General features: G+C 45.7%; 2 protein-coding genes across 3 annotated transcripts; both read left to right on the forward strand.

Moving 5' to 3' along the window:
- The first annotated feature begins 8,200 nt into the window (after nucleotides 1–8,200).
- GMEB1 (glucocorticoid modulatory element binding protein 1) lies at nucleotides 8,201–102,119 on the forward strand. 2 transcript variants are annotated; one of them, XM_056846834.1, is made up of 11 exons: nucleotides 8,201–8,260; nucleotides 15,913–16,063; nucleotides 16,633–16,715; nucleotides 18,444–18,568; nucleotides 21,287–21,390; nucleotides 23,964–24,118; nucleotides 27,242–27,370; nucleotides 29,165–29,302; nucleotides 30,193–30,315; nucleotides 32,167–32,915; nucleotides 102,097–102,119. In XM_056846834.1, exons 2-10 carry the CDS (start codon nucleotides 15,936–15,938, stop codon nucleotides 32,868–32,870), a joined length of 1,689 nt encoding a protein of 562 aa, XP_056702812.1. In that variant the 5' UTR covers nucleotides 8,201–8,260; nucleotides 15,913–15,935; the 3' UTR covers nucleotides 32,871–32,915; nucleotides 102,097–102,119. The 2 variants fall into 2 exon arrangements, with proteins under 2 accessions (XP_056702812.1, XP_056702813.1); XM_056846835.1 differs by lacking the exon at nucleotides 8,201–8,260 and adding an exon at nucleotides 8,301–8,341.
- YTHDF2 (YTH N6-methyladenosine RNA binding protein F2) lies at nucleotides 40,775–69,624 on the forward strand. The gene is made up of 5 exons (XM_056846833.1): nucleotides 40,775–40,832; nucleotides 41,137–41,161; nucleotides 43,449–43,528; nucleotides 52,052–53,638; nucleotides 68,673–69,624. Exons 1-5 carry the CDS (start codon nucleotides 40,806–40,808, stop codon nucleotides 68,694–68,696), a joined length of 1,743 nt encoding a protein of 580 aa, XP_056702811.1. The 5' UTR covers nucleotides 40,775–40,805; the 3' UTR covers nucleotides 68,697–69,624.
- Nucleotides 102,120–143,857: the final 41,738 nt, after the last annotated feature.

Below are 143,857 nucleotides of genomic sequence, written 5' to 3' on the forward strand. Positions count from 1 at the left end.
AGCCTATGAAACTACCTGCTAGAGAGGATAGCGTTTAGGGAAAGATCCCTTGCTCACAAAAAGCCCCGTGGCACAGAGTGGTAAGCTGCAGTACTGCAGTCCAAGCTCTGCTCACAACTTGAGTTCGATCCCAACGGAAGTCGGTTTCAGGTAGCCGGCTCAAGGTTGACTCAGCCTTCCATCCTTCCGAGGTTGGTAAAAATGAGTACCCAGCTTGCTGGGGGTAAAGGGAAGATGACTGGGGAAGGCACTGGCAAACCACCCCTTAAACAAAGTCTGCCTAGTAAACGTCGGGACGTGACATCACCCCATGGGTCAGGAATGACCCGGTGCTTGCACAGGGGACCTTTACCTTTTACCCTGGCTCACAGAAGAGCATCAGCTTTGCATGCAGAAGTGTCTAGGTTCAGGCCCTGGCAAACTAAAGGGTTCGATCCCAGGTATCTGCTCCACCGAGGATTGTTTTTTTTCCCCTTGGGCAAGGAGCCTTCCCTCATTCAAAAGACCTTGGTGTGCATTTGTACTGTGCAAAAGCCCATTTTTCTTCTGCTGAACACCTGTAATGTGATGCCTTAGCACCGGGCTGCATCTCAGTGGTCATAGTGGGACAGAAATTCTAACGTACATCCCATTTAGGGTTCAGTAGGTCAAAATCAGCATGTTGAAAGATACCCATAAGTCTATGGAAAGTCAATATCGACATCTGCGTCTCTTTTTAATGTGCCTGCCTTGCTTTGTTGGAACCAGGGCGATAGAAATGAATACAAACCTTAGATAGATGCGGTTTAAGCACCTGTTTTTGTAAAAAAAAGAAGCATCCTCTTCCTGAGATTCCTTTCGTTGAATGACTAGTAGTTGGAGGAATGTATTTAAATAGCCGCTGGAAGAAAAACTTGGCAAACATTATTTTTCTGTATTTTCTGTATTTTTTGGTGTGCCTGGCGGCCTTTGGCGCCATCGTGTGGCCATAAAATTTGTCACAATATCTCACACACAGATGATCACTCCTCCCCCCCAACAATTTTCTTTTTTTAAAAAAAAGATATTTTATTAACATTTTCAGAAAGAAAACACACAAATTACATATACACACATTCACACAGTTTGTACTCCTTCGGGGAGTCTGTCTCTTCATTTCAAATATCCTATACATTATTCTTATAGTCTACAGGTTTTTTTTTAAATAAGTTCCTTCTATCCTATATAGTAAGTTTTATAAACTAATCTTTATCTCTAACAATCTATCTTTTCTGTTTAACATATTCAAAATAGCATTCCCATTTTTTTGGGAAGTCTTTAGTCGTCTTCTCTTTTATCAAACTGGTCAGTCTGGCCATCACCGCAAATTCATCCATTTTTTGATGCCATTTTTCCAAGTCCGGGATGTCATCCTGTTTCCAGGATGCTGCCAGTATTAATCTGGCTGCTGTTGTCAAATAGCCGAATAATTGTTCATGATTTATATCCGTTATCAGGTTCAATTCCTAATAGCATAGTTTCTGGGTTCAGAGGGAATTTGATTCCTAAAACTTCCTGCATTTCTTGATGAATTTGTATCAAAAATTTCTTAACTTTTTTGCATGTCCACCACAAATGAAAATATGTTCCATCTTTATCTTTACATTTCCAACACTGACTGTCATAAGATTCATTCATTTTTTTAATGTCCACTGGTGTGATATACCATCTGAAAAATTGTTTGTACCAATTTTCACGTAGATTATTACTTGCCGTGAATTTAATTGACTTTGGCCAAAGTCTTTCCCATTGCTGCAAAGTTATCTCCTTTTTAAAGTTTTCCATCCATTTTATCTTGCATGTCTTAATCCCCCCAACAATTTTCTAACCAGAGTTTCTAACTGTGGGCTACTTTGGAAAGAAAAGGTGAGATACAACGCAATTTACATGTTGAGTTTAATTTCATTTGATTTCATTTCCTGTCTGTTCTGGACAGGAAAAGTATGTGAACATGCTTGTTATCTTACTTTCGGCAAATCGTCACGGATTTCATGGTCACTCTGATTAAATGGCCCTATTCATGCAATTTTATATTGGTTTTAAAGGTAAAGGTAAAGGTCCCCTGTGCAAGCACCGGGTCATTCCTGACCCATGGGGTGACGTCACATCCCGACATTTACTAGGCAGACTTTGTTTAAGGGGTGGTTTGCCAGTGCCTTCCCCAGTCATCTTCCCTTTACCCCCAGCGAGTTGGGTCCTCATTTTATCGACCTCGGAAGGATGGAAGGCTGAGTCAACCTTGAGCCGGCTACCTGAAACCGACTTCTGTTGGGATCGAACTCAGGTCGTGAGCAGAGCTTTTGACTGCAGTACTGCAGCTTAACACTCTGCGCCACAGGGCTCCTATATATTGGTTTTAGATGCCTGAAATTCACACTGTAGTTTAAGTACGCATGTTTAGAGTAAATACTGAGGTCTGTTACATAATATAACTAAAATTAGCAGAGGACCAACTTCTCCTGGAATGCCTTCCCATTAATGTCATCTTCAAAGGTCCTGCTCTGTGTGCCCCCACACACTGAAGTTGGGTATATGTGTGCCAAAGGCAGCGGCTCCCATTTCGTGGAACTCCCTCCCTCCCGAGGCTCACCTAGCACCAAGTTTACCTTCTTGTAAGGCACTAGGCCAGGGGTCTCCAACCTTTTTTCAACCTGAGGGCACCTCTGGGATTCTGACACAGGCACGCAGTGAAGAGCCTTGTGCTGCGGTTGGCAGCTGCTGCCAAAGGAACATTTTAAAAATACTGGACAGCCAACCATATCTCTAATGGCTAATCAGAAGCCTTGCTGGGCAAAAGCCCCACCTGGTCCCACCCACTTTGTAAAAACACTTGGTGGGTAGGGTTGCCAGGTCCCTCTTCGCCACCGGCGGGAGGTTTTTGAGGAGGAGCCTGAGGAGGGAGGGGTTTGGGGAGGGACTTCAATGCCATAGAATCCAATGGCCAAAGCGGCCACTTTCTCCAGGGGAACTGATCTTTATTGGCTGGAGACCAGTTTTAATAGCGGGAGATCTCCAGCTACTACTTGGAGGTTAAGCAAAAATCAAGCACAGATACCTTTAGACAAGCTGGATAAAGATAATGGTATCAAGCTCAAAATGGTATGCAAAAGTGATATATTGTTTACAAGTGCAGCTGTTATACAGAAATACAAAGAATATGTAGCATAAAGCTACTCAAAGAAGGCAAATAATTTTCAAAGGTAAGTACAATGACTTAATTTTTTCTCTTTACAGAACGAAATAATGGAGCTTGAGAACGACGTAGGCACGCCTCTGCTGGAGCGTTTTCCGGATGCTTTAAACGCTTTCGCCATCCAAAGACAGCTTCATCAGCCGGTGGCCTTAAAATGTTGCTCCTTCACAGAAGTCTTATCATTAACAATATTCGTATATCCAAAGTCTTATTCTTCCATGCACCAGGATGGCTGCCAGAATAAACTCTATTGGTGGGCGCCAAGAAAGGTGTAATTGGGCACCATGGCGCCCACGAGCACCACGTTGGGGATCCCTTCACTAGGCAATGACATTTTTATTCTTCCATCCATTTAAAATCTAGTTTGTTTTTTTAAACCTGCTTTGTTATCCCACTTCAGAGCACTGTAGATTCTTAATACGTACTTTTTAAAAGTGCTTTATCTACTGATTCTTAATACTGGCTTTTAAAAAGTGCTTTTCAGGCACCTATTTCTTAGCCTGGCATGTATTGGATTGGGTAGTGTTGTTTTTAGAGGATGGAGCATTAAAGATTGATGTGGTACTAGCAACTTTCTTCTGTTGTAAGCCACCTCAGTGACGGTTTTGGAGAGAAGTGGGGTATAATGGGTTTAAATTTTTAAAAATCCCTGTTTGCGTCTAATGTATATAACTGGGCTCATGAAGTCCCATGTGCCCAGCTGCACTAAACTGTAGTTCCCATGGCATAGAGTTTTTTTTCCTATTATAAAAAATGTTTCCAGCTGCACGTTCAGTAAACTCTGACATTATCACAGGCTTCTTGCTCCTCTTCCACGATAACATGTCTTTTTTTTGCCGTTGTGTGGCTTTTGTCGTCGTGATAGGCCAAACTCACGTTGCTCTGTCTGAACACCAAAACTACGCTTGCTCCTTTCCTGCCAGTGATCCCCAATGTGGCACCCACCAATGTGTTTCCTGGCGCTCAATTCTTTCTTCCTGCAATCATCTCTGCCCCAAGAAAAGAGACAATCCTGACTTCCCTGGTGCCTTTCATCTGAGGCAGCCTTCACACAAATAAAGGGGGCTTGCATTTGGATCCTCCACATTACTCACTGAAGAAAGATCCAGGGTCCTGTAAACAGAGCCTGTTGCTCAGCTGTGAGCTGGTGGGGAGCACCAGAGCAATGGAGCACCCTTTCCCCCCTTTAGCCTTCTGTGTTTTATCCTCCCTTTCCCATAATGGTTGTCTTCTTCTGTGCGTGCGTTATTGCCCCCCGCTTGAGCTTCTTTGGTGTAATAATAATAACAATAATTCATTAATACGGTCACTGACGAGCAAAAACAAACGAGCAGCCAAAGATAGAGGAATGGTTGGTTAAACTTAAGGAAATACATGTTTTAATTGAGTTAACAACACTTCAGAAAAATGGTGATACAATGAGTCTAGGCGAGCTATGGTTACGAATGGTAAATAAAATGGAAAATCTTATAATCAAGGGTGAGAAAGGACAATGTGCTGTGATGATAGCCTAACTATTTTAGAGAGGACTAAACTGTGTATTTGGTGTGATAGTATAAATGAGGATGTTGGAATAAGCTGTAATATAGAAATTCCGCTAAATTTTTAAGTTCACACATATACCGGTATATTGTATTTTAAACTATGATGATTGTTGTATGTTTTTTTTGATGTTGTTTATTTCAATAAAGGAACAAAATCATTTTTCTAAAAAACAAGCAAACAGCCACAATAGATAATATGAAAACCACAACAGCTACTACAAATAATCTAAGCCTTAAAATTACATATTACATGTATGAATAAAATTTATATAAACATCGTATAACTTGGGGTGACCCCCTTAATATTTTGAGTGATAAAGTATTTCTGTTACTTTTATCCTGTCAGAGTGTGTGTGTATTTCCCATCGGCGCCTGCCACCCTGCCTCAAAATCCCAAAGGTGCCCCAAGGCTTTAAAAAAGTTTGGAACCCCTGCTCTAGGCCATTAGAGCTGGAGGTGCTTCGGAACCGCTTAGAAGGCATCACCTTAGTACCTGCAGGAAGCATCTATCTGGAAAACAGCTGCCTCCATGACAGGAATACTCTAGGCTTAGAACCTCCCAATGGCTTGTGGTTAGCTACCCCCATGACAACCATTTCGTGGTGGTTCTCAGTCCCTTTTCTCCAAGTTCCAAAAGAGTTCACAGGCTTAACAAAATTGGGGATCCTTGCCCTAGCCTAGAGCTATCAAAATGGCTGGCTTGAAGAGAACTGAAACAGATAATCTAAACTGATAATTTGTCTGTAAAGCACAGTAACTTTGAGGATACCATTTTTTTTCTTTTTATTTCCTTAAAAAAAAAAAAAAGAACGGGGGAAAAACCACTTGTGGGTACCATTTTAAGCCAGAAGAATACTGACAGATGCATTTTCCCAAAGGCATATCATGGTAAATGGCTGGTTTCTCATAGCTGGGGAATGAAGAAGTGAGCTGCGGCTCACGAAAGCTCATACCCTACCAGAAAATACTTTTGTTAGTCTTTAAGGTGCTACTGGACTCTGGCCCTTTTCTACTACTGCAGACAGACTAACACGGCGACCCACTGTGTTTTCTCTCAGACATCCAGAAATGCCTTAATAAGTTAAACTGAACCTTGGCATGGATAAGAGTCAAGTATTAAAACATTCACACATAAGTTAAACATAATTAATAAACATCCTTGTGCCTTGGGGAAAGATTCATAGGCAACTGAACGAACATTAATTTCCCCCCCAACTGACTAATCCTAAGAGATGTACTACTTCCAACAGAACGCATAGAGAGTAGCTCTCACTGAACTCAAAGCTGCTTTTGTGAGGACACTGATGATGCATTAAATGAAAGCAGCACAGATCAGAAAGTGTGTGCTTCTATTCAATAATGCTAACAAAAAGTACGCAACAAAGAAATATGTGGCACTTTTTTAAAAGGTTGTGTGAACCAGAGGCCACTTTGCCAAATTTATTTATTTTTACTAACAATTCTAAAATGACACAGCAAACCATAAAGTCCATCACATCGGATCATGCATATGAATGGATATTACTTCAATGTCCAACAAAAGCCACATTCTCAAACTTCCCCCAAACTGAAAAACGGGCATCATTATTTGCATAGCAACATCAAAGCAGAATTACAGATCCTTGTGAACAGATCCAGTGTGGTGTAGTGGTTAACAGTGGTGGTTTGGAGTGGTGAAGTCTGATCTGGAGAACAGGGTTTGATTCCCCACTCCTCCACGTGAGCGGCGGAGGCTAATCTGGTGAACTGGATTTGTTTCCCCACCCCTACACACGAAGCCACCTGAGTGACCTTGGGCTAGTCACAGTTCTATTAAGAGCTCTCTCAGCCCCACCTACCTCACAAGGGTGTCTGTTGTGGGGAAGGAAAGGTGACTGTAAGCTAGTTTGAGTCTCCCTTAAGTGGTAGAGAAAGTTGGCATATAAAAACCAACTCTTCTTCTTCTTCTTGCCTGAGAAGCTCACAATGAAGGACGGGGAGAAAGGAGGGGATGGGGCTAAACAGGGGAAGGAAATATATGTTTTGGAAATAAGGCACTTCAGTTTGATTTCCATAGGGAAGGGGGACTAGGGGTTGTGACAAAGGATTTAGGAAAAGGGGGGCTGGGGGATGATTCTGAAGGAGGAGAGAGAGATGGCATTACACGTGTGCGCTAGGAGACAATCCCAAGAATCAGGAGTAGCAAAGTTGATCAAGGCAGCAGGACACTTTTGGATGGCTGAAGGTGACAGATTGAAGGTCACAGGCAGGCCTCAGACCAAGACACTGACAAAAACATTTCCCCCCTTCTAAAAATGGGACAGGTAGAGGGACTGGAGAAACTATATGGAAGGAGAGGCTGTGGCTCAGTGGTAGAGCATCCTCTTGGCATGCAGAAGGTTCAGTCTCCGGCATCTCCAGTTAAAGGGACCAGGCAGGTAGGTGATGTGAAAGACCCCTGTCTGAGACCCTGGAGAGCCGCTGCCGATCTGAGTAGACAATACTGACTTTGATGGACGAGGGTCTGATTCAGTAGAAGGCAGCTTCATGTGTTCATGTGATTAACCCCCTCCCCTTGTGATCTTGATCCAAATTGGACCCAGGGCACCTGATTTTTAACAGATACCAGGAGTGTCCAAGGAGAAGACCCACTGACGGGTCTTTCCCAGGCCAGCTTCCCAAGACCCCTAATGCATGCAATGCACGGGTTTTAAATGGACCACTGAGGAAGGCCATATAGGCCGAAATGCTTTCGGCTTACGGTTATAGATATCAACCTTAGGAAACACCATTGTGCTGTTTTAACGTTTTTAAATAATTTTAATCTTGACATAGCGCTTCTAATAAATTATATATTTTCATTATTTATGTATTTTTTCATCCCACCCAACCTTGGGTACCCGGCTTGTTTTCTAGGTTGGGTTTTATTCCCCTCTTTTTTCTTCTGCTCAGCAGAAGTCAGCTTCATACATCCGCTACAGCTGCTTCTACCTAGCCAACGACATATTGGTTCAAGGCATTTATGCGCGATCTAATTATTACATTTTGACCCCGCCTTTCCTCCAAAACACTCAGGGCAGCACACGTCATTCTCGCCTTCACTTTATCCACACAACAACCCCGCGAGGTTGGTTACTGTGAGCGTGCGCGTGGTCTGGCCCAAGCTCTCCCAGCCAGCTTCCACGTCAGAGCTGGGGATTCGAACCCGCGCTTCCCAGATCCTAATCCGACACCTCCGGTTCCTCATCACACCACGCCGACTCAAAATCAAACTGTCTGCCCTGCCCAGCTCTTTTCACTGGCGATGCTGGGAATCGAACCCGCGCAGCAGGCGCTCTACGCCCAAGGGCAACCCCGCAGCGCGAGAATGGCGACGGGGGCGGTTGGGCGCTATTGCCCGCGGCCCCTTTAAGGCAGGAGGCGGCCGGAAGTGCTGGCGACCGAGTCCTTGTCGCTGCTGCGCATGCTCACGCCTTCCTCCCATCCCCCCCCACCTCAGCCCCGGACTCGGCCGCTCTTGGAGACGGTAAGGGGGGGGAGGGAACGGAGGGCGACGCCGCGCTACGGGAGCTGGGAGAGGCCAGCCGTGGACGCAGAGTGCGTGGGGGTGAGGGAAAGGGGTTGCGCTCAGAGCGCACGGCCGCTAGCCGCCGCCGTACGTGCCGCCGCCGGCAGAGCGGACGTCGCCGCGCCGCTGCGGGGGGGGGGATGGTGGATGGGTGGAGGGAGGGGGAAGGAGGGTTGCGTCTGGTGCGTCCCCTGGCCAGGAGCGAGCGAGGGGGCGGGGCCTCGGGCAGGCCACGCCTCTCCCTCGGGGAACTCCACCCGCTCACCATCTTGTGTGAGGAGGGTGTTGTTGAGGGCGGAGGAGCGGATTGTGGCTCTCCTGCTACTGGGGGCGATGGGGGAGGCCTGGCACTGCTGGGCATCATTACAATGTTATATGCTCCCCCTCCAGTGCCTCTTTCTGACAGGCAGGCATTCAAAACAGCTGCAACTCCGAATGTTTGTATGCGGGGGGGGAGTTTCACCTATTAGATGTGTGCCTGCCTGGCACTCGTGTGAAACACTCCTATTGATTGTGTGAACTGTGGAAAAAGAAAGAGGAGGTTTTGTCCTCCCAAGACCAGAAACACCAAAAGGTGACCTCACAAACATCCCATGAAGTTAAAATAAAACAGGAGTCTTGGGGGCTGAACAAAGTTTTTATTCTAGCATCTTTTCTGAACTACAGCCCCCCCTTTTCCCATGCAAAGATGATATTGTGTTATTGTTTGTTTATTTTAGCATAAGCTTTTGAGAGCAAGGATCACTTCTGCAATTACAGAAATGGAAATAGACTTTGAAGACATGGATTCTGTCTGGTCCACAAAGTTTATGCTATAATAGAGTTTGTGTTCGTCTGTAAAATGCCACAAGAATCCAGTTTTTCTTTTGTGGCAAAGGCGGAATATGGTGGCTCCCCTCTGGATTTATTTGCCAAGAATTGAAAATGTTATACTATTAGAACAATCACTTTTTAAAAACCTACGAGAACCCAAAGCAACATGGTTGTCATTGCTGAATTCTATGGATTTACTCATCTGATTTGGTATTTGGCGAGAATTAGTTTAAGTGTGTGTGTTTAATCTGGAAGTTTTGTGTCTTTGAATGTTTTGTGGATCGTTTATATTGTTGGCATTAGATCTTTGTGTTTTATAGAAATGTGACTGCATTTTGCACCTAATCCTAGCCATGCTGTCCAGAAGTCAGTTGCATCAAAGCCAATAAGGTATATTCACAAGGCTGAAGTTGGTTCCCATTTCCTTCCTGTTCCTTACTTGTTAATTTGTGGTTGAATTTGCCAACACAGAACTAGAAACTGTGAAGGAGCTGACTTTAGCCTTGTTTTACACTTCATGTTTAGGAATGCAGCTTTACATTCTCAGTTTGCTCCTGTCTTTCATCTTTTATGGTTTAACCTTTTAAGGCAGCAGCTAAAGGTTTGGAAGCCCTACCAATACTAACAACAGTGGAAATTCTGTTGGTGGCTTTGGATCCTATCACAGCTGTTTTGGCGTGAAGGTGCCAATAGAGAGGAGGGGGTCCTATTTAGCAGGAGAGAACTGGCGATTTATGAGTTGTAGATTGGGTCATTTTATCCAGGGGGACTCTGGTCCCGTACTCCCAATTGCTAGTATGGATTAAAACTCCCATTTTACTCATATATACACCTAGAAAGTGGTGGGGAAATCCAGTTTTCTAAGACTTTGTATCTAGCCAGTTTGGGTGAATAATAGGGTAGTTGTAGGTGATGGAAAGGTAAACTATGTTAAATTATTTTTATGTGCCCCTGGTCATCTGGGGTGCTTATCTGATGTGTTACATTATGTTTTTCCTTCTCCAATTGTGTGACCCTTTGTGGGGGTTATTTTTTGGGGGATATTAGTTCAGGTAAAGACCCCATGTAGGTTTGTCTTCTTTTGTGCCAACAGGTCACAGCTGACTTATGGCAACCCATAGGATTTTCAAGATAAGAGCTGTTCAGAGGTCATGACCTTGGTATTCTTTGGAGGTCACCCATCCAAATATTAACTAGGGTCAACACTGCTTAGTTTGAGATCTGACAAGGTCAGGCTAGCCTGGGCCATCCAGGGCAGGGTCTTCTTGTTTGCAGCAAAAATCAACAGGAATCTTGTGGAGTCTTAAAGATAAAATTTTATTCCAGATTTTTTTGTGGAATGAAGCCTGTACCCGATGAAGAGGGTTCTAGTCCATGAAAGTTTATACTGGAATAAAATCTTCCTCCTTCTTTTTTTTAAGGATCCACAAGACTGTTTTTTTATTTTTGCTGTAACAGACTAACATGGTTACCCTGTTCTACGTGTAGTATCCCAATCCAGCATCAAGTCATTGTTTTGTGGGAATCCCAAAGAATACATTGTCCTGACTCTGCTTGGAATAGGGAAGAAGAATCAGAGAAGGACTGGTGCTGTCTGAAGCGTTACTGTGACTGGGGCTCGTTAACCAGAAATGATAATACCTTCAAAGGGGTAGTACCACTATGCCAGGCTTACAGTTTGATGTGTCTGTCATCCTGTTCCCAAGGTCTCTTACAAGTTCACAAGGTTGGAAGAGACCACAAGGGCCATCCAGTCCAACCCCCTGCCATGCAGGATCCCACAATCAAAGCACTCCCGATAGATGGCCATCCAGCCTCTGCTTAAAGACCTCCAAAGACGGGGACTCCACCACTCTCCGAGGCAGTGCATTCCACCGTCGAACAGCCCTCACCGTCATAAAGTTCTTCCTAATGTTTAGGTGGAATCGCTTTTCTTTTAGTTTAAATCCATTACTCTGTGTCCTAGTCTCTGGAGCAACAGAGAACAAGCTAGTTCCCTCATCAACATGACATCCCTTCAGATATTTGAACATGGCTATCATGTCACCCCTTAACCTTCTCTTCTCCAGACTAAACAAACCCAGCTCCCTAAGTCTCTCCTCATAGGGCATGGATTCCAGACCTTAGACCATTCTGGTTGCCCTCCTCTGGACACGCTTCAACTTGTCAACATCCTTCTTAAATTGTGGAGCCCAAAACTGGACACAGTATTCCAATGCAGAATACAGTGGTAGTATTACTTCCTTTGATCTAGACACAATACTCCTATTGATGCAGCCCAGAATTGCATTGGCCTTCTGAGCTGCCATATCACACTGTTGACTCATGTTCAGTTTGTGGTCCACTAAGACTCCCAGATCTCTTTAACATGTACTGTTGTCAAGCCAACTATATCCCATCCTGTACCTGTGCCTTATGTTGTTTCTGCCTAGGTGAATTACCTTACACTTCTCCCTATTGAAATCTATTTTAATGCTTATGGCCCAGCTCTCCAGTCTATCAAGGTCATTCTGAACTCTGACCCTGTCCTCTGGGGTATTAACTACCCCTCCCAACTTGGTGTCATCTGCAAATTTGATTAGCATATCCTCTATTCCATCATCCAAGTCATTTATAAAAATATTAAATAGTACAGGTCCCAGGACAGACCCCTGTGGCACCCCACTGGTCACTCCTCTCCAGGATGAAGTTGTTCCATTAATGAGCACCCTTTGGGTTCGGTTGGTCAACCAATTTCCAATCCACCTAACAGTAGCAGTGTCCAGCCCACATTTTACTAGCTTTGTTTCAAGAAGATCATGGGGGACTTTATCAAAGGCTTTACTGAAATCAAGGTACACTACATCTACAGCATTCCCTTCATCTACCATTCTTGTCACTCTTTCAAAAAAAGAAATGAGATTAGTTTGGCATGACCTGTTTTTGAGAAACCCGTGTTGACTGTCAGTGATCACGGCATTTCTTTCTAAGTGCTTACAGACCGTCTGTTTAATTATCTGCTCTAGTCTCTTGTGCATCTCGTCCTGCCTGCTATAGCAAGACCATTATGGTTGTTTAAAGGCATACCCCTAATTTGGTTTAAAGGTAAAGGTAGTCCCCCCTGTGCAAGCAGGGGCTGAACAAACACTTGTCAGGGATGCTCTGCACTGATCCTACATTCAGCAGGGAGTTGGACCAGATGGCCTGTATGGCCCCTTCCAACTCTATGAGTCTATGATTCTTCAATTATTCTACTTAAAGAGAGCAATCATGTCCCCCCTCAACCTCCTCTTCTCCAGACTGAACATTCCCATTACTGACCTATGGGGTGAAGTCACATCACGACGTTTACTAAGCAGGCTGTATTTATGGAGTAGTTTGCCATTGCCTTCCCCAGTTGTCTACACTTTACCCCCAGCAAGCTGGGTACTCATTTTACTGACCTTGGAATGATGGAAGGCTGAGTCAGGCAGAGAGGATCTTCGCCATCACTTGCTACAGAGGGGCCATGGCTCACCGCATCTGCTTTGCATCCAGAAAATTCCAAGTTCAGTCCTCAGCATTTCCTGTTAAGTATTGATGTGAAAGACCTCCACCTGGCACCCTGGAAATCTGCTTCCAGTCAGAGCTTCCAGTACTGAACTTGGTAGACGAATGGTCTGACTCAGTATAAGGCAGCTCCATGTACATCTAAGATCCTTTAACTGGACATGTCAGGGATTGAGGGTGGGCACTCAAAGACACTGTGAAGCCCCTCCTTGAGGACTGGGTTTAAGGCTGCATTGCTATGCATACTTAAGGTAAAGGTCCCCTGTGCAAGCACCGGGTCATTCCTGACCCATGGGATGACGTCACATCCCGACGTTTCCTAGGCAGACTTTGTTTACAGGGTGGTTTGCCAGTGCCTTCCCCAGTCATCTCCCCTTTACCCCCAGCGAGCTGGGTACTCATTTTACCGACCTCGGAAGGATGGAAGGCTGAGTCGACCTCGAGCCGGCTACCTGAAACCGACTTCCGTCGGGATCGAACTCAGGTCATGAGCAGAGCTTTTGACTGCAGTACTGCAGCTTACCACTCTGCGCCACGGGGCATACTTACTGGAGAATAAATTTTAATGAGGCTTAATTTTGATACACATGGTTGGGCTGCAGGACTACAGTATGCTGGTATCATCTGAACCCAAGGTTAGTCTTTGAAAGTTTCTGGAAATGAAACATTTTTTAAAAATTTTTTTACGTCATTTATAGTCCGCCTTTGTCACTAGGACTCAAGGCTGATTGCACAGAGTGAGTCAATATAATCGACAGGACATTCAGTAAACAATACAATAGGACTGGGATTGCAGAACTAATCAGAAATCTGAAAACAGAACTGAAGCAAAGCGTAAATATTAATGTGACACATTCATTGATACCAAAATTACATAGCTGGATCCTAGTTTCAGTAAGCTAAACACAGTAGTATAGGGACCGCAGTCCCTAGCAATTTATCTGAGTAACATTGTAATTCATTTAGTACAGTGCTATTCTACTGTCTGCATAGAAAACCCCTCTTGAATAATTCAGTTTTGCATAGTTTGTGGAAAGCCAGGATAGTGGGGGGCCTTCCTGACCTCCTCAGGCAGGCTGTTCCACAAGGCTGGGGCCACCATGGAGAAGACACATGTGTAGTCAGAGACTAAGACTGACCTAATGTGTCTTATCCCGAAGATTGGCACTCTGTGTTTTTATGTCCCATAGCATTCTTGATGCCTTGACTGACTCATCCACTCCTGAGTCGAACCAGCAGGGGAAACCTTAGGAATATGGCTTTGTTTTCCCAGCCATACCTGAGATGTTTCTAACCAAGTCAGATGAATGATGGGCTGTGCCAGTGGGCTTAGAAAGATTTCTTCCAGCAACACACTGAATTTTGTCTGAGCCGCATTGCGGTTGGAGTCCAGTGTTCCGAAAGCCAAAGACCTGCGTGCAAATACAAATATATGTAATAACGCAGCTCTTTTCCCCCAGTCAGTTTGCTTCTCCGCAGTTTGCTTTTCCTCCTCACTGGAGGCTTTTCTCTTCATGAGATTTGTGTTCTCTTCTCCTGCTGACCTCTTTTTGATGTGGTTGGGAGGTGAACCGAACACGTTTGGAGAACTGAGCGCAATTGATCCTCGGGACCCAAAGCTGCATTGCCTGTCTCTCACACTGCACTATATGTTGCCTTTTGCAGAGGTGCTGGGAGTGCATTTTTAAAACATTCTTAGTGTGCAGGGACAAGTGTTAGAATTCTTTAATTATTGACTTAGTCTCCAGGGCTAGATCATGGAATCATAGAGTTGGAAGTGGGCATACACGCCATCTAGTCCAACCCCCTGCTTAATGCAGGATCAGAGCATTCCTGACAAGTGTTTGTCCAGCCTCTGCGTAAAGACTGCCAGTGAGGGGGAGCTCACCACCTCCCTAGGTAGCTGATTCTACTGTTGAACAGGCTACTAGCTGTTAAGTATTGGATGTATCTTGACTCTAGTGCACATGTACATATGCATGTCACATGCACCATATACATACAAGATGCATTCAGGTATCACAATAAATCTTGTTGAACCAGTGGGCACTTTTGGACTTTTGAGAATTTTGAGAAAGGATATTGAGTGCTACCACAAAAGAGCTGCCACGGGGACTGGGTTAATATTAAAAATTTGGGGAAGTTCCAAGCCAAGCATCCTTCTACAATAGGAACTGCTGCTTTAGACTGGGCACTCATACTAGCAGACACAAAGGATATGATTCCTGGTCTTTTCTAAAACATGTTGTTCATTGAGGGGGAAGAGGAATGCTGGTATCTGCTCTTTTTTCTCCCCTGAGGAAGAGATGTTGTTTAGTTTCCGTTTCCAGAAGAAGGGGAGGGTTTGCTCCCTGTGCGGATGCCAGAAGAGGTTTCCAGCATGGAGTCTTAAGAATGCTTGTATCTTTGGCCAACTTGAAGGCACATGTCTGCACCAACCTGGCCCAGGATGAGTTCAGAGATTTGCTAGTCAGTCAGCTGGTAGGGGACACTCAACAGTCTGTGGGGTCCCCCCTCCCCATTCTATTCATAGGGTTGCCAACCTCCAGGTACTAGCTGGAGATCTCCTGCTATTACAACAGATCTCCAGCTGATAGAGACCAGTTCACGTGGAGAAAATGGCCGCTTTGGCAATTGGACTCTATGGCATTGAAGTCCCTCCCCTCTTCAAACCCCACCCTCCTCAGGCTCTGCCCCCAAAACCTCCCGCCCGTGGTGAAGAGGGACCTGCCAACCTTATCTATTCAAGACCCTTTGGATTTTGTCCCCAAGACTCAAGAAGCACACAGAGGCTATAGGAAACACATCAGCAGGCTTCATGGCACCCCCAGGCCCCACACTGGGGATCACTGCAATAAGCTATGGTTTCCTGTGATGCCTGAACACGGATGGCCTAGTAAGTGGTTGGCATCTAGTTGAGGTGTCTGACTAGTACTTACAACTGATTTGTTAATGACAGTTTGTATGAAGTGTAGTTTGTTACCATGTTTGAATTGACCAGTTGTTGAATTGCGCCCCATCTTGGAGCAGACTGTCCTCAGGAAACGTCGGCAAGGGAAGGATGTCCTCCCAGCTGGGCGGTGGGAAGAAACAGATAGACTTAGGTATACGCACTAATGTAGACTTAGGTATACGCACTAACGTAGGGCTTAGACAAGCCACGGGGCTTTTCATTTTTCTATAACTGCCTGTTCTCATAGTAGATGTTCGAGGGACACAATAAATGGGTGTTTTTGTTTATCTGCCACTCTCGGACACTTGCTGCCCAGCCTCTTGGACTTAATGTGAGCAAATGGCAAATGCTGAAGTCAGCATCCCTGTCGGGGATGTGGTGGTCGTGCCGACAGAAGGAAATGAAGGAGGGAATCCAGAAGATACCAAAACCCAAGTGATATTGCAACTGCAACCGGTACATCAAGGGTAAGTGGATCCTCTTCATTCTGTGCAAATTCAGGTGGAAAATTCAGTAATTTGTAACTAGACACAAAAACAGGGCTCATGTACCTTGCATTGTATGTTCAAATTTATGTATTCATCCATTCATGTTTGCATTTTTATGTGCCAACTTTTGGCCTTAAAAGTAGGGTTGATAGATCCTCCCTGGCCACTGGCGGGAGGTGAGGGGAGCTCCAGGATGGGAAGCTCCAGGATGGGAAACTCTTGGAGATTTTGGGGTGGAGCATTGGGAGGAAAGGGATATCAGTGGGGTACGATGCCATAGAGCCCACCCACCAAAGCATCCATTTGCTCCAGGGGGACTGAGGATGAGCTGTAATTCCGGGGGATCCCCAGGTCCTACCTGGCATCTTGACTTAAAAGGCCCCCAAGGTAGCAAACAATATCAAAACCAAAAACTGACAATAGGGAGAAACCAACTGAAACAATTGCAGTTGAAAACAGGGAGGAAAGAAGTGGAATGTTGTTAGGCTGAAGTTATTTTCCCATGCTATAGATAAGTTTCATTTTATTGATAGACATTTTTACAACAGGATTTATCAAGGGGGCTCCGAGACCAGCACGGCTGTAGTGGCTGTTGAAACGCACACAATCCACAAGCTTGAAGAAGGCATTGGTGAGTTCCTGTTGTGTGGGAGAGTGGCAAATCAGTGCCAGTTCTGCTGACTCGTCGGGTAGTATGATTGGCACTTTGCATGGACCAGGCTCCTCTTGTGCCAGGCGTGCCTGGGTTATCGGCTTGTGCCCCAAGGGTAGATCCATGAGAGCTGTTAAGTTTTCAGATTTTCTCGCTGTTAATGAGTGGACTATTGCGGTGTTAGTGGTGATAGGACTCCGGAGACTTGGTTTCAAAACCCCACTCTGCCCTGAAGCTCATCAGGTGACCTTGGGTGACTCTTTCTCTCAGCCTAGCCTACCTTGCAAGGTTGCTGTGAGGATAAAAAAGGAGGAAGGGAGGTCCGTGTATGCCATCTTGAGCCCCTTGCAGGAAGGGCAGAATAAATACATGACTGATAGGAGTGGGAGACCCAGATTCTAATTGCCACTTTGAAGCTCAATAGAAACGTATCACCTATTTCTCAGCATGGTTGCAAGATTGTTGTGAAGATAAACCTTGCAAGATTGTTCCCACATTGGTGGGAAGGCAGTGTATGCCTTAGAGAAAGGGCAAGATTAAAAAAAAACTAGCAAATGAATACACTTTAAAATGGCTATCAAAGGCAAAATATTATCCTACCTAAACAAAAGAATATGTCAGGGATTTTAAACGCATCCCCCAAGAGGGAAGACTCAACATTGTGCAGGTTCCATAGCTTTCAACACCTACCAACTTAGATCACCGGCAGGCGACCCATGGATCCTTCTCCATATTTTGGCAAGAGCTCACTCTGCATACTTTCTTCATGTTGTCAAATGCCTTTGGTGTATTATCGCTTCCTGGGTGCTGTTGTTTGCTTTCTTTTCAGGCCTGTGATTATTTTGAGGCATCTGTGTTAACATTGTTTTGGTTCCCCAATGTAGGCTATTATGTCTAATACAAGTACAAATTATAAATGTTTTAGTAACAAATAGGGTTGAACAGCCTGCATATTGTCTAAAAGGCAAATTGTATTCTTGTTTGAGCTGGGAGTCCAAAATTACTAATCTTGCTATTTTATATTATTACATGTTGGGAGACTTTCCTTCTTTGAAGGTTTTTAAGCAGAGGCTAGATGACCATCTGACAGCAGTGCTGATTCTGTGAACTTAAGCAGATAATGAGAGAGAGGACAGGAAGGGTTGCATCACTGCTTGGCTCTTATGGCCCTTTCTTACATGCCCAGGGAAATGCTAATTGCCACTTTGGGGTCAGGAAGCAGTTTTCCTCCAAACCAGATTGGCCAGGGATCCTGGAGAGGTTTTTTTTTTTTTTTTTGCCATCTTCTGGGCATGGAGTAGGGGGTCACTGGGGGGTATGGGGGGAGGTATTTAAATTAAATAAAGGAACAGCAAACAGGACCTAAAGTGATGATAAAGTGGAGGAGATGAGTTATAGGTAAACTTCCATGGTTTAGTTACATCAAAATCTGGACAGATGCTCTTTTTAAAAAATCTCAGTTTTGTTGTTGTTGCTGGTCATACCTTTTCCAATAGTTTTTTTGTGCTTTCGAAAAGCTCAGGCAGCACCAGCTTGCTCCACTTTGGGCACCACTCTTTGCTTTACCTGCAATCCTCTTTTGGGCAAGAACTACACATATAGCTTTTGCATGACATGCTGGCCTCTCTATCGTGACCTCTGCTTCCAGGGAAAAAAAGGTCTCCATTTTTATGTCTCCCCCACCCCCCCAACTACTTTCATCCATAGATCCCAGCACCATTGAAACCAACGAGGAGATTGAGATTGCCTACTCCATCACCTGTGGAGAGAGCAAAGCCATCCTGCTGTGGAAGAAGTTTGTTTGCCCGGGCATCAATGTCAAGTGTGTCAAGGTAACAGCATGGCACAGTGGCCTTTTGCCAGGGTGAATTGGTTTCTGGCTGGTTTCTTTGGTGTTATTTTATTTCTCTGTTTCACTGTAATTTCCACAAGAGGGTTTTATTCGGAGTGTGTAAACCTCCTCGCGGCAGAGCCAGTTCAGGAGGCAGGGATGTGATTTCTGTCTGTGATATGTTTAAGGGGCTTGGGAAGTTTCATTTGCCTTTTGGTTCCTTATACTGGCCGATTGGCTGGCATTTTGAAGCTTGATCACAAAACCTAGGGACGGGTGGGTTGGTGCTAAAGGAACATACCTCCCAACATTCCCTACTCCTTTCCCCCAGGGAAATGGCGCCTGTGGATTCTAGAATCTGGACTTTTCAGAAGTGTGGTTAGTGGACATCTGTGCAAGGATCTTCTTGGCTGGTGGCTGCCCCCTCAGCTATGGGACTCCCCACAAGGTCCCCTCAACAGGGACCCACAGTAGCTTACAACATTGTTCTCCCCTGCTTTGTTTCATCCTCACAACAACCCTGTGAGGTAGGTTAGGTCAAGAGCAAGTGACTGGCCCAGGGTCACCCATGACATAGTGGGGATTCAAATGTGTATCTCCCAGATCCTACTTTGATACTCTTAACTACTGCGAAACACTGGCTGTGGCATGACTAGCAAATGTATTTGGCAAATTAGAAGGGTGCCATGTGGAAGGGTGAGGGATTAAACAAGAGACGTTTGTTGGTCGTACCTGTCAAGTCTGCTAATCTTCTGGAAGGCCCAGGGCTGACCTGTGGGAAGCACAAGATGCAACTGCGAAATCTGATTCGATCCAGGCTTTGCTCTGTATCAAACAATTATTCCAGTTTTGCTTCCAGATCCATTTTACTTAGAACCCGCTTCTAATCACTGAGGTTTTCCATGATTCTTGGAGGTCAACCCCCTCACTTACATGCAAAGTGGCAGAGATGGGTCCTCACTGGGGCAAGTGATGGGGTGGAAGAGGGCTTATTTCTTCTCAGCAAGCCATCTGCTGAGACTGCAAAGGGCAGGAAGCTCTCTAGAGCATTACGATCTGGCAGGCTTACCAGTTTCCCACTGGGTTTTCCCCAGAAGTGACATCTCGTTGTTGCTTGGCAGTGCGCCCAATTCCCTTCCCCCTCCCCCAAACTTCAGCCAGTTGCCAGCTACTCTATGATACATGAACACATGAAGCTGCCTTATACTGAATCAGACCCTTGGTCCAACAAAGTCAGTATTGTCTACTCAGACCAGCAGCGGCTCTCCAGGGTGTCAGGCAGGGGTCTTTCACATCACTTACTTGCCTAGTCCCTTTAACTGGAGATGCCGGGGATTGAGCCTGGGACCTTCTGCATGCCAAGCTGATGCTCTACCACTGAGCCACGGGGTCCAAGTCAAACGGATCTGGAAGCAAAACTGGAATAATTGTTTGATGCAGAGCAAAGCCTGGATCGAATCAGATTTGGCAGTTGTATCTTCTGCTTCCCACAGGTCAGTCCTGTGGCCTAACAGGAAATTGGCAGACTTGACAGGTACAACTGATAAACTTTTGTTGTTTAATCCCTCACCCTTCCAAATGATCCGGCCTTGGGAGCAGATGTATTAGAATTTTTTGCTGAGGGTGCTTGAGGACCACATTGGTTGCCCTTTCTCTGTGTGAGCACTATGAATGGAGTCACAAAGTTCATGGTGAGGACTGGTCATGTGATTGACAGGAGCTGTCTCGATATTAAGCGTATTCATACGTTTCAGTGCAGCTGTTGACATGAGGCCATACTGTTCAGGCAGGCTTTTTCTGGACTTTGTTTTCATTGTGTTAATGGTTTTAATGTCAAGTTTCCAGTTTTTTAAAAAATATGCTTGTTCTCATTTTAAAGCATTTGAGCAATGAGGAAAAGCAGTGTAGAAATGCAGTAACTAAATCAGGGGTGGGGAGCCTTTTTTCCACCAAGGGCCATTTGGATATTTATAACATCATTCGCGGGCCATACAAAATTATCAACTTAAAAATTAGCTGACCAAGCCCAAGCAGTCAGCTGCCCAGATGACCCCTCTACACAGGCAAGCAGGCAGGCATCCAACCAGTGGTGCACTCGCCCACCTGGTGGCACAGGATGGTCTGTTGCACCAGTCGGGCGTAGCCGTTCAGCTGCACGCCAGAGTTGTTCCTGCTCCACATGATCGGGGCTGGATTCTACAGCCGGCTCCTGCTACCTCTGCCTGCAGGGAGGAACTGAGGATACACTGGCTAAGAACTTGCCCCCCCCTGCAAATTCTGCCTTTGCCTCCTTTAACCCCTCCATTGTCACCACTTCTGCCCCCAGCCCTCTTGTAGTACAGAGGGAATACATTTCTCCATGGCCCTGGTGGGAAAGGGTTAACATAGTTTCTTGGGCGGTCCTAGCAGCTCCATAGCTAACCACTCTTCTGCAAGGGGGGAAAAGGTTCCTTTTCTCAGCAAAACAAACTCACATCTGCCTTGAATAGAGGCTATTCCTGTCCGTGGGAGGGGGTGGATTGCCAGTCTTAGATCCTTCTGAGCTAGAGATCTGCCAGGACCCACGAAGGGCCAGACCAAATGATTTCACGGGCCTTAAATGGCCTGACGTTCCTTACCCCTGAACTAAATAAAGCTGCTGACACAGATACGGGTGTGGTAGATGACGTGGAACGTCTTCTGTTTTTTTCTGAGGTGCTCCCTGCTATCTGTTTCTTAGTTCAACGACCAGCTTATCAGTCCAAAGCACTTTGTTCACCTGGCTGGCAAATCTACCCTGAAGGACTGGAAAAGAGCCATTCGCCTGGGAGGAATCATGCTGAGGTAAAGGCCTTCCACCACTGTCACAATCTCCTGTTGGTTTGCTGCAGATGTTTATAGTGGGATTTTGTACTAACTGCCCCCCAGCCCAAGCCTGTCATCTCTTATCCTTGAAAACTGGAGGGTTCAGCATAGCATGTTCTGAGATACAGAACTTCATGGCACGATTTTATACTCTGTCAATCGAATAGGGGTGAATTGGGATATTACAACCGCCTGGAAGCAAACCAAGCCTGCTTCCTTCCGGAGCTTTGCCCCTAAGTTGAAGGGTCAGTCCATCCCTGCAGCTGAGTAGCCCCTTAAAGGAGAATATAAGATGGAGCCCTGAGGTCAGAAATATTAATGTACAGCTGAAGACAAGGCAAGTCACTGCTATTTCTAGTCAGTTAACAGACTTCTGTGCAAACACTAAAGCAAACCTGTTTGCATTGTTTCATTCAGGAACATTTTTTATACCACCCTTCTAAGTGGTGTGCAATACAAAATGGCCTCTGATCATTGAATATCCTAAAAGTTAAAAATCAAAAAGACATGAGAAGTATAATTTGTTGATAAATCAATGGTAGAGCAAAGGTCAGCCCGCTCCACTTCCAAAAGCACACAGCATAAAGTGGAAGTTTTTACCTGCTTCCTGAGGATGTCAGAGTTTATATTCACAGAGTCTATACTTTCACACAGCCCAAATAATGCACTTTCAGTCCACTTTCACTGCACCTTAACAATCGTTTGCAAGTGGATTTTGCCAGTTCACACAAAAGTGCATTGAAAGTGGATTTAAAGTGCATTATTTGGGCTGTGTAAAGCTGGCCTCTGTCTCATCCTTTCCATTCTGCAGAATATTCAGGTCAGTGTTTTGTTGGCTTGTATCCCTCTTGCTAAACTGAAAATAATGGCTTATGTCAATGTATACAAGGTTGGATCCAATTCCTCTCCAGCAGAAGGGGTGGGTGGGTGATGTTTGCCATTTCTCCTCTCACACTGTGTACCCCCAGTTCACCCCTTGTGCTGTCCTTGAGGGTCCCTAAGCCTCATCCATTTTTAGTTTAGTGGACTGCAGCAGGTAAGGGGAAGCAGGAAAGTTTCATTCTGTTGATGCAAGTGCCTTCAGTTAGTGGAAAATCACCACTGGATCCAGCCCCTTATATCAACCTGACCATGTAGGATTTTATCCTATCAAGTAGAAATGCCCTGCCATTGAAAATATTGGGTTGGATCCCAGTATACGCACTTACAAATAGAATCCATTGCCTCTTAACATTTCTAGACTTCTCTTATATTCTTACAGACATACACATGGAGGATACCTCCTTCCATGGGTATTACCCCTGATAGATAAGTTGATCCTCCATGCTTAGAGGCAGTGTACCTTCAAATATTAGTTGTTGGGGGCAGCAGTGGCGGGGAGGCTTTGTCCTGCATGTAGGCCTTCGGAAGTCATCTGTTTGGTTCCCCCCCCCCCCATCTTTGCCACCTGAGGGAGTTTACTCATCTGTTCGCCCCGCTGTAACTCTGTTACAATCTGGGGTGGGGAAGGGGGTGCCATCGGATATTTTTATGCTAGTAAGGATTTTATAGGGCTGTTTTAATGGTTGTTTTAAATGTCTTATTCGATTTTACTATATGTATACATTGAAATATTATGTGAGCCACTCTGAGTCCGGCCTTTGGCTGGGGAGGGCGGGGTATCAATTAAATAAAATAATAAATAAATAAATAATGCAGGAAACAATTTGAGTTGCCAGATTGTTTAAGGGCCTGGGACTAGAAGGTGGCCTTCTGGAAGCAGAAGGCTGTATTTGGATTCAGCAAAGTTCCTGGCTGGCAAAAGGCCGGGAGTGGGACTCTCTGGTGTGAGTTTTTGAAGCATTTTGACATTGCATTTGCAAAAGAAATGGCATATCAGTTATTGCAAATACATGCAAGGGTAAATGGCTTCCGTTTATGAAGTATTCTCCCTGGAGTTCTGCTAAGTTGGGAGGGCATCTGCACTCTAAATAAAATCTGGGTTTCTTCACTAAGAAATAGGATGACAGAAGGAGCCACGTGGGATTCCTGAGGGGGAGGAGGGATTCCAAAATTAAAAAATGCACTATATTCGTATTTCTGTATTTAAAATATTTATGTACCTTCTTTTCTCCCAAGCATCTCAGGACCCTGAGGCGGGTGACAACAATATAAAAACAATTGGTTAAAACAATAACTATTAAAACAAGAGATATACAAATACAGTAAAACCAAATTAATAATTTTTGCCTCTCTTCCATTATGAAAGCAGTGTGCATAAGCATTCCAGAGGTTTTCCCTCTAGGCCCTGCCCAGACCATGATGAGCTTAGTTTAGCAAGCATTATCATTTGTCCAGCTACAGCAGAAAAAGCCTTACTATTTGAGGAGGCCTCCACCTAAGACTGTATTTTCGGGACAGCTTCAGGAATAGACCAACTAGAAGCTTAGCCTCTGGCTTGTACACCTTGCTTGTTTTTAGAACGATTCCTGTGGTGTTATTACGTTCCTCAGGCGAGTAGCCAAACTGAGTTTAATCATCCCAATTTCCCCTCCCCACTTCTCTGTGCACAGAAAGATGATGGATTCTGGGCAAATTGACTTTTACCAGCATGACAAAGTTTGCACCAATACCTGCCGCAGCACCAAGTTTGACCTCCTGATCAGCAGTGCCAGAGCACCAGTGCCAGGGCAGCAAAGCCTGGTACAGACCCCCACCTCTGCTGACGGTAGGACACAGGTGAAAAGGTGTAGCATTCATTCCTGCCATGTAGCATTGTTGTCCGCAGCTTGCTTTAGAATTGTTGGTCCTTTGGAGCTAGATGGGTTTGCCCCCTGCTACTTGACCTCTGTGTGCTGTATAGAATTCTGGAGTATGTTTTAGCATATGTTCTCGGTTCATAGTGTGATCAGGCCCGGTGGATCTAGTTATCACCTGGATCGAACCGAGAGTGCATCCCTAGAACACAGCCAGTACTTCTCTGCAACTGTGTGTTGTAGGGCAGTGGTTCCCCGCCTTTTCGATGTGGTGACCCACAAGTCCAAGTTTACTTGGTACAGTGACCCATTCAGGGTTGACCCAAGGTTTTCTGGCACCCTAGGTGAACTATGACCTTGGCACCCATCTAGTCCAGCATTCCATTTTCTACAGTGGCCAACCAGATGTTTTTGAGAAATCAACAAACATCACATCCTACTATGGACCGCAAGCAAGCGTCATTCCGAAGTACACAGCCTCTGCCTGTGAGGGCTACATTCTGGCCTTTGACCACCCTCTTTCATTTCTCCCTCTAATGCCCTTTAATATTTTAAGAAACTCCCTCTAGAAGTCCTTAGGGACACAAATTAAGCGCTGAAGTTGGTTCTTCTAGGAACCACTTCACACATGATTTCCTACAGAAATATTATTCTGCATAGGAAAATGTATACACCTACCATTTGTAGTCAAATGTCATGTTTCGCTTATTGAGACGGTACAGCTGGTTGCCTTCATCACACATGACAGGATGTGCTTTTCTCTACAAAGCAGAAATATCAGTGCAGGTAGAACACTTAAAATGGCCTTGGTTTTCAGCAAGTGGTTTGGGTAGGACAAGCTGTGAAAGCACCCCTAGTTTCCATCTGAACTTAGAAGACAGATACGGTTCTTTTACCACTGGGAAAGAATCACCATGCATGGGAGGACAGATGCCATTCAACAGCTGTTTGCCCAAAACTGCTGAACACTGAGCATTATACCACCTTTAGCCACCGCCAGAGGAGACTTCCATTAGTTTCTGAGTTGTGATAAGACTTAACCCACAAATTACTGATTGTATGAGTAGAGAAATTAAGAGGTGTACATTACAGCGACCCAGATTCAGATTTATTGATACATCATAAGCCAGTAAAACACATGTATCGTTTATACAAAAGGTAAAAAAAATATAGCAGTTCAACCAAAAACATTCCTAATTAAAATTTCCAAATAATTTATTATGGACTAAAATTGACCAAATTATGATTTAATCTAATTGCAGTTGCCCAACATTAGGCATCGAACTTTATATGCAGTTGCACAAAATTTGGCTACCTGTTTTGCCATCTGGGCATTACAGCTACCCAGTCCATCCATAAGCATGTCACTGAGGGGGAGAAGGTGTTAGAACCAAGAGTCCTTTCTTCCTAGTGGAGAGTTCACAAGACGCGCCCTGAGGTCAACAACCTGAGAACAGGGACCTCTTTCTGTGGTCTCTGCCAGCTGAGCCAGAGTGGAATTCGAGGAGGCACACTGCGTGTGTGTGCATGGGTGTGTGTGTGTGTGTGTGTGTGTGCAGGAGATGTGTGAGAATGGCAGGCGGCAGTAAAAGGGTTGGCAGCAAGGGGCTGAGCGTGGTGCATCTCCCCCGGCTGGTAGAAGGCAATGAGGTGCTGCAGCAGGCTGAGCAAAAGGTCGGGCTGCTGAAGGAGCAGCACCCAGACAGAGCCCATGCATGCGCATGCCTCTTTCTCTCCTCTAGTTTCCCCATGTCCCGCTGAACTGCTTCCACCCTCTCTCCAGCCTTTCCTCCCCCTTCTTCCAGTTCTGAAGGTAAAGTTACTGGTTGCCAGGTGGCTTTCTTCTCATTATTGTCCCAAAGGGTGGGGGAGGTGAGAATGTGAAAAGCTGGCAAGGAGGAAGATAGAAATGGAGCAATGTGGCCATTAGGGAGGACTGGCCTATGACTGGCCTATTGTTAAGAGCGGCGGTGTGGAGCAGTGGATTCTGATCTGGAGAACCGGGTTTGATCCCCCACTCTCGCCACATGAGCGGCTGAGGCTGATCTGGTGAACTGGATGTGTTTCCCCACTCCTCTACATGAAGCCAGCTGGGTGACCTTGGGCTAGTCACACTCTCTTAGCCCCACCTACCTCACAGGGTGTCTGTTATGGGGAGGGGAGGGGAAGATGATTGTAAGCTGGTTTGAGTCTCCCTTAAGTGGTAGAGAAAGTCGGCATCTAAAAACCAACTCCTCCTCCTCCTCTTCTTCCTCCTCCTCCTGACCTAAGTCTGATACTATAAGCGTTTTTGAATGCCTTGTTCTGAAAAGTTGCCGGCTGCTTAGATGTTGTTTGTTCATTGTATTGATGTTTGTGGTTTTAATATCATACTTAGTTTTAATGCTGCTTGTGGGTTTGATGTCATGGGTTGATTAGCTTTGCATGCAAACTCGGAATGTTTTTGTAACAGCAAGAGGAGGAAATAAGCTCCATCGATAAAGAAACAAACCATTGCTTCCTCCTTGCAGAGTTTTGAAATTACACCCTTTCCGTTGAATACCATTTACTCGCGTGGCTGGCATGAAGTTTAATCCCGTGAGCTGCCCTATATGAACATAACATTAAACCTAAGAGAAGAGGTGCCCTGCTGGATCAGACCTGTGGTTCATCTAATCCAGCTCCCTGTTCCTATACAGTGACCCACCAGCTGCCCAGTTGGGCTAACAAACAAGGCACAGAGGACAAGGCCCTCCCCTGACGTTGGTCCTGAGCACTGGTATTCAGAGGTTGCTCATCTCTGGATGCGAAAGTTCTTTTTGGCTATCACGGCTGATGGATCTGGCCTCCATGAATCAGTCTAATCCTCTAATAAGCAAGAAGCATCTGCACAGCTGGTGCTTGGGATGCATGATGCAGGTAAACGCCTTGCGCCAGACTCCTTGACGTTGGCCATAACACTTAAATTAGCCCTTCGTTATCATTTGGGTAGGGTCAATCCATTTGATGCCTTGCCTTGCTTCTTATGAAACCCCTGACTGGCATAGAGAGCAGGGGGAAATCTGGTGCGACAACATTGGCCAGGAAGCCCTTTCATCTCTGTGCTCCTCCCCCAGGAAGCATTGCCCAGATTGCTGTGTCTGAGGAAAGCATGGAAGAAGGGATTGAATGGAACTCTGCTCTGACAGCTGCAGTCACCATGGCAACTGAGGAAGGGCTCAAGAAGGACTCAGAGGAGATTTCAGGTAGGTCCCTGCCATTTGCCTGTCTGCCTAAACTGCCTACCTGCCTGTTTCTGCTCACTCCAGTAATTTTAATAATGCAAAAAGCAAGGTTAAAATTTAAGGTGGAAAACATTTTTGGAGGGGGTGGAATCCTCCAGCCAAATTCTCGAGACTTTGAATTTGCACAGAGAAATCCTTTGCACAATCCTTTACAATCCTGAGTTCTTCAGGTGTGCAGCCAAGAACAGAATTTAGAAATCCTCATTTTAAAATCCAACCATTGGGTTGGAACTGCAACATTCCCCACCTCAGCATCTGACTGGCTGTTTTCTCTCCTGACTTGTGCAACCAACCCTTTTCCATTCTCTCTCCCCATGTGTGTAGAAGGTCCTGGCCAAACTGCACTCTGTAGAGGCCTGCCAGAATGTGGCAGCCAATAATCAGGTGCTTGCAGGGATTTCTTATCTAACCCTGCAGCATGCGAAAACCTCTGGCTCTGGGAGAAATTAGGGTTTCTCTGCCCAACTGTCACTCCGAACACTGGTCCATCTCCATAAATGTCAGTCCTTCATAACATTAAAGGTTTTGTCCTGCTCTCATCTGTGACAGGAGCCAGGGCATCTGTTCCACCAACAGTGGCACTTGCCTCCACCACAAGAAGCCTTCCAGTGATGCAAAAGGCACGTTCTTGCATCAGTGGAAGCCTCCATGCGCTGAAGGAAAGCTCTGCCCTTTGCAGAATGGATCCACAGGATTCAGCCCGTCTTTCCTTTTTAAACACATATTGAAGATTTCAAATGTGAAAACTTCAGACGAGAGTTTTAAATTGTAAGTGGATCTTCAGTGGTGGGGTGGTTTGAGGAGTACAACCGTGAATTGTGTGAACAAGGTTTATGGCAAATGTAGAACAGGGCAGTCCCTGGTTAGTATTTGGATGGGAGACCACCAAGGAATACCAGGGTTGCTGTGCAGAGGAAGGCACTGGCAAACCACCTCTGTTAGTCTCTTGCCATGAAAACCCCAAAAGGGGTCACCATAAGTCGGCTGTGACTTGAAGGCACTTTACACACAGAGAGAGAACAGGGCAGTAGAGGAAGTGGGATTAGGAAAGTGTTAAGAGAAGAGTCTCATGGATGTAGATGAAGTTCAGCAAATGCATGGTCCATTTGTTAACTAGTCCATTTGCATGATCCATGTGCTATTCATTCACTACAATAGAATGAACTGTGAGAACATGGGGAGGGGGAGAAGAAAACCCATTGCCTCATCAGTCCCCAGTGCCCCCCCAACCCATCTCCCCTCCCCACCCCTCATCTGGCCTTGCTCCTCCTCTGGACACCATTTTGAGTCTTGGCAAACTACATGATTCCAGTCCCCGCTCTGTACTGCTTTCTTTTCTCTTGGACCTGTTTATAGCCACCTCACTGTTAAGGGCTCTCCTAAGGCAATTTGAGAACAATATATACATTCCCATTTGATTAATATAAAACCGGCAAACGCCTCAAAGATGTTCCCATTTGGTATCTAGCATACATAGACCGAGCCACAGAAGAAAATCTAGCTTTATGTAATATCATGCAGACTTTCAGTAGCTGGGAAATGTTATTGTTTTTACTGCAACTGCAAATTCCCTGCTACTCCAATCAGCCTTCTGGATCAAATTGGATCTCTTTCAGAAGCCAGTTTCCAAGGATGCCGACCAAGCAGCTGCTTGTTTTCTTGGAAGGTTGATCAGTCTGGCTTTGCGAGGGAGTTGCAAAATCGTCTTCCCTCTTGACTGTCTTCTCTCTCTCTCTCTCTCTCTCCTCATTCCAGAAGACACCCTGATGTTCTGGAAGGGAATTGCTGATGTGGGGCTGATGGAAGAAGTGGTCTGCAACATTCAGAAGGAGATCGAAGAGGTGCTGAAAGGTGTTCAGCAGAGACTTGGCCAGTCACCCCTTCCAGTTACTGGTGGGTAGGAGGTCAGCAGCCTCCATGTTGTTAGGAAGTCATTTCCCAATGATATAGGTTCAGATGCCTTTTTGGTGACCTTTTTATGTGTGTGCGAGTGAAAAATGTTAACTTTCTTTTGCTTATCTAGCATTTTTAAAACTATTATGGCCTTTTCTTGTTTAGCATTTAGTCTCCAAAACCATTATGTCTCCGTCAGCCAACTGAGACGTGGTCTACACATGCAGCAAAGTCCAGCTAATGAGGGGAGAAGGATGTTGAGATGTCAGAATGGACTGTACCACTTTCAACCGCAGTGGAGGGATTACTGGCTTTAAAGTTCTCCTACATTAATAATTCCAAGTTAGTAGAAAACTAGCACAGCATGTGAAGGGATAGGCTAAAACGTCTCCCCCCGAAGTGCCAATATTGGGTTTGCAGGAATTTTTAACGTAGGGGTGGGGGCGGAATGTGACTCTCCCCTTACCTTCTGTCTGAATTGGTACAGCCCATTGTGACTATAGAGGTGTGGGGAATTCCTAGAGGGTTGCTTGGATATGATGTCACTTCTGGTTTCGGCCACAATTCCATTCACTTTCTCCCACCAGTTATCTAACTGAGGCAGTGAGGGAGAAAGAATTCTTAGTAATTGTTGGGAAAACCCTGCATCCCTGCATACCTGTGGTAAAGAACCACTGAGTTAGTAGATGTTTTAGCACTCTCACCAAAACTGTATCTGCTGGAGTTCCATGTGAGCAGTCATGACAATTTCAGTTGTTTACAAGTTTGTAGAATAGGTCTCTCTTTGATATGAGTCAGTTTCACATGTAATAGTTTCAGAAGCCTGAGTGTGGACCACTGTGCTTTTTTAGTAAACTGGAACAATAATCCATGGAAGTTGTTTCCTGTAGATGCAGCCGTCCTGAATAACATTGCTAACACTTTTGGCCTGATGGACACTGTCAAGAGAGTGCTGGACAACCGGAAGAGCCAGACCAGTCAAGGAGAAGAGCAATTTCTTTATACTCTTGCAGGTAGGATCGAGGCATGGGAAGGGACCCCTCTTGCAAGGGAAAAGCACTTACCCATGAGGCATTGCCCATGCACAGCATTTTGGTTCAGCAAGGATGTATATTTCGTTTAGTTAACAGAAGTGTGCATTTTGTTTAATACAGCAGCCATTTAAACTATCAGAAAATCTATCATTTAAACATCCACATGCTAACAAAATCCTACCTAGCCCACATACATATTCTTGCAGATTACGTTGGATTCTACAACTCTCCACCACTAAAGTTGGATCCTATGACCCTTTTTCTCTTTCCATCAACAGAGGAAGACTTCCTCCAACAATTAATAACTTTTTTTTAATGGGAAAAGTCTTCCTTTGGTGGAAAAAAAAGGCTTTCTTTGTTGAAGGAATTCTTTCTCTGTTGGAAGAAAACGTGGTGGAAGGAGGTAACTGAATCCAACCTGTTATCAGCTCTACTACTGATGTTTTACTTAAGTCATTTGTATCCTGCCTTTCTCCCCAATGGGGATCCAAAGCGGCTTACAGAATTCTCTTCACCTTTGTTTTATTCTCACAACAATCCTATGAGATAGGTTAGGCTGAGAGCGTGGGACTGGCCCAAGATCACCCAACGAGCATTTGAACCCGGGTCTCCCAGATACTAGTCCCACACTAGTGTGTTCTGATGCCAGTCTCGTGAGGAAAAGCTTAACAGTAAAGCCAGCATTGGAAATGGTGCATTCTGCGGGTACAGATGATTCTAGAATGCATGGGCAACCCTTTGCTACTTTTCCAAGCCCTGGTAAACATTATGTTTACAGCAATTTACAAATGGTAAAAAAAATCCTTTTGGGTTAATCAATTCATGTTTTAGATCTAGAAAGCAAAGCAGCTATGGGTACTTAATTAGCACCCCAGTGCCACACCCTGCAGGGCTACAGCCCTCTGGCTTGATAACTAAGCAGGTACAGCTCTGTATAAAGGTAAAGGTCCCCTGTGCAAGCACCGGGTCATTTCTGACCCATGCAGTGACGTCACATCCCGACATTTACTAGGCAGACTTTGTTTATGGGGTGGTTTGCCAGTGCCTTCCCCAGTCATCTTCCCTTTACCCCCAGCAAGCTGGGTACTCATTTTACCGACCTCGGAAGGATGGAAGGCTGAGTCAACCTTGCGCCGGCTACCTGAAACCAACTTCCGTCGGGATCGAACTCAGATCGTGAGCAGAGCTTGGACTGCAGTACTGCAGCTTACCACTCTGCGCCACGGGGCTCCTAACAGCTCTGTATAGCCCAGTTGAAAAGAGACAGTGTGGGAGTGTAAAGTCCCATTGGTGAGTTCTATTGCCTTGCCAGGTTCACATTTAATTCAGGATGAAGGCTTGGTCTTGCAGCTGAATGAGATGGTAGAATTGTATGCCAGTAAAGTGACCCTGTGCAGATGGTTAGGGGGTGAATCATATTTATGATAAGCACATCTCAGTCTGGTGTATGTCTGAACATGAGACTTGCTAGGAATCCTATAGATCCACCTTGATTTCTACAGTAGAAGAATGTAGTGAAGAAAAATGAGTTCATGGAGTGCTTCAACCAGCATCTTCCTGGGGTTTGTTTTTCCTTCCCCCTGCCACCGACTGGTGTATTTCTCCCCATTCCCCCTCCCCTTTGTTCTCAGAGACATTCAGAGCTGTCTGCAGAAACAGGCTGTTCCACCCACCTTTCTTCTCTTTCCGTGGGAGCAGCAGAAATAGCTGAAAATACTTTTCCCTGCCAAGAAGCTGCCAGTGTGAAAATGTATACCCCCCACACCTATCTTTGTGTTTAGAGAAGTCCCTACATTTCTTGGCTGAGCAGCATATTTTGTCTTCTCACAGACCTGGAACGCCAGCTGGAGGAGCAGAAGAAGCTTGCCAGAGATCAGAAGACAAAGTCACAGATGGTTCAGAACGTGGTTCTGATGCCTGTTAGCACCCCAAAACCTCCCAAGAGGCCCCGGCTGCAGCGCCCTGCCTCAGCCACAGTCCTGAGTTCCTCTGCCCCGATCCAGCAGCCTCAATTCACAGTTATTTCGCCCATAACCATCACGCCCATGGGGCAACCATTCTCCGTCAGCAACATTCCCATGGCAACCATCAGCCAGGGCTCCAGCCCTGTGACTGTCCACACCTTGCCTTCTGGCTCGCAACTCTTCCGGTATGCCACCGTGGTCTCTTCCAAGACCAGTTCGTCCGACACTGTGACTCTTCACCCATCCTCCAGCCTGGCCCTGCTGAGTTCAGCCGCCATGCAAGACAGTGGGGCACTTGCTAATGTGGCTACCATGGTGAATCCTGTCGAACTGGTGGCCATGGAGTCTGGCCTGACCTCCACCATTCAAGCTGTCGAGGGCACCTCAGAGGACGGACAGACCATCATAGAAATAGACCCAGCGCCCGACCCGGAAGCTGAGTCAGAGGAATCTGGGGCCAAAGCTGTGATTCTGGGGGCGGAAATAAGGACTGAGGAGAAAGTGGTGGCTGAGGTTGATGAACACCAGCACCAGGTCCATAATGTAGAGATTGTGGTCTTGGAGGACTAGTTGGGGAAGGCAAATATTGTCTTGGTTGATTGTTCATCTGTCTCTCTCAGTTTCTCTCTTTGCCTCTCTCTCTCTCTCTATTTAAAAGTGTCTTTCCACCCAGGTAAGTTTCCATGGATAATGTAATTTTTAACTAGACATTTTCTCTTGGAAGTCAGCCGACCCTCATCTGTACAAACCAAACCATTAATGAAGGGAAGGGAGAGAAGAGAATTCCTCCTAAGCAGCCCAGAAAGAAGGGAAGCAAGCCATTGCTGTTGTTTAGAGCACATTTCTAAGAGAAAGGCTGCACCCCTAAGTTTGAAAATACTTTTTGTACACAACTTTTTGGTTATTTTGGCCTGGATTGTTTTCTCTTAGAAATGGATCTTGCCAGTTACCGGGAATTGATCTGCCTGCTGGATTTTAGGGGAACCAGGCTCTCTGTGTGTTCCTGGCTCCTGACAAATGCCAGCAAAGGACTTTCTGACAGATACATTATGCTGGGATTTTACTTTGTGTGCGCAAGAGGAAAGAAACCTCCTGATCGATCCTAGACTTCACTCCTCTCGGTGTGGAGTATATTTCATTTTTATTTGTTGCTGTCCTTCAGATCTTTTCAGCTACTCGCACAACTGTTGTTCGGGGACCTGATTCTCAGCTCTCCCTAGCCTTCCCCAGGGATTTTTTTCCATAGGCACTGTTACAAGACTCTGAAAAAAAATCGCTTAAGCCTTGCATACATACACACAGAAAAGACCTGGGGGGACGGGGACGGGGGGGGGGGGGAGATAAAGGAACCACACACAGAGTCCAAACACCACCTGACCCTTGACATCCTGGATGTATCAAGCGTGGGTTATGCTGTTGCATGCTGGGAGAAGGAGACTCGGCAGGCTGGGCGCATCTGCTGTTTACTTTGCACGCCGGGAATTGTACCAAGCTTACTAGCTCTATATATGTATATATGTTTGGTGTTTATAACATTTTTCTTTTTTAAAAAATTGTCTGCAGGATTCCAACTGGCACCACAGTTTGGCAAGGTGACTGCCTGGTCATCCGTCACATCAGTTGGAGGGTTTGTTTTCCCCTGTAAGGGAAGGGGTGGGAGTGAAGAAGGGATTTTCCCCCAGTTCATTTGTTAAAACCTGGAGAGTGAGAATCTGCTTTATTTGAAATATTTAAAGTCAGCAGCAAGAAAAAAAAATACTTTGGGGAAGCATGGGGAGAGTGCTGTTGGGCTATTTTTCCATTAAAAGGTTTTTTAAAAACCCTGAAAATAATTATTGGATTGTTTATGGCTAGAAATCATTCTTGGATTCTGTTAAATATGTTACTCCGGTTCATCTTGGCACATACCCAGCCCATTTCCCTCAGGTCCAAGGATGTTCCTGATCATATTTTAAGTTACAGCTTAAGATTTTACTCGTTTCCTTTCCTTTTATCCCTTAGAAGCTCCTTGATCCATTGATCTTGAGCAGCGTAAATCTAATGTTTGAGGGATATAAGGACTGAAATAAATCTTGCCACTGACAACGTAGCCTTGGGATCCCTGTCACTTAATAAAAAAGGCATTATGTCAGAGACAGAGGCATTAGATTTAAATGTTAAAAGGGGAGAGATATAATGTGATCAAAGTTCCTCATAAAAGCGGCATTCCAAGAGGGCATGAGCTAATGAATCAATACAGCCAAAAGAGCAATGACAGGTCCTGTCTGGGTATGATAGATTCAAAATTCTGCCCTGCATAACCATAGAGGGGTTAGCATTCAGTCTAGCTAAACAGAACGCTCTAGAATGATGAGGAGTTGTCAAATAATAAGTATAAGCCGGCAAACCGCGTGGTGGTGGTATTCCAAAAAACTGAGATGAACAAACGCAGTGAGCATGAAAAGTAGTGCTATTTTACTCGTTTTCAGTAAAACATCCGTACTCAATACCAACCAACCATTCGACAAACAACACAAAACAGAATGTGACAGCCTGATCTTCATATATGTTGTGTATGCTGCAAACTTGTCCTGTGCAGCAATATCTAAAAAAAGGGCATCAAAGTGAAAGAAGTGTGGGTAGAAATGATGTTTGACATAATAGAATATATGTTACATCTTGCCATTCTTTCAAATCTCATAGAAGGATAGGGCTATTTATGGCTGCTAGTCAAAATGGATACTAGTTATGATGCGTACCTATTACGGTATCAGATGAGCATGCATATTATATTATGTGCTGTGGAACTCAGGCAGGATAATGCTGCTGCAGTTGTCTTGCTTGTGGACTTCCTAGAGGTACCTGGTTGGCCACTGTGTCAACAGACTGCTGGACTTGATGGACCTTGGTTTGATCCAGCATGGCTTTTCTTATGTTCTTATGATCTCCCAGGACCTAGTTGAGCACTTTAGCCACTATACTGCACTGCTTCTATTTAATTTAATTTTAAAGTTAAAAGTAAGCAACAAATTCCCAACAAAATTTTCACTCCACAAAAGAAATATATTGATCAACCTGAGCCATATAGCTGCAAATTTTAATGTAATTAATTTTGGATTGTTTATATGTGTGAGATGCGTGTCCTGCAGTCAGCCAAAGCAACAGATCCTATTTGCAGGCAATGTTGTCCTGTTTTCTTATGTTCTGGTAGTCTTAACATGGTGAAGTGTTGTTAAAATAATCCATCATTATCTATACTGAGACAAGAGTTGTTGGAAGAAAGCCAAAGACAAGTATTTGGAGAACCACCAACCAAAATGTAAAGCAGGTTAGATCTTAATTGGGTTGGATCCAGTTATTTCTTCCAACAGAGACATCGGAGGAAGTGTTTTTTCTGTCAGATGATTTAGAATAATAGAATCATAGAGTTGGAAGGGACCACCAGGGTCTTCTAGTCCAACCCCCTGCACATTGCAGAAAATTCACAACTACCTCCCTCCCTCACACCCCCAAAGATGTGGCAGACGGGAGTCACTGGATCCAATGTAGTGGAAGGGAATAATTGGGAATTTACTTCTCTGCATCCATGGGTGCATTAAACATCTTCAATGCAACTTATTACCCAATCAACGGATTCCTTGCTCTTGGTAGGGAGAAGCTCCACCTGTTTTAAAATTCCTCAAATCTAAATTGATTCCCCATTTTCTGTCTGTAGACAAAGGTCAACAGAACTAGAAATTTCACACAGTGCAATCCCTTGAGCAGTTTTGAGTGCATCTAAACATACCTCTTCTGTGTGAAACTACAACATATCCAGGTGTGATGGTTGTATACTTGTGCATTTTTTATGTTCTTGTTCAAAAATTATAGGGAAAGTCAAATCAAGAATAGAAGATAGAATAATATTAAAGGGTAATTATATTATTAAATATACAAATGCATAACATTCAAATAACCACATGGCAGGTTAGAGAGCAAAATAGGAGGTAACAGAGCAAGAGTAAGCCAAAATTAGATCATGCTGTCTTTTAAAAACGGTGTTCTCATTTATGTCGATTCTAGTAGGACATTTTGATTCCAAGCTATGCAGGAATGTATTGACTGAATACATTCCTATATTGCCTTTCTGTCAAGACAACTTTTTTTTGCCGTCAAGTCACTTCTGACTTACAATGACCCCTAGTGGCGTTTTCAAGGTAAGAGACGTTCAGAGGTAAGTTTGCCATTGCCTGGCTCCACATCATGTCTCTGGTATGCCTTGCAGGTCTCTCATCCAAATACCTGTCAGGGTTGATCCTGCTTAGCTTCTGAGATCTGATGAGATCAGGCTAGTCTGGGCTATCCAAGTCAGGGCCAAGACAATTAAACAGGTTACAACTTAAAATCTGAAAAGGCAAACATTAGAAGTTGTTTTTGGACCATAGCAGGGGTTGAAGTCCAAATCATGAAGAAGACCAACTCCTGCATAGGATATGAGGCAACTGCTCTGCTACCAGAATCCAGATTATTCAGCATGCATCAAATAGGGTTGCCAATAGGCCTGAAGAAAAATGTCCTGTCCCTTTAATAATGTGTGGGAATGGGAAGCTGAAACTTTTCCTGGTATGAAGATAAATAACATCACCTGGTAAGTAACATCCCATTAAGCCTCTATCTAAGGGAAAGGACCTTATCACCCGCCCCCAGCAGTTGGAAACCTAGATACCAAACAATATCTAAGAATATGTGCAAAGCCTATAGCTCTATAGTCTGTTTAATGGTGTGTATGTTTATAGACACACTCCTTTTGATTAAAATAAAAATAATTTTCTAAGTATTTCTAACCTTTTTTTTGCTGTCAGGTCACAGCTGATTTAGCCCAACCCCATAGGATTTTCAAAGCAGGAGACATTTGAAGGTGGTTTGCCATTGCCTGCCTCCACATCACGCCCTTCGTATTCTTTGGGAGATCTCCCATCCAAATACTAGCCAGGGTCAGGGCTGAGAGTATGTGACTGGCCCAAGGTCACCCAGCAAACTTCCATGGCATGAGTGGGAATTCAAAGTCAGGTTTCCCAGGTCCTAGTCCAGCACCTTGACCACTAACTACACCATGTTGGCTCTCAATTTTTAACCTACTACAAGTAAATAGTCAAATACTGAGAACCAAATACGAAGAAAAGTTTTTCTAAGAGAATGCAAGAGGATGACTAGGGAGACCCAGTCAATCCTTGAAATAACCGGATAGGCTGAGCAAGTCACTGTTTTCTTATTGGATGATGTAATGAACCCCCTGGCCTGGACATGTGCCTTGCTTTCCCCCCAGGGCCTTTCAGCAGCCCCAGGGAAGGTGTGTGGGTGGGTGGGGGGAAGCCCCCTCTGCTGTTTTTGTCTCTTTCCCTTGGTGGTCTATTCAAAATTATTTTTTGGTAAATTCAGTGTGTGGGGAGGGGGAGTATGGGATGATGCTATTAGAAGGCTTTGTTAAGGGGGCACAGGAGGATATGAACTGGATGGCTTTGTGTAACGGTAGTGTGGAAACAATTAAATTTAGTGGAATGGGAGGAACACAGTACAAAGAATTGCCATTGGAAACAAACAGTTGTTATTGATGACTGGAATCATTCATGGGGAATCACAAGATCTGGGTAGAGGTGCATGTAAACTCCAATCAGGAAATACTACATTTATATTTATTTTTTATTTATATGCTGCCTTTTAATTTAAAATGTTCAAGGTAGCTTAAAACAATTTAAAATACAGAAATCAGGTATGGCCTTTTAAAAGTTAATTTCCCAGCTCGGTATTTTTTTCCTAAAATGGTTTTACTTAAAATTCACCAGACTGTAAACTTGCAGTCTTAGGCACACTTGCCTGGCAGCAAGCTCCACTGAACACAATGATACCTATTATTCACCAGGTACATCTCTAGCCTGCCCTTTCTCCAAGTTGCTCAAGACAGCACACGCCCTTCTCTCTTCCACCATTTTATTATCTCAACAATGTTGTGCAGGGCTGGCTCTACATTTTTGAAGGGGGGCAAATGTACAAAATGATACCCCCCATATATTATATAAACATTTTTATATACACATATATAATCAACATATATGATGTACATTTATCAGCAACTCTTTTAAATGATAAATTGTGTTGACCTCTATGAAGTATTAATGAATAATTACACTTTTCCATTATCTTATCCATTTATTATCTATGAATTCCTCCTAGAATTCCTTTTGTTGTCAGGAGCCAAGGGAGTCCATAGCCAGACATGTATGTTAGATGTTAGGAAGAAAGACTTTAATGATCTCCGAGGCATGGTGAGAGTCATTCCATGGCAAGAATGCTGGAAGGGGGAGGAGCAAGGGAAGGCTGGGCTCTCCTAAAACAACAGCTCTTGCAAGCTCAAGCCATCAGTATTCTAGTACGATGGAAATGTGGTAGAGAATTCTCTGTGATGGGAGAATGCTTTCTTCATTGTGGAATGGCCTGCCTGAGAGGTCAGGAAAGCTATGTGTAATCACATAAACACATGAAGCTGCCTTATACTGAATCAGACCCTTGGTCCATCAAAGTCAGTATTATCTACTCAGACCGGCAGTGGCCCTCCAGGGTCTCAGGCAGAGGTCTTTCACATCACCTACCTGCCTAGTCCCTTTAACTAGCAATGCCGGGGATTGAACCTGGGACCTTCTGCATGCCAAGCAGATGCTCTACCACTGAGTTACAGCCCCTCCCTGTTAAGTCCCTGTGAGAAAGCCATTTCAGTCTCTCTGACAATAAGTAACATAAATACCTTTAAAATTGACTAAACATTATTCCAGCAAAAACTTTCATGAAGTGCCACAAAACAATTGTTTTATTTTACCACTTCAGTCTTTGGCTGCAATCCTAAACACACTTGGGAGACTGTCCCATTGAACTCAATGGGATTTACTTCTGAGGTATGCATGTAGCAGCTAAGGTGCCCTTCTACCTTTATAAAAATATTTTTTTAAAAAAGAGGCTACATGTACATTATGTATTATGGTCACAATCTATGCAGATTTTCTTCACTGATGTCAATAGGTTTCGAGTGGGGTAACTGTGTAGGACTGCGTTGTAACACATCTGGGGAAAGAGATTGCAGGCAGCAAGAAAGGTCCAAAGCAAAATCCAAGCACAAAAGCTACAGAATACCTTTTATCAATACCAACCAAAATGATGCAGAACAATGTGCAAACTTCTGAGGTTTCCAGGACTCATCAGAACAGATGTTTAAACCACATTTTAAAACATCTAATGAAATGAACTCCTAAACACAATTTTTTATGCTGGAATAAGTTTTGTAGTCTTTAACGAAGCCACTGGACTTCTCTTTGATTTCATCGTAACACAGCAACCTCCTCTTTAAGAATGATTGTCAGGTATATTCAGCTCCTCTCTGGAAGGGTTATTTCTGGATGGGTAGCCAATACTGATAGGAAGAAAATAGATTCCTTTGAAATGTGGTGTTGGAGGAGAGTGCTATGTATTCCGTGGACTGCCAAAAAAAAAAAAAATCAGGAGGTTCTAGATCAAATCAAGGCTGAACTGACCCTAGAAGCTAAAATGACTAAACTGAGGCTGTCGTATTTTGGTCACGTCATGAGACGACAAGAGTCACTGGAAAAGACAGTCATGCTAGGAAAGGTTGAGGGCAGCAGGAAAAGAGGAAGACCCAACAAGAGATGGATGGACTCAATAAACGGAGCCACGGCCTTCAGTTTGCAAGATCTGAGCAAGGCTGTCAAAGACAGGACGTTTTGGAGGACTTTCATTCACAGGGTCGCCATGAGTCGGAAGCGACTTGACGGCACTTAACACACACACAGAGCCAATTCTGTAGCAGCAAAATAAAAAAAAACAGCTGATACAAGTTGTCTCTAAAGTTCCACTGAAAGGAGGCCAAAAAATTAACTCCAGCTTGAGCTTTCATGAGAGAACGCTCACTTTTATTAAAAAATGAACAAATCGAAGAGCACATTCCCGGCAGAACTATTTATTAATGTTGCAATATTCCCGCCCTGGGTGTACCCCTCATGCTTCTGCCCCCGGACCCCCAGTTTTCGTTTTGCTCTTCCTGGCGTGCCAGAGGACTCGTGGTTTTTCCTTTCCCGGAAGGAGGCGCGCTCAACGCGCTTCTTCTCGCTCACCCCTAGCGTCGACCCGACCTGCGCAGGGAAACGGAGACACGCGCATGCGCCCTCTCCCTCCTCCCGCCACTCCCGCCCTCGAGGCTCGCGACCCAGCGCGCGGGGCTGAGGGGAGACCATAGAGACGGTGCCGGGAGGACTAGAGCGGCGACGCAGAGCCAGCGACGGCCAAGAGGCGCAGCAGCAACGGCGGGCGGGGCGAGCCAGTCAGTGTCCGCCAGGAAGCCGAGCGAGCGAGCGCGGTGTGCCTGCCTGCCTGCCTCCCCCGGACAAAGCCGCCGTTGTCTTTCCACCCCGGCCCGCCATTCTTTCTCCCCTCCCTCGCTCCCTCCTCCTCGTCGGAACTGTGCCGCCGTCGCCGAGCGGAGCAATGTCGGCTAGTAGCCTTCTGGAGCAGGTGAGGCGCAAGCGGGCGGGGAAGGCCCCGGCTTGAGCCAGGCCTAGGCGTCGCCAGGCTGCTTGGTTGGTTGAGGGGGTGGGGGAAACGGACCGGGAAGCGCCCGCGCGGCTTGGGCCTGGTTTGCGCTCCGTCTCCCGCCCAAGGGTCAGGAGGAGAGGCCTAGGCGCCGTTACTTCTCTCCCCCTTTGCCTTCTGTGGTAAGGCTCCCCCCCTTTTTTTGTTCCCCCCTTCCACGTGATTAATTCCCCCCCCCCTCTCTCTCTTGTGTCTTTATTTCCCGGTCTCGCCGTTGCCGCGTCAGAGACCCAAGGGCCAAGGCACCAAAGGTGAGTGTTAAAGAGGAGCGGCCGCTGCACGAGCCGGACGGGTTGGCTGCGTGGGTGTGGGCAGAAGGAGGGAGAGGAAATTGGGAGAGTTGGGGGTGGAGGAGGAGGAGGAGGAGGAGGGGGGGGGAAGGGATTTTTTTTTAAGGCATCTGGAACGGGCCCCGGTTTCCTTCTCATCGGAGCGCTCGTCGTAGTTGCAAGCATGTGCAATCCGTGTGACACGTGATTTTTCTTTCTCTGCGTGTTGAGTCATTCTTAAGTTACAGTCAGTGGATGTGCGGCTGAATGGATGCTTTCGACACCCCCCCCCCCCCGTCCAGTACATTTTCCATGTAGGCACAACTGAGGACATGCTTTTGCTCCCACATTAATCCAGTGTGAATAAAACAGGAGTCCAGCATCACCTTTTAAAGGAACAACATTTATTCCGGTATAAACTCTTGTGAGTCATGAAGTTTATGCTGATATGATGAGTCTTCATGGTGCCGCTGGACTCTGATTTTACTGTGCTGAGCAAATCTAGATGGGGCACAGCTGACTGAAGGAAGCCTCTACATAGAGAGGCAGCAAAGGTCTGAGTACCAGTGCTGGGAAGCAGCAGCAGGGGAGGGCCTTGGCCTCCACTGGGTGTAAAAGGAGGCTGGTCTAGATGGACCACTGGCTTGATCAGCAGATATTTCTTATGTTTTTATTACTGCAAGCTTTAAATCACCCTGCCCCCGTTTATCCAATAGCTGGATGCAAGTGAATGCAAATTGGCTTTTCTTATGTAGCTGTTTCTGTGAGAAAGATGTGTGTGTGTGTAGATGCAGTGGGTTCACTGCAATGACTGTAAAAGGCTAGTGAGAGAGGACTCTAAACTGTTGGTGCCTCTCTTTTTCCCTTTAAGGTGCCTAAGTCTTGGTGCTTGCTGCTGTATCTGCCTCCTTTTTTGCCACCTGTAGTATTTTCTTGCTCTCCATGTGTGGTACCAATCCATCTCCTTTAAAATAAAACATGTCAGAAGAGGAGAAGGAAGATGTGTGCTTCCTAAAAGTAATCTGCCTGCCCACTAAGTAGCTTACACTTATAAAATCTAAAAATCAGGCCGGGGGAGTAATTTTGTGTGTGTGTGGGTGTGTTATGGTAAACCCTAATCTGCTGAATTAGTTGATGGAATGAGAGTGGTTAAACTATCTTCCTGGGGGAAAAGTTTGATGTGCTAATGGGGCCCTTTGATCTGACAGTCAGATGCCTGGGTATTAACCTGGGACTAATAGCAGGAGGTGGATCAGGGTTACACTTATAAAACCTAAAAATCATGCCGGGAGGAATAATGTTCTGAAAGTCAGAATGGGCTGAGAGTATTGCACAGTCTTCTCCCTTGATTTTTAGTAGAGGGGCTGCAGAGTTAGGGGTATGCAGGGAGTTCCTGTGCTGCTTAAGTTTAAATGGCAAATGGAATTTTGAAAAATTGGAGGTGTATTTGATCTGTGATGATCAAGCCAGATGATAGGAAATGAACCCATTGAGTCTTGTTGACTTGCAGGTGGTGATAGAGATGCTTTTTTAAAGTGGGAGGAAGAAGAGTAACATTTGAAGCAGTATATAAAATCATTCCAGGAAAGTTGTTTTTTAGGCATGAGAAAGTGTGAAGGGGTCAGTGTGCCTTCCAATAGCAGAATAAAAACCTAGTGAAAGTATTTCTGTACCCTCTTGAAATGCTTGTAAAGCAGAGATGTCAGAAGGGGGAAAATGACTGTAGGTTATGTTGCTCATTAACAGTGCAATCCTGTACAGAGTTACTCCAGTTGAGGGCAGTTGACATCAGTGGGCTTAGGCTGAAGTAACTGTGCAGGTTTGTACTGTAAAGCCTCTGTTTGGAAGCCAAAAATATCTGCTGTGCAGGAAGCTGTTGTATGAGTGATCTGTTGTCTTCCACTTAACTTGGCTGAGGGGTTCGCACAATGCAGTGTTTGTAAAGGTTCCAGTGGCTTTTAATACAGACAGAATAAATATTTGCAGTCCTTAATTTGAGCCCTAGCTGCTCTCTTCTTTCTCCCAACCTGTTAAGTACCAGGACTCAGTCCTGAAACATGAATATACTTTAGAGTATGTGCCCAAGAACCTTTCTTTTACCACAGATGGCAAAAAGACCTGCCCCACAGGTCTAGGATTGAGAAAAGAAATCAATTTTGGGTGTGTGTGTGTGTGGGGGGGAATTGAGCCTGTTTGTATCTCATTCAAAATTAACAATTAAGCATTAATGTTAGTATTGAGTAATCTTTGTTACAAAATTTATTTTTAGTGCAAAATGGATCTGTGCACCAGAAAGATGGACTAAACGATGATGATATCGAACCTTACTTGAGTCCTCAGGCTAGACCGGTGAGTGAAACAAAATGTATTTGTTTAGTGGGTGAGGTGTACTATTATCAGTTAGTTCCTTTTTGCTATTGTTTGCCTTTCAGAATGCTTCTTTAGCTTGACATTTTTAGTTCAGCTAACCCACTAATGACCCTGTCATGCCTGCTGATTCTATATGGTTGTTCACCAGTAGCTTGCCTATAAATATGTTGGATGCTGTGCTAGAACTACTTAGTATGGCTGTTTGTTGAATGTCTTTTATTTTTGTTGTTTATAATTGTCTTTTCTCACTGAGACTCAAGGTAGATTAAGGTAAAAGGTAAATGTCCCCTGTGCAAGCACTGGGTCATTCCTTACCCATGGGGTGACGTCACATCCCGACATTTACTAGGCAGACTTTGTTTACGGGGTGGTTTGCCAGTGCCTTCCCCAGTCATCTTCCCTTTACCCCCAGCAAGCTGGGTACTCATTTTCCCGACCTCGGAAGGATGGAAGGCTGAGTCAACCTTGAGCCGGCTACCTGAAACCAACTTCTGTTGGGATCGAACTCAGGTTGTGAGCAGAGCTTGGTCTGCAGTACTGCAGCTTACCACTCTGCGCCACGGGGCTCTTTTTAAAGTGGATTACGCAGTGTAAATCAATGCAATCTATAGTAGTGAAATCTGTATATAAATCATACATATTAGACGAGATGTTAAATAATGCAGACAGTGGTATTAAATAAGTAGGAAAACAGTGTAGTGACATGCGTTTATTTATTTACTTCCTTTATCTAAGTTTGTGAGATCAGGATGGACTTATCCTGACTTCTAAATGTTAATAATGTTATGCTTGTAAATATTTCTTGAGTGCTGATTTACTTCCAACTCTCAAGCTAAAACATCTTAACCTTTAAAAGTGAACCCTAAAAAAAAAACGAACCCCAAGTAAGCTGCAAATAAGCTTCTGTATCTCCGTTGTGGTGGCAATTGTTAAAAATACTGAAGTAAAACTAGAATCCTGAGCTATAAAATAGTTTATCACAACACTTCAGTAGGGCTGAAACTGCAGTTCTAAGTACTCTTGTTTCTATGAAGGTCCTATGGAACTTGTTTTTTTTTTTATTTCGGAGTAAGCATCTGTAGAATTGCAGATAAGCTAAGTAACTCAGACATCATGGTTTACTCAGGAATTACTGTTGCTGAGCTTACTATAAGATAGCTTTTTGCTATACAACAAAGATGGCTGTTCTGTTGATTTCAGGGGGGTTCACTTCCAAGTAATAAATTTAATAATATAATGACTTAATGCTAGTAGAGTGCATTTACAACACTGTTATCTGTGACTATATAGCTTTTGGGGCCTTGAATTACTGATACAGTCTGTAGAGTTATTAAAATGCCCCTTATTGTAGCCACAAATATCTAGTTAAATGTAACCTTCTGATTTTGGAGAATTATGAAATATGAAAGTCAGTTTGTTTAATGACTGAAAGATAGCAATAACAGGTATCTCTTCCCAGTTCTGGGATATCTTTAGGGTCCTTCTCCAGCTGATATCTGCTGGGACAGAATTCCATTATTGGGACAGAATTCCATTATTGTGCACCAACATTCATGGATGTGCTGCTGTTTGCCCTTGTCATGTGGTGCACGATGGCATGGTCATGTGGCTGTGGTTGATCAGTCTGTGAGGTAAAGTAACCTCTTAGGCTCAAGATGTTCAGAGTTTTTGGACTCCCATCAGTGCCTTGAATTGCGCCTTGAAGACTGCAAGAAGGATGTACACATCCTGAAACATGCTGAATGTCAGAAAACTCTTCAACTTCTTACCAATCATGAAGGACAGGTAAACTGGACTGCAGTAAACAAACTTCAGTTACAAAGATTAAACAACAGTTGGCAAAGCTGAATTGTAAAGAAGGGTTGGTGGGTACAGAACCCTTTTTAGCTGATCAGTAAAGTGAAAAACCATGCCCACCTTGAGCGCTAAAGTTCCAGCTATATTAATAGATTTAGGAACAGCCTATGCATGTAAACCAGAGAAACCAAGCACAGACCAAACTTCATACATGCAGGATATTTCATTTTTTCTGCATTCAAAGAGCTATTTATTATTATTGCCTCATTTTGTTGGCTTGTCTGCATCCCCAAATCGTGTATCAAATAAAAGCATTGTGGGCCCTCGGTTTAATGAAAAGAGTGTGCTGTTCATGCACAGCATCTTGTTCTTTTGCTCAGGTGCCTCTATGCTTTGTACATACATGCCTGCAGGAGTTAAGAAAGGGCATAATTCTATGGGATCCCCCTGTGGCAAGTGGAGGCTGATAACTCCGCTTCACGATATTCTCTGCTGAGAATGAGTGAAGCAACTTGAGTGAAATAAAACAAATACGGTGACACCATATAAACTCACATTTATTCCAGCATGAGCTCTCGTGAGTCAGAGCTTCTACAGATGCTATGAAGAGGAAATTAAATTCCACATTTTTATAGAAAAAATTACCAAAGGGGATGGTGGGGATAAGAGGAGGAGTTGGTGGCAGAGAGAGGCTTGGTATGAATCCTGTCATAAATCTTTCAGATCAACAGTGATGTGGATATTATGTGATCATTTCTTTCAGAGACTACTGAAGTATCCGGTAGGCTGAAATTACTTATCTGTTTCAGAGCAAAGATCAATAATCAAGGCCCTAGCGAGCAGTTTCTCTATTAGATAGTAGGAATCCAGAAGTTACAGAACATCCTTTTTGGCAAGCTTTCCCCCAAAAGTAGTATGTTAGAGAAGACTTTGAGTTGTCCATGGTGCTGTCATGGATAAGATGCTGGAACATTTGTTCTGTGAATACTTAGCACCTTGGCTCCAGTCTCCCCTTTGGGGCGAGGCTGCAAAATGGGTGATAATCCAGTTTTTGTTGGCTGCATATCAGCATTAAGAATGTACACAGGTTGTTTCTGAGCAGGCCCCTCTGTGGTGGTGGATACTAGTAAAAAAAAAATCAAGCCTCTGATCAGTTTTTCCTCTACATTGATACTTATTACCTGGGAAAAAAAACACCTTAGTTTTGAGATGAATCAAACTTTGGATGCAGGCAGCCCAGGCTTATGAGGTTGGTAGGAAGGACTTGGCACAGGTAAGGGAGGGCTGCTCCTTTGAAAATTGCTCAACTCGAAGTTCGCATTGAGTGACCTTGTTACAAGTCTATCCTTCAGTTTCATAAGCCTTAGGTACTTGGTAAATGGAAGAAACATGCAGGTGAAGAGGTGGGAAAAGATACCTTTGTGTGTTGTCTTTGGTCTAAACAATGGAAGGTCATCACATTTGAAAAAGCATCCAGCAAGATCCCTGACCTGGGTAGCCCAGGATATCCTGTTCTCGTCAGTTCTGGGAAGCTAAGTAGGGACAGCCCTGGTTAGTACTTAGATGGGAGACCGCCAAGCAAGTTCAAGGTCGCAACACAGAGGCAGGCAATGGCAAACCACCTCTGAACATCTCTTGCCTTGAAAATCCCATAGGGTTGCCACAAATCAGTTGTCACTTGATGGCAAAAAAAGAAGATCCAAATGACACTTAAAAACCCACGTGAGAAGCACAGTTCTCTTTGCAGGCTGAACTGATGGAAGTGTTTATCCATGTTTTAACAGTGGTTGAGATACCTTGTGAACCATTACAAATGTATATCAAAATGAAGTCAATTTGAGTCACTTTGACCTTGTGTAAGCAGTCTTTTCCCATGTTATTCTCATCTTGCTCACAAATCCCTCTTCTTCATGGGTGCAACTAGGTGTCCATGGTGTAGAAAAAGGTTGTGAACAGCTGTGTTGAAGGCTTTCACGGTCAGAGTTCATCGGTTCTTGTAGGTTATCCGGGCTGTGTGACCGTGGTCTTGGTATTTTCTTTCCTGACGTTTCGCCAGCAGCTGTGGCAGGCATCAACAGAGCTGTGTTGACATTTTTTTTTTCTTACTGTAGGGTCAGAGTCAGCCTAATACTTCACCTTTTGGGTTAGGTCATTAACAGAGGTGCATCCTGTTCCATCCATGCTCTTAGAGCTCTGGAATAACCTGAACTGAGTTTCCATAGGTAGACCATCCTAACTGACCCACTGTCCCAGTGAAGTCTTTAGAGAGTGAGGAAACCAACTTGCTTCTCATTGAGAGAAGTGCTGTCAATTTAAATCTCTGTAGGTGATGGGTGGTAGAAGTTCCCTTCTACTTAATTTCGGATATGCCAATAAAGGTATCTGAACTGAAAACTACTTAATTTCAGTTAAGATTGAAAATTTCAGGTTGCGACCCTGCAGTAGTGTGCTTAGTTAACGCCTCTAGTGACACTGAAATACAGAGCTCTGCAAGGCTTGAGAGATTTGTTGACGCTGTTGAAGCAATTGGTCCTTCAGGGAGGTGTTGCATTCTTGAAGTATATTTCGAGTGTACATTCAGAAAGGAAACTGTATAGCCATATAAAAGTGACTTATTTGGCAGTGAGTGCAGTGTGAGGGTGACAGGCCACTGACAGTGTATGAGTTTAATGAGCCAGGTTTGTAAAGGCCTCAACAAGGCTTCTTGGATTTTCTCCTTTGAGAAACTGCATTGCCACTGTCACAGCGAGTAAGATTCTTCCTGTACCAACTTCTTTTTATCTGCAGTAATTAATCCACAGCTTCTAATAAGGGCATGTGATTGAACCAGTTAGACTAAAGTACAAGTATTCTGGTGAATCTGCTAGGCACTACTTAAGATCCAGATTACATGTTGCAAAGATCAAGTGACTGTCACCACAAGCTCCACTTACAGTTCTTCTCTCTCATTTCTCCTTGGTAATGCTGAGTTATGAGACAGTTGATGACATTGTGCTAGGTTTCTTAAAGGGGAAGTTCCCACTTAATTGGAGGTGGTAGGGAAACTGAGTATGTGGCATTAACTGATGCTATACTGTACTGTTAAACATTACTAGAGAGCTGCAGATTGGCAGTAGCCATGCATCTACATCCAGGTAACAAAAATGAAAAGCCCACACACTGGGGGATACACTTCTGGGTAGCAGTGCATGTGAACAAGATCTTAGGGTATGGGTTGATTATAAGGTAAATATGAGTAGCCAGTATAATGCAGCGGCAAAGAAAGCTAATGCGGTCTTTGGGTGTATCAACAGAGGCATAACATCCAAATCACAAGATGTCATAGTCCCGCTGTACACCGCATTGGTCAGGCCCCACCTGGTCTACTGTGAGCAGTTCTGGAGGCCTTATTTCTAAAAGGATGGGGACAGAATGGAGTGAGCGCTGAGGAGAGCGATGAGGATTATCGGGCCTGGAGATCAAGCCCTACAAGGAAAGGTCAAGGGACTTGGGAAAGTTCAGTCTGGAAAAGAGGAGTTTGAGGAAGGATATGATTGCCCTCTTAAGTATTTGAAAGGGTGTCACTTAGAGGAGGGCAGGGAGCTATTCCTGTTGGTAGCAGAAGATAGGTCTCTCATTAATGGGTATAAATTAGGGGTGGAAAAATACTGGCTGGATATTAGGATTTTTTTTTCACAGTAAGAGTAGTTCAGCAGTAGAATTGGCTGCCGAGGGAGGTGGTGAGCTCCCCCTTACTGGCAGCCTTCAAGCAGCGGCTGGATGAATACTCGTCAGGGATGCTTTAAGCTGATCCTGCATTGAGCAGGGGGTTGGACTAGATGGCCTGTATGGTCCCTTCCAATTCTATGATTCTGTATTTCTGTAGTTCCATAGGCATGTTTTTGAGCCGTAGCAGTCACTTTAAATGTGTGCTTCAGTAAACTGCTAACGTTTGGTTTGTTGGGAACCTCTAAATTGAAATTTGTACTACCCTGTGGTTTGAGAACCACTTTATTCCAGCAGTGAACCATAGTAGGGCATGGCTTACTCAAGAAGTTTAGTCCTTAGGATTTTTGCTTGACTAAAATCTGTATGCTGTCCTTCAAGAAGCACCATCCCCCCACCCCGCAGATGGCTGAAAGCCCCCTGGGCTGGGTTCCTGTGCTTTAGCCCAATGAACAAGGCTGATTCCCAGGAGCAGAACAATGTGACACAGTTTACCTGTGGGTCAAGGCTGGGTTCCCTGTACCTTATATTGCACAGTGGAATATGTGATTGAACTGTTGGTTAAGTCTCTGACAGTAAAGGGTGTGGAAAAAATAAATTTATTTAGTACTTGAGTTAGTTACTAAGAGCCCCGTGGCGCAGAGTGGTAAGCTGCAGTACTGCAGTCCAAACTTTGCTCACGAACTGAGTTCTATCCCAATGGAAGTTGGTTTCAGGTAGCCGACTCAAGGTTGACTCAGCCTTCCATCCTTCCGAGGTGGGTAAAATGAGTACCCAGCTTCCTGGGAGTAAAGGTAAGATGGCTGGGGAAGGCACTGGCAAACCACTCCATAAACAAAGTCTGCCTAGTAAACGTCGGGATATGACATCACCCCATGGGTCAGGAATGACCCGGTGCTTGCACAGGGGACCTTTACCTTTTGAGTTAGTTACTGGGTCTCAGTTGATATGATGAGGTGAGAATGAAGCTAACAGCCCTTCGAGTTGGCCATGGTTCCAGGGGACAAGTGTGGTATAGCAGTTAGAGTGTTGGATTAGGATCTGGGAGACCTGGTTCGGAATCCCCACGCTCTCGCCGTTTAACCATAGGGTGGTGGTTGTGAGGATAAAATGGAGGAAGGGTGAATGACTTTGTATGCTGCTTTGAGTACCCAGTGAGGAAGACTGTGAGGTGTCATTTGTAAATTGAGCCAAGATGTTATGAGGTTCTTTGTTGTGGAAGGAATGCCTCTATGAGTTACCAATAACACTTGGAATAAATCAGAACTACCCCACGGGTCACAAATGACCCGGTGCTTGCACAGGGCACTACCTTTTACCTACTTGCTTCGAAGCTTGGTGAAGAAACTTGGAAAGGTCACTGCTTAGCTGCACTCACAGGGTAGGCTGCTAAAGTACTGTTTCAGGCTCCTTGGGAGGGGGGCGTCAAATACGAAATTTGGAATTACACTCTGCCTACAGGGAATTCATGACAGCCTATAGTGTTTGCCCTTCCTCCTTTTTATCCTCACAACAACCTTCTGAAGTAGGTTAAACCGAAGTTAGGTTAAGCTCACTCAGCAAGATTCATGACTGAGTTGTGATTTGAACTCGGGTCTCTCCACTCTTCTTCCAACATTCTTGCCACTATGCCACGCTAGCCCTCAGTACATTTCCTGAGATGGTCTGAATTTTTACAACATCACTCTGAACTTTTGAAGTTGACAAGGGATGGGAGTATAGACACCTGAATGCATGATTATTCCCTTTGAACATGATCTATTCAAGCTTTCTTAAAAATTCATGGAAGTCTTCCCAAGAGAGTAGTTCTCATTCACTTGCAAGTGTGGCTTGCTGAGGAGGAGCTGTGCATTGTGCCCACCAAATTTAGTGGGATGAAGATTCTACCATGATTTTTCTTTGGAATCCTATGTTTTCTGATACTGAGAAGACAAAAAAAGGCATTGGAACATCCCCTGTTAAGGGAGGTAGAAAGCAAGAATATTCAGTTAACACTGAAAGTAATTTAAAAGAATGTAATGCTGATGGAGATGTTTGTACTGACATTTAAAATCGCATAACTCACTTTATGTCATGCGTGTAAAATAATAAATTAGAAATAACTTGGTATCATAGAGGAGAGATCAATCCAGGCTGCAGTGGAAAAACATCATTAAAGATTTCTCATCTAGCAAGAGTATGTTACAGAAGCCTGACCGTTTGTGAAACTAGTATTCCCCCCCAAGTGCCCTGAATGAGTCAGCCACCTTTTCACAGTTTCACTTATTTGAATCATTTTAGACTCTTACTATTGGGCCAAATACCCACAAGTGGTTGAGAAGAACAGCAACTAAATCCTAAAGTAATTATTCTTATTACGGCACCTGAAAAGGTTTTTTTGGGGGGAATGGATGGGTACTGATCGCATCCCAGCACTTTCAACATGATCTGAGCTTGATTAGATTGTGCTTGGTGACCACGCATGTGGAAGTTTAAAGTGTTAGAGGATAAAATCAGTTTGTGTTTATAAAAAGCAAATTAAGCTTAAGGTGGGTTCTGTCAGCAAAGCAATGTGTTTTGACAATGGGAAGGGGAAAAAACCCCCCCACCTATCCAGGCTTTAGAAGAAACCAGTGGAAATGCTTTTTTTGAATGACCTAGCTCAGACGTTTTCAGTTCTTTAAAAAACAATAATTAAAGTAAATTAAACTAAATGTGTAATCCTGTTTAAGATTGTATAAGGCTGCTTTATTAGCTAGAACTGTTTAAAATTGGTCTTGCTGTATATTCCATGCCTTGTACAAACTACCCATTTCTTACATGTTAACATTTTCATGCAGAAGATATGTTATGTGTTTGTGTGGAGAAAATGTGGGAAATACTGCTTTTACTGAAACTCTAGACTTTACAGCAACTAAGATTTCAGTTTAAAGTGTTTGAAGAGGGACCTACGATGGTGTTTTTCTGGATTTTATTTGCTATGATGCCCCTTCTAATTCTTTGGTGCTTTTTATGTTTCAGAATAATGCGTACACGGCAATGTCTGATTCCTACCTGCCAAGTTATTACAGTCCATCCATTGGATTCTCCTACTCCTTAGGTGAAGCTGCTTGGTCAACTGGGGGCGATCCACCCATGCCCTATTTAACATCTTATGGACAGCTAAGCAATGGGGAGCCTCACTATCTCCCAGATGCCATGTTTGGACAGCCAGGGGCCCTTGGCAGCACTCCATTTCTTGGACAGCATGGCTTTAACTTTTTTCCAAGTGGGATTGACTTCTCAGCTTGGGGCAATAACAGTTCTCAGGGGCAGTCCACTCAAAGCTCTGGATATAGCAGCAACTATGCTTATGCACCGAGCTCATTGGGCGGAGCCATGATCGATGGACAGTCTGCTTTTGCCAGTGAGACCCTGAATAAGGCTCCTGGAATGAATACCATTGACCAGGGGATGGCAGCGTTGAAGCTGGGCAGCACTGACGTTGCAAACACTGTCCCCAAAGTGGTTGGCTCTGCTGTTGGCAGCGGCTCTATTGCCAGCAATATTGTGGCTTCTAACAGTTTGCCCCCAGCGACCATCGCTCCTCCCAAGCCAGCCTCCTGGGCTGATATCGCCAGCAAACCCGCCAAACAGCAGCCCAAGCTGAAGACCAAGAATGGAATTGCAAGTTCAAGTCTTCCACCACCCCCAATAAAGCATAACATGGATATTGGGACTTGGGATAACAAAGGACCAGTGGCAAAATCTCCATCCCAGGTTTTAGTTCAGAATATCGGTCAGCCACCATCCCAGATATCCCCCCAACCGATGGGTCAGGCAATGAGTAACAGCCCACCCGCTGTGCAGCCTTCAGCAGGACAACAGCCACAACCACTGCCACCTCCACCACCCCAGCCAACTCAGCTGCCAGTGCAGCAGCAGGCGCCTCAGCCTGCCCGCTGGGTTGCCCCTCGTAACCGCAGCAACGGGTTTGGTCAAAATGGAGTGGATGGCAGTGCCGTTGGACAGTCTCAGACCACTTCTGGTGCTGTCCCTTCAGAGCCACACCCAGTCTTGGAGAAGTTGCGATCCATCAACAACTACAATCCGAAGGATTTTGACTGGAACCCAAAACATGGTCGGGTTTTCATCATCAAGAGTTACTCCGAGGACGATATCCACCGCTCCATTAAATATAACATCTGGTGCAGCACAGAGCATGGTAATAAAAGACTGGATGCTGCTTACCGCTCCATGAACGGGAAAGGTCCTGTTTACTTACTGTTCAGTGTCAATGGCAGTGGTCACTTCTGTGGAGTTGCAGAAATGAAATCTGCCGTGGACTACAACACGTGTGCAGGCGTATGGTCCCAGGACAAATGGAAGGGACGTTTTGACATCAGGTGGATTTTTGTGAAGGACGTTCCCAACAGCCAACTGCGGCACATCCGCCTAGAGAACAATGAGAATAAACCAGTGACCAACTCCAGGGACACTCAGGAGGTGCCTCTGGAAAAGGCTAAGCAGGTGCTGAAAATCATTGCTACCTACAAGCACACCACTTCAATTTTTGATGACTTCTCACACTATGAGAAACGCCAGGAGGAGGAGGAAAATGTGAAAAAGGTAATTTGCCCTCATTGCTGGGTTTGTTATGGGGGAATGCCAGAGGGCGGTGGGGAGTAGTGTACGGTGGTGTAGGATAGAATTCGCCTTTGTAATTTGGCTGAGAGTCTTGACCACTTGTGCCAACCATAGTTCGCACCATAGCTTTTGCTGTTGGTACGAAGTATACTTTAATATATCAATATCTAGTTGAGAATGAGCATTTCTTCCAGTCTTCCTTAGCAGCATGAGACGTGCAGCAAACAATGCAGTAGGACTAGGATCGCAAAAGTTAGAAACAGTGCAAAGAAGGTATTAGACATGATGTGTCATAAACAATACAGAAAATAATGAAATTACAAAAGTAGGAAGTAGTGCAGTAAGAGCAAGATAATACATGCAGTAAATAGAACAGATTACAATCGTATTCCCTTTATAAAAGCACCCTCCATTCCTTTATACTAAAGCCATATTCCCTTTATAAAAATGTGCAAGGCTGCTTCTGGAACCTTGGAAAGTGTGACTTTCTCAGAACAGTCCTATGTAGTGTTTTTCTGAGAATAACCTTTAGGGCCACTTGTTCTTCAAAAAATGTGACATGCAGCAAAAAGCCTCCTACATAAACAATGTGTATGAAATAAGCTTGGGGCTGTTATGATGGAATAACATGGCTTAAAAAGCAAAAATGAAGGTTGGAATAGACGTATCAGTTGATCTAGAAGGCAGTGGGTGTTTGATGGCTGCAGACTTTTATGTAAATTCAGCATGTCTGTTGGTAGTGATGCTGAAGATGTTAAAAGCTGATATGCCTATTGGAAAAAAAACATGCTTTTATCTTAAGAACCTGGAGAGTTGGTTGTGCCCTTCTTTTGGAATTGGAGGAATGGGCTGTCAAATGGACAAATAAAAGCAAAGGAGCATTTCTATGTCTTCTTGGAGTATTGTCTAATTAGTAAGCAAAGTGTTTTTTTAAGTAGGTACTGCCATTTTTACATTTGACTTGATGCTTGCTACAGACTGCTTTGCAAAGGTACATTAAAGGGAAGTGACTTGGTCTTGTTTTAGAGTGGTCCTCCAGCACATCAGTTTCGGATGAAGCTCTTGAGAATCTAATGTAGCCTTGAATAGGCGGTTGAGACTTCTGTTTGTAAAAATATTGTCGAAGGCTTTCACGGTCAGAGTTCATTGGTTCTTGTAGGTTATCTGGGCTGTGTAACCGTGGTCTTGGTTGACCAAGACCACGGTTACACAGCCGGATAACCTACAAGAACCAATGAACTTCTGTTTGTGTTTGATCTCTTCTAAACAATGTGAGGAGCTGATTTCCTTTAGCACTTAATCAATATTTGTGTTGTGGCACTGTTGAGGAAAAACTCATTTGCATGTGTCATTTGACTACTGGGCGAGTTTCCACAAACATGATAAAATAACAATTTTTAATGCTGTCCCAGCCTCAGTGACTTAATGCTCATTAGACATAGAAACATAGAGCTGTAAGGGGCCTCAAGAGTTATCTAGTCCAGTAAATTCACAAGTACCTCCCACCCAACTCCTCCAGTAACCCCTGCTGTATGCCCCGAGGAAGGCAAAAAACCCTCCAGGTTCTCTGGCTAGTCTGGCCTGGAGGAAAATTGCTTCCTGACACCAAAGTGCCTGGGCATGTAAGAAAGGGCCACAAGAGCTGGGAACTGACTTATCCCTTCCTGCCCTCCCTTTCATGATCTGCCTAAGTTCATAGAATCAGCATTGCTTTTAAAAGGCCAACTAGCCTCTTCTTTAAAACCTCCAAAGCCCTTCCCTCTGCTGTTCTCCTAGGTAGATTTCTAAATCAACCTAGAGAGCTGAGAAAATGTTTCTGTACAGCGGGAGAGGAAGAATCCCTGGCACACATTTTATTACACTGTGAATTTTACCTGGAATTTAGAAGAACTATTATCGACCCCTGGTTACAACAATTTGGCCTTTTACATCAATCTATAACCAGTGAGAGTTCAATCATTCAATTTCTGCTCAAGGATAAGAATCCCGCTATATCTTACAATGTAGCTAAATTTTGTTGGAAGGCCATTACTAAAAGGAACACTCAAAATAAAAAGGGTTATACTTTTTGCGATGCACCAGGTGATGAGTGATGGGTGAAGCATGGTATAATGTATTTTTTCTCTTTTTTCTTTTGTATTTTAATATGCTGACAAATGTATTTTAACTTGTCCATTTTAGGATATTTTATTCAACTTTCTATCACTTCAGTTATCTGTGTGTGTGTGTATGTATATATGTGTGTGTGTATATATATATATATATATATATGTATATGTATATATATATGTATATATACATATATATATATACATGTGTATATATATGTATATATACAAACCAATACAGGAAACTTACTGTCAGGAAGTTCTTTCTAACGTTTAGCCAAAAACTCTTGTGGTTTAATTTCAACCTGTTGATTCTGGTCTGCTCTTCTGGGGCAACAGAAAACAGCTCTGCTCCATTCTCTATATGACAGCCCTTCAAATACTTGAAGATGGTTATCATATCACCTCTCAGTAGTCTCTTATCCAGAGTAAACGTATCGCGCTCCTTCAACCTTTCCTCATAGGACTTGGTGTCCAGACCCCTCACCATCTTTGTTGGCCTCCTCTAGATGAGTTCCAGACTTGTTAACATCAAGTCTGACATGACTTGTTCTTGAGGAACTGTGTTGGCTCTCAGTAACCACAGCATCTCTTACTTGCCTAGGTTTATACTGAGCTTCAGATTTTCTAACACTCTTCCTACAAGCACTAGTTATTTGTTTATATTTATCTTTGGTTATATGGCCCTACTTCCATTTCCTAAATTAGTCTTTTTAAAATTCTCAGATCTTTAGAAAGCTCTTTACGGAGCCACTCTGGCTTCTTTAGGTTTGTCCCATTTTTCCTTCTCATTGGAATCGTTTGTGATTGTGCCTTCAATATCGTACTTTTAAGAAATTCCCGCCCTTCTTGAACTCCCTTTTTCTTAAGTATTTCTGATCATGGGATTCTTCCCAGCATAACTTCAAGTTTGTTAAAATTAGCTTTTCTAAACCTATATGTCTGACTAGATACAGCTTTGCCCTTCCTCAACATCTTAAAATCCCAAAATTACATGGTCACTACTACCTAGGGTGCCCACTACTTTCACCTCATCAACCAGTTCTTGCAAGATAGCAGACCCCGTTGTTTCCTTCTTCACCTTCTGGAAATTGAAGTCATCTTAACAAGTAAGGAATTTATTTGACCTGTCATGTTTAGCAGAGTTTGTCATCCAACAGATAACCGGGTTATTGAAATCTCCCATGACCACTATGTCCTGTCTCTTTGAGAACTTTGTAATCTGGTCTAGGAGTGTCTTTTCCAATCCTCTGCCTAGCTTGGTGGTCTAAAGCAGAGCCCCACCATAATATCACTATTATTTCTTACTCCTTTTATTTTTACCCAGAGACTCTCAACTGACCTTCCATGCTCAAATTCATATATTTCCTCACAAGCATACACATCCTTAACATACAGAAGAAGAAGAGTTGGTTTTTATATGCTGACTTTCTCTACCACTTAAGGGAGAATCAAACCGGCTTACAATCACCTTCCCTTCCCCTCCCCACAACAGACACCCTGTGAGGTAGGTTGGGCTGAGAGAGCTCTAAGAGCTGTGACTAGCCCAAGGTCACTCAGCTGGCTTCATGTGGAGGAGTGGGGAATCAAACCCGGTTCTCCAGATTAAAGTCCACTGCTCCAAACCACCGCTCTTAACCACTACACCATGCTGGTGTAATGCTACTCCTCCTTCCTTCCTTATTTGTCCATTCTTTTTAAACAAGTTTTACCCATCAATCCTAATATTCCAATTGTGTCATCCCACCAAGTTTTAGTGATGCCTATTAGGTCATAGTCCCCTTCCTGTATTAGGACTTTAGGATATTTTATTCTTATTTAAAATATTATATTTAAAAAAGTTTCTCCTGCTTGTTTCCCATACTCCCTGCGTTACTGTAGAGACACCGGAATTTATGGTTTATGTGCCCTAAGTGTATCATTTCTCTTCTTACCTGGAAATTAATGGTTTCCTGCATATGTGCCCCTCCCTGCACAACTTTAGTGTTCTTATCTCCAGTTATTTGCATCATACTAGACTTTGCATTTTTTCTCCCTCCCCCAAAGGATTTAGTTTAAAGCTCTCCTTATCAGGTTTGCAAGGCTCTTACCAAACACATTTTTGCCTACTTTGGTGAGATGCAGACCATCTGCCGACGGAGAGCTTCATCTCATAAGTGTAAGCCATAGTCCAAAAAACACAATCCTTTTCTGATGGCACCATCTACGGAGCCAGCTGTTTATTTCAGTATTCATCTCTCTCCTCTTAAGCCATGGCCTTCGACAGTCTCTTGTGTTGGAATACCTATTACTAAGATTTTTGTCTCCTTAGTTACTGGAAGAAGTGATGTCTTATGTTCTTGAAGCTTCCATGTTTCAGTTTGGCTGGTAGAATAACTTCCAGATACAAGGGAGGCTACAATTGTTTCATTAATTCATCATTTATTGGTTACTACTGTAGCTGGTCCAAAACTACTTCCACACACAGTAGTATTGCGAAAGCTTGTGCTTTCGGGGTTTTTGGATGATACTTTAATTTGAAAAATCGAAGAAATTAGAACTGCAGTCCTAATCCAGGATTTCTGAACTGCTGTTGTGTTATGCAAACATTTGTGGGTGGGCAGAGAGGAGAGAGGGCTAGAAGTTATTGCAGAAACCAACCTCTTAATGGATGACTGGGCTCCATAGTAGCTAGCACCACCCAGCAGCCAGGGTGTTGGCAGCTTTGAAACACGTGCACTCAGACATAGATGCAGCATCACATTTGGAACACCGATGAACGATGTAGTGAGTGGAACACTTCTTAACTGTTGAAACACTGTTCCTGAGTGGAAGTGGTTTTCAAAGTTTCTAACCACATTTTAATTGACATGTAGCATTCTTAGGGCAGATAGAGAGGTCATATCAGGGCCCTCTGTGTTCTCTTCTGTCAGACTTCAGGTTAGTCTTAGTCCTCTCTGCTTAAACCTTGGCTGTAAATCCCACTGAAGACAAACGAGACTTACTATTGAATAATCATGGATAAGTGTTGGATTTGAGCTGCTCTGGTGAGAAACTAAAATCTTTGTAAAGTTCTTTGCCACGGCGTATGCCTATTTCCCCTCTTCTTCTTTTTTTAAAAAAGTGGCTGTTTAAGCAGAACTCTGTTGGAGCACAGTGGCCTTGCTCCAGTGGGCTGTTGAGAATTGCTTTTGCACACTTGTCACTAACTTTTCAAAAATGGAGTTTCCTTGTTTGCATTATTTACAAACTTTCATGTTGAAAGTTGCGTTGACTTAACAGTTGTACATTCAGATGATAGCATCTCATTGACTGTCTTCTCCCTTCCGTAGCTTGTAATGTTCTCAGTGCATTGTTGATAGGCTTCTGTTGGATCACCTTATCCCTCATAAACACAGCACATGCTGTTCATGAGCTTTAAGAGCTAAATTATTTGCATTCTATAGTGTAGTGTCCATTAAGACACCCGAATAATGTAATTTGGACCCAAACGGATGTAAAAATCAAGCACCAGACTATATTTCAAAATTTATTACTTTATTTAATTTCTTTGTACCTTGCCTTTTTCCTCAGTGGGGACCCAAAGTAGCTTACAGCATTCTCCTCTCCTCCATTATATCCTCACAACAACCTTGCTTGGTAGGTTAGGTTGAGAGTTTGTGACTAGCCCAAGGTCCCCCAGCAAGTTTCCATGGCACCAATGGGGATTCAAACCAGGGTCTCCCAAATACTAGTCCGATACTCTTAATCACTACACCACATCTTCTGCTATTGAGAAAATTATTTTGTAACTGTTACGGATTTATAAAAGTGTGATACTGGTTTGGTTTCTAGAAGCATGGAATGTTCAGTGCAGAATTTATCTTTTAGTACTGCAGTTCCCAAACTGTAGTCCACGGAGCACTTGCTGATCCACGAAATTTCTCCTAGTGCTTTCTTTTCAATAGATTGAAAAGAAAAACACTACTATCATTCGGTTGCGTATATAGGTGCTAGGTGAAAATAGTGCTCTGTGGTGAATTTCTCTCCTGAAAAGTGTTCCATGACTCAAAAAGTTTGGGAACCACTGTTTTAGTGCATTTCAGTAAAGGCGGCCAATCCTTGGGGCCAGTTTGGACCATTTGCAGTGACACTTTGATTCAGAACTGTTGCATAGGTCACCATTGGGGGGGGGATCGGGATCAAATCACTAGTTTGTGTGTGCTATGCTGGCATCCTCTTTGGTCTGTCAGAGAATATGAATGTTTCTGTAAATGCGCCATCAGAACAAGGGGGAGCAGCCCAGAAGACTACCAGTAACCCCAGGCCTGGTGGAGGTCGGCAGCCTCAGCAGCCATTTGAGTGCTTGAAAATCAGCTAGTTGGAAGAGCACAGGACATGGGGAGCTGCTGCTCCTTTGGGCTTTTGAAACCGGGAATCCGCACTGTCTTCCATAAATAAAGCTTAATATACTGGAAGCTATCAAACCATGCAGAATTCTGGTTTTAACCTCAAGCAAGCATAGAAGAAAATCTGTGGATATCTTGTTCATCTTCTGTTTTTTTTAATTTTTTTATTTTTATAATAAGAAAAAGAAAAAAAGGACAAAACAAATTATACAAATCATAAAAAAACAAAAAAGTAAAAAGCATAAAAAATACAGAAATACAGAAAGAGCACTTATACAACCATCAAAATTACACCCTATAATCTAAATTGTAAAATACACAGTGCTCTAATACCCACCACCCACCTTAAGAGTGTATCCCACCACCAATAGACTTCCAGAGAAGTGTTTTGACAGTATTTAAAATTACTTATACTATTATTATAAAAAACATTACATTTTATCTATAATTCATTAACGGTGCTTGTAAAATTAATTTTCACCAGCTTATCCCAAAATGTGACGGCCTTTAGCCATGTTTTTTTAAACTCTTCCATATCTTTACTGTGTAAAGAATCTGTAAGTTTGGCCATACGCATATACATTCGCATTTTCTCTCCAGTCCTTAATTGAAGGTTTATTTACTTGCTTCCAGTTTTTTGCTATTATAATTCTTGCTGCCGCAAAACTGTATTGACATATAACTCTGTCAGATCTATCCATATTATCTTTAGGGATTCCCAATAGACAAAAAGCAGGATTTTTTTTATATTAATCAAATTATTAGTTTCCTTTAATATTAATCTCCAAAATCTCTTAATTTTTTTACAAAACCACCATACATGCATAAACATGCCTTTTTCAGTTGCACACTTCCAACATAAACCCATACCGTCTTTCTTCATTTTACTTAGTAGTTCCGGGGTTATATACCATCTATAAAACATCTTATATAAGTTTTCTCTTATTTCATTAGTAATTGTAAATTTGTATTCCCTCTTCCACAAGTTTTCCCATATTTCCAAATCAATATTATAACCTAACTCCTTCATCCATTTCACCATCACTGGTTTTATCCTTTCTTGTTCTAAATTCACTTCAGTTAATAACTTACAAATTCTTCCAATCAGTCCTTTATTTCCCTTAGTTAATATAATTTCTAGTTTAGATTTATTTTGATTAAATCCCCTCAGATTGTCTTTATTAAATATATTAAATATATCCCTACATAAACCATTCATTAATTTTTAGCTCTTCTCTTCAACATCCAGACCCCTTCTTTACATTCCGTAATTTCTCTATAAATATCGATATCCAGATTTAGTTGTACACCTCTCTTCATAAAAACTTCTACAGGGTTAATCCAGCCAGGGGTTTTACATTCCAAATATCCTTTGTATTTCTTCCAAGTTTGAAGTAAACCACCTCTAATAATATGGGAATTAAAATCTTTATTTACCTTCTCCTTTCCATACCATAAATATGTGTGCCACCCAAAGCGTAAATTAAACCCCTCTAATTCTAATATTTTAGGATTCTCTAATAGGATCCAGTTTTTTAGCCAGGTGATGCAAGCTGCTTGATAGTACATCGTCAAATCTGGTAACCCCAGGCCTCCTGTTTCTTTTAATTCAACTAAATTATTATATACTATCCTGTGTCTTTCCGTACCCCATAAAAATTTTAAAATATCTTTCTTCCAAGTTTTGAATATCTGTGCTCCTTTCAAAATTGGTAGGTTTTGAAATAAAAAAAGCATCCTAGGCAATCCCATCATTTTAATAACTGAAATTCTACCCCATAGTGATAATGGTATTTTCCCCCAGTTTTTAAGATCTGTTACTATCTGTTGCCATTGTTTAATATAATTATTCTGAAATAAATTAAGATTATTCGGTGATAACCATATGCCCAAATATTTTACTTTGTGTTCAGTATTAAACCCTGTCTTTTTGGTTAAAACTTGTTGTTGTGAGAGTCATATTTTTAACTAATAGCTTATTTTTATTTTAAAACCTGCAAGCTTTCCATAAACCTCCAAAATTCTATTCCAATTATCAATTTGCTCAATAGGATCCGTCAAAAAACATACAAGGTCATCTGCATATGCTTTAATTTGTAGTGATTTCTCCCAATTCGGAATCCAATTAATTCAGTAGATTTTCTAATCTTTTGTAATAGGACTTCTAATACTAAAATAAACAACAAAGGGGAAAGAGGACAACCTTGTCTCGTTCCCCTTTGAATTTCAAGTTGTGATGTTAATATTCCATTTATCAACAAACTAGCTGTCTGATAAGTATATACATTTTCTATAGCTGTCTTAAAATTTACTCCTGTCTTTTGAGCAGTCCCACACGGACTGTGCAGGCTAGTCATGGATAGAAGTTTCTAGTTCTGACAGTCGAGGGGCGCCCCTCCCTCTTCAGAGCAGTTGCAGTGGTCTTTTCCGCCTGAACTGTCAGGTGCTGTGGAGCAGCAGCGACCGCTCCCCTCAGTTCCTTTCTTGCCACTAAGTAGATAAGAAACATCCTAGCCATTCTCTTACTTGCCTGACTACACTTACCATTTTTCTTTTCCCTAGATTTAACAGCCATTCATCTGCCATTTCACACTTTAAAAAAAGGGAGAAATGAAGATTTTTTTCTTGACATTTTTGAACTTTTTCCTGGGGCCAGAGGCGATCTCTCCTTCCCTTCGATTCTTTCTCTTGATGTCTCATGAAATTGGTTCATAAGAACATAAGAAAGGCCCTGCTGGATCTGACCAAGGCCCTTCAAGTCCAGCAGTCTGTTTACACAGTGGCCAACCAGGTGCCTCCAGGAAGCCACAAACAAGACGAGTGCAGCAGCACCATCCGGCCTGTGTTCCACCGCACCCAAAATAATAGGCATGCTCCTCTGATACTAGAGAGAATAGGTATGCAGCATGACTAATATCCATTCTAACTAATAGCCATGAATACCCCTCTCCTCCATGAATATGTCCACTCCCCTCTTAAAGCCCTCCAAACTGGCAGCCATCACTGCATCCTGGGGCAGGGAGTTGCACAATTTAACTATGCATTGTGTGAAAAAAATGCTTCCTTTTATCTGTTTTGAATCTCTCACCCTCCAGCTTTAGCAGATGACCCCGTGTTCTAGTATTATGGAAGAGGAAGAAAAACCTCTCCCTGTCCACTCTCTCCAAACCATTCATAATTTTATAGACCTCTATCATGTCTCCCCTCAGCCACCTTCTTTCCAAGCTAAACAGCCCTAAGCCTCTTAACCGCTCCCCATAGGACAGTTGCTCTAGTCCCCTAATCATTTTAGTTGCTCTTTTCTGCACCTTCTCAAGCTCTGTAATATCCTTTTTTAGGTGTGGTGACCAGAACTGTACACAGTATTCCAAGTGTGGTCTCACCATAGATTTGTACAAGGGCAGCATGATATCAGCAGTTTTATTCTCTATTCCTCGTGTAATTATGGCCAGCATGGAATTTGCCTTTTTTACAGCAGCCGCACACTGGGTTGACATCTTCATTGAGCTATCCACTACCACCCCAAGATCCCTTTCTTGGTCTGTTGCTGCCAGCACAGATCCCATCAGTGTATATGTGAAGTTGGGATTTTTTGCCCCAATATGCATCACTTTACACTTACATTGAAACTCATTTGCCATTTTAATGCCCATTCTTCCAGTATGCAGAAATCCTTGTGGAGTTCTTCACAGTCTGATTTTTTTTTAACCACCCTAAATAATTTGGTGTCATCTGCAAACTTGGCTACTTCACTGTTTAACCCCAACTCCAGGTCATTGATGAACAGGTTGAAAAGCACCGGTCCCAACACAGATCCCTGAGGCACCCCACTGCTCACATCCCGCCATTGTGAGAACTGACCATTGATTCCTACTCTCTGCTTTCTATTTTTCAACCAGCTCTCAATCCATAAGAGGACTTGTCCTCTTATCCCATGACTATGAAGTTTGCTTAGCAGTCTTTGGTGGGGGACTTTGTCAAAAGCTTTTTGGACAAAGTTCCTAAGCAGTCTGCTTTTATATCCATAACAACCCAAGGTAGTTCCCCAGAGGTTACTGTCTCTAGTGTTTTCTCAATGTTAAAACCTTTTTGTTTGAGATGAGGAGGACATCCTGGCACTTTTGGGTGCTTCCCATCATCCTAGGAGGCAGGAACCCGATTCCTCATTCCACCCTCAATGGGGAAGGTAGTGCCTATCCTCTTCATTTCTTTTCCTGCCTCCTCAGAGAGTGAATGGATTCTTTGGGCTCCTTGGAACACTAGATCTCACAGAGTGGCTAGATTGCAAGATCTTTCCCTTTCATATGCCGAACCTTCCTTGTTAAAATATTTGTCTTCCCTACCGTCCAGGCCTTACAGTGAAAGAAAGGAGAGGGGAAAGGCTGTTTGTGTCCTCAGTTTGTCTCCCTTTCCTCCTCCCTCACCCCTAATTAGCAGATTATGGTTTGAATAGACTCAGCCACTGAAGTTGCATCTTCAGAAGGAAAGCTGGAGATTATACTCCCTGGCCAGCATAGCAGGAGGGCCTGCATAAAGCTTGCCACAACCCCAGGCCGTTTTAGAGCTCCAGGGCAGAGCCGTAAGATGTAAAGTGTTTCAGAAGGAGAGCTCGGGATGAATCTCCCTGGTCAGAGTAGCTGAACATGTTAATGTTTTCATTGTTAACTCTTTGGGTTGGATCTAGTAATCCATCAGCAGAGCTTTACTGGCAGGAGCAGAGTGTGATTTTGCCCCCTTTCTCTTTTGCAGCGTGACCCAGCCCATCTGGCTATAGGTCATGTGGGTCCCTGGGTTTGGAGAGGGCTTGGTTGGGAGGAGAGAATAAGGAAAAGTTATGTGATACTTCATTCACCAGTGGCTGATTCCAACCCTACATCCAAATATTCCACTAGTCCTATTGTGACAGCATATCTCCAAATAATAAACTTTATTTTATTTACTACAAAATTTGTTTTATATTTTCATCTTTCTTCCCGCTTTCTCTGTTGTCAAAAACTAAGTTACAGGTTGGATCCAGACTGAACTGGCAGTTTCCACCAATTCCCCCTTTCCCACGGCAAACTCCCCCTCATATTATTCCTCAGGGTCCCCTGTCGCCCAGGAGCAGCATTTTGTGGGTATCAGCAAGCTGCAGTGTATGTGGAGGGGAGGCAGGAAAGGTCCATTCTGCCCTTGGAACATTTAGCCTGGATCCAACCCACTATATGCTGTAGTAATATAGGAGCCTGAAAATTGCAGTCTGTCTCTTCAGTGCAGGCTTGGGGAAAGCTGTGTGGTCCCTGAACCCCCCCCCCCCCCAATTAATTTCATACAGGCTTTGGGGCATAACTCTTTTTTTTCTTTTTTGCTCACCATGAGCTAAGAGGTCCAACAGAAAAAACAGCAGAGAATAATATTGCCTTGATGAACCATACACTATGAGGGTTGGGTGAGCAGGAGGCTATTCATCTAACCCTGAGTGTCCCTCCCTGTGCTGATGGAGGAGAGGATTTGGGTTGGAGCGCATGACATGTGTTCCATAATTAACTTCTTCCCTGTGTTTGTGCCTGCCAGCTCATGTGGTTTTCTGGGGGAAAGGTCTGGAAATCTTTCCTGTTCAAATTTAAATAACTTCATATGTTATCAAAATAAGACAAATACACCACGTACAAGCAATTGGGTTTGTCCGTGCTTCCTATCCCACATTTAGCCCATCTAACATGATTGATTTGCAGTACCACAGCCCTGACAACTATAGACAGACTATATTTACATATGAGGGATGGGAAAATATAGCATCAGAAAATTTTCTGTCCCACATTAATCTGTTCAGCATTAAGTAATTAGTGGTTATCCTGCCTTCACAGCTTAAAGAAGCCAGGGGGGAGGAGGAGGAATCATCCCCTACCTAGGACTCTTCTTAAACTGGTCAAAGCCCTAGACTGGTGTGGGAAGAGCAGGTGACACAAAACGTTGTGTTATTATGTTGGCGATGTCTGGTTCGAGGGAAGGCTACATGAAACAGTTGTGGGAACAAAGAATGGAGCACGGAGAAGTGAGATTAGCTAGATGAACCCAGAACAAAATGATAAGTTTACAGTCCGGCTGTGGCCCTGCTGGTTTTGTGGCTTGGCTGAAGATGATGCAGCAGTAGCCTTCTTCTCACTATTGCGGCAACCGAGCAGAGTTCATCCCTGCCAAACTGCAATAAGGCACAAACCGTGTTTTGCAAATCCACTTCATGCCTCGGTTTCTGATTCTCATTTGGTTTGTGGCATGCCAATAATTTGTCAATTTTGATGCCACAATAAGCCATTGGTTGAGCTTCCTGAACCCTGGTGTGGTGCGATGTCTGAATTAAGCCTGTGTTGGTTGGGTTGTGCTGGCTTATGATATACTTAGTCTACACAGTTACTGCCCTTGGACATTCATGCCCTGGCGATCCTCCATGGCAGTGTTGACTCACACGATGTCATCTTGCAAGCTCCCTTGTATCTGCTTTGGCTTGGCTGGTAACTTGAAGCTTATCTCTGTTGTTATGGTTCTTTTATGTGGGAGCAGAGTCTCTACACCATTGTCATCCCTTGCCTTGATATTAACATGTGATAATCAGCTAACTTGCCGTTCTGAGTAGCTTGAAAGGATCAGTTATGCCTGGATAGTTGAGGAAGCTGATGGCACTCCTCAGGTTCTGCTAGTTGCCCTCAGTGTTGTGGTTGTGAAGCTTTATCTCCTTTAGGTTGGGCGCAGGTTGCTGTAGAAACTGGTCTCGCACACCCATCCCAGAGTTATTTATTTACTTAATTTATGATCGGCCTTTTTTCACTGAGACTCAAGGCAGATTACAACTAAAAACAATGCGGGAAGAACCGTATTTTGAATACCACCAACAATTACTCCATGGTGATTGTAAACAAAATTAGAGAATCATAGCACCTTGAATGACATGCTGGAGCAACATTCAGGCAAGAAAAAATATTCTGTTTGTGTTAGACCAGCTTTCTGTTTTTACAGAGGTAAAAATTCTCAGATGAGACGATAGAAGATTATGCAGGTCCATGTTATTTGTTTATACGATAGAAGGGATGCACTTGACACACTTTGAATGAAAGCAGAGTTCTTTTCATACATTATTCCTGTAGAATTTTTAAGCATACAAAGATGTTTACAAGCCCCCCCCCCCACAAATTTACAGCAGCTGTGTGAAGCAGGTTAGGGAAGAATTGATTTACTCAAGGCTGCCTAGAATTCACATCCAAGATTAGCATAGCTGCCCTTACAACACTGTAAAGGGAAAAAGACCATCCTGTGATGTATTACAGGTTTTTGTAGTGCAGGAGGAATCAAGAATAAGGTTTGTTCAACAGGAGCCAGTTTGCTAGGTTGTACAGTCCTTCCTGAAAAATGTAAATGTTAAGCATATACCTATGCGTGTTATTTTTTTTTTTGTGTTAGTGGTTAGATAGCATTTTGTGAACACCAAGTAGTACATAGCTATTTATTTACCCTTTTTCATATTAATAAACATGAATTGTTTCCCTACTAAGTTGTTACAGCTATGAGCAGTCTTATAGAAATATAAGGAACTTGTTCTACCGACTTCACATTGCTGGAAACATATGAAAGCAAGCAAGAGGGAGAAAAACACTACGTAATGTTCATAGTAATGTAATTGCTTGGTATAGTCATAGTGTATATGTCGCAGTGTACACTATAGTCATAGTGTATGCAGGCCGCAAAGAGATGCAAATGGAGACTAGGGTGGTTCTTTTTTTGCAAGGCAGTCTGATTGGTACAAAAATATTTGCTTTTTGTTATTGAGATATCAATCAAATTTTATTTTGATACAATATCAGCTCTGAATAAATCAAAGTTAGGTTAAAATAATAAAAAAGTTGCTGGTTCTGGGAAGAATGATTTGAAGAAGAAGAGGAAAGATCTTCTATGGGGAAAGGTTTTCAATCAGCCATTTACGAATCCCACAAGACCGGAGGCAAAATTTGGCTACTTGAGTAGTTATCTCCCGAGAGGAGTCTGCCAAGAGAAGGGAAACTTCAGCTTCTTCAGATCTCCCAGGGTTATTGGGATATGCAAAAGGTAGAAATTGACTAAACAGTGTGGTGCATTATCTAGATCACTGGTTCCCAACCAGGGGTCCGTGGACCCCCAGGGGTCCGTGAGAACTAAATTAAGGTCCGCGAAAAAGTTCTCTATTATAAAAAATATATATATTCAAATATTATTCTAAGTTTAATGTTTAACTAACAGTTATGATTAAAGTTTATTTTCAAATTCTCGGAATTTTTATTTTGAACCTTGGGGTCCCTGCACCGAACAAAAAAGTCCTAGTGGTCCCTGGTCAAAAAAAGGTTGGGAACCACTGATCTAGATGGATTTGGCACCTGAAGAGTTTGCTCAGATCAGCCAAATGACATTAATAAGGAATGGCTCTCATCAGGAGCCTTTGAAGTATATACCAGTGAAAGTAATATAACATATAACAGGGAAAGTAACACCTTGGCATTCCACTAACTTTCTGTTTCTCTTCCCTCTCTGCTGTAGGAACGCCAAGGCCGTGTGAAGTAGAACAGTGGCCCCTTCCACAGAGACTGCAGCAGATGTTGCAACCTGGGTATCTTTCAGACAGGAAGGAAAACTACACCACAGAGAATTAGGACTTGTTTCATTGACTTCAAAAAGACTCTTAAACTTTCAGTTTAAATAAAAAAAAAGTATTGGAATTTCACAAGATACATAGGACTTAAAAAAACAAACAAAAAAAAACAACAACAAAAAACCCTTCTAGGTAGAGTATAGGTGAAAACTGTCCCCTTTTTTGGCTTTGATTGTGATTTCAGAGCATACGCTTTGGTTTTTTGTCTTTTTACTATGTTAATCGGATTTTAAGGTCCGTAAGTGGCATATGCCTTTTTTCTCTAATTTTTAAACCTGCCGCCTTCCCCTTAGCCTTCTTGAACCCATCTTCCCTTTGGTTGTTGTTTTTTTGTTTTTGGCATTTGCACTTGGAACACCGAGTTGTGACTTTCTTTTGGACATCCACCATAGGAAGTGGAATGAATAAGTTTTTCCCTCCCCCCACGGACTGGAAGAAGAATTCTGTGACGAATGTGAGTTTTTTTTTCTTATGCCTAGAAGATTTGGATGGAATCTGTCAACAGGCATGTCTTGGAGGGAATGCTTCATTTTCTCTTACCCTCTTGTCACTCAAAAAAAAAGAAAAGTCAAATGCGAAGAAGTCCTAAGAAATGTTCTGTTCTTGTGCATTATATGGATTACAGATTAAGTCTGGATTGATTTGATTTGAAGGCTAAAAAGAACAGTGGTAAAAAAAAACTTGTTTGTTTACAGGAAAATTAATTTTGGAAGAAAAATATTGTAACTGTGTAGTGAATGTTTCTTCAGTTTTCTTGTTAAGCCAATGAGGAATGGGCATTGCCTTTCTTTCACCATTAATCACTTCTCAATAATAAACGTGAGATCCTGTTGAGCATCATTTTTTTTGCCCCTTAGTTCTTAGTCCATAGGCGACTGCTTCGCTGCTTGTACATAGCTTTGAGGTGGCATCCTGTTGAGGAAATGAAGGCAGGTGGAATGAGCTTGTCACAAGGCTTTCCAGCTGCCACTTCGTTGGCAAGCTCTGTGGACTTCTGCAAGGGCCGTTGCCCTGTGCATTGCCTTATCAACCAAAGCAGGCCCTTTGCAACAAGCACAGCATGTTCCATTGGCTTGTGTTTCCCTTCATTTAACAAGCAAAGTGTTTGTAATTGCAGGCCTGCTTTTTACATCAGGTGGTGGGTCTTATAATATTTAGACTACTTTTGCTGGCATGTGGGGCAGTCCTTCACATGCTCTATAGTTTCCCTGGCATCCCGAACAGGTGGCATTGTTGGGTGCTACTGAGGTTTGTTGTTACTTCAGAAAATCTGAGTAAAGGTCTAGGCTCTAGAAATTTCTGACAGAGTTAGTTTAAGGGTTTGTCCTTCTGGAAAATGGTTTAAAGGGCAAGGGGGCTTGTTTGGGATTGGGTGGAATGCGATAAACTCTACATCTGTAAGTGATGCACTGATGTGCTGTTCATGCATTTGTGCTCAGCAATAACATGGCTCTTTGCCAGGTTTCTGTCTAGACAGCGCTGTTTTCTTTTTGCTGGAAGTGTGTTCCATGCAGTTCTTTGGCATGTAGTTGTGAGCAGGTTACAAGAACTTCCTGATCATATGTGCAAGGTATAAAATTGTGGGGGAAAATTGACCAGGTATATAGACAGAACTAAATAGGTAGGTTACAGATTATTCTGCTCATAGGACAGGGGTAACCACAGGGCACCTTTCAGTACCAACATCTGGTTGTGTTGCACGTTTCCCCTTTTAGCTGAACCCTAAGGAAGACAGGACAAAAAACATTACGCCTACCACGCAATATCCTGCAGTACATCCATGTGTGTCTCGGGAGGGAGGAGGAGGGTGGGAGAATGAACGGATATGTGGTCAGGTCTTGGATGAATACATAATAGATGTTCTGTTCTTTAAAATAAAAGGAACTGAAACATGCCTTGTCAAGTTTTCCTTTTGGTGATCCCACAATGCTTCATAATTGAGGGTGTTTCACATAAGGGTGCTGTAAAAGACCCACATCCTCTTGTCTGATTCATATTAGATCCTTTCCCCGCTGTGTTTGTCTTAATTGTTCAGTTTTCTCAGCACTTAGTCATTTGCTCAGGCTTGGATCCCAAGTAGCAGGAGTGAAGCTTGACAAGAAGAATAGCAACTTTCCCACCTTCCTTCTGCTTCTTCCCAGTGTTAGGAGTAGGGTGTGTGAGGGAGATGGCTAGGAGAAATGCAAGGGGTCTGGAGAAGATCTGCAGTGCGTGTGGGGAGGGATTGTGGAAATCACTTCCCTTCCTCCTCCAGTGGAATTACCTTTCCAACTGTGGGAAAAAGAAGTTTCGGGTTGAAGTCCATTCTTTAGAAGAATGCATACGATGTTCCTGGTCTCCATTTGGGCTACTGAGGGAAGGGGGAGAGGTGACCCGAACAGTGGGCAGTTGTGCACTTAGCCCACCTTTGTGTGGATTACCAGTTCTTGTTCAGTCTCATCTCTCAAGTGTCTAGCCCTCATTGCTATAGAGACTAATTGGAAAAATAAGCGCAGTTGTTTAGGTAAGAAGTCCTATGGGTTGGATCCTACTGAGTTTTCTGTAGGCAAAATAGTAAGGAGATGGCCCCCATTTGGCCACTAAAAGGCTATGCTGGGCATCATGGGACCTACATGGACAAAAGCCATGGCAGGATGAGAGCTGCAGTGAGGGCAAAACAAGACCAGAGAGCAGAAAAGCTGGTAGGATCCAATCCCGTGTCTTTTCTGGGGTGCATTGTTTTTCCTTTTCAGCAAAACTATTTGAGAACATTGTGGAAAGAATGACAGATGCATGTAGATTGGCATGGTCTCATGTCATGGCCGTGATAGTTGTGTGTTAATCAGAGGTGTGTAGACAGCATCTGATTTGCCTTTCTGACATTAGCCACGTTCTAACCAGGGCCAGTGCATCTGACTGAACTTTTGCCTTGCGTGTGGTAAAAAAGTAATTTTTTAATTTGGTTTGTCTTCCGTATATAAAAGAAGTTGTTTTGACAATATATCCCTTTGACTAGGATGTCTGCCTAGCTTTGTATGTTTGTTTTGAAGCCAGGGACAATCCCTCTGGTATAAAAAAATAATAATAATTCTGCCTCTGGAAACACTTGTGTGTTTGCTCGCTTGTGGCTGCTAGTTTGAAATACCTCCAATAAGCAGATTAGACAAATTCATGGAGAAATTGGTTCATCAGAGGTTCTCCTGATGCGTGGAACCTCTGTGTTCAGAGGCAGTATATCTCTGACCACTGGTTGCTAGTGGGCCTTCAGGTCATCTAACAGCTCTGAGAAAAGGGATGCACATGAGTAGTCTGATACAGCTGGGCTGTTCTGGGTTATGGCCTTTTATGTGGCCCACCTCATTGTTGTGTGTCACAGCTGATTTACGGCAACCCCGTTGGGTTTTCAAGGGAAGAGATGTTCGGAGGTGGTTTGCCATTGCCTGCTTTCCCGTGGGCTGAGAGAGTTCTGAGAGAACTGTGACTGGCCCAGGGTCACCCAGCAGGCTTCATGTGGAGGAGTGGGGAATCAAACCTGGTTCTCCAGATTAGAGTCCACTACTCTTAACCACTACACCACACTGGCTCTCATCCTCATTTTCATAGAAGCCAGGATTTTGAACATCAGTATTCCAAGATGAATTTGCTTATGATCATCATGTTTTCCAGTTGCACAATTGTAATTTGCAAGTACAGAAATGTATATTATAGAAACTTTTTATTCGAACATGTCAAATATACCAATCAATAGTATTTACCCTAAACTAGCAATCCTGAACCTAATTAACAATCCATAGATCTTACCATATTTTATCAATAATTTTTAAATGCAACTGAGTCTCACAACCTAGGCAGAGGACAGTAACTGTTAAAACTTTCCAAGTTTGAGGTGGCAACGAAGTTTGAAGCGTGAAGATGGAAAGGCAGGCTTGAATATCTAGTGCATGTATGTGGGGTGAGAAGCTGGTGGTTCACCAGCGAGTTTTCCTTTTGCATTAAGGTTTAAAAGCATTTAAAAAAAAAAAAAGGTGATGTGTGCTTCTTTAGGTGATGCTAATGTTCACACACCTACTAACTAGGTTACCACCAATGAAAGACAGCTTTGAGAAAGACAGCTTTGAGGCTCAGGGCAGGATTTGGAAGCTGTGTGGAAATGCTCATAGAGAAGTACAAGATTAACACATTCTTCCCAGTCTCTCCTTTGTATTAGGGGAAAGCCTGTTGAGGGAAGCTGGCCCTGGCCCCCAGCAGCAGCAGCACAAAAAATCGTGGCCCGTTGTGGTGCATGGGGCCAGCAATGAATGATGCATGCTGTAAACTTGATACTGTAAGAGCACCAGTCATGCGCCATCGATGCTACAGTTGTATTCCAATGGACAGGAGCTGTTGCTTGGTGCCATGCAGAAGGGGAATTAATGTCAGCGAGCCCATTCGAAGCAAATCTCTCCATACCAGTCACAGAATTATGCTACTTTTAGTGTAGGGGCAACAAAAACTTCGCAATGTTTTAGCAAGCTGTCACTTAGTGAAGTTGCTGCTCAGGATCTTGAGTCTTCTAGTTTGCATGCTCCAAAGTAGCACAGCTCACACCTTTAAATTGGTTTCTGGGGCTGCTGAAAGGGGAGACTGCGCTTATAATGTGGGCAGCCTTTTCTAAGACCTCTTGGAAAGATTTGGAAGAGTGTGTTGGGGACAAACGAGGGAGGCTGTGAACAGATCTAGCATAAAGGCTAGATATAGGATGGGGGCTACTAACATGAGCTTTTTCTGTGGCACAAACACTTCCACTGTTCTGCAGGCAGATGAGCCTGTGTGGTGTAGTGGTTAAGAGCGGTGGCTTGGAGCAGAGGACTCTGATCTGGAGAACCGGGTTTGATTCCCCATTCCTCCACATGAGCGGCTGAGGCTAATCTGGTAAACTGGGTTGGTTTCCCCACTCCTTCACATGTAGCCAGCTGGGTGACCTGGGGCTAGTCACACTCTCTCAGCCCCACCTACCTCACAGGGTGTCTTGTGGGGAGGGGAAGGGAAGGTGATTGTAAGCCAATTTGAGTCTCCCTTAAGTGGTAGAGAAAGTTGTCATAGAGTCTGCCTGTGTGGAAAGGCAAAGACAGAAACACCCATTTTTTAATTCAGTTGTGATTTATATTCTATAAGATCTTCTTTGATTATTCCATTGATTTCACACTTGCCTGTATATTCTCATGACTACCACTTAATCTATCTGCTGTCTGGTAATGATAAAGCTGTTACTCTATCAGTAGTTTACTACTTAACAGCCGCTTTGAAGATATGCCAAAAAGTTATAATTAGGTTATGCCTAAATACTCATTTGCATACAGGCGCTCTTTTTGCACTGGATATGTGAATTCCTCAAGCCTTAGCTGCACAACAGCTATTTGGTGTGTGTGTGTGTGTGGGGGGGTCTCAAAATGAAGGCTTGTGTTGTTCCAGTGCAGAAAGTTGGGATGATACAATTGCACCAGGTCAATTGTACGTCAGCAGTGAGAAACGAGGTGGGAAGGAAAAGGGGGCATTATAATGTTCAGCACCATCTTAACTGTGCGAGGACTGTACAGGCTTAACCACCAACATGTGCATTAACTCTGGAGTGCCAGGGCTTGTCAAGAGCACAACAATTAACGGCTTGCTCCAGATGGAAAAAGCTGGTGTGGCAGAAGCCCTTTGCAGACAGGCCCTAAGCTTTGAGCTGCCAGGGGCAGAAATGAAGTGTGAATTGGCAATCCGGGGCTGGTCTCAGGTGGTCCAGCCTCTTTCCAACTCCACCACTTGCTCTGCAGCCTGTGCAATCTGACAGTGCAATCAGACCCTAACCGGCAAGCTCCCCCCATTCTTTTTTCTTAAAAGCATTTGGTTCCCTGACTTTTGAAGACCTTTAATATTCACCCCCCAAAAAGCCTCTCTTCCTCAAGTCGGCCTCCAAACCAACAGAGATCTGGTTGCACCGAACCTGGGCCCCTTGGCCTTAAGATCCTGCTGCTGAATGCCAGGTCAGTAAATTGAAAAACTGCAGCCATTCAGGATTTAATCCAGGATGGATAGGCTGATCTGGCATGTATTAGGGAGACCCGGCTGGAGGGGGGTAAAAAGGTAAAGGTAGTCCCCTGTGCAAGCACCGGGTCATTACTGACCCATGGGGTGACGTTACATCCTGAAGTTTACAAGGTGGACTCTGTTTACGGGGTGGTTTGCCATTGCCTTCCCCAGTCGTCTACACTTTACCCCCAGCAAACCCATTTTGCTGACTTTGGAAGGGTGGAAGGCTGAGTCAACCTTGAGCCGGCTACCTGAACCCGACTTCCGTCAGGATCAAAGTCAGGTCGTGAGCAGAGCTTTTGACTGCAGTACTGCAGCTTACCACTCTGCCCCAAGGGGCTCTGGAGGAGGCTAGCGGGCATAGATCTGATCGCGTTGTGCCCTCCTGGTTTCTCTGTACAGCAGCAGGCTAGGCCAGGGGGACAGCAAGGTGAGGTTGTGGTGGTCTATTGTGATTCCTTCCATTTATTGAGGTGCCTCCTCCAGCAATCTGCCAGTTTTGAGTGTGTGCTCCTGAAGGTGGGTAACCAGGACAGGGTAGGGACTCAGCTGGTGTACCATCCACTCTGCTGCCCAGCCCACCTCTCTTCCTGAACTGGCTGAGCTGGACTCAGGAGTGCTGGTGAAGACCCTGAGACTGGTGGCCCTGGTGACTTTAACTTCTGTGCCAAGGCCAAGCAGTCATTAGTGGCTCAGGGCACCATGGCCTCCATGATGACCATGGGCCTGTCCCAAGTAAATACTGGTGCCACACATGTAGCAGGGCACGTAATGGATCTGGTCTATTATACTGATGAGGAAGGTGATCTGGAGATGGGGGAGTGATCTGCAGATGGAGCCTGTGTAGTGTAGTGGTTAGGAGCGGTGGATTCTAATCTGGAGAACTGGGGTTGATTCCCCACTCCTCCACATGAGTGGCGGAGGCTATTCTGGTGAACCGGGTTGGTTTCCCCACTCCTACACATGAAGCCAGCTGGGTGACTTTGGGCTAGTCACAGTTCTCTCAGAACTCTCTCAGCCCCACCTACCTCACAAGGTGTCTGTTGTGGGGAGAGGAAAGGAAGGTGATTGTCAGCCGGTTTGATTCTCCTTAAAAGGCAGAGAAAGTTGGCATATAAAAACCAACTCTTCATCTTCTTCTAAAGCTTTTTCTAAAGTTTATTCCCTTGACATTACCTGGTAGAATGTAGACTTACTGCCTCCTCTGCAGGGTTGGTGGACCCATTAAGATGGTCTGCCTCGAGTGCCTGATGAGTCCTGACAGTTTTCTCTGGTGCTTGGGGATTTCCCCACCTGGGCTGCTAATGAGTCTGTTGATGCCCTGACAGCTCTCTGGCATAAGGAAATGGCCTTGGCTGTTGACACAATTTCCCCTAAGCACCTTCTCTGTCTGGACAGAGCCAACTAGTCTCCTTGGTTTACCAGGGAACTTATGGCGATGAAATGGGAGGGACGATGTCTAGAGCCGCACTTATGGAAAAGCAAGAGCAAGACTGATCAAACACTGCATAGAACCCACATTAGAACCTATTCTGTGGCAGCGATGGTGGTGAAAAGGCAATATTTCTCCGCCACCACTGTGTCTGCATGTAATCATCCAGCTGAGCTTTTACCTGTAGCTTTTACACCACAGCCCCAGGGAATTGGGTTCTGATCACACAATGGCCTGCTGTGATCAATTTGCTACTTTGCAGATGAAATCGCCCAGATCTGTTCTGGGTTGGGTGCTGGCATGGCTGCATATTCAAGGTGATGTACCTTTGGCACTTGCTTGTCTGTTTTATATGGATAACGTTCAGCTTGAGGATGTGGACAAGATCCTCGGAGAGGTGAGACCTACAATCTGTGTTCTTGAGCCTTACCCTTCCTGCCTGATGAAAGCTGCCAGAAGGGGGGCTGGCTGAGTGGGTAGGGGGAGTGGTAAATGCTAACTTGACCAGCCGTGCTCAAGGAGGCAGTGATTAGACCAGTTTTGAAAACACACTCTTTAAGCCCTATTACAATACGATACAATAAAGTTTATTGTTTGTGGCCGAAGGCCATTACAATCTGTCATCTAAAACCGAGACATAAATGTTAACATTAAAACAGTCTGACCAAAAAATGCTGGTCATTGCATACACAAAATGCCCTCATTAAATACAGCTTTAGCCTGAATTTTCTTGGCTACTAAAGTAAAGAGAGACACTCTATCTATAGGAAACAAAAGGATCAACATCTGAGAGGAGAAAGAGCAGCTTCTCTGAATCTGAAAAGCCATTTAAGTCATTTAAAAGCTCTGTAAGAAATTTAGTTCTGGGCTCTGTATAAAGAGGACACAATAAAATGTAGTGCAATAGGTCCTCTGGAACTGCGGCTCCACAAATGCCCCGCTATGTTGGAGAACTTCCTTCTCCAGTCTTCCATTCTTGAGTAAGTTGCTTGAGCATGTGGTTGCTTCTCAGCTCCAGGGGCTCTTGCAAGAAGCTGATTTATCTGGACCCACGTCACTCTGGCTTCAGGCCAGGGTTTGGCAAACAGACTGCTTTAGTCTCCTTGGCTGATGACCTCTACCGAGAAAGAGACAGGGGTAATGTGACCCTGCTAGTTCCGCTGAATCTCTCAGCGGCCTTTGATACTATCGACCGTACTATCCTGTTGAGCTGCCTCTTGGCACAGGGACGGGGGGGCACCGTGTTATGGTGGTTCGAGTCCTGTCGGTGTGGTCTCAGAGGGTGGTGTTGGGAGATTCGTGCTCTACTCCTTGGCTGTTAACCTGTGGGGTTCCTCAGGGTTCGCTCTTAGCCTTCATGCTATTTAATATCTACATAAAGCCACTGGGAGAGGTCATCAGAAGAAGAGTTGGTTTTTATATTCCGACGTTTTCTACCACTTAAGGAAGAATCAAACTGGCTTACAATCACCTTCCCTTCCCCTCCCCACAACAGACACCCTGTGAAATAGGTGGGGCTGAGAGAGTTCAGAGAGAACTGTGACTTGCCCAAGGTCACCCAGCTGGCTTCATGTGTAGGAGTGGGGAAACCAAACCAGTTCACCAGATTAGCGTCTGCTGCTCATGTGAAGGAGTGGGGAATCAAACCCAGGTCTCCAGAGTCCACTGCTCCAAACCACCGCTCTTAACCACTACACTACACTGGCTCTCTCAGGAGGTTTGGGCTGCGGTATCACCGATGTGCATATGATATCCAGTGGTATACCTTTCTTTCCCACCTAATTCCAAGGATGCTATTGATGTTCTGAACCAATGCTTAGAATCAGCCATGAGCTGGATGTGGATGAACAAGATGAAACTTCATCCTGATGAAAGAAGTCCTCTGGGTTAGTAGAAAGGCAGACCTGGGACTTGAGATATCTCTTGTCTTGGACGGGGTTATATGCCTCTTGAAAAGCCAGGTTCACAGCTTGGGAGCGCTGCTCAATACAGCAGTCACCTTAGAACAGAGGTCCCCAATGTGGTGCCCATGGCCGCCATGGCGTCCACCAACACCTTTTCTAGTGCCTGCCAAGTGTTTTTAGGAAGTGGGCAGAGCCAGGTAGGGCTTTTGCCCAGCAAGGCTACTGATTGACTGATGGAGATTTGATTGTCTGTGCAGATTTTTTAAAAGGTTGCTTTGGCAGCAGCTGCCACTTCAGCACAAGGATCTGTACTGTGTGAGTGAAGTTAAGCTGTGGCAACCATTTTGTGGCTGGCTCCGCCTCCTGCAACAGCCATTTTGTGGCGGCCTTCTTGTTGCTGCACCCACCGTGCCATGTCAGAATTCCAAATGTGCCTGCAGGCTCATAAAACCTGGGATCCCTGCCTTAGAAAACCAGGTGGCTGTGTTGGTTCAGAGTGCTTTTACTCAACTTCGGCTGCTGCATCAACTGAGTCCATTCCTGGTTCAGTCAGATCTAGCCACAGTGATCCATGTCTTAGTTACATCTGCACTGGAGTACTGCAACGCGCCCTACTTGGGGCTGTCCTTGAAGAGTGATCAGAAGCTACAGCTAGTACAGAACACTGCAGCTAGACTGCTGGTTGGGGGCCAGCTGTCAGGAACATGTGGCCCCAATAGTTACAGAAACTACAATGGTTACTGTTCCACTCCTGAGCCCAATTCAAGGTCTTGGTGTTGTCCTTCAAAGCCTTGCATGGCTTGGGACCAAGGTATCTGAAGGACTGTCTTCTCCCTTCCTGGGAACTGAGATCACAAGGAGAGGCACTCCTGACTGTCCCCTCAATCAAAGAAGCTTGTTTGGTGGGTACATGAGAGAGGGCCTTTTTGGTGGCAGCCCCACACTTATGGGACAGCCTCCTCAGGGAGGGGCACCTGGCCCCCTCATCTTTGATATCTAGGGGGTGGTATTATTTAAGGCTGCATTTGGTTAAGTTCATTAGCAGTCCTGAATTGTGATTTTAGTCTTGGTTTTTATATTTTTAAATGTATTTTATTTTGTGTTTTTTCTATGCTATAAGCTTCTTTGAGCTCCGTAAAGAAGAAAAGCGGCTAATAAATGGAAAAAAAAATATTGACCTCCACATCAGGGACCCGTTCTTAGGGGCTGTCATTATCCTTTCCCCCACTTTGCATAGTGGCACTGTTGTTCTTGAATTGTTTTTCGAATTAATAGTTATGCTCTATCAAGCAGATTCATGGAGAATGCAGCAAGCCGTGGCTATTACACATCATGATGCAAAGAACCTCCATGCTCAGAGGCAGTAAACCTTCAAACACCAATTGCTGGGAGAGGACACTAACGGACAGACTTTTGGCTCGGTGCCCCTGCTTATGAGCCTTCTGGGGTATCTGATTAGTCATTTAGGGAAACAGGATGCTGATCTAGGTGAACTGTTGGTCTGATCCAGCAGGGCTTTTCTTGCGTTGCATCCAGATATTGCCCCCATGTTTGATGTCTGATGCTCTAGTTGTGCAGCAGCACCCCAACCCACCCAATCTCTCTTCCTGGATTTAATAATCCTTAAAATGATGTTTTGTGTCCCAGGGCTGAGTTGGAGAACTTCTGGCAGATTGCCTGATGGAGAATGGGTGGCTTGGCTAGAAGTCTTGATGGAGTAGGGCCTTTTTGTAGTGGCACCAAGACTCTGGAATTCTTTGACCAGGCAGCATCATTCTGCCTTGCTGGTCTTACTCATATGAACACATGAAACCGCCTTATACTGAATCAGACCCTGGTCCATCAAAGTCAATATTGTCTACTCAGACTGGCAGCGGCTCTCCAGGGTCTCAGGTAGAGGTCTTTCACATCACCTACTTACCTAGTCCCTTTAACTGGAGATGCTGGGGATTGAACCTGGGACCTTCTGCATGCCAAGCAGATGCTCTACCACTGAGCCACGGCCCCTCCCCTCATTGGGTCAAGTTCATCCTCTTTCAACATTCACTTGTTTTCACTTACTCCAGTGGATGTTTCTGCTTTGTTCTTCCGCGGGACCTGACATCTTTTTGTGGTTGAGATAATAATATTGCATTTGCTGTAGATAATTTCTATTGATTGGTTGGTTGATTTGATTTATATCCCGCCCCTCCCCTGCAATGCCGGGCTCGGGGAGGCTCAAAACCTATTACAACACATACATTTCTGGTTAGCATCCAGCATCATAAACATTTCTAATGGCTCTCTGAATCATTCCAGTGGAGGGTGCCAGCCGAGTAAGAATAGAAACTATCCCAGTGAAGAGGGGCAAAGGCTACGGTAAACATGATTGATAATATAGCTAAAAAACAGTAGGGGAGAGGGGAAGGGAGGGAGGCCAGCTAAGGTGGAAACCATTGCTGTCCTCAATCCTAGGCATGGTAGAACATCTCTGTCTTGCAGGCCCTGCAGAGTTGCGTCAGATCCCACAGGGCCCTGGTCTCATTAAAGAGAGAGTTCCACCAGGCCAGGGCCAGAACCAAGAAGGCTCTGGCTCTGGTCGAGGACAGTCAGACACTCTTTGGGCTGGGGACCACCAGTAAGTTGTTTCTCATTGAACGTAATGTTCTCTGGGTGGTGGTGGTGGTATATCGGGAGAGACAGTCCCATAGCTGCTTTTAGGGGTTACTAGGACAGAAAACATGATTGAATAAAAAAGGGCTGATGAATATCAGTGCCACCTTTCTGTTTTCTCAGTTTTAATGCTGCTGAGGGCACCAGGATGGTGTGCTACTTAGCAGTGACCAAGATCTGCATTCAGTTCTCTGCTCAGCCAAAAAGCTAACTTGCTGGCCATGGGTCAGTTGTTCTCAGTCTCCCCTACGTTGCAGGGTGGTTAGGCAAAAACAGGGCAGGGCAGAATCATGTACGCCTTCCTCAGTTCCTTGAAGGGAGAGTTGGGACCAAAGAGTCGCGAAAAGACTCTGGATAATTTATGCATAATTTATGGTGCTGCAATCAGTGTGCATAATTATGCAGGCTAAATGCATAAGGCTTTTAACAAGGCATATTTCTGTGGGCCTCGGTCCTACAGCTCCATTTTGCTAATGGCAGCAGCACCTTCTTAGTGGAAGAGCCTCTTGAGTTGAGGGGATGTCAGAGTAAGGCGCCACTGGTAATGAAATGGATCTGCAGGATCCAGCTCATGGACCTCCATGTGGATCTCTTGCACACCTTTTAAATTTCTGTGTGGTCTGTGCAGCCCTGTTCCTATTGCTTTTGGCCTTGCAATCCAGTCCCCAAAGCTGGGATGAACCTGTGTCTTAACTTCGCCTGTTGCCCTGGGATGGATCTGACAAGTCCCCTTTTAATTTCATTATGTGTAAGCTGATGATTGCAGCCCATTTTGCTCTGTGGATAAGCAACCAGCTCCGTGTTGAAATGCAATCCACGAAGCCAGCAATTGTTCGGGCAATTCTCCTTGGCCGTGGCAATTAAAAAGATGCTGTAGCTGTGGTCCAGATTGCCTGGATCAGTGCCTGCCTGGTGCTTATTTTACAGCTGTCTGTGCACCCAAGGACTGACTGGGGCTTGTAGCTTCCAGGTAGAGCACACTTACATGGCTTGAATGCACATGGTCCTCAGTTCAATACCAGCTCTCTTCAGTTTAAAGCATAGGCATAGCACCAATGGTGGGCTCATAGCTCACTGAGCATCTGCATTGCATGCAGAAGGTCCCAGGTCGAATCCCCAGCATCTCCAGTTAAAAGACTCAGGTGGTTGGCGATGGGAAAGACCTCCACCCAAGACCCTGCAGAGCCGCTGCCAACCAAAGTAGGCAATAACCGTCCATGATGGGCTAATGATCTGACTTGGTATTAAGGCAACTTAATGTTTTCAGCAGTGCCCTTAGATGGTCAATTTTACAACATGCACCATCAGTCACAGTTGGCTCCACTCACCCTGTTGTGTCCCCTTTTTGCTGCTAGGATTTCCCCAGTCAAACTAGAAACCAAGGGGCTCTTCCATCTCTATGACTGTTCTGATCTTCCACACTCTGCCCCGAGCCTCAAAGCTGGGTCTCGTGGGTGGTAGCCAAGTGGGAAGTATGGAGAAGACTGGCATATCCTCCTCAGGAGTCACACATCCCACTTTTCATTTTTAATCCACACTGGAGACAAATGTTTTAATGATGCACCACCACCTGAAGCAGTTGCCCTGTAGATGGGAATGAAAGGGGTCCTGAGCGGAAGCTGTCAGACGTTGCCAATTGGAGTTGAAGATGGACTAATGCTCTGATGTGGTGTAAGGTAGCTTCATGCAGAGCCTGAAGGCAAAATCTGATGAAAGGCTGGAATATCTGTGATTGGCTCTAGAAAAATTTGTTTTCTTTAAACTGCATAATAGTATTTGGTCCAGGGGTCTAGATAGGGCTGCCAACTTCCAGGTGGTGACTGGAGATCTCCTGCTATTAAAACTGATCTCCAGCTGATAGAGATCAGTTCACCTGAAGAAAAGGGCCGCTTTGGCAATTGGACTCTATGGCATTGAAGTCCCTCTCCTCTACAAACCCTGCTCTCCTAAGGCTCCGTCCCCAAAATCTCCAGGTATTTCCCAACCCGGAGCTGGCAACCCTAGGTCTAGAACAGGCAGGAATGCTTAACTCTTCCCTTCTCCATGCCATTTTCCTGCCTTCTGCTGACTCCCAATGTGCAGTATAGCTGGTGTTTCTTTCCATATCCCCCTCAATAGCCAACAGATCCAAAGGGCCATTTGAGATCAGAGATTAGGAAAATGATGGTGTGTGTGTGTGTGTGGGGGGGGGGGAGGTAAGAAGCCAAGTGTCTCAGTGTTAGAAGGAAGCCCCTGGCATCTCCAGTTAAAAGGATCAGGTAGGAGGTCATCTCAAAGACCTGAGAGCTTAGAGAACTGCTGCAGGTCAGAGTAGACCAAGCTGACCTTGGTAGACCAAAGGTTTGACTCAGGTCTAAGCCAGATTCATATGTATGTATGTCCCCCCATCCTTGTGCTTGTAGCGCTGATTTCAATTGGCTCCCTTCTGCTACTGTTTAGGAATTTAAAAAAAAAAAAAAACAGTCCTGGAGATCTGAGCATGCATCCTCCAGCATCTTGTCTACCTTGAACTTCTGGCTACTAGTTTGCAAACCTGAATTGAAAATGGGATTTGTGATTCCAAAGCAAGCCAGCAGAGGGACCCCTTATATCACTTAAAGGACTAAAACTCATGGTGGCTTTATCCTCCTTTAATCCCTGTTTTAGCCAGGATCCAACACACATTAGGCGAAACGCATGCGTTCGATCCTGGCTGAATCCTGGCTGAAACAGGGATTAAAGGAGGATAAAGCGACCATGCGTTTTCACCCAAAAGGCTAAGCAATTTTTTTATTTTATGTTTTGCTGCTGGGGGAATGTGCTTTCTGCAGCATTTCATACAGTGTATGGGGATGGGTGGGAACACATGCGTTCCTTTTAAAAAATTAGCTCTTAGGAGATTGTGAAAATTGCTTCACAAAGTGGGCTATTCCTACACCAAAGAATAATGCTGAATGATAAAGTGACTGGAAAAGGACCCAGAGAGAGAGATGGAGAGTGTACATTCTAAGGGGAGGTGGCGACATGCCTGTGTGTACGGGGAGGGAGAGATTCATTCATGCATTCTTAGGCCTTGTTTGGCTGCAATTGTATGAATGGATCACCTCTGAAACCAGCTCCATCCTGTTGGTTTATATGTTTTAATAGAAAATGTTTACTGGTTGTCTTTGCCATTCGCTTTTGGAAGTCACTGTGAGATCCCGTTGACCCATCAAATTGCAAGATAAACTTTTTTTTTAAATGAAGCAGCTCTGCAGTTCACATAGTGGAGTGGAGTGGCAGAGTAGGGTGGGGAATCCTGGGTTCCAGTCCTCACTCGCATTAGCCTCTCCCTTCCTAATCTGCCTGCCAATTGCCAAAGTAGTTGTGGGGGGTGGGATAAGCGACCCTGAGTTTCTTGGAGAAAAGAAAAGAGAAACCATTATTGAGTTAAAACATAGCTTCTGCTTCTCCTGTGTTTGAGGCCTCTAGGTCCCTATTTCTGCTTAAATGCCCCCGTATTTCTAGTTTGTCAGATAAGGAGGTTCCAGGTGGAACATATGAAGAGAAATCTCTGGAGAAAGTGAGTCTTTTTTTTTGTTGGTCAGAGGAGGGGGAAGAGCTGAAGAGGTGAATGAGAAGCAGTTCCCATTATGTATGAAAGCTGGTTGGGCAGCAGGAAGTAATTCATGTAGTTGGTGTGCTCCCCAGGACCTCAATCTGCTTGTGCCTCTATGAGTTCCATGTGATGCATTTATTTATAGACTGCTGCCCCCTTGACACTGGGAAGCAGCCCCCTGCCCAACAGTTTTCTGCCCCGTGACAGAGGGATAGTCGAATCCCTCCAACCCAACTCCTGCTTCCTCTTTGGAAGAAGAAGAGTTGGTTTTTATATGCCAACTTTCTCTACCACTTAAGGAAGAATCAAACTGACTTACAATCACCTTCCTTTCCCCTCCCCACACCAGACCCTCTGTGAGGTAGGTGGGGATGAGAGAGCTGTGACTAGCCCAAGGTCACCCAGCTGGCTTCATGTGTAGGAGTGGGGAAGCCAACCTGGTTCACCAGATTAGCCTCCGCCGCTCATGTGGAGGAGTGGGGAATCAAACCCGGTTCTCCAGATCAGAGTCCACCTCTCCAAACCACCGCTCTTAACCACTACACCACGCTGGCTCCCCAGCTTGGTCCTGCTTGGGCTGTCTCAAGTTTCTGAGATCAGAACTTGACATCTTCAGTATTCTCCCTTCCAAAGTATAGTGTGTGAGCCTGTTCCGTCCAGATATTTTTTTAAAATCATGGTAACTCATGGGCTGTGGCTCAGGGACAGCACATGCTTGCATGCAGAAGGTCCTGGTTTCAATCCCTGGCATCTCCAGGTAGGAAGTCATGTGAAAGAACTCAGTCCAAGACCCTGGCGAGCTGCTGGCCAATAACAGGCAATACTGACCTTGCTAGACTGATGGTCAGATTTGGTATAAGGCAACTACATCTGTCCATGTGTACCCCCTTTCTAGCCTAAACTACCAACTGATGCACAACAGAAGGTTCCTGCTTTTAGCAGGGGCTGTGCAAGCATCTGCTTGGCAAGCAGAAGGTCCCAGGTTCAATCCCTGGCATCTCCAGGAAAAAAGGATCAGGTAGGAGTGGATGTCAAAATACCTCTGCTCAAGGCCCTGGAGAGTCACTGCCAGTCTGAGCAGATAATACTGATCTTCATAAACCAAGAGTCTGACTTGGTATAAGGCAGCTGCATTTTGGGAAAGGCCAGGGCTCAGGGGTAGAGCATCTGCTTTGCATGCAGAAGGTCCCAGGTTCCATCCCTAGCATCTTCAGGTAGCAGGTGCTGGGAAACACCTTTTTTGGTCCAGACCTCCAGAGTTACTGTGAGTCAGACTAGGCAGTGCACAGCTGTCAAGAGCAAATCCATCTTGGGGAAATTTTCCAGTCTGGAGTCTTTTTTTGCCTTTTGCAGGTGCAGAGTGTATTTCCCCTGCAACAGGCTAGCTCAATTAGATCATGCATTTCAGCTTGGAGCCTAGCATGGGAGGGGGGAACTCATGCAAACCCTGGAAAGTTCCATGGATGCAGCCCCATGATTGGTTTGCAGAGATCAGGAGCTTAGGGCCAGCTTTCTCTGTAAGTGTAGCTAATAAGAGGAACATGCCGTCACCCTTTCCCCCTGCCAAAAGGACACTTGCATTAAGCTCTGGAAACTACTTTGCCTCAAGAACCAACTGTATTTCATGAGGACTCCAGTAAGTACTTGAAGGGCTGTCACATAGAAGAGGGTGCTGAGTTGAAAGCATACGGGCCACCTAAACTCCCGGACTGGACCTGGCAACCCGATATGCAGGCACACGACTACTGTTCCAGCTGCACACCCGCTCCAAACACTACTGGTCGGCCGCTGCACGCTCCATTGAAACTGACACGGCCGCTCCCGCGAGCTCCGTGCAGCCAGCAGCTAGGAAGCAGAAGCAAGGGCAACCTCCAGTGAACCTGAGAGACTCCATGTTCCTGTGCAACCTCTGTTCCAGCCACAGCCATGTTGTGGAAAGCAGACAGTCACGTAGTCAGTGCCAGCACCCCTCTTTTCCCATTGCAACATCAGCAGCTTGATGGGCAATCAGCAGCGATCCTGATATCCGTGATGAGTCGTTCTTCCAGTTATGCAGCAGCGATCCCCAGACGTTTGCAGAGATTGTGCCTTTTGTTTAAGAACGTTAATCACTTCAGCAGAGATCTCCTGGTTCCTCCCGGGTTGCAAAAGCCATTGGGATCAGAATAGATTTCCAAATTCTCACCATCCCCACCCCGGTAGCCACAGATTATTCCTTTTGTCACCTTTTGTCACCTGGGAACCTAGGAGGGGTAAACTTCTCTCTCCGTCCCCAGAAAAATAGTATATCTGGGGTGCCCCCAGCCCATTATGTTACCTTAGGTCTTTCCTGGCACCTTTGCTGTTACTCTGTTGGTTAGGGTTTTGCGCAGCCTGACCACGCTCCCTCCCGCCTTGCTGGCCAAGTCTACGGGAACCCCTTGCCCCCGCCTTTGCTATTAATTTATTCTGTCTTAGTCTATGTGAACTTGGACAACACTTCTTCAAGAACGGTAAATATCTCCCCACCAACAATCCCTGCCACGTTGGCATCTGTGCTTGTACTACTCTCTTTGAATTTCTTAGATTTCTCTGTATGTGTGTATGCATCACTGATTTGAAAGAAAACAACATAAACTCTTTTAATTCGGAATCCTTTGTTTCTGTCTTTATTTAAAGGTCACAGTTACCGGCTCTGGCATACAAAGGTTGCGCTCGCTATATAAATATTGTAGTTTGCCATCTTGCTTGCTAATTCCCCAAGTTAAAGAGCAATTTGGCTAACAGATTATCCGGGCTGTGTGACCGTGGTCTTGGTATTTTCTTTTCTGACATTTCGCCAGCAGCTGTGGCAGGCATCTTCAGAGGAGTAACACTGAAGGACAATGTCTCACATTAACAGATCACTTCAGGATACAATGGTTCCATATTAACATACCACACCCTCATTAGCACATTATCTTGATACTTACAGGACAATGATTAGCACATTACCTTTGAAACTTTTTGCAGGACAATGATTCAGCTCAAACCCTACCCCTTTCTTACTATATATTACTCTTCCTACACACTTGACACTGAGAGACATTGTCCCTCAGTGTTACTCCTCTGAAGATGCCTGCCACAGCTGCTGGCGAAACGTCAGGAAAGAAAATACCAAGACTACGGTCACACAGCCTGGATAACCTACAAGAACCAATGAACTCTGACTGTGAAAGCCTTCAACAATATTTTGGCTAACAGAGTTGTTTTCTGTTGCCCCAGAAGGTCGGACCAGAACCAATGGGTTGAAATTAAATCAAAAGAGTTTTCGTCTAGACATTAGGAAGAATTTTCTAACAGCGGAATTTTCTAACAGAGCGGTTCCTCAGTGGGATAGGCTTCCTCAAGAGGTGGTAAGCTCTCCTTCCCTGGAGGTTTTTAAGGTTAGATGGCCATCTGTCAGCAATGCTGATTCTATGACGCTAAGCAGATGATGAGAGAGAGGGCATCTTGGCCATCTTCTGGACATGGAGTAGGGGTCACTGGGGATGTGGGGGGGAGGTAGTTGTGAATTTCCTGCATGGTGCAGGGGGTTGGACTAGATGACCCTGGTGGTCCCTTCAAACTCTATGATTCTGTGAAGTAATTAGCTAGTCTCCTCTCATCATGATTATTTACAGATTTTCACCTTGACAGGCAAATAAATGTTAAGGATTCATTCATTCATGTTAAGGATTCATTCATATGAGAGAGGGAGAGAGAGAAACAGAGAGACTTTCTGATGGAGAGAAGCTTTCTTTCATGAAGATAAGGCTTCGCTGGAGCATGAGTTGGTGGAAGGGTCTCATAGAATCTAGCCATAAAGGTCAGGCTTAAGGAGATGTACTTTCCAGCATCTTTTAAAGCTCAGTTCCTGGTATTGAGAGGGGTTGCTGATTCAGAAAGAGGGGATCTAATCTTTCTACCTTTTCATGGGCCCACTTTTCGGAATGGCCTCTGCCTTCCCCCACCACCTCTCCATGCTTCGGTTAGCCTTAGTGGGGGTGGGGGGACCACTGCCATTTTGGCAGTGGGCCAAAATGAGAATTAGAATTCTTATGTGGAATAGTTCCTAAGTTTGCACTGTCATGTTTGTACGGTGTGAGGGAGAAGACAATTGTGCTCCTTGGTTCCGTTTCCAATTAACTCTCTTAATTTGAATCCCAGCCAGCTTTTGTGGGAGCTGAGCTGCAATTGCTGGAAGGGAGGGTTAGCTATGTGAGGTTTGTGCACGCTCTGTTTCTGAGACAGATCTGATCAGGGGACAGGGTGCGAATCCTGTCTCAGGTTGCATCAAACTGTGTCCCAAATGTGTCCTCTTGGGCCTAACATTGTCGCCAGCTCTAACGTTTTGTGGCTGGGAGTCTCCGGAATATCACAGGAGAGGCCATGATGTCAGTTGTAGACCTTTCACATGGTAGGCAGAATGTCCCAGGTTCAATCGCTGGCATCTCCAGATAAAAAGGACAAGGCAAGGGGGTGATCTTTAAATCCTGGAGAGCCACTCCCAGTTAGAGTAGTTGATACTGACCTTGAGGGACCCAGGGTCTGACTCTGTATGAAGCGGCTTCATGAGTCCATGTCACCATTGGCTCCCTTAGCTCAGGGCCTAGCTGCATGATACATTTTACCTCAGGTCAAGTCAACAGATGTGTTGCGAGAGTCCCATGCTTTCAGAGGCATGCAGGTTAGATTCAGACCGGGATGGTGGGGCATAAGGGAAAGAAGCTTAACCCCTGACCCCAGTGTTCTTTTCCCAACCTGAAACAGCCTTGGGCAGCTGCTATTTGCTCAGTTGGAGCAAAGACCAATTTCTTGGGGGCCTTTTCAATTGGGAAAATAGCACCAAGGGAAGGCTTAGGCCCTTCTCCCTGTGTACCATGGTTCTGATTCAAATCCAGCCCACAGGCCTTAGGTAGGGTTGCCAGGTCCCTCTTTGCCACTGGAGGGAGGTTTTTGGGGTGGAGCCTGAGGAGGATGGGGTTTGAGGAGGGGAGGGACTTCAATGCCATAGAGTCCAATTGCCAAAGCTGCCATTTTCTCCAAGTTAACTGATTTCTATCATCTGGAGATCAGCTGTAATAGCAGGAGAGCCAGAGTGGTGTAGTGGTTAAGAGCGGTGGTTTGGACTGGTGGAGTTTGACCTGGAGAACCGGGTTTGATTCCCCACTCCTCCATACGAGCGGCAAAGGCTAATCTGGTGAACTGGATTTTTTTCTCCACTCCTACACAAAAAGCCAGCTGGGTGACCTTGGGCAAGTCACAGCTCTCTTAGAGCTCTCTCAGCCCCACCTACCTCACAGGGTGTCTGTTGCGGGGAAGGTAAGGTGATTGTAAGCGGTTTGAGTCTCCCTTAACTGGTAGAGAGAGTTGGCATATAAAAACCAACTCTTCTTCTTCTTCTGATCTCCAGCTGATAGAGATCAGTTCATCTGGAGAAAATGGCTGCTTTGGCAATTGGACTCTATGGCATTGAAGTCCCTCCCCTCCCCAAACCTCGCCCTTCTCAGGCTCTGCCCCAGAAACCTCCCGCTGGTGGCAAAGAGGGACCTGGCAATCCTAGGTTCCAAGGCTGGGACTCTTTTCTGCTCTGAGCCATGACCCTCCACTCCTCAGATGCATTGTTTCTACTCCTAGGTGAGGAAGAAAATGCAGCCTTATTCTCCCAAGGCTTGATGCAGCGAAGCTTACTGAAGGGGGAGGATTGTGTGGGGAAGCACAAGCAAGTTCTTTATATAGAAGGCTTTGGGTGTGAGTGGCCCAGATTTGTGCACTTGCCCACAATTACAATTGGCTTGTGAACTGCTCAGTGGCAACTGCCAACGCAGGCTTCTTGACAAGCGCTACATTTTCTCTGCCGTACGTCAGTTGCACAGAATGTTCTTTGTGCCGGAGCAGATGCCTCCTGCATGCAATCTGGCCATGTTTACAAGGCAGGGGGATCTGCTGCAGGAGTGGCAGCGTGGCGTTCAGGCCGAGAGGAGCTGACGTGCGCCGAGTCGGAACAGCTTAAAAAAAAAAAAAGTCAGCTGAGGCTAAATGGCGACCTGCTTGCAAATAAAGACTTTGCTGGTTTGGCTAGTTGCTTCAAATGGATAGGAACCTTCCTCGCCATAGCAGTTCCCACCAGGGGCAGCTTTCCTTTTTGCCCCCTTCTTTCTGCAGCATCTTTCCATCCTCTTGCATCCCCTCCCTGGCTCTGTTCTCCCCAGATTCCAAGTCTGGGACTCATCTCTCCTCTGCCGGAGAGGGGAAAGAGCCAAGGCAAGTAAGGATATACCTTAGAGTGCCAGCATGGTGTAGTGGTTAGGGTGCCAAACTAGGATCTGGAGGACCCAGGCTCGATTCCCTACTCTTATGTGGAAGCTGGCTGGGTGATCTTGGGCCACTCCCTCTCTTTCAGCCTCACCTCCCTCACAGGGTGGTGGTTAGGGTTGCCAACCTCCAGGTACTAGCTGGAGATCTCCTGCTATTTCAACTGATCTCCAGCCAATAAAGATCAGTTCCTCTGGAGAAAGTGGCTGCTTTGGCCATTGGACTCTATGGCATCGAAGTCCCTCCCCAAATCCCACCCTCCTCAGGCTCTGCCCCTTCTAAATCTCCAGGTATTTCCCAATCCAGAGCTGGCAACCCTAGTGGTGGCTGGGAGGATAAAATGGCAGAGGAGAGACTGATGTTGTCAGCCGCTTTGTGTGTGTGTAAAGTACCTTCAAGTCGCAGCCGACTTATGGCAACCCCTTTTTGGGGTTTTCATGGCAAGAGACTAACAGAGGTGGTTTGCCAGGGCCTTCCTCTGCACAGCAACCCTGGTCTTCCTCGGTGGTCTCCCATCCCAATACTAACCAGGGCTGACCCTGCTTAGCTTCTGAGATCTGACGAGATCAAGCTAGCTTGGGCCATCCAGGTCAGGGCGTCAGCCGCTTTAGGGTATTAATAAATGCATTTAGGGTCTGAATCTGCTCCCCCCCCCCCGAGATAGAGGAATGGATTGTTTTACAGAACGGATTGTGGGTGTGCAGGAGAGCATCTACCTGTGCTCTTACCTGGGTGGCTTTCTGCACTGCAGAGTACATCCTTCTCCTTAGGCTGGTCTGGCTCCTTCATTTCTCTTTGGCTGGGAAAATAGTTGGGGCCTATAGATCTGCTGCCTAATTCTGCCCTGTATGCAGTGCTTCAAGGTACCTGGTGCAGAAAGCGAGATGAGAATTGTCTGGGTAATTTGGCCACGGGAGGAAAATGTGCTGCAACACAGCCCTGCCCTGCAGCATACATAGCATAATAGTTAATCCAGGTTAGTTGCGCCTCCCAAGGAGAAGGCTTTGCCTCAAAAGTGTTTCCTGAGTTATGGTTTGTTGAGCAAGGGCCATGTGAATCTGGATGTAGTCTCTATCTTGCCCCTATAGAGCAACCATGGCCACTGTAGGAATGGATAGGCCAATGAGTGGTGAGGTGGATGGAACTGAAATGCTGAGTAAGGGAACCCACAAACCCACCCACCTCCTCTTAAGATCCTGGCTGGGGCAGACTGGTCATTTAACTTACAAGGAAATTCCCTAGTGCCATGTTTTCTGGAAGCGTTCATTGGAGTTCTTTTACGGAATTAGAACAATTTCCCTATTGTTGTTCTATTGAGCCAGCATGGTGTAGTGGTTAAGAGCAGTGGTTTGGAGTGGTGGACTCTAATCTGGTGAACTGGGTTGGTTTCCCCACTCCTCCACATGAGGCCAGCTGGGTGACCTTGGGCTACTCACAGCTCTCTTAGAGCTCTCTCAGCCTCACCTACCTCACAGGGTGTCTGTTGTGGGGAGGGGAAGGGAAGGTGATTGTAAGCCAGTTTGATTCTTCCTTAAGTGGCAGAGAAAGTCGACATATAAAAACCACCTCTTGTTCCACCCCTCAGCACTTCTTGAGTGGTGCTTGCAGTTCAGGGCCACTGGGAAGGATTAGGGAGAGCCAGCATTGTGTAGTTGTTAGAGGGTGAGAGTAGCATCTGGAAGATGCAGGTATAAATCCTTAGTCAGTCATGGAAACTTACTGGGCCAGTTGCTTTCAGTCAAACCTACCTTGCAGGATGGGTATTGTGAAGATAAAATGGATGAAGGAAGAATAATGTTGTAAGTGACTTTTGGTCCCCGTTGGAGTAAAGCAAGAGGATGGATCCAACCAGATTTTTCACTCAGTCATCCCGAATTCTCCTTATGACCACCCCATCCAACATAGCTTTTGTCCATGAAGGCCCCATGATTCCCAATCATAGGGGATCAAAGGATTCCTCCCTCCTTTTTTACCAGTGAAAGCTGGATCCAACCCTGGCAAGTATTTGGATGGGAGACCTCCAAGGAATACCAGGGGCATGATGTGGAGGCAGGCAATGGCAAACCACCTCTGAATGTCTCTCTTTATCCTTACTCATCTTGATTATTATTTTTTGGCCATCAAGTCACAGCTGATCTATGGCGACCCCATCGGGTTTTCAAGGCAGAAGACGTTCAGAGGTGGTCCAACTTCCTGTTTGCTACAGTGGCCAACCAGATGCCCCAGAAGAACCTCAAGCAGGGCACAAAGACTCTTCATGTTGCCACTGAACATGGAGATTCTCTTTGGCCATCCTGACTAAATAGCCCCCAATGGACCACCATGAGAGGGAGGGCATCTTCTGGGCATGGAGTAGGGGTCACTGGGTGTGCGTGGGGAAGGGAGTTGTGAATTTCCTGCATTGTGCAGGGGGTTGGACTAGATGACCCTGGTGGTCCCTTCCAACTCTATGATTCTATTTTATGATTCTATGACCGATCCAATACTCTGTAATATTATATCATTATTCTTGACTCTGTGTCCTGTCTTTCCTCCTTGAATTCTCCACCACTTTCATAAAACCCCACTTCTTTGGTTTCTATTTCATCAGCTGCGTGTACTCCTTCTCTTTTCCTCTCCCTCCTGTTGCTTGCGCATCAACAGCTTATTAATTTCCACCATTTAAGGAAGGGAGCTGATGAGCGCATGCATGTGCTGACTCTGGGAGATCAGCCCTCTTCCTCACTCTCGCCACAAGGCAAATGCGGTGGCACAGCTGCTGCGTAGGCAAAAGCACAGCTCAAACGCATTCGGTCCAGGCGGCCCAACTGTTTTTGGTAGTTTAGCCAGGGTTCCCCCTGGATGGAAACCAGCACAGCAATCTGTAAGGAAAAGTTAGTTTTTTTATTCCTCCAAAGCATGTTGTATCATGCAGGGTTTGTTTGACATGAATGTAATATATGGCAAAGCGGGGATTTTTGCCAGATTCCTGCCTTTGTATCCTTAGACATTTCACCATTGAAGCACCACAGGCTCACACATACACACAAAAGGGTAATGATCGTTTGCCACCACTTCAAATGGGCCTTTAATATTTTTCTTGTTCCCTTCCTCCATTTGGAGCTGTTCCATTTTCCCTTCTTTAGTTGCCTCCTATGAAACCAGAAGCTGCTACTCTTGGCCACATAGTACCTCAGAGCATTTGAATGCCTGGACAGAAGCCAAAGAGCACCTTAAAAATCGGTTAAAAATGGGTTTACTCTTAGAAAATCACATAAATATAATGCATCTAAAAAAAAAAATCTGTCTAAGCTATAAGATAAGGTCCAAACTTGAGTTCAAGAGTTGGGAAGCCTATTTCTAGCATTTGATTTTGTAACCAAGGAGCTAAAGGACAAAAGCTACATTCAGCCACTATTGTCTTAGCGTGTATTTTCCAAGCACAGAAGAAACACAGATTTGTATGGTCTGCTTTATATGATTGTACTACAACTTTGAAATCAAAGGCAAAACCTGTTGAAACGAGTCACAAAGCATCTCAAAGTAAGGAGTGGAACGATGTTTTTGTAACAGGATGAGAAGCAATGGCTTGTTGAACCATGAGGAACTGAAGTTTGAACACAGAGCCCCTCATACCTGGGATTCCAAGATAACTAAACCCTGCATTGGATCTGGTTGGGAAGAGCACATGAACCACATGAACCACCATCGCTTTGCTACTGGTGCTAGGTCTTCAGCGGCTAATAGCTGTAGGCAAATTCAGAGGTGTTTGAGAAGAATTAGGAGGTTACCAGTCCAAATTGGAGTCTGAGCTACCCTTTGGAAACAAACATAGGAGAAGAAGAAGATGAAGAGTTGGTTTTATATGCTGACCTTCTCTACCTTTTAGGGAGAATCAAACTGGCTTATAACCTCCTTCCCTTCCCCTCCCCACAACAGACACCCTGTGAGGTAGGTGGGGCTGAGAGAGCTCCAAGAGAGCTGTGACTAGCCCAAGGTCACCCAGCTGGCTTCATGTGGAGGAGTGGGGAATCAAACCCGGCTCTCCAGATTAGAGTCCACCGCTCTTAACCACTACACCATGCTGGCTATTCACAACAGTTTATCTGTTACCAATATGTGCAATATGTATTAAACCAAAGCCCTCTTGAGTCCTGTATATTTTACCTCTTCCCTTATGGATGTGTGAACATTATTTTCCTGTAATGTAGCGGTTCCCAACTGAGCTCTATGGAGCACTTGGTGCTCCAAGAAACATCTCCTAGTGCTCCGTGAAGAGACTGGAAAGAAAAATATTACTGTCATTCTGTTTAGTTTATAGATGCTAGGTGAAAATTACTCCTCTGTGTCAAATTTCTCTCCTGAAAAGTGCTCCATGACTCAAAAAGCTTGGGAACTGTGGCTGTAATGGATTCCACTTTCCACGGAGGAGGTCAGCTGGGGAAACCCTGATCTATGGCAGAGGTGAGCATGGGGATTAGATGGAGCAAGGCCTTTTCTAGAAAGGCCTGCTGCTATGAGCAACTCAAGGAAAATTGCCAAAGCTTTCTTTCTGTTGACGTTTAGTGGATATCTTTAAAGTGACTTCAGTAAGCTTTGCGGGATATCTTTTTTTAAAACTGAGTGGTTGCTGCTGTCCTCAGTAAGCTATCTTTCTCTGCTCACCTTCTCCTTGCTGTTCCCTCCCATAGGAATGAAAGCTGTGGCTGCCTACTCTAGGGCCTTTTCAGTGGTTGCCCCTGAGCTCTGGAATGCATTTCTGATTGAGGTATATTGTAATGCCCTCCTTCTCTACTTTCTGGTAGCTCTGTAAATAGGATTCCCTATTTCCCATACTGGGGAAAACCTAGAACAATCTGCCTTGTGATTTGGTTTTAAGTTGTTGCTTGGAAACCCCCCCCCCCAAGTTTGCCATTAACAAAGAAAAGTCATAAGTAAAGATTAAGGATTGTCTGTTATGAAATTTTATTGTTTTGCTGCTTTATGTTTTGTACCTTAGAAACAAGGCAGGCTATTTTAATTAATGAAGAGCATTTTTAGCTCAATGTTCCCTGAGACAGGGCTTGAGCTAGGTTACAACGATAATAAAAACAATATACGATAATAAAAACAATATACAGTTAAATATCCATTAAAAAAACATAGAGTCATAGAGTTGGAAGGGACCATCAGGGTCATCCAGTCCAACCCCCTGCAAAATTCAGAAAATTCACAACTACCTCCCCCCACACGCCCCCAGTGACCCCTACTCCATGCCCAGAAGATGGCCAAGATGCCCCCTCTCTCATCATCTGCTTAGGGTCATAGAATCAGCATTGCTGACAGATGGCCACCTAACCTCTTCTTAAAAACCTCCAGGGAAGGAGAGCTTACCACCTCTTGAGGGAGCCTGTTCCACTGAGGAACCACTCTAACTGTTAGAAAATTCTTCCTAATGTCTAGACGGAAGCTTTTTTGATTTAATTTCAACCCGTTGGTTCTGGTCCGACCTTCTGGGCAACAGAAAACAACTCGGCACCCTCCTCTATGTGACAGCCCTTCAAGTACTTGAAGATGGTTATCACATCAGCTCTCAGTCTTCTCCTCTTCAGGCTAAACATACCCAGCTCCTTTAACCTTTCCTCATAGGGCTTGGTCTCCAGACATATGCAATCTAAAGTTAGGTGGCAGTGTTAACAACCCTGTGGAAAGCTCCTTCTTGTACAACTTGTGGTCTCAACAGAGTGGAATCCTTTCTAACAGATTCAGGAAGGTGGTTCCATAAAACAAGAGCATTCACTGACAAAGCCCTGGCTCTTGCCATGACCGAATGTGCTCATGAAATTGCCGTATGCTTGAGTCAGAGCATGAAACATAATATGCCGGATCAGACCAAGGCCCATCAAGTCCAGCAGTCTGTTCACACAGTGGCTAACCAGGTGCCTCTAGGAGGCCCACAAACAAGACGACTGCAGCAGCACCATCCTGCCCGTGTTCCACAGCACCCGATATATTCTCCATGCTCCTCTGATCCTGGAGAGAATAGGTATGCATCATGACTAGTGTCCATTTTTACTAGCACTGGTTCATCTAACTCAGCGTGGTCCCTTCTGACGGGCGGCTGCTCTCCAGGGTTTCAGAGTTCTTCTGCATCACCTGCTGCTCAGTCCAGGGACTTGCATGGAGGCTCCAAATCCACTGGAAGCAATGGAAAGGATTAGAATGAAGGGTGGCGTGAGTGGGAAATAATGGTTGAGCAAATCCTCGTACTTTCAACTTGCCTGTGAAATAAAAATGTGCAGTTTTCCCCCCTGCCAAACTAGGTGGGCTTTAGTACGGATATGGTCTTGACACAACACAGCATTGCTTGAAAAATTGTCAGCAGGAATGAAGTTTAAAAACCCTTCACAGTTCAGTTTCAAAATGGAAAATGCTGCTGAATTTTGAATTTATAAATATTCCCCCCCAGCTCTTGAAAGTGTTCTGCTTTACCAAGTCCATCTTGTGCATTGGATTATCTATTTATTTTAAGACTTCTGCCCCACTGTTCAGAGATTTGCTCTTGATGGCTTATAAAGATTATTTTACTTCATTTATACCTCATTTTTTCCCCACTCCTCCATTTTACCATCACAACAATCCTGTAAGGTAGGTTAGGCTGAGTGTGTGAGTGGCCCAAAGTCACCCTGAAAGCTTTCATAGCAGAGTGGGGACTTGAACCTGGGTCTCCCAAACCCTAGTCCGACACTAACCACTACACCATGACAGCTCTCATTTATGTATAATGCAATTAGAACGCAACCTCTCCTTCTTTTGATATATGCCGAATTTCTCTACCACTTAAGGAAGAATCAAACCGGCTTACAATCACCTTCCCTTCCCCTCCCCACAACAGACACCCTGTGAGGTAGGTGCGGCTGAGAGAGCTGTGACTAGCCCAAGGTCACCCAGCTGGCTTCGTAGGTAGGAGTGGGGAAACCAACCTGGTTCCCCGGATTAGAGTCCGCCACTCATGTGGAGGAGTGGGGAATCAAACCCGGTTCTCCAGATCAGAGTCAACAGCTCCAAACCACCGCTCTTAACCACTACACCACGCTGACTCACACCTGTTCACCCTTCTGAAGTATCCCTGATTTTCAGTAATATTTATGATTTTGATCCTTTTTTTTTTTTTTTTACCATGGAGCTTCGATTTACCCTGGAAAAGACTCTGCTCACAATCCAATCCAGAATTAGGTGAACAGAACTACATTGGAACTTGAATTTTCCCATTGCAATGAGGATCATATTGGCTGCAGATCAAGATGCGCTAATTTTTTTTTTCAAATCCATTGAGTGTTGCCTAAGTATTTCTTTGAAAAACTCAACTCACATGCAGGCTTCAGAGCCCATTTAATAGGAGAAGGAGGCACAGTTACTTCTATTCTATCTTTCAATTCATGTTCCAATGCAACCTTTCTGTCACTATCTTGAATTCTTTTAAAGGAACGCATTCACATCAAGGAAGAGTGCCATTGAAAACACTAATCATAAACTGTACTCTGCTCTTTGAGAGAGAGAGAGAACAAATTCCGTTCACTGTTCAGTGCTTCAACTAATGCATCGTATTTCCCTTTCCCTGCAGTGGCTTCCATTTATATTCATTGTTTCCACTTCATTAACTATATGTGACTGCATATATGGAGCCAGATGCACATTTTCCATGCACCAAAAAGCGAGGAGATAAAAGAATCCTAGTAGGAAATGATCAAGAATCCTATCAGAAAATGATCTCAGCAAACCGTCATCTACTGCCTCCTAATATTTAGCACCAACAAATACATTTGTTCTTAGGGATCTGACTGGCTGTTCTTCATTCCTGGGAAGAAGCTATTTGAAGGGTAGCTTAACTTTTGCTTGATAGCCTGATGGTTAAGAACTTTATTAGAGGCCCTGCTCTGTCTGTGTCCTGGGGGGGCGGGCACAGAGACAGGGCCTTCTCTGTGGTGGCACCTCTATTGTGGAATTTCGTTCTTGCAACTGTTTGCCTACTCTTTTGAGTTTGTGGGGTTGGGTGAAGACATCTTCTAAATTAAAAAAAAAAAGATGTTACCTGCCCCCTGGATCTATGCTTTTCAGTTTCTTTTAGAACTGTCTGTTAATTCCGTGTGGGAGATGTTTTTACTGTTACGTTTTGCCCTTGCTGCTTGAATCGCTGGGGGTTTGTGTATCATTTTCATGCTGGTGGGTTTTTAAAGCTTTAGTTATTTTTATCAGATTTATGGTATTCAGCATCACTTTCCTTGTCCTGCAATGACCAGCGGTAATGATGAGCAGGTAAAGAATATGGAATTATGATGTATTTGTTGCTAGCTTGTTTTTTGAGCAACCCAAAAAAGGTGGGGGTGGGATACTATTCGAGTAAGATTGGTAATAGCCAGCATGGGGAAAATAGCAATTTTGGTTTCAAATGATAGTCTCTAAAAAGACCATTATGACGCTGCTCTATATTGACTCAGACCACTGGTCCTTCTAGGCTGGCTTGCTTTGATTGGCAACTACTCTTCAAGCTCTCCTTCTAGACTGGCAGTCATCTTAATAGGAAAGACTTGGAGCAGAGCCTTCAGGCAGGCGAAGCGTTGGACTCTGCCACTGAGCTACTGCGCCATCTTGGCATGGTGTGGGCCCTCTTGGGAACGTGCCATTTTGTACAGGTCAGAGACCCCATGACGAAGGCGAGCCTGCTGGATCAGATCAGCGGTCCATCTTATCCAGCATCCTGTTTCACACCAACCAGCTGCCCTGGAGGGCCAACAAACAGGAAATAGAGGCCAAGGCCTTCCCCTGAGGTTGCCTCCTGGCAGCATGAATCTAGTTTTTAGAAGGAATTAGATAGCTAGTGGCTATCGCTGTGCTCACTGGTAGGGCTGTTGATTCGGTTCGGCCCGAACTGAAAATCAGCCGAATTTCCCCTGATTTGGTGGTTTTTAGTTCGGGAGGAACCGAACTCAAAACTGGCGGGCAACCAAGGGGGCCGAATTCAGCGAGTTCGCGAATAAATTCAGCAAATTCGGGGCCGTCAGTAAGCAGCATAACCGTCAGTAAGCAGCATTCTCCTCCCCAGGCCAATCGGTGGCCAAGCTGGGTCTTCTTCTGGCCAATCAGTCAGGATTGAGTACTGGAGGAATCAGCTGATGTGCGGCCCGGCCAGGGAGAGAGAGCGAGAGAGCGAAATCCTCGTGTGTGTGTGTGGGGGGTGCTTGTGCACATTCGCTCCTTTCTGTGGCTGCAGGGGGCGTATTTTTTGGGGTACAGACACAAAACTTTCACTGGAGCTTCAGATGAAGCTTCTTAAGATACCCCCCAAGTTTTGTAAACATCGGGTCAGGGGGTCCCGAGATATGGGCTCCCCCCTTTTTCTTTCCATGGCTGCAGGGGGCGCATTTTTGGGTGTACAGACCCCAAACTTTCAGTGGAGCTTCAGATAAAGCTTCTTAAGATACGCCCCAAGTTTTGTAAACATTGGGTCAGGGGGTCTCGAGATATGGACTCTCCCCCTTTTCCCTCCCCCTTTTTCCATTTATGTGTCTGCAGGGGGCGCTTTTTTGGGGATATAGCCCCCAAACTTTTAGCATAGCTTCAGACAATTATTCTTAAGATACTACCCAAGTTTTGTAAAGATGGGTTCAGTGGGGGCAGAAATATCGCCTCCCCCCTTTTCTCTTTCCATGGCTGCAGGGGGCGCATTTTTGGGGGTGCAGATCCCAAACTTTGAGCGGAGTTTCAGACCAGTGTTCTTAAGATACCCCCCAAGTTTTGTGAACATTGGGTCAGGGGGTCCCGAGATATGGGCTTTCCCCTTTCCCCTTTCCCCTTTTCCCTATTGGGATGAATGGATCAGCCGATCCTGTGTGCATCTCCACTCCAGAGCAAAACGACCCGTGCCTAATTGGAATTATCTTGGATTACAAGTCCTCCCCAGCCCCTTCTGATGGAACAGAAGACAGCCACAGTAAGACCCCTTTGGGGGCTTTAATCTATAATTTTTCTCCTGTGTATGTGTGTGTGTGTGTGGGGGAAAGCAGAGTCTGTGTGTGTGTGGGGAGGGAGCAGTTTCTGTGGGTGGGGGGGAAGCCAAAGGGGGCTTTCGTCGGTTCTGCCTGGGGTGTGTGTTCCCCCTCGAGTCTCTCGCTCCCTGGTTTGAGGGGGGAGGTTTCAGTTGTGTGTTGCAAAGGTGTTGTTTTACAAGGTTGTGTTGTTTTGCAGTTGGTTTGCAAACGTCTCAGCTGTTGTCGGGGCTGGGAGCTTTGTGCGTGGGCGGCAAGCTCTGCTGAGAGATGCACATTAAGGGTGGGGGGACTCCTTTCAGGGCCCATATCTCATCCCCCCTGACCCAATCTTTACAAAACTTGGGGAGTCTTTCAATAAACGTCCTTTGAAGCTCTGCCGAAAGTTTGGGACCTCTAACCCCAAAAATGCCCCCCCCAGAGCCGCGGAAAGGCGCAATTGTGTTTTTAATGGCTTTATTCGGCCGAATTTTTCCCCGAACTTTGAATTCCCGACGAATTGAACGGATCCGAAGTGGGGGAGTTCGGACTTCGGCATATCCCGAATCTAAACGGGCTGAATTCGGCCGAATCCGAACTATACTGAATTTTTTTTAATTCAACAGCCCTACTCACTGGCAGTGAATCCTACAATTTAATAACACTGAATGAATAAATGTTCTTTTGTCTGTCCTGAATCTACTGCCCATCAACTTGGTGCCCCAAAGCTAGCATGTCAGGGAGATTAGCTTAAGTATTTCTCTCTTACATACATACACACACACACACACACACACATTATATATATGCGCACAGGGGAGTTTTTGATATTGGCAAGCACTGAAACATGTCACTACACCCCCAGTCTCCCACATCTAATAGGGAAGACTGTCTGGAGGACTTGACCACATGTGTGTTCTGAACATGGAGATGAGCCCTGAGGTATGTGCTCTTGGTGTGCTGGTTGCCATAAACACAGGAGTTTTGAAATCAGTTTGTTTAGGATTCCAGGTTTAGGACAGATCCTTGGATGGAGGCCCTGCCCTATGGAAGCATTTCTGCACACAGCATGCTTTTTACAGCAAGCTATGTTTTGTCTAGTGGTTTATTGGTTCATGCAGACTCTTGAGAGCCAGCATGGTGTAGTGGTTGAACGGTGGTTTGGAGCGGTAGACTCTGATCTGGGGAACCGGGTTTGATTCCCCACTCCTCCACATGAGCAGTGGACTCTAATCTGGTGAACTGGGTTGATTTCCTCACTCCTACACATGAAGCCAGCTGGGTGACCTTGGGCTAGTCACACTCTCTCAGGCCCACCTACCTCATAGGGTGTCTGTTGTGGGGAGGGGAAGGGAAGGTGATTGTAAACCGGTTTGATTCTTCCTTAAGTGGTAGAGAAAGTCGGCATATAAAAACCAATTCTTCTTCTCCCCCCCCCCCCGCTGCTGGAGATCCCTGGCAGGTAGCATACTAGGGTATAAACAGAAACCCCACTGAATTACTTAACTATTCAGGACCTGATCCATAGAAGCTGTTTTGGGTGGCCTTCATTTGCTACCCCATCCCTTTGCAGTAGGACATCACTCAGTCTTAGCTGATACATGAAGGGAGCTTGTTTGAGAGCTGGTGTGGGGTAGTGGTTAGTGTATCAGACCAGGATTGGGGAGGCTGGAGTTCAAATCCCCACTCAGCCATGAAGCTTGCTGGGTGACTTTCTCGTGACTGACCCTAATTTACAGGAGTGTTGTGACTAAAAGGGAGGAGGGGAAGGGCTGGGGAAAGCCATACAGCTGACATAGTATGGTCATTTGCCACACATCAGAAGCAGGAGAGGGTGTCTTCATCAAAACTTACCATTGAGAATTTGAAAATTTTATTTGATTTGTGGAATTAAATTGAGAGATTAAGATTCCTGGAGTTAAATCCAGACTGCAGTCCAGTGACTTCCATGAAATGCTGTTCTAAGGTGATCGGGATCCCTGAGGAATGACATTTATTTTGATTAGTTCACTGACACCCCACTTTTCTCCTCCGTGGGACCCAAAGTGTCTCGTGAGATTCTTACCATCTTCGTTTTCATCCTCACAACAACCCTGAGATATAGGTTAGGCTGAGTGTGTGACTGGCCCAGCAAGCTTCCATGGCAGAATGGGGGATTCACCCTGGCTGTCCAAGACCCTAGTCTGAAACTTTAACCACTACACCACAGGAGTTGGCAGTGGGATGGGGAATCTGGAAATTGGCAGTGTAGTCTGGATCCAACCCCTGGTCTTCCTGGAGCAGAGGGCCGGAACAAGGAGAAGGGCCCACCCCCTGACTTTCCACGTGTTCCCTGTGCACCCTTAAAAGTTATAGCAACAAAAAAAAGGGGGGGGGAACCTTAAACCTGTAAAACTAGAATAAGGTACCCAAAAGGTAAGGAATCAACCTGGGCTAATACTGATACAAGTGATTTTGTGAATAATGTATAGTAAATTTTATACAAACACAAAAATAAATATAAATGTATCATGATTCATGGGAAGCGTTGTGTAGGTGGTGGAAGGTGAATGGCTTTGAGAGGCTGGCGTAGTAGGAAGCTGTGGCTCAGTGGTAGAGCATCTGCTTGGCATGCAGAGAAGGTCCCAGGTTTAACCCATGGCATCTCCAGTTACAGGGACTCGGCAAGTACGTGATGCGAAAGACCTCTGCCCTGGAGAGCCGCTGCCTGTCTGAATAGACAGTACTGACTTTGATGGACCAAGGGTCTGATTCAGTATAAGGCAGCTTCATGTGTTCATGTGTAAGCAACTTGTACAGGGCTACCTACAATTCTACATTTATATTTATTTTGTGTTTGTATTAAATTTACTATACACTATTCACAAAATCGCTTGTATCAATGCTAGCCCATTGTTTCACGTTGATTCCTTACCTTTTGGGTACCTTATTCCAGCCTTAAAAGTTACCTGCTGGCTGGGACAAACAGAAGATGTTCACCCACGATGCATCCATGCAGGAAGTGGGTGTAATGCGTGGGGTCAAGTCCCAGCATGTGTGTGAGCCAGAGTCTTCAGAGCCTTACAGCTGCTCACCTAAAGATTGTGGCGATTGTGTCGGCTGAGAGGCTGGAGGACTGAGCTATCAGCACAGGTGCTAAAATAGCTGAGGCTTGCTAAATGTTGTTCCTGGTGCTCTTTGGCCAGTAGCACGTTTTACTCATTTTGTGGCTTGCTCCCTAAACAGGGATCCATAGAGGGTTATCCCCATCCCCCCACCCCCAGCAGCTTTCATAGTCTGAGTCTTCCTTTTCCCCTTCAGTGTCTTTCTCCTATAGACTATCTAATATAACAACCAATAAATCTATTTTTATTATATATTGGGCACAATTGTATTTTAAAACACAGGGCCTAAAATATCCGGCTTGCTGGGGGTAAAGGGAAGACGTCTGGGGAAGGCACTGGCAAACCACCCCATAAACAAAAGTCTGCCTAGTAAACATCGGAATGTTACGTCACCCCATGGGTCAGGAATGACCCGTTGCTTGCCCAGGGGACTACCTTTACCTTAAAATACAGGCTTCCTAAAAAGCAGAAACATAGTTACAAATATTATCAACACATAACAGTTGATGTTAGTACATAAAATGACCAAAATCTGACCAGACGCGTTTCGGCCTTTTACAGGCCTTCTGGTCTGGTCAGATTTTGGTCATTTTATGCACTAACTTCAACTGTTACATGTTGGCAATATTTGTAACTATGTGCTTTTTAGGAAGCCTGTATTTTAGGCCCTGTGTTTTTAAATACAATTGTGCACAATATATAATAAAAATAGATTGATTGGTTGTTATATTAGATAGTGTTTAGCTCAACTCCTTTGGTTTCCCCTGACTTTTAGGTTGAGTTTCTTTGTTCCCCTTTTTCTCCAGTTATTTTTCTCCTGTAGGCTTCTATTGATGAATGTATTTTGAATTCAAATATTGTAGATGTTGAATGTCCCAAGAAGTGTTCCTCTGGGTGTGAAGTAGCCTTGGGTTACAGGTCTTCTGTTTGTTTCCTGGCCACATTTTATATGGCATGGTGTTGTGTTTCGAGTGTCAGATGAGGATCTGGGGTGGGGGCAAATTTAAATCCCCACTCTTCCATGGATGCTCACTGGGTGAACTTGGGCCAATCACACACTCTCAGCCTAGCCTGGGGTGGTTGTGAGAATCAAATGGAGGGTGAGAGAATGATGGGGAAGGGCCATAGCTCAGTGGTAGAGCTTCTGCTTGGCACGCAGAAGGTCCCAGGTTCAATCCCCAGCATCTCCAGTTAAAGGGACTAGGCAAGTAGGTGATGCAAAAGACCTCTGCCTGAGACCCTGGAGAGCCGCTGCCAGCCTGAGTAGACAATACTGTCTTTGATGGACCAAGGGTCTGATTCAGTATAAGGCAGCTTCATGTGTTCATGTGATGTTGTAAGCCACATTGCACTCCAAGGGGGGGGGAATCATTCAAAGTGTGAGCCTTGTTATGGGTGAAATTATTGTTGACTTTTGTACCCAGGACATTTGGATTCATATCTGAGTTTAACCATGGATGGGCTGGTGGAAAAGGTTGTTGGCATCGATTGGTCTTCTGTGTAATGGGTACAAGAATAATATCTCTCTCTCTCTCTCTCTCTCTCTCTCTCTCTCTCTCTCTCTCTCTCTCTCTCTCTCTCTCTCTCTCTCTCTCTCTCTCTCTCTCTCTCTCTCTCTCTCTCTCTCTCTCTCTCTCTCTCTCTCTCTCTCACACACACACACACACACAGCACTGTTGCAAAGATGAATCCTGTATACTCTACAAAGCGCCATTGATGTTCAAAGTACTATAGTAATAATTGATGACAGCATTCCCTCTGATTGCTGTCATTCTTGAGTGCTGTTGAGATTCAGAGGGGAGGCAGGAGAGGAGGAGGCCAGCGGTTTTGATGTCTGTGATCTTGCTATTTCCCCTCAGCTCACATTAGTTCCTGGGATGCCTGCAGCTTTTGCCCGGGCCATTCCTAGAGCGGCCATGGGTGAAGTGCCATTTCTATACAAGCTCAACACCAGTGAAGAGTATCGTCTCATTGCTGTTTTCTTCATTGGAAGCATTCCTGCAACGATTAAGTCAAGGAGTGGACGTTGTAGACGATAGTGGGGGGTGCTGTCCTTCCGGCAGTCTTGTGAATGCTAAGCAGGCCTGGGTCTTTTCAGTGACTGAAGGATAGACTGCCAGAGAATCCTTTTGTGTCTGAAGGACAGTTTCTCCCTAGCCCAGCGTGGTGTAGTGGTCTGAGGTCTGGCGAAAGGCAGGTTCAGATCCCTGCTCTGCCATGAAAACTCACTGGATGACCTTGGGCCAGGCACACGCTCTCAGCCTGACCTGTTTTTATTGTGAAGAACTACTGTAGCAAGAAAAACCATGTGCATCGCAGCAACTGGTTTTAACTTTTTTAAAAAATAAAGTAATAGATTTGAGGGAGAGAAGGCGGCATGGTGTAGCCTAGGGGTCCCCAATTTTTTGAGCTTGTGAGCACCTTTTCTGACAGGGCATGGTGGGTGCAGCCACAAAATGGCTGCCACAGGAGGCAGAGCCAGCCACAAAATGATTGCCACAGCTGAACTTCAGTCACACAGTGAAGAGCCTTGTAATGGGGTGGCAGCTGCTGCCAAAGCAACATTTTTAAAAATCTGCAGTCAATCAAATCTCCAGTAGCCATTCAGAACCCTTGCTGGGCCGGCACCTTACCTGGTCCCACCCACTTCCTAAAAACACTTGGCAGACACCAGAAAAAGTGTCGACAGGGGCCATGGGCACCCACAGGCACCAAGTTGGATACCCCCGTATAGCCCTATCTCTTTAAATCTCAGAAGCTAAGCCGGGTCAGTACTTGGAAGGGAGGCCACCAAGGAAGACTCTGCAGAGAAAGGCAATGGCAAACCATCTCTGCTTCTCACTTGCCTTGAAAGCCCTTGCTGGGGTCAACATAAGCCGGCTGCACTTTACACACGCACACAATAGATTTGAATCCAGAGCCACACAGGGAGCCAATCTGGCTGCAAAAGCAGGGTATAAATGCATCAAATAAGTGTCTGTAGTGTCAAGTCCCATGGTGGAAGAAAAGAAGGACAAAACTGTAATAAATGAGTACAGCTTGAGGATGTGGTGTCTAATTAGGATCTGGGAGTCCCTGGCTTGAATCTTCCACTGGGGAGAACAGTGGGGTATAAATACCTAAAAACTAACTAAATAAATAAACTAGACAAAGTGCTGCTTTTTAAAACGTTAATATTCAAGGGCACCCAGGGGTATTTTGCTATACATCTCATCCCTATGGCTTATCCAAAGAAGCGGTGCATTTTCCAAGCCTAGATGATTTATCTCCAGTTTACCAAACATTGTCAGTTTCACTGCTCCAAAACAAAATGTCTTTTAAATGAATGTCTGGAGAAATGCAGTGACGGCCAAGCCCAGCTTATCTCCCCTCCACACCCCCGGCAGAGAAATGGGGCAATATTAACCACCATGCTAACCCTCCTGTCAAGCATGGCTGCAACTAGATGAGACAGTTGAACTAGTTGAGTTACACCAGGGGTGAATTTTGGAAATAGCCAGAACTAGAGCCAGGAAGCTGAGTGGTATAAATTTGCACACAAGGAAACAAAAGAAGATGCAGAGTTGGTTTTTATACTCCGCTTTTCTCTACCTTTACGGAGTCTCAAAGTGGCTTACAACCACCCTGCCTTCCCCTCCCCACAACAGACTCCCTGTGAGGTAGGTGAGGCTGAGAGAGTTCTGAGAGAACTGTGACTAGCCCAAGGTCACCCAGCTGGTTTCATGTCTAGGAGTGGGGAGACCAACCTGGTTCTTCAGATTAGAGTCTGCCGCTCATGTGGAGGAGTGGGGAATCAAACCCAGTTCTCCAGATTAAGAGTCCACCGCTCTTAACCACTACACACCATGCTGGCTCAATGCCTGGCAGTTGCCTGGGTTCAGATTCTAAGTGGTCACTATTTATAGGATAAGGAAGACTTTTCCTGCCTCTGCTACTGATTGAGGATGGAAGAAGCTTTTCCCATTGTTATTATTGTTGTTGTTCTTATTCTTTCATTTATACCTCACTTTTCTCCCTAGTGGTTGGTTGGCTGACTCATCCAGTCTTTACTTGCTCTTTCTGCATTTGTACAGAATCAGCAGCTGTTGCTTTTGGCCAGAGATACTCTTACAACTAGATCAGGGATCTGCAACCTTTTACAATTAGTGTTCAAAGTTTAGAGTGAGAGAGCGACCGAGAACCGGTATCAGAAAGCCTATTTGCATAGAATTGAAACAATATCTTACTGATAATCAGCATGTTTAATCTTCCATAAACTTTCTGCAGTCCAAACACAGGCAGCTGCATGTCCTTTTTTTGTTAGGAAAGTGGCACACCTGAGGTGTCACATTAATGCATAAATATATATAGGAGCACCCTGCGCAATGCTTGTAGCGCACCAATGTACATCTGCACATGGTTTGAGCTTGGATTCCTGGCAGCTGCTGTCTTTCTGTAAAGCATCTCTCAGAAGCCTTCTAGTCCCACAGAAATCTTTGCCATTTGGTTATTCTAGCAACCCCCCTACCCCTCCAATAGACCTTAATATAAATAATTCGTTTTCTTGTTTATAGAGCCATATATGGTTCTGTGCTGAGCCACATCTGGCTCCAAAACATAAGATTCAAACTGTAGATTGCATGTTGTTAGATTTTTCCATCACAATCCTTCAAAGGATAGATTTGCGTCCTTGTGGTATAGAGGTAATAGAAACAGTAGTCCCTGTGTCTCTTTTCTGTGGTTCCTGTCAGGGTCAGGGAGTTTGTTGTGAAGTCATTGCTCGATGCTTAGCTCTGGTACCAGGCTACTCAGCAGAAGAACTAGTTACCCTCTTACTTGCTGCAAGGAAAAGAACATATTACTGAGAGTGGATGCTGAATGTTGAATGTATTCTGTTAACCAAACATGTACAAATACTAAAATTTGTTTTAAGGATTGAATGGAAGAGATCTGTTGACTGCATAATAAAGATGAATCTGAATCTGGGTCCAGATTGCATGGCTCCAAGAAATGAGAAGGGAGTGCATGTATGTTTTGGATTGTCCTGTGGACACGGTGCAATCCTAAACACTATTAGCCCACTGATGTTAATGGATTTAAAAGGGCATAGCTGTCAAAGATAGGACATTTTGGAGACCATTGATTCATAGGGTCGCCATGAGTTGGAAGCGACTTGACAGCACTTCACACACACACACACACACACACACACAGCTGTGCTCAGTACTGCACTATCTGTGGCCTTTTGATTGGTTCAGATCTAGTGATTTAGTGGTGAGTGTGTAGTTTATCATATACTAGAACCAGACTGTACCAGTTCAGATTGCTATTGGTGGTGAGACACCCCTTCGAATTGGTAACAGAAATCAAAACCTTTTCTGCATGTAGAAAGCTAGCAGCTCAGGGTCTTTCCTGACATGCTAGCTTTTCAAGGGAAGAGTGATGGTGGGAAGCGTTCCAGCAATCCCTACCACCCCTCCTAGTGGTATAATCCTAGAAAGGCTGCAGCATGTGATATTTCTGAACACATTAGTTCAGCTCTTAGTGATTTAGTTAGATCAGTAAGCCACCGTTTTCTGGCAAAAGCTTTCCCTAATCCTCTCTTCTGATATTATTTTGTTAGATGGTTAAATGAGAGCCCCGTACATGAACAGCATGTGCTGAGATCTTATTTTTTAAAATAAATTTTAAAAAACATCTCACCTTTCTTCTATGGCATTCAAGGCAGCAAAGAGGACTCCCTGGAGGTCTTGCCATACCCCAGTGGTAACCTGAATTACCACTGGCTACATCACATGACTTCAGAAGCTACCCCTCCCTTTGGTTCAAGAGATGCACAAAGGTCCAAAATTATACACCAACACCTATCCCAACCCAATTAAAAAAATGGGTCTGGACCAGCTGTGGCTGCATCTTTGCTGGCCGTCCTTTTAAATAAAAAAGAAGAACAGGCTTTATGATGATCCTCCCCCCGCCAAAAAAAGCCTTTCCTTCACAGTCCTTTAATGTCAACCTGCATCCACACAGATTGCTAGCACTCAAGCCATATATTGGGGTGAGGTGGAAAGGGGGGGGATGCCATTGAGGAGAGCTATAATGAGCCGGCAGGCCATCCCTAGGGATGCAGCTGGATGGTCTGTCCCACGCTTGAATGGCTTATTACACTGATTTCCTCAGCAGTAGGAAAAATATATATTCCTGTCGGGTTCCTTGGCTATTGAGGAAGAGATGCACAGTGTCTTTTAAAAGGGTGGTGGTGCAAGAAATGATGTTCCTGGGCTGTGAGCCCTTTTTCTTCCAAGTGAGTGGCCTTTGGAGGCTGGCGCTCATCTGTGAAAGACATCAGAAAAGGGTATGGGGGGATCTCCCCACGATTAACACACAAACACACAAAGCTGCCTTATACTGAATCAGACCCTTGTTCCATCAAGGGTCAGTATTGTCTGCTCAGATGGGCAGCAGCTCTCCAGGGTCTCAGGAGGAGGTCTTTCCCATCACCTGCTTGCCTAGTCCCTTTAACTGGAGATGCCGGGGATTGAACTTGGGACCTTCTGCATGCCAAGCAGATGCTCTACCACTGAGCCACGGCCACGGCCCTAACACTTGTGGGAGGGAGGTAGTTGTGTGTGTGTGGGAGGTAGTTGTGAATGTCCTGCATTGTGCAGGGGGTTGGACTAGGTGACCCTGGTGATCCCTTCAAACGCTATGATTCTATGATTCCCCCAAATAAACCATTTTTTTGTCATTCCATGACACTATTGTGGTTTTTTTTTAAAGTGGTATATAAATTTATTTATTTTTTAATCAAGAGGTTTGATAGGATTGCTATGGGATACCAGGAAGATTCATTCTAATTATGTAATCTATCCATGGCAAACCTCATCTGTAAAGAAAGTGGAAAGAGATGGTTGGGGAGGGGAATAAAAATTGGCCAGCCAGAAATTAGATAGCAGTCTGGATTTGCCAGGAGAAGAGCACTGCTTCCTGAACACACAAACATATATTGCTGACCCTCAAAGGAGAGCTGGTCTTTTGAGCACAACAGCAACATCTTATTACAATCGAGAGAATCCCCAACAATAACTGTTCAGTTTCAGCCATCCTTAACAGCATTATGCCCTTCTTAGCCAGTTGATTGCAAAGGATTTAGAAGGGTATAAGGCTGTTTAGGTTTGCATTGTATTTTATCCTTTGCATGGGAACACACACACACACACACACACACACACACACACTCAATCACACAAGTAAATCAGCCAAGAGCTAGCCACCTCACTCTGCTGTAGTCAAATAAGAGACTTCGTCTTCTTGAGGAAGAAACATCCCCCCGAAAAGTTCAAATCCCTCAAAGGTTTGAGGGATGTTTCTTTCGCCAAATCTACCTTTATGCAGAAAAACCCACTTTCCCCCATCTATCTCTCCAGCTCTTGGCAGGTATGCCCTGTTTTTAAGCACTCCAAGGTTAAAATACATCCCCCCCTCCACCCACACACGAATGGAATTGGATTGAGAGCTAAAGAATTAAGTAAAGAGCCATTATAGGAAGAGCGAAAGATGGCGATATGTTGAGCTATGGGTATGTGCGGTTGATGCGGGGTGGGGGGAGGAGAGCTTGCATATGCCTGCTGCTATGAATGGGCTGATTTTTGCGTTTGCGAGTGTGGTTCAAGCCCGTTCCGCGGTTCGGTTAAAAAAAATATGTATGCATTTTTGACTTCTGAGCGCCCGGTGTAAGGCAGACACAAGTGAGCCGCTCCACTATCCCCCCAGCCCTTTTAGATACTAAAACAATGCTTCGATTTTAAATGGGATCAAATCGATCGAGCCCATCTCTGTCTTTCTCCTCCCCACCCCCTCCGACGCCTCCGAAAGCAGCCTCTGGCTGAACGGTGTTGAGAATCGGGTCCCTCTCAATCTGGACGCGGTTGTAGGGAAGCAGATTAGTTGTTTTTTTTTTAAGGCAAAGACCTTCTTTGCATAATCTGGGGAGGAATTCCTGGAGCAGCTGGCCGGGGGTGGGCGAGCGAGCGAGCGCACAGTTTTCCCGCGGCACATGTTAGGTGGGGGTGGAGGGGGGCTGGGGGGCTGGGCGACTCCATTGCAGGCTCCCTGCAACTGCTGTGCAAATGCGTCGTTGTTTTGAGTCAGCCAGTCAGCACGGCTCGCTTATCCCTGCTTCCCCCTCGCCCCCCCAGCCTTTCCTAGCCATTCTGTCCTTGAGAAGGCGAAAGGTCACGGAGGCAGATGGCGCGGACCGCGGGGGAGCTGCTGCCGCCGCCCCCTCCCTTTCCTGCAGAAATGAGCACCGGAGACGCGCGCCGCAGGGACATCACGGTAACGTCCGGATCGCTGGCGGCGACCCTCAACTTTGGCCATTGGCGCACGGGAGGTTTTGCCTTGGATTTGCCGCTCTCTAGATGCCCATTTTCCCCATCCAAATTTTCAAAACTCCATAATAAGCCCCCACGCAGAGTTTTGAGAATTCAGATGGGGGGAATGGGCATCTCGAGAGCGGCAAATCCAAGGCAAAACCTCCCCTGCATAAAGGGCCTTTATTTAAAAAGCAAAAAGACCCAAAACCAACAACCAACAACTACTCTTTCCCTTGCCAACATCCAAGATTGCCACAAACAAAGACGCCAGCAGGACAGGGCAGTGTTGCGCTAGCTCCCTTTCTCTCCCCCCCCCCCAACCTGGCGCATTTTTATATGCGGACCAGGCAAGACGAAGAGTCCCGTGGAAGTCGAAAAACGGCACCGATATTTGCACCCAACCAAAGCTACACCGAATCGCTGAGCGGTCTGGGGCTGGGGTGGGGGGCTTCCGTTGGCTACAAAGGGCGGCAAGTTTCCCCTTTCAGGCCCTCAAAGGGGAACAAAAACGGCAAGGCAAGAGCGAGGAGCTGTCCGAGGTCCTGAAAAGGACCCCAACCTCTGCTAAAACGGAACTCGGATTGTTTGATGAGCTCCAGGAGTGGTGGTGGTGGTGGGGATTGGGTTGCTGCTTTTCCGGGAACGACTCAAGGTGACCAGCATGCTGATTTTTAAAAAAGCCCTTAAATTTTAAATCCCCAGGCAACGATTCCCCTGCCTCTCTCACGCGCCTCTTCAAATCCTGCGACAGATTGGGGCCGGGAGGGGAGGGGAGGGGAGGGGAGGGGGGGAGAGAAACGTCAGTCTCTCCTTTCTTGGACTCGATTTTGACTTCCAGCACCTGCATTTTACATGTCAGTTTCAGAGACCGGAGAGGGGAAAGCTCTTTTTAAAAAAAGTTATTTTCAACAAATCGCCAAGGGGAGAGGAGGGCAAGCCCGCGCCCTCCCCCCTTTCTGGCTTTCTTGTCCCGCTGCTCAAAACGTGACAGGGAAAACACACGCGTGCGCGCACACACACACCTCCACAGGACGAGGAGGCATAAACAGACGGATGCCTGGGCTCCGCCACCTTCCCACTGCAGCATTCGCTGGCCTCCTCCCCGCCCCTTTCAAGCTGCTCACTTTCCAATAGATCACAAAGCCATTGGAACAGCGACTCTCCCCCCCCCTTTTTGTATGCGTAGGACAATACCCTGCCTGCGGGCAGGCTCGCGTGTGCGAAAGCGCACATACACACCAAGGCAGCCCGAAATTAGCCTCCTCTCCCAGGCGATTTATGCACGGGAGGTTTTGCCTTGGATTTGCCGCTCTCTAGATGCACATTTTCCCCATCTGAATTCTCCAAACTCTGCACGGGGGGGCTTATTTTTGAGTTTTGAGAGTTCGGATGGGGAAAATGTGCATCTAGAGAGCGGCAATTCCAAGGCAAAACCTCTCATGAATAAATGGCAAATGCATTTACATGTACGCATCCGCTCCGCACCTGCAGTCGGAAGCAGAAGGGAAGCCAGCCAGGGACGGTGGATCCCCCCCTTCTCTCTTTCTTTGGGATAATTGCCTACATTCACTTGTGTGTGTGTTTGTGTGTGTGGGAAAGGGTGGGAAAGGCACGAGAGCCTCTCAGCGCAACAATGCGGCCATCTAATCCACTCGAGCATCACCAACGCTCAAACCCACACACTCACACATACACACACCGCGGATGATAAGCCTCCCCCCCCCAGCCCGCCCGCGTCTTAGCGCAAGAACCAAACGAGCACTCTTCGAAAATGGTTCGCACAGGCAAGATTTATTGCGCACCCTCTCTCGCAAAACGCACACACGCAATCTAGGCAAGAAGGGGGAAAAGGGGGGTCGGGGGGGGTCTTTCCTTTCCTTACCAGCCGAGGGGATTCTGGTTCCCCCCTCCCTTTCCAATCCAGAGTCCCGATCCCTGGGTTTAGATGGGCAGGAATCTTCTTCGGGGGGGGGGGCGGGTCCGGAGGGCCTCCTTCTATCCGCGCCGCCACCTGCATCTCCGGCCGCAGCGGCCAGGCCGAGACGGGCCAAGGGCAGGAGGGCGGCTTCTCTCTTGGCATTCACCGCGTGCCTTAATTGTATTGAAATTAAATCAAGGTCCGCTGTGAACACGAAGGGCTTAAGCCGAAGGGCGGCGGCGGCAGGCGGAGCGACCTCTTCCGATCCGGGCAGAGCTGGGGGGGGGGGTCTCTCTCTCTCTCTGTCTCCCCACTTCTGCGGCTCTCTCTGGCTGTGCGATGCGCGGCTGCGGGTGGGCGGATGAGCGCGGATCCCCCCTTTTCCTCCTTGGGTTGCGCTGCGACCGTCGCGGGTCGGAGAGGGCAGAGCCTAGTGCGGAGAGCCAAGCGTGCGTGGTGGTGGGGGGGGGGAGAGGGGGTTGGTTCTCTCTTGCTCCTTCTCTGAGTCGTCAAAGCTGCGGCACTTTTCTTCCTTTGGCCGTCGATCGCCTCCTTGTGGGCTGGGGGGCTTTTCGGGATCCTTCGAAGTTAGTCATTGGTATGATCTCGCCCCCCTTCTTCTTCCTTGAACGAAAAGGTGTCTCCATCTTCTCTCTCTCCCTTTCACGCTTGCATGGAAGAGCAGAATTGGGGGGGGGGGCGTAAAAGCACCGTTGTAGAGAGGAATCCACGAGAAAGAAACAAAAGGGGGAGATTTTCGGACAGTTTTTAGAGAAGGGGTGGAAGGATGGAGATCTGCAGGCGTCCTTGGTAAAGGAGGGGGGCTCTGTCTCCGTCCCCAGAGCGTCGAAGGGGCAAATCGGGGCTGCGGCTGCACTCTCCTGGACCGGATTCAGCCCCTGGACAGCAGCAGCGACGCCTCTCCAGGAGCCTCAAAGCCCGAGCATCGATCTCCTCCCCTCCTTTGCCGGGCGAGGAGCGCCAACGAAGGCGAGATCTCGTCCCCCGTCCCCCCCCCCCCGTCGCCGGCTCTCGGTCTCTCTTCCTCTGCGCTCCCAGCGACCAGCATCCCCGGACTGCGTGGCGAATATCTCGTGATGTGCAATTTACACTCTGCCTCCCTCCCTCCCTCCCTCCCTCTCCCTCCTCCCGCCCCCCTCCCCAGCAACCCAAATGATCCTGAAAGCAGGATTAAAGAAAGAGCCTCAGCTGCCTCAGATTACTAAAGCTCGAGGGACGGCGCTGGCCGGGCAAAACTGAAGACGGGGGACGGGATGGGGGGGTCGCTTTTGGGGGTGGGGAGGGGGGAGAGAAGATTGCAATGGGGGAAGAGGCCCGGGAAGGGAGGGGCGAGGGGAGCTGGCGATGGTTCCAGAGCGGACTTCTAGGGCTATTGCGCTATTGTATTGGGGGGGGGGGGGAGGCGAAGACTTGCTCGGTTTCGCTCTCATCTTATCCTTCCGAGGACGTCAAAGAGAATCTGGTGCCGCTGTCCATTCTGTGCGTTTTCATTAATAGCATAAAACACCCTCAATCTCCCCCCACACACAACCAGGCGCCCCTTCGGCTCAGCCTCTCTATAGAACCCTTCCAGTCAGCCTCCCCCCCACCACGCCAAAGATGGGGGCAGAGTGGCAGAAGACATGCAGTGTATATTCCATAGGCATATCCTCCTGGAAGCTTGCTGGCGGGTGCGCGCAGACGAAATCCCATTTTGAAAGCCATGGGGGTGGGAGGGAGGTTGCGGCTGGTTAAATGGGTCAGGCGGGATTGCGGAAGGGCGAGGAAAGGAGCGAAGAAGACAGAAATTAACCCCCCCCCAACTGTCTGCTGCATCTGTATTTCTGTCAGCTGAAATCACAGGGGAAATTCAGCCACGGAATTGTTAGCCCTGCGGTCCTAAAGCATCCGAGAGGCGCCTCTTCCTCTCCGGCTAGGCCTGTGTTCGGGAGCGGGTAGCCGAGGAGCGGCGCGATCTCCGTATTTCTTTTTGACATCGGGCCAGCGTCCTCCAGCGCGATCCTACGCAGAGTGGCCCCGGTCGAAGCCCGCGGCACGCGTAGGATCGCACTCTTAAGAGACCTCCTGTCGCTTTCCCAACCTTTGCCCGTTCCGGTTGCTCAAAAAGTACAGCATTTGGGGCCAAGGGGGTGGGGAAGGAAGATGGTCTGTTCCAGCAGCCCGGATAAAATTCGGTTTCCAACGCTCCAAGCCTCGCAAGCAATACTTGGGGGGGGGGGGTAGAAAGGGCAAAGCCAGAGCAAAACCAGGAACCTCTCAGGGAAGGAGTGGGTGTTGGGTGGGGGAGGAATAAGCGCTTCCTCCCCAATAGCTTCAAGTCCCCCCTTGTTTGCTTGTCAAACTGACAACCTCAAATAAACAAACAAAAAACACGTCGCTCTGACACGGGTCAAGATTATGGGTAATTTCGGCAGCCTCGCTGATTGCATCACGAGTTGTGGAAAGTGTGTGTGAGAAGAAGGGATTCTTCTTCAAGGAAGAGCGAGACTCAGAAGAAAGCCAGGGATGTTCGGGGGGTGGGGGTATTCAAACTCTCGGGAGACCTTAAGGGCCATTTATGCAGGGGAGGTTTTGCCTCGGATTTGCCGCTCTCTGGATGAACATTTTCCCCATATGAAAATTTTCCCCATCAAAACTCTGCATGGGGGCTTATTTTTGAGCTTTGAGAATTCGGATGGGGAAAAACGTGCATCTAGAGAGCGGCAAATCCAAGGCAAAACCTCCAGTCCATAAAGGGTGCTTGAAGAATAATTGCGGCATAAACTTTCTAGGGACAAAGTCCACTTCCTCAGATGCATGAAGGGCTCCTCTGATAACTGTATGTGGTGTGTATATATTAGTAGAGATGCATACTGTAAACAGTGGGGCTCAAATGTTACGCAATGCAAACCACAACCGTGAGTACCTTTAGCCATCTTCCCACCCTTTCCAGCATCTACCTCGTAGAAATTTTAGAGTCAATTTTACTTCCGTATTTTTTCTTCCCAAAATCTTCCAAACGAGAAACGTGATCCGGTTTTTGTTTCTGCAAAAACCGTTTATGCGCAAAGGTCTTGCGATCTTCCTTCCCTCGTTTGTTTCATTTCGGCCAAAGAAGGGAAGGAGAAAACAAGGGCAGAAACACCCACGACACAGTTCCGCGGTTTGTGGAGAGGGATGCGTGCGAAACTTCCACCATCAGCCTGCACGTGAAAACAAGGGGAGCAGGAGGACGGGGACGGGGAGTTGCGACCCCTCCAAAATGTCAAAGAAAGCCCACCGTCATTCGGTTTGAAGTGTTGGGTTTTCAAAATTAAAAAGCCATAGGTTCAATGGGCTCGTGTGAATGTCAATCCACTTCGGAAGTTCCGTTTTAAAAATCAGACGCGAGAAATAGATCTCAGGCTACCTCTCCCTACTCCACTTGTGGGTGTTTTAAAATAAATAAATAAAACTAGGCACGAAAAGACGCCGGTCATTTATGCATGGGGCATTTTGCCTTGGATTCGCCACTCTCTAGATGCACATTTTCCCCATCTGAATTCTGAAAACTCTGCATGGGGGCTTATTTTTTTAGTGTTGAGAATTCGGATGGGGAAAATGTGCAAATCCGAGGCAAAACCTCCCGTGCCTCAATGGCCGCAGCAAATAAAGAGCCCTTGAACCGAAGGCTGAAATTGACAAGATGTTCACCCGTCTCAGGAGCGGGTTTGCGCGCTGCACCAAACCCGGACCTCCGATTTCATTCTCTCTCGGCTTTTCCTTCAGATTTCTTTTTTAAACTGTACCTTGCTAGGAAATAGCACCCCTCCCCCAAACACCCGCATGCTGGCGCACAACAGCAGCGCAGCAAAACAATCGCGGATTAAATTGCTGCGGGACAGGGGACCGTCCGAAATAAAACCCCGTTTTCACCGGAATGCTGCAAACATTATAGGCGAATCGCGGGACAAATCCTCCGGGGCTTTGGCGACCAAAACGACGCACGGAAGGTTTTGCCTTGGATTTGCCGCTCTCCAAATGCACATTTCCCCCATCTGAATTCTCAAAACACTGCATGGGGGCTTACTTTTGAGTTTTGAGAATTTGGATGGGGAAAATGTGCATTTGGAGAGGGGCAAATCCAAGGCAAAACCTCCCGTGCGTTTTCGCCCATTAAAACACACTTTCGCTTGGAGGACAGTTCAAATTATTTCTTTCGGTTAATACATTTCCTTCCCCCCTTTCTTAAAAAACAAAAACAGCCTCAGCGAAGACGGGAGACTCAGGTGGGGAGGAAGGGTGCAGGGACCTCTTCTCCAGCTCCCTCCCCACCCCCGCTTGGGATATAGATCAACCCTCCCCCCAATGCGTGTGATGTGGCTTCAATGGCCCCCGCATAAATATTAATACAAGCACCAGCTTGCCCTATAGAAAGCGTTAACCCTTTCGAGCCAGGAGGCCCTCCCTGCTCGACAGAAGGGCACCCTGCGCGGCCTTCTCCCCCTAACACCCACCTTGTTGAGGGGTTCCCCTCCTCCCCCTTCCAAGTTTGGCAAACAAGAGGCGTCCGAGGAACCGTCACCTTGCTCAAGACAAGGGCGGTCGCTGGAAAACCGACAGCTTCTGTCCGGGGCGCGGGGGGGGGAGCCCCTCGTTCCCCCCGGGGAATCGTTGAGCCCAAAGCGACGCTGTCAAAAAGGCGTCCGGTTTGCAGAGATTAGCCGGGGGTGGTGGTGGGGGGGGGCTGGTCGTTAGGACGGGCATAGGGGTCGTGCGGCAGGGGTGGCCGGGGTGGGGGGCAAAGGAGAGGCCCCAGGCGGAGGGAATCGCCTGCAGGACTTGACGCCTTCCTTGGCAACCCAGTTCAGCCCGAATCGGCGGGGGTCTGTTCAGCACCGAACCGGATTCAAGGCCGGGGGGGGGGGGGACCTCTGCGTCTTCACCAGGCGGCGGCTCGCTCCGTTTGGTTTCTGAATCGAATGCCATCACGTTGTTCGGGTTCGGTTACCCCCCCCCCTCAAAAACAACTCTAACCGATGTATCCTGTTATATTTACGTCAAACCCCCCCCCCCAATTTAACATTTCAGACTCTAATCACAACCGCCTGCAAAGAGGGCTTAATCCTGATCCTATTTTTCCGCCATGATTTTCGTTTATTCGCACCCCCCCCCGCTTTGATTGCAATGATATTCGTTTTGGTGGATCTAATTTTATTTTAATGTTTTTAAAGTCCTAGACTGGTTTAAAATCAACGACCCCTCCCAGTGGGGGTGGGTGGGACGATTGGTTGCCCGGCCAGGGTCTGTTTCCCTCCCTGGCTCTGTCCTCTGGCAACCAGTGATCGGATTTTTAGTTTCTTTCAGAATTTCGAAAAAAGGATAGGTCGGGAGATCACTTCTGTGCGTGCACGATTCTTTTTCAGGGGTCGTGATGGGGAGGAATCAGTCGGACAGAAAGACACTTTCTTAATCGTTTTACAATTTTTAAAAAAAAATAAATCTAATTTTATCTTCCAAGAGTTTTTTAAAAATTAAAATCTAGGACAAAACCCAAACAATCTCACCTTTCTTTTTTCAGAAAGGTTATTACTGAAACCTCCATCCCTTATTTACACCTGAGTTCTGATGCCCTGGAGCTCTGGGCTTCATCCCCTCCAACACAACCAAAATATACCCCCCTCCACATCTACCAGGCCCAGATAAAATTCGTTTTGAACACTACATGTGTATTTCCAGAGGAAGTTGAAAGAAGAAGAAGAGTTGGTTTTTACATGCCGACTTTCTCTGCTATTTAAGGGAGACTCAAACCGGCTGACAATCACCTTCCCTTCCCCTCCCCACAACAGACACCCTGTGAAGTAGGTGGGACTGAGAGAGCTCTAACAGAGCTGTAACTTGCCCAAGGTCACCCAGCTGGCTTCGTGTGTAGGAGTAGGGAAACAAATCCAGTTCACCAGATTAGCCTCAGCTGCTCATGTGGAGGGGTGGGGAATCAAACCCGGTTCTCCAGATCAGAGTCCACCACCCCAAACCACCACTTTTAACCACTATACCACGCTGGCTCTCAAGATGGTTTATTCCCAGTGACTTTAGATTGCAATCTGGGCCCCAAAGAAGTCTTGACTACACTCAAGTGGGGGGAGGGGATAGACAGGAAGGGTGGCCTTAAAATCTAGAGCACTTTCAACTCTGACTGGGAAGAACCCCCCTCTCAGATCAATGGTTGCAAGTTCCAAAAGCCAGCGGCTCTTGGGGTAGTAGGGCCGAAACTCCCAGAGGCCAAGCTACCAAGACATCCATAGACAACCCCAAAGGGAGTCAGTGGAGTTTGTTCTATCTGGACACTCCTTCATTTCACCTCCAGCCACTAGTCAGCCTAAACAAACAAGTAAGCAAATCCACACTCAGCCCCATCCCCTCCATATGACTATCCCAGATCAACCCCAATTTTCCCTGTACAAAATTCCCCGAACAACCCAAATTTCCTCTACAATTCCTCAATATCACCAATCCCTGTATTTTAAAAAATCCTCAATGAATTCCAACCCCTCTATAAAAAATTCCCAGTCAATCCCGCACCCTCTACACAATTCCCAATCCCAAATCCTCAAACACATTTCCCCCATATAAAATCCCCAATAGACCCCACTTCTCCCTATGCACAAATCTACAATAACTTCAATTTCCCCTGTATACTCTTCCCCCCTTCAATAATCCCCATTTCCTGGCTTAATCAACCCCAACCCCCCATACAAAATCCAGGGTCATTGACAGACGCAGCCTTGTACAACAACATTCATTCTCTGCAGTTATCACCACAAGAGAGTGAAGAAGAGGAGGGGGAAAAGGAGAAGTTGGTTTTTATATCCTGATTTTCTCTACCTTAAGGAGTCTCATGCCCTGACCTGGATGGCCCAGGCTAGCCTGATCTCGTCAGATCTCAGAAGCTAAGCAGGGTCAACCCTGGTTAGTATTTGGATGGGAGACCACCAAGGAATACCAGGGTTGCTGTGCAGAGGAAGGCACTGGCAAACCACCTCTGTTAGTTCTCTTGCCATGAAAACCCCAAAAGGGCTCGCCATAAGTCAGCTGCGACTTGAAGGCACTTTACACACACACACACACACACACACACACACACACACACACTCACGGAGTCTCATACTGGCTTACAATCGCCTTCCCTTCCTCTCCCCACAACAGACACCTTGTGAGGCAGGTGGGGCTGTGAGAGGTCCGAGAGAAGTGTGACTAGCCCAAGGTCACCCAGCAGGCTTCATGTGGAGGAGTGGGGAATCAAACCCGGATCTTCAGATTAGAGTCGACCGCTCTTAACCACTACACCAGGCTGGCTGTCAACCAGCGACCAGCCAGCCTCTTTGACCATAGCTGCAAACAGGTGTGTTGGTGGTCAGGGCATCATTGACAAAGTACCAGGGCCTAACATGGGGCATTTCCCTTGGCTTTGGGGAGACTCTGTCACTTTAGACAACCAAGGGGGAAATGTGTTAAGGCTGTGCTGTGGCAACCAGAATAACAGAGTCTCACAGAACCTGAAATACTAACAGAGCTAGCGTGGTGTAATGGTTAAGAGCGGTGGTTTGGAGCGGTGGACTCTGATCTGGAGAACCAGGTTTGATTCCCCACTCCTCCGCATGAGCAGCAGAGGCTAATCTGGTGAACTGGAATTGTTTCCCCACTCCTACACATGAAGCCAGGTGGGTGACCTTGGGCAAGTTACAGCTCTGTTAGAGCTCTCTCAGCCCCACCTACCTCACAGGGTGTCTGTTGTGGGGAGGGGAAGGGAAGGTGATTGTAAGCCGGTTTGATTCTCCCTTAAGTGGTAGAGAAAGTCAGTATATGAAAACCAACTCTTCTTCTTCTAACACAGGTATTGGGGCAGAAACCTTTGGGTAGTTAGAGCCTAATTCTGTTCAGTGGGGCTCACTCCCAGGAAATTCTTACAATTTCAATCTTACATACCTAAGTGGAACAGAATGAATTCCCAACCACGAACAATAATTTGGGGATCGTGGTGCCTATTGACTGACTTCCTATCCCAATCCCAAGCAGTTTCAAGCCTCTTACAATGATCCCACAAATTAAAAAAAAAATTCAAATCCCCATCTAAAATGACATGTGTACCCTGACCCCTAAATGATTCGGTTTTGAAATGTTCATTAAAAAATACCCCTACACTCAAGTTGGCTTAAAACAATCAAAACAAACAATTACAGCAATCATTTGCAGAGTCCAACAAAATCAAACATTAGAACAGTCAAAAAACCACACAGACACATATTCAACAGTCAATATACATTCCTGTAAGTAACAATAACTTTAGGATTACAGGGATATCTTTCTGTCTGTGAGGAATCTGCTTACAGAAGTCACTGCCCTGCAGTATAACTCCTGACTTCCTTTCAACCCCAGTTTTGTTTCCATACTAATGCTGTCTTATTTGGGAGTAAGTCCTATTGAATATTGAGTACCCAGCTTGCTGGGGGTAAAGGGAAGATGACTGGGGAAGGCACTGGCAAACCACCCCGTAAACAAAGTCTGCCTAGTAAACGTCGGGATGTGACGTCACCCCATGGGTCAGGAATGACCCAGTGCTTGCACAGGGGACCTTTACCTTTTACCTATTGAATTTAGTGAGGCTTAACCATTTAGTAAGCCCTGACCTGGATGGCCCAGGCTAGCCTAATCTAATCAGATCTCAGAAGCTATGCAGGGATCCATCCTGGTTAGTACTTGGATGGGAGACCACCAAGGAATTCCAGGGTCGCTATGCAGAGGCAGGCAATGGCAAACCCACTTCTGTTAGTCTCTTGCCTTGAAAACCCTACTGGGTTGCTGTTAAGTCAGCATGTGACTTGAGGGTACTTTACACACACAACCACTTGAATAAATGTGGACAGGATTGGACCTTGTGCAGCCCAGTGCTGCTTGCTCAGAAGTGAATTTAATGAATGAATTTAATGGCCTCTGGAAAACAATGCTAAGCTAGTCTGCTCAGAATCCTACTCAGGTCTATTCAATGGGGCTTTCTGCCAAGGAAGCATTTTTTAGACTTGTGCATGTTTCCTTAAAATTAAGGCCAACTTTATTCCATGCAACTTACTCCCAGGTAAGTACATTGCAGCCTTACTCTCCAATAAGGGTGTGCAACCTCAAAAACCGAAGCAAATTAAAAGCAAACCAGGTTACTCTTGTCCAGTTCCGTGTCCCTCCTCACTCACTTTTCTTTTATCCTAAGATTAGAATCATAGAATCATAGAGTTGGAAGGGACCTCCAGGGTCATCTAGTCCAACCCCCTGCACAATGCAGGAAATTCTGAACTACCTCCCCCCCACACCCCCAGTGACCCATACTCCATGCCCAGAAGATGGCCAAGGTGCCCTCCCTCTCATGATCTGCCTAAGGTCATAGAATCAGCATTGCTGACAGATGGCCATCTAGCCTCTGCTTAAAAACCTCCAGGGAAGAAGCACCACCTCCCGAGGAAGTCTGTTCCACTGAGGAACCACTCTAACTGTTAGAAAATTCTTCCTAATGTCTAGATGGAAACTCTTTTGATTTAATTTCAACCCGTTGGTTCTGGTCCGACCTTCTGGAGCAACAGAAAATAACTCGGCACCCTCCTCTGTATGACAGCCCTTCAAGTACTTGAAGATGATTATCATATAACCTCTCAGTCTTTTCCTCTTCTGGCTAAACATACCCAGCTCCTTCAACCTTTCCTCATAGGACTTAAATAAAATTAAATAAAAGTAAGTTAATTATACCTGGCTGAAGAGCCAGATTTCAGGACCTTAACTCCAAGCTGGAAACTTGTATTTTTTATGACATATTTTAAGCTTTTTAATGCAAGCTGAGTATGTGGGAGGCACACAGTTAGGAAAGAAGCAAATGCATCCCCCAGAGTTCCTCCTAGGCAATGTTTGCAAGATAAAACAAAAGTCCCATGCCACCTTAAAGACTAACTGATATGTATTTCAATATAAGCTTTTGTGAGTCAAATGTTTGCCAGACCTTTATAGTATAGGAAAGCACACGGTCTAAACTCACCGGGCAAGAGGCGAGACGGTGAAGATGGCTTTATTTTCTGATGTAACATGTGTGGTATTATTTCACAGGAGGGGGAAGCATCACATGGGATCAAGGGACGCATTAATGAAGCAGGCTTTCGACACCAAGGGTAGAAGAAGCAGGGTATTCCTGAGAGAGATTGATTACAGCCCATTTCTTAGAACTTCTGTGTGTGTGTATGTGGGGGGGTCTTCTTATGCTACTGAAGAAATTCTTTTTCTGGTCTAGCGTTTCTTTAGTAGCTTTGGCTTTACCTTTCCTCTGAGAATCTTCAAGGATTTATAATTCTTAACGGTTTCTGTAGGAGGAATAAAATTAAGATTTTTGCGCAGGAATCTTTTTGGCTCACAAGCCTAAACTTGGCTAAACCTTGATCTGGGGTTACCTGGCTCTGCTACTCTTCTAAGAAGGCCTGTGTGTGCTCTAATCTTGTCAACCAAAATCAAATTAAAAACAACATCAACAATAAAAATCAGAATTCGCCAGCAGCGCAAACACCACCTGTCTGTTCCAGTGCACACACAAAATGCACACTTGCACACAGTGAAAACCAGTGCAGTGTACTGGTTAGAGTGGGACCCTAGTATCGGGGAGACCTTGTTCAATTCCCTGGTCAGCCCCAAAACTCACTGGGCGACTTTGGTTCGTCATTCTCTCTTTTAAAGCCTGCCTGATAGGTAGGATTGCCAGGTACCTCTTTGCCACTGGCGGGGTTTTTTGGGGGGAGAGCCTGAGGAGCGCGGGGTTTAGGGAGGGGAGGGACTTCAATACCATAGAATCCAATTGCCAAAGCAGCCATTTCTTCCAGATGGACATCAGTCTATCGGCTGGAGATCAGTTGTAATAGCAGATCTCCATCTAGTACCTGGAGGTTGGCAACCCTAGTGGTAAGGCTCTTGTGAGAATAAAAGGGGTAGGGAAGGTGGAACTATGAATGCAGACCTGAGTTTATTAGAGAAATGGGTGGAAGAATATGATCAATATCTCCATGTTCTATGCTCCTGCTAACTGGAGTGAGGACACATTGCAGAGCACCAGCCTCGAACCATGGCCTCTGCCCAGTGACTTTTCATCAGGCTCAGTCTGTAAAGTTTTAAGTCCTTCTTCATAACCTTCAGGGTTAGAAACTTGTTTGGAAACAGAGCTTCTTACCATGCATTCCTGACTGGAATGCCTGCGCCGGGCTTAGGAGGCAGCGGCCCTGCAGAAACCTCCACTCGGCGCAAAAAATCCATGCAACCCTCATAGGGTTGCACAGGAGATACACCACCTAAAAAACGTTGGGGCCACCTAAAAGGTGGCGCATCTCGGCCCCCCCAAAAGGGGGCGTTTCTGGGCCGTAATGGCTTAGTAGGCTGCCTAATGGCAGTCCTGCCCCCCGGGACGCTGCGGCGGCCTTTGCCGGCATCTGGACACCGTCGGCAGGCTCCGTAGGCATCTGGGCCTGGCGCGGCCATGGCAGAGGCCAGCGACCAGCGTCCTGCCCTGCGCACCAGCGCTGGGGCCACAAATATTGGCGTGCGCCACCCGGACGCCGGCGCTGTGGGCCCTTGCGCCGGTGCAGGCCTTTGCTGGCCTCCAAAGGCCTTTGGTCCTGGCCACCGGCGGCACACCTCAGGAATGCGCTGTTAGTGTGTTGGTGATTCCTTTAAAATTTTCTTTTTGAAAGCTGTTCCAAATCCAAAATATTACAGACAAATATCTACACAATTAGTATTAAACCCTTGGTAAGAGGTGTTTTTTTTTTAGAGCCAGCATGGTGTAGTGGCTAAGACTCTAATCTGGAGAACCGGGTTCGATTTCCCACTCTTCCACATGAAGCCTACTAGGTGATCTTGGGCAAGTCACAGTTCTCTGAGAACTCTCTCAGCCCACGTGGAGGCAGGCAATGGCAAACCACTTCTGAATGTCTCTTCCCTTGAAAACCCTACAGGGATGCCATAAGTCAGCTGTGACTTGGCGGTACACACACACACAAACACACACGGCTGTTTTGGTGGGGCTGTTTTGTGGCTGTTTTAGGACTGGAAAAGAAAAGAACTGGAAAAGAAAATATTACACTTGGCTTTCCCATCTCATAATAATAGTAATGTAACTGTAAGTTATCTCACACTTCAAATGACACGTTTTGTTTTCACAAGATTGCTGCTTGTTCTGTATAGCTGCAAATTGGGCTTTCTAAAATAATTTTGAAAATGTCACCCAATTAAAGAAATCAGTCAACAGAGTCTTAAAGTGAAATCTTAGGTATGATTAACTGGAGTAGTCCGTTTGGGTTTTTCCCCCCCCTGTGTATTGTCAGCCACTTTGGGTCCTCCCAGGAGAACAACAGCATATAAATATGCTGAATAAATGTACTGTGCCACGGCTGAACGTTAAGGGCATGCCTTTTTTTTTTTTTAAATGTTATTCTCTTATGTTAATGTAGCTGGAAAGGAAACATTAGATGACCTTTTCCTCCAAAGGTTCAAAGTTTAATTTATTGTTGGTTTTTGCAACCAGAAAGATCAATATGCTTCTCGGTTGAATACTACTTAGCCTTTTAAATAGTATTTTCAAATGCCCCAAACACTTCGCATGCATCAGCTTGCTGTCATTCTTGTCACAGCAACCCTGTAAAGTAGTATGATGATCTCTCCTGCTTCCCAATCTTGGGATTTCTTTGTTATGTGAAACGGTAACTTCTGTTTTTTAAAGAGATCCAGCGAAATGAAGTGGTTAGAGTATTGGACCAGAATTTGAGAGACCCAGGTTTGAATACTCAATCTGCCATGCAAACTTGCTGGGTGTCCTTGGGCCAGTCACACGCTTTTGGCCTAGCCTACCTTGCAGGGTTGCTGTGTAGATAAAACGAGGAAGGGAGAACCTCGAACATCACTCTGAACTCCTGGGAGGAAGGACGGGATACAATTGTACTAAGTAGATTCTGCAATCTAATCCTTGCTGCTATGCAATTTGTCAAATATGAACAGAAGGTCCGATATTGCCATGCTCAGGGGTGCTGAGATTAGGGTTGCCAGGTGGGAGGTTTTTGGGGTGGGAGGTTTTTGGGGTGGAGCCTGAGGAGGGCAGGGTTTGGGGAAGGGATGGACTTCAATGCCATAGAATCCAATTGCCAAAGCAGCCATTTTCTCCAGGTGAACTGATCACTTTTGGCTGGAGATCAGTTGTAACAGCAGGAGATCTCCAGCTAGTACCTGAAGGCTGGCAACCCTAGCTGAGATGCAGGAATTGGACTTGAAAATCCTAGGCATGGTGGCCTCAAGAGCCCCATATCTAGCAGCAGGTTGTTTGAAATGGACATCTTTTAGGATATAGTTTTTTGGGGCATGTTGCTGCAAGCACTGAAAATCTCACTAAGAATAGTGGACAGAGTTAGCTCTACTGTACAGGCCCAAAAAGGACATTTTCTTGCATTGGCACAGCATCAAGAGCGCACACCCTGTCAGAAGCAGCATGAACTGCCGGCAGCATGGCTGGCTCCTCGGGGGAAATCTAACTAAGCTTCGGGTTCCTGTGCAATGACTCAGGGAGGTTTGGGCACCATTTCATTTTCTTCAGGGCAGTTTGGGTTGTGCCTTGCTTGGCAGCAACAAATCTTGAGCCGGCCTGGTGGGGGGCATGCCACAGGATGAATCCCGCGGGTGGGGATGGGGAACGGCTGGCTGTGTGCTGGGAAGTGATGTGCAATTATTATTTTTAATGACCATGGCTGTGATTTTGGGCCTGCTTTGCAAATGCAGTGGTGGTGGTGGTGGGGTTGGGAACTCTCCAACTCATGCTGAAATGATGTAATATTAACTGTCCTAGGGGTAAGTAAGTATGCGGAGATGGGGGGATAGCTGACCAGTATCAAGGGGCACAGGAGTTCATGGGTGGTTGATTTGTAAGGTTGCCAACCTCCAGGTACTAGCTGGAGATCTCCTTCTATTTCAACTGATCTCCAGCCGATAGAGATCAGTTCACCTGGAAAAAATGGCTGTTTTGGCAATTGGACTCTATGGCATTGAAATCCCTCCCCTATCCAAACCCCGCCCTCCTCAGGCTCCACCCCAAAAACCTCCCTTTGGTGGCATAGGGGTCCCTACTTATGGCCTTGCCGTGCTCTGGATAGTCCCAGGCTAGGCTAGTCTGATCTTGTCAGATCTCAGAAGCTAAGCAGGGTCATCCCTGGCTAGTATTTGGATGGGAGACCTCCTCCAAGGAAAACCAGGGTTGTGATGTAGAGGCAGGCAGTGGGAGCCAGTGTGACATAGTGGTTAAGAGCGGTGTTTGGAGCGGTGGAGTCTGATCTGGAAAACCGGGATTGATTCCCCACTCCTCCACATGAGCGTCGGAGGCTAATCTGGTGAACTGGATTTGTTTCCCCGCTCCTACACAAGAAGCCATCTGGGAGAGCTTGGGCTAGTCACGGCTTATTAAGAGCTCTCCCAGCCTCACCTACCTCACAGGGTGTGTGTTGTGGGGAGGGGAAGGGAAGGGAAGGTGATTGTAAGCCGGTTTGACTCTGCCTGAAGTGGTAGAGAAAGTCAGCATATAAAAACCAACTCTTCTTCTTCTTCAGTGGCAAACCACCTCTGAACAGCTCTTGCCTTGAAAATCCTACAGGGTTGCCAGAAGTCAAATGTTATGTCATGGCAAAAAACAACAACAAAGTCCAACATGTAGGGCCCTCTAATTTATCCAGTCCTTAGGAGGGTTTAGCCCTTGTGGTGCCTGACAGCTGAAAGAGATGAACTAGGAAGGCTGCATCTGGGCCCACTAAGCCTCCACACATTTGTAAGGGGGATATTTATTTATTCCCTGGAATTATTTAGTTGATACCTTTCCTATCCCAAATGCTTAAGCTGGCATTCTTGCCACTTCTGTTCCCTATCTCTGGCTTATTGCCTGCTTGCCTCTCAGTTTGATCCTGTCTTCCTCCAAAGGGCTCAAGGCTGCTTATGGTTCCCCCTCTCTTCCATTTTATCTTCACAACAACCCTGTGAAGTAGGTTAGTTGGAGGAAGGGAGACTGGTGCAAGGTCCCCCCTGCAAGCTTCCATGGCAGAGTGGGGATTTGGACTCACCTTGAGTCCCCTTTCGGAAAAGAAGTGGAGATTAAAAAAATTCTCTTAAAGAAAAAAAAATTGCTGGTGTTATCCAGCTGGACCATCCCTGACATAGAACTGGCAGAGGAGTGCATATGTGTATGCTTGCATGTGTATAGAATTCCTCATTGCAAATTGATTTGATCGAGAAATTGAAAAGTACGGAACAAGTGTTGGAAAGAAGGGAAGAATAGGCGAAGAGAATTCCAGTTTATCATGTAGCCCTAAAGCACCCACCTTAGCCACTGCTTGCTGGGGGTAAAGGGAAGATGACTGGGGAAGGCATTGGCAAACAAAGTCTGCCTAGTAAACATTGGGATGTGACGTCACCTGGACTCAATGGAAATCCTACAACACTCCTCTAAACTCGATGGAAATCTTACGATGCTCCTTGCAGAACATGGTCCAGTCTTATTTCTGTAGGGTTGCCAGGTCCCTCTTCACTACCGGTGGGAAGTTTTTGGGGTGGAGCCTGAGGAGGGGAGGGTTTGGGGAGGGGAGGGACTTCAATGCCATAGAGTCCAATTTCCAAAGAGGCCATTTTCTCCAGGTGAACTGATCTCTATCGGCTGGAGATCACTTGTAACAGCAGGAGATCTCCAGCTAGTAACCTGGAGGTTGGCAACCCTATATTTCTGGCAGTGGTGTGTCAATCTGCCTGATTGTCAATCTGTATATCCCAGAAAGCTTTTCAAATTGCCCACCAGCAGAGGAGTGGGGGTATCCTCTTTGCCAGGTCCGAGTTTCACAGCACTGCACTGAAATGTATCCATATACCCCTTAGTTATTCCTGCCATGCTTTTTAATATGCCAGGCATTTTGTTCATCCTCCTAACCCTGTGAGGCAAGCCACTGTTCGTATTTTGCAGAGTGGGAAACAGGCTAGGAGATACTGGGCAGTCAACAGACATCTAGCAAATTCAGGCCGATCCATACTGGCTTTTCAGGCCTGCGCAGGGGACACGCAGAGGACATTTTCAGCCACCGGCTGAAATGGGAATGTAAAACCTACGTTGGGCATAACACTCACTTGCATTATAAATACTTCTCTTCTGCATTAAAAATGTCATTACTATATAGTTGTGTTTTTTTTCTCTCCCTTCCTTGCTCAGAGCAACATACATTTCTCCTTCCTTCAGATTATCCTTACAACCTTCCTAGGAGTAGGGTTGCCAAACTCCAACCCTGCTGATTGTTGTTGGTGACTAGGGATTTCCCACTTTGTACTGGGGCGATGGCTCAGTGGTAGAGCATCTGCTTGGCATGCAGAAGGTCTTAGGTTCAATCCCTGGCATCTCCAGTTAAAGGGACTGGGCAGGTAGGTGATGTGAAAGACCTCAACCTGAGACCCTGGAGAGCCGCTGCCAGTCTGAGTAGACAATACTGACTTTGATGGACCAGGATCTGATTCAGTATAAGGCAGCTTCGTGTGTTCATCTGTACAGGAAGTTTATTTTATTTTTGTCTGGACACATGCCTGTGTCCAAACTCAGCCTCCCCCACCGAGGCCACAGAGCTGAAATAATCTTGCCTCAGGCCAAAGGAAGAAAGAAAATCCACTGAGACAGCAACTAAAGAAAGCCTTCTTCTAGCTTCCGCTGATGAAGTCATCAGCCAGCGCTGAAGAACAGGCTACTTACTTAAGTCAGCCTAGAGAATCACCTGGAGCCTGCCAGCAACTGATTAACCAGGTCCACCTGGCTTAAAGAAACAAGCCTGGCTGGCCTAGATTCAGGTGCAGGGGCAATTGGGAAGGGAGAGTGATTGGTTCCTTGAGGGTAGAGGAGGTGGAGCAAAGCCAGAAAGGAGAAATAAAAGGAAGGCTCCACAGGTAGGCCTGGGAGCACAAGGTTGAATATGAGTGCTGCCTCTATCAGTCCCTGATTCTGAGGCATCAGAGGAGCTAGTCTGGGGGCGCAATAGTGGATCGGATCGGGCATGAGCTCTTACAAGGGGAGTGCTCACAACCCCCCCCCCATTCTGACCTTCTCACTAAGACTGAAGGTGGATTTGGGGAGGAACCATTGCTAAAGCCATTGAGAGCAAGCGTGGTGTAGTGGTTAAGAGCGGTGGTTTGGAGCAGTCGACTCTAGTCTTGAGAACTGGATTTGATTCCTCACTCCTTCACATGAGCGGTGGAGGCTAATCTGGTGAACCGGGTTGGTTTCCCCACTCCTCCACATGAAGCCAGCTGGGTGACCTCGGGCTAGTCACAGCTCTCTTAGCGCTATCTCAGCCCTACCTATCTCACAGGGTGTCTCTTGTGGGGAGGGGAAGGTGATTGTAAGCCGGTTTGATTCTCCCTTAAGTGGTAGAGAAAGTCAGCATATAAAAACCAACTCCTCTTCTTCTAAAGCACTTGCTTCATGTGCAGACAGTTTCAGTTCCTGGCATCTCCAGTTAAAGGGCCTGAGGAAGCCAATATCAGGAAATACCTTTGTCTCTCAAAGAGCCTGAAGATCCTATACCAAGGGTGTCAAAATAAGGCACTTTGAGCACTGGTATCTGGCCCACAAGCCAAGCTTAAGGAGCCACCCCTGCCGATTCTCGGCTGCGGGGGCCTACCGATTTACACCGCTTGCTGGCTGGGACTGGAGGGGGATCAGAGGGCGGGGGATCCAGCCCAGCATGTAGATCACCCTTCCCTGCCACCCCAAAGTCGGGAGCTGCTGGGGAGGGTGGCCTATGCCCTGGGCTGCAGACCAGTGTTTGGATAGCCCTTCCCCACTGTCCCTAAAGTGGGGGGCAGCAGGAAGTGCTGGGCTGGAACCCCCACCTTCCAATCTTTATCTTCCAAAGCTCTTTATCTGCCTCAGATCTTCTGCCAGCCAGGATACTGAGCTAGAGGGACTGACCCATTGACTTGGTTTAAGACAGCTTCGTATGATAGGCTGGATCACTTATGATCTGGTTTGAGGTCCTCGTGGCTACATAGGATCATAGAGTTGGAAGGGACCACCAGGGTCATCTAGTCCAACCCCCTGCACAATGCAGGAAATTCACAACTATCTCCCCCACACACCCCCAGTGACCCCTACTTCATGCCCAGAAGATGGCCAAGATGCCCTCCCTCTCTTGCCACACTCCTGTTCTCTTTTGGAGGGTTTTGTTGTGTTTGTGCACTCTGCTTACTTTTAAAGATAACGTCAGGCCAGTTCTCTTACCAACAGAATTATACCTTAACCAACAAGTCTCTCTCCTGTACTTCGGAAACCTCACATCAGCGATGACTGCCTGAGAGGCATGAAAACGGATTACGGGAAGGCACTTCTCCACTGCCTTACAATAGCTTATTCTGCCCCAATTTACAAATCCAAGTGGCAGGGAAACAGAATTGCCCTTGCAATAATGTCATCCTTTTTAATAGTTCAGACTGAACTGTTTTGCCAGCTGTAGGGTGTGAAATGGCAGGCTGCACTTTGCAACTGATTGGCAGCCAATGCAGAATGCAGCAACCGGGTTTTGGATTGTACCACTTCAGAATGCAAGCGGGAGGGCATATTTTAAGACTTTCTCTCCCCACCCACCCCCAAGCTAACAACTTCCAGCATGAAGCGCACCCTGGAAGTGGTCTGTACTCCTCTGTGCTCCCTGATAGGCTAGCTTATTATATGCGCCAAGGTGCTTGTTTTTAAATATATGGGGGAGCATTTGAAAATAGGACCATCCATCTGATGTAGTACAGTCCAGAATCCTAATACCTCATGCTGCATAAAGTGTATCTGATTGACATATGCAGTAGAATGAAGTGGTAGGACTAAGGGGGGCGGGAATGTGATAAAATTATTCACAGGGCAAGGAGAGTGGATAGAGAGAACTTTTTCTTCCTCTCCCAAAACATTAGAATTGGGGAGGGCACCTACTGGAAAGGATGGGCAATAGATTCTGGATGGGCAGAAGGAAATACTTCTTTACCCAATTGATTAAAATCTGGAGTATTAGGGTTGCCAACTCTGGGTGGGAAATTCCTGGAGATTTGAGAGTGGTGAAAGATTTGAGAGGGGTGAAAGACTGAGACCCTGGAGAGCTGCTGCCAGTCTGAGTAGACAGTACTGACTTTTGATGGACCAAGGGTCTGATTCAGTATAAGGCAGCTTCATGGGTTCATGTGTTCAACCTGGGGAGGATGGGACTGGAAGAGGAAAGGGACTTCAGAAGGGTACAATGCCACAAATTTCACCCTCCAAAGCAACCATTATCTCCAGGGAAACTGATTTCTGTTGTCTGGAGATCCGTTGTAATTCTGGGCGATCTCCAAGCTTCACCTGGAGGCTGGTAACCTATGGAGTTCACTGCCAGAGGATGTAGTGGTAGCCACAAGCATTGAAAGGGTCTTCAAAAGAGGATGGTACAAATTCATGGAGGGAGAGGCCCTTTAATGGGTAGTAGCCATGGTGACTAGAGGGAGCCTCCATATTCAGAGGCAGTAAACCTCTGAAACTCAGTGCTAGGATGCAATCTTATGGGAAGGCCTTGGCTTCTATGTTCTGTTTGTTGGCCCTCCAGAGTAACTGGTTGGCTACTGCATAAGACAGGATGCTGGGCTAGACGTACAACTGGTCTGATACAGCAATGCTTTTCTTATGGTCTTATGATGGATTGTTCCACCACACAAAAGGCAATGGTTTCCACCTGCAAATGTTCCCCTGAATGAAAAAAACTCCCTGCATATAGAAAAGTAGCACAAAGGAAGAAAGCTGCTACCCCCTTTGGTCACCTTGCTTTTTTTCTCATTGCAGGGAGTTTTTAGTAGAAAGGAGCATTCAAAAATGTCCCCTTCTAGCTATACTCTGAAGGGATACAGTCCATTCTACCACCTCATTCTCTTGCATGTGTGAAGCTGGCCTTAGGACTCATTCGTCTCTGCATTAGAGAAACACAAGACAGCCCCCCCCCCAAGATATCTAGGAGAGGGATTTGGAGGTTGAAGAATAAGTCTGTTTATGTGCATGTGTGTATGTGTGTGCATGTGTGCGCATCAGCAATATTTTGAGGCAAGTCCAAAGGCAGAATACAGACAACCTCACCAAGGAAAAATGTACAAATACAGAGGCCATTGCAACAAATAGATTCTCCGTGTGAGATTGAAAAGAGGACTTCACAATTCAGCCCTTTCATTTCTTTTTTTCTTCCCTCCCCTCCCCTGAATAATATTTCCCTCAGGCCCTCGAAGGATCTCTTCTCTCCGCTCTCGAGTGCCGTTTAGGAGAAGACGGTAATGGTGGGGCATACTGGGAGGCCGACGTTTTTTTGTTTGCTTGGCGCACATTGGCCTCCTATGTATTTTTAGCTTGGGGCCGAAGGGAGCATTGTGGGAGGCCCCAACAATGCCGCAAAGCATCCTGCTTCGGGACATCGGACCAAAAGGCCGGGCCTGCCTTCCTCCGGCTAATTAGCATAGACGCATTGCCCGGGCACCGCAGTGCAGTATGATCACAACGGGCCTGATTGATTGGGATCCAAATCCACTTGACAGCAATTAATTTTTTGAATTAACTGCCTCCCCACCTCTCACGGCCGTGGCCTCCTTTCTTCTCCCCCTTCCTCCTCCCCCCTTCCTGGCCTCTTTGCACCCGGGCTTGGCCCAGGCAGATGAGATCTAATCAATATTTGTAATTCATTTCTTTGGAGTGCACAGCCATCAATCATTCTGTCCTTCAGCCCTGCTGGAGGAATGGGCGGGGAGGGGGGGAACCCAGCAGGAGGTTGGATGTTGGGTGGGGCCCTGGCTGCTGCAAGGGGCGTGTGAGGTTTTAGAACACCATGACAGGACAATCCCCTGCTCTCTGCTTAAACTAAGGGTCACTGGAACAGGGACCTGCTATTTTGACAAATGTTCCCAGTGTCGATGAAAGGAACACTTTAGAATGAGTTCTGTAACTGTGTTTGTTTATTGGCTCTCCGTGCCCTCAGAGATATCAGTAGGGTTGCCAACCTCCAGGTACTAGCTGGAGATCTCCTGCTATTACAACTGATCTCCAGCCAATAGAGATCAGTTCACCTGGAGAAAATGGCCGCTTTGGCAATTGGACTCTATGGCATTGAAGTCCCTCCCCGCCCCAAACCACTCCCTCCTCAGGCTCTGCCCCAAAACCTCCCGCCGGTGGCGAAGAGGGACCTGGCAACCCTAGATATCAGTTCTGATTGGCTATGTAGCATCATAACATTGTTCTGCTTGCTACTGGTGGGTTTGCCCATGTGACCAAGCGAGGGCTCTGAACAGGATGAAAGAATTTGTAAATACTTGGACCACAATTTCGGGGGTGGGGGAGAGAAATAACCATCCTGCTGAGATTTTTGAGTCTTGAACCCCCCTTTTTTAAATGAAGACTATTATTTGACACAGGTCTATGTTGTACTATATTCTACTGGGAACGGTTTGCTTTTGGAGAGTGCTTAGGATATCTCTGATTTGCTCACCTGTATTCTACGCACACATTCTACGCAAAAGCCATCAGAGCAATGAATACACCAGTGAGAGGGAGACTCATATTTTAACACAGTTCTTGAATTGCTTGGGAAATGGATTATTTTTGCACAAGGCTAAAAGCATGCTTGTCTTTTGTAGGTGAAATTGTTAAGCATGCTTCTTCTGTGACCAAGGCGACTGATGAGTTCTGTTTCTAGGGGCTCCATAGTACAAAAAAAGAAGAAGATGTCTAAGGGTTTGTGTGGGTGTGTCATGATATAGGATCATAAAACTATGTGCGAGGTGCAAGAAAGTAGAGAGAGACCTTTTTCTCCCTCCCCCATAATTCTAGAAACTTGGGGCGCCCAGTGAAGTTAGTGGGCAATAGGTTCAGGACAGATAAAAGGAAGTGCTTCTCTGCTCAATTAGCAATTAAATGGCAGGATTTGCTGCCAGTGGACGTAGTAATGTCCACGAGCATAGATGGCGATAAAAAGGGATTAGATAGATTCACAGAGGATGGATCCATCAATAGCTACTAGCAGTGGGGACTAAAGGGAACCTCCATATCCAGAGGCAGTCAGACTCTGAATACCAGTGCTGGGAGTCAATGTTATGGGAAGAGCTTGGCCTCTGCCCTGTTTGTGGGCTCTCCAGAGCAAATTAATGTCTACTATGTAAAGAGGGAGGCTGGACTAGATGGCCCACAGGCCTGATCCAGGAAGGCCTCTCATTTAAAACTAATGGGTAAGAAAACTTATGCTATACAGTAGATAACCTTAAGGAGGTTATATACTAGATAACCTTGAGGAGACATCAAAGACTGCAGCAACTATCGGACCATTGAGAAGAAAGTTGATTAACTGGAAATGTGGTGTGGAAGGTGAGCTTTATGAATACCATGGGTTGCCCAAAAGACAAATAAGTAGGTTCTAGATCAAATTAAGCATGACCTATCCCTAGAAGCTAAAATGACTAAATGGAGGTTATCATACTTTGGTCACATTATGAGAAGACAAGAGTCCCTGAAAAGACAATAATGCTAGGAAAAGTTAAAGGCAGCAGGAAAAGTGGAAGACCCAACATGAGATGGATTGACTCAATGAAGGAAGCCATGGCCCTTAGTTTGCAAGACCTGAGCAAGGCTGTTGACAATAGAAAGTTTTGGAGGTCATTAATTCACAGGGTCACCATAAGTCAGAGGTGACTTGACGGCACTTAACACACACACACACACAATCCTTAAGAGGAGCCTCCTTAACAGAATGCAACAAATCTGAATCCAGTGTGCACTGAAGATGCAAAAAAATAAAACCTTAGAACACCTTCTCTCTCCTTTTACAAATCTCAACCCCCTCTTTCCCTAGCAGTTTTTGGTACAACCCCCTTAGTTCTCATCCTTTAGTAAACCCAAGTTCTTGCAAATGAACAGGACAAACCTCCTTCTCCCATACACCCTCCTTTCCATGAGTTGCTTTATTATTCAAATAGTAAGTTTTTTGGGAGGAAAGGAATCCAGCTTGCTGTTATTACTCTATAAAGTGCTACATTAAAAAAAATATTGAAAGGCCTATAAAAGACACATTTCTATTGCTAATATACATGAGTGCTTAATGCAACCTATTTTCTCTACCTATCTATACCAACTGGGAGTATGTAACATTAGCCTTCAGCTAGGCTTATAAGTCCAAGACTGCCATCCTAAGCAGAGTTACTAATTGAAGTCAATAGACTTAGAAGGGCGTAAGTCTGCTTCGGACAGTGCTACAGGTCACTCTTCATGGTTAGGCAAGTGGAAGAACCCAGACTTTCTCTGAGCCACTGTAGCAGCACCGGACCCTGGAGCTTGGTGCTGCCAACTTTTTCTCCTGACTAGGCTCTTGAGCTTAAGTGCCTGCAATAGCCACTTTCAACATCTGAAGCTTTCCCAAGAGTATAGATACGCTGCTTTGAAAAGCTTCACTGAATGGATTTCTTGTTGTTGTGCAGTTGCAAAATGCCACCGGAGCCTTGGTGGAGGCAGCGGGATAGAGGTGGTGAAAACCCCAAACTGGCCGTTGTTCTGCTGGAATTTAAATCTCATACATCCTCATAGGCCAGGCTGAGATGAGGGGGGAGTTGCCAATACGATCATGCTGTGGAACTAGGACAGGACAAGTTTCATGTGCCATCTGCCATGGAGTTGTTAATGGCACAGGAGCCCTGCGAGAAAAAAAGTTGGCAACCCCAAGGGGATTTTTTGTTTCATTACTACTTTGTCCTAATAACTTGTTGTTTTCTGTGTTGTTGATTAAAAATATTCATACCCATCCTTTTGTTTCTTAAGGCAGCTTACAAATTCAAATTTGAAACAGAAAATACAACCACTCTTTTAAAAGCCCTAGAAAAATGAAATGATCTTTCAGTGCACCCTAAAAACTTCTACACATGTTTCCCCCCACTCTAGGGTTGTCAGGTCCCTCTTCGCTACCGGCGGGAGGTTTTTGGGGTGGAGCCTGAGGAGGGTGGGGTTTGGGGAGGGGAGGGACTTCAATGCCATGGAGTCCAATTGCCAAAGCGGCTGGAGATCAGTTGTAATAGCAAGAGAGCTCCAGCTAGTTCCTGGAGGTTGGCAACACTTCCCCACTCCCAGGGAAAACTTTTATTTGGGTGGGAGATATAATGGGAAAAGTGTGGGCTGATGTCAGGCCGGCTGCCTCAAGGTGGGGAACCGCTGCTGCTGGGGGTGGCCTCAGGACCACAGCTGGACACAGGAACATAAGGGAAGAGATAGGGGTCCTTTAGCTAGTTGGGTCTTGGGCCCTGAAGGGCTTTTAAAGGTCTGCTCAGACTCCTACTTGGGATTCTCCAGTGGGGTTGTGTTCATCATGCTCAAAGGACTGTGTCAAAATGTTCATAGGACTGCACTGTATGTGTGCGCACACACACACGCAATAAAAATTTATTTATTTATTTATTTGATTTCTAGCCCGCCCTCAATCCCCAGGCTGGGCTCAGGGTGGGCGACAACAGCCGTTAAAACAAAACAGTTAAAATCTAACACATCTTAGTCAAATTAAAGCAATCAAAATAAGTTCCTAAAATTAAAATATAAAATTAAACACAAAGATGGCGCTTGATCCACAGAGCAGTTGCTGGAGAACTGAGGAGCCCCACCGTCAGACCAACAGTGTGGGGGAGACAGAGGGAACATAAGAAAAGCCCTGCTGGATCAGACCAAGGCCCATCAAGTCCAGCAGTCTGTTCACACAGTGGTCCAATCAGGTGCCTCTAGGAAGCCCACAAACAAGACGACTGCAGTGCAGCAGCATTGCTCTGCCTGCGTTTCATAGCACCTAATATAATAGGCATGTTGCTCTGATCCTGGAGAGAATAGGGTGCTGCAAAATGCATTGTGCAAAATGCACAATCATCCCATAAATAAGAACGACAACAACAAAAGGACCATACTTTAGATGTGTTGAAGTTGCTGTCCCAATTTTTTTCCCCTTGCTCCTGCCACCTACCCTTCAGAAGCCCTGGTCCAAAGGCTACGAGGTGGGCTAGCCTGACAGCTGTGGGAATTGAGTGGGTTAGACGTTCAGAAAATGCCTCAAGCAAGCCCCCTTCCGCAGTCGCAGTGACTCCCTGGCCAACTCCCGAAAGCCGCATAATCTCGGGCTCTAATAGACAGCTTCGTTAGGAAGTTGCTGCCTTTGTGTTCTTCAGGTCTTCTCCCCTCATTATTCTGGGGCTGGGGGATCCATAGAGGCCGGGTAGGTAATAAATCTGCTTCTTGATTTCACAACCTATGGGGTCATCCATAACTCACAGGGGTCAGGCGAGGCACAGCTGTGAAATGCGCCATGCTTACTCATGCTTAATGAATGGAAATGAAAGTGTATTATCCTACAACCCTTTGTCACATGGCCACACGTGCCCCACATGGCTTTGTATTTTCACACCTCGCCTGCTGCTTGTTTGGTTGTGTGTGTGTGTGTGTGGTTTGAGACAATGTCTAGCGTATGGATCTTAAAGAAAAATTGCCATTATTAGTAAAGCTAGTGTCTCCCCATTGTGGAGGGAAAGATCCAGCCTGTATGAGTGGTATCCCCGTCCGAGAATGCATCTGAGCTAGGGTTGCCAACCTCCAGATACTAGCTGGAGATCTCCTGCTATTACAACTTATTAGCCAATAGAGATCAGTTCACCTGGAGAAAATGGCCGCTTTGTAGAGTTGCCAGGTCCCTCTTTGCCATTGGCGGAAGGTTTTTGGGGCGGAGCATGAGGAGGGGAGGGTTTGGGGAGGGGAGGGACTTCAGTGCCATAGAGTCCAATTGCCAAAACAGCCATTTTCTCCAGGTGAACTGATCTCTATCTGCTGGAGATCAGTTGTAATAGCGGGAAATCTTCTGCTATTACCTGGAGGTTGGCAACCCTACCACTTTGGCAATTGAACTCTATGGCATTGAAGTCCCCTCCCCAAAGCCCAGCCAACTCAGGCTCCACCCCAAAAATCTCCAGGTATTTCCCAACCCAGAGCTGGCAGCCCTAATCTGAACTCTGTGTTTGGTTAAAAGCCAGGCTGGGCCTGCAAAACACCAAGCAAGATCAAACCTATTCTATATCTGGTACAGTTGATGGCCTGTCTTTCTTGCATGGCAGCATAAACTGGTTTGCAAGCAGTCTCCCCCATTGGGCCATCATCAGACCCAGACCTGAGGAGTTTCAGTGAGGTTGTCTGAGTCAATATATGGACATGTTGGCATCTGGGTTTGTTGCATGGGTTAGTCCTCAGATTTGGATCACTATTTGGCAGTTTGTTGTTGCTGAGATTCCCTGTTAGCTTCCTGGTCTAAACCGTCCCCAAAAAATGACCAAAAAGCTCTAACGAGCTTAAGCAATCGTCCAACTAACTCTGAGAGAGAGCAAAGCGTGGACAGAGTTGCCTGACAGTAATGTTCTGGGACTGCCTGCGTAGGACAAAGGGGTCCATTGCTACAGAAGAATACCAGGGTAAAGGCACTAGGGCTGTCACTTAGAGGAGGGCAGGGAGCTGTTCCTGTTGGCAGCAGAGGATAGGACTCGCAATAATGGGTTTAAATTGCGGGCGGAAAGGTACTGGCTGGATATTAGGAAATTTTTTTTTACTGTAAGAGTTTGACAGTGGAATCAGCTACCTAGGGAGGTGGTGAGCTCCCCCTCAGTGGCAGTCTTTAAGCAGAGGCTGGACAAACACTTGTCAGAGATGCTCTAGGCTGATTCTGCATTGAGCAAGGGCTAGATGGCCTGTAGGGTCCCTTCCAGCTCTATGATTCTACCAGCCGGGGAGCTTTCACACATGCCGAATAATGCACTTTCAATCCACTTTCAATGCACCTTGCAGCTGGATTTTACTGTGTGAAACAACAAAATCCACTTGCAAATGATCATTAAAGCGCATTGAAACTGGATTGAAAATGCATTACTCAGTATGTGTGAAATCGCCCTGGGTGTGGTGTAATGGTTAGAATGGCAGACTCGGACCGAGAGACCCTGGTTTGAGCCCTCCAGTCTGCTGTGAAACTCATCAGGTGACCTTGGACGCGTCCCCCTTTCTCAGCCTAAGTTACCTCATAGGGGGAGGTTGTTATGAGGATAAAATGGGGGAGGGGAGAATGATGTTGTCAGCTGCCTTGGGTTTCTATTGAGGAGTCTAGCAGAACATAAACCCCCTAAAACATAAATGGATTCTAATCTGATGCAAAAGCAGATTCATTCTGAAAGCAGTTGGAGGGCGTTTCAGTGTCCCAGGATCCTCAGAGTCACCCCACTTCAATAAGAAGAGGTTTCCATCCTGCATGAAATTGCAGAACTAGAATTATTATTATTTTTTAAAAAACTTATCGTTTTAAATTTGGATTTAAGCAAAGACTTTGGGTTGTGCGCCCTACAGTTTGTTTAAAGAGAAAAAGCAACAGTCTTGCGAAGAAGGCCATTCAGAGAAGGCTGCTTCTTGAGCTCGCTCTCTTCGCTTTCTGCTAAAACCCTTGCCGGTTTCTTTTTTTTCCTTGCAGGGGAAGAGCTGCTCGAGGGGAAGAATGGGTCAATCTGGATCGGAAAAATGGCTAGTAATTCTCTCTGCCAGCCGAATCGACCTCACAAGCGGTCCTTGGGAATCCAAAAGGAAGAGGCAGCCATGTTGCCTCATTGATCCCCCCCCACCAGGATGAAAATCCTAGGGGATAATTTGCTTGAGAAATACCCACTCCTTCGTTGTCTCTGGCGTTGACTTGACTCTCCACCGACTCTGATGGGAATTCAGATTTACAACAACAAAAAATGCACACGGAGAGCCTCATCACTTCTGATTTGTTTATAAGCATTTGTTCCTGGGTCAGTAAAGATTGCAAATTAGTGCTGCAGATGGATTTCCCTACCAGGGCAGAGAGAGGAGAAGCGGGGGATGGGGGGGGCGTAATTTCAATGAGAGTCTCTGCTTGCCTATATGTAGGTCACTTCCGAGGATGCAGAATGCAACTCCAGTCTCTCTCTCTCTCCATTAAAAAAAATAAACCTGTACTTGTCTTTAAATAGCTGTCCAGGTAACAATATGTACAGCCTTACACATTGCGCACATTTGCCCAGTGCTTTATTTTGAACTAGAACACGATGTAGGTATTCTGGGGAAAGAGTCGCTTACAGTATTTACTTGCGGCTTTCAGCCGTCGTCATCTCCTCCGGCTCATTCATATTAGTTTTGCTCACGTGCAAAGATGTCTCCTGCTTTAAAAGCCCCTTTTCAGGTACTGTAGGAGAGGACAGGCTCCACCCCGTCTTCCCAATGCATAGAGCTGAACAGAAGGGAGAGTCTGTGGCTTGTTGTTAGAGATGTGCGTATAAAAGGTCCCAAGTTCAGTTCTGGGTTTTGTAGCTTTGGGGGAAAGATCTTTCTTTCTTTGCCCCTCCTTTCCCTTGTGGGTCAAGGTGGCTTAAGTTCCAAAAGTGAAAAAAACAACACAATAAAACCCCACAAATCCATTGCAAAAAGACAAATAAGTGGGTTCTAGATCACATCAAGCCTGGACTCTACCTAAAAGCTTAAATGACTAAACCAAGGCTATCATTATAGGGTTGCCAGAAGTCAGAAGCCACTTATCTCTCTCTCTCTCACACACACACATGCACACACACACACACACACACATTCCTTTAGGAAATGCCAGCAACTTAAAAGATCTCATTAAGAACCCTTGCAAATAAAATACTTACATTGCCTGCTAAAAACTTCTAAAGATGGTCGTCCCCCCACTTCCTAATGGGACCCTTTCCACAAGGTGGGAGCCTAGGGTTGCCAGCCTCCAGGTGGTGGCTGGAGATCGCCTGCTATTACAGCTGATCTCCCGGTGACAGAGATCAGTTCACCTGGAGAAAATGGCCACTCTGGCAAATGGACTGTATGGCATTGAAGTCCCTCCCCTGGGGGGGACAGGGACCCCAGTGGGGTACAATGCCATAGAGTTAGGGTTTCCAGCTCCGGGTTGGGAAATACCTGGATATTTTGGGGGTGCAGCCTGAAGAGGGTGGGGTTTGGGGAGGGGAGGGACTTCAATAATGCCATCGCGTCCACTTTCCAAAGTGACCATTTTCTCCAGGTGAACTGATTTCTGTCGCCTGGAGATCAGTTGTATTAGCAGGAGATTTTCAGCCGCCACCTGGAGGTTGGCAATCCTACACAGAGTCCACTCTCCAAAGCATCAATTTTCTTCAGGAAAACTGATCTCTGCAGTCTGGAGATGAGCTGTAATTCCAGGGGCATCCCTAGTGACTGGCCCGAGGTCACCTAGGAAGCCTCCATGGCGCAAGTGGGGACATGAATCTGGGTTTTCCAGCTCCTGCATTTATTAGTGCAAAAGAAAGGGGGGCATTTTCTAGCTTATTTTAAAAGCAGTGTGTGATAGAGAAACCCCCTTTTGGGGTCATTTTAGGTTGTGAGATCCCCTCAATTCACAACTAGCATCAGCATTTCCATAAGAGCATTCTAATGAGCCACCTTCCAGCAGCCCTACAGCTGTCTCCTACCCATGGTGTCACAATACACTTCCTTCCAAATGCAAAAGTATCCAGCTATGTGGTTATCATTAAGGAACGTCATTAGCCCTGTTACAAGTTTGGCAATCCAACGACACATAAAGTGACAGCCTGCGATGCACGATCCTGTGGCGTTGCCGTTTTGTGTAAACAGAGCGACACATGTATTTCCTAGCTTTAGT

Source organism: Euleptes europaea, chromosome 3, assembly GCF_029931775.1.
Source record: "Euleptes europaea isolate rEulEur1 chromosome 3, rEulEur1.hap1, whole genome shotgun sequence".
Lineage (NCBI taxonomy): Eukaryota > Metazoa > Chordata > Lepidosauria > Squamata > Sphaerodactylidae > Euleptes > Euleptes europaea.

What these genes read in the sequence shown, in the direction of transcription:
- GMEB1 (XM_056846834.1), top strand. Translation starts at nt 15,936, where the DNA reads ATGGCAAATGCTGAAGTCAGCATCCCTGTCGGGGATGTGGTGGTCGTG. An exon ending in CTGCAACCGGTACATCAAGG is followed by an intron (nt 16,064 to 16,632) that starts GTAAGTGGATCC and finishes TTTTTACAACAG; the next exon opens with GATTTATCAAGGGGGCTCCG. An exon ending in CAAGCTTGAAGAAGGCATTG is followed by an intron (nt 16,716 to 18,443) that starts GTGAGTTCCTGT and finishes TTTCATCCATAG; the next exon opens with ATCCCAGCACCATTGAAACC.
- YTHDF2 (XM_056846833.1), top strand. Translation starts at nt 40,806, where the DNA reads ATGTCGGCTAGTAGCCTTCTGGAGCAG. An exon ending in CAAGGGCCAAGGCACCAAAG is followed by an intron (nt 41,162 to 43,448) that starts GTGAGTGTTAAA and finishes ATTTATTTTTAG; the next exon opens with TGCAAAATGGATCTGTGCAC. An exon ending in AGGAGGAAAATGTGAAAAAG is followed by an intron (nt 53,639 to 68,672) that starts GTAATTTGCCCT and finishes TCTCTGCTGTAG; the next exon opens with GAACGCCAAGGCCGTGTGAA.